Source organism: Tamandua tetradactyla, chromosome 4 (genome assembly GCF_023851605.1).
Source record: "Tamandua tetradactyla isolate mTamTet1 chromosome 4, mTamTet1.pri, whole genome shotgun sequence".
Lineage (NCBI taxonomy): Eukaryota > Metazoa > Chordata > Mammalia > Pilosa > Myrmecophagidae > Tamandua > Tamandua tetradactyla.
This window is the reverse complement of record NC_135330.1, coordinates 13,900,278-14,043,295: the sequence shown is the minus strand read 5'-3', so window position 1 is coordinate 14,043,295 and position 143,018 is coordinate 13,900,278. Positions and strand designations below refer to the sequence as shown.

The following is a 143,018-nucleotide window of genomic DNA, read 5'->3' as shown; positions in this document are numbered from 1 at the left end:
CTTTTTCCCAGTGCATAGTTACTCTGGTAAAAAGTCATAGATCTCCTTGGGAAAGGCTGCGAGGAAGGTAAGCAGTGTACATTTTGGGCAGTTTAAAAGGGTCCTTCTCCAAGAATACCTGACCTTCCCCTCATTCAAGGGGCTCTGGGTCTGTTAACTGTCTCAAGTCTGGGAGTTATCTAAGGGAATGTGACTATCTGTTTTTGCAATTCAGGTTAGACTTGTGTTCACTTGACTAGAACTCTTCTGCTTATACAGCTCAAGCAAGAATTGAGTAGACAGCCCATGATATAGTAGCCAACATCACAAATCTCTGAGAGTCAGATTGTTTTGATTACTGCTTTGAGTCTGCTGTCCATTATGATGGCCATGCCTACCTTGTCTATAGTGATTAATTGTTGCCCCATGGCTTCTGTCAACTAAGGATCTGCTCATCCCCATTGTGTTTAAGGATTCTAGCTCAGTGACAGCAGCTCCCACAGTAATATCTGACTTGCAGAGAAAGGCAACTACAGAGCTCTTCAGAGATGATGGAGCTAGTTTCACAAATTTATTCTTCAAAGTCCTGGTGAAAACTGTATCTTCTGGACATTAGGTGTGTGAGCAGGTCTTTCATGATAAATCCACTCTAACATTCCTGTCTCTAAGTCTCTAAATTCCCTTATCTACATTATACCAGGGCAGTTCGGGCATTTCAGCCTCAGCTAAATGTTGGCCACCTTTTGGTCCATGTTTCAGCCAACCATCTGAACAAACTGTTAATGCCTCTTCTAACCCCTTGAGCTACAACATTGAATGCAGAATCTCTGCTTAGTGGGCCCATATCAATAAATTCAGCTTAATCCAACTTTATATTTCTTCCACCATTATCCCACACCTTTAATATCCGTTTCTACACATATTCCCCTGATTTCTGTTTATATGAATTGGAAAACTCATGCAGTTCTTCTGGAGTATAGCATACCTCCTCATGAGTCACACTTTGTGCCTCACCTTTCAGGGCTTGTTGGGACTTTAGTCTAGTTGTAGGTCTTGAAGAAAAGAGGGATGGTTGGGGTGGGTCATGAAAAGAATTAGAAATGTCTTTCAAGCCAATTATCTCAGGCCATTCTGTTGCAGTTTCATCTCATGAAGCAGCATTAATCACTCCAGACAAAGGAGTGAGGACTGTTTCCTCAGGGGAGATTTAGCAGGCACTGAAGGGTTAATCTCGTTAGGTGGAGATTGGACGACAGACTCCTCAGGGCAGACTGGAGCCTCAGAAGCTATTTCCTCAAGGCAAGCTGGAGGTCAGCAAGTGCTTTCTTCAGGCAGGCCTGAGATGGGGCAACTGTTTCCTCAGGATAGACCATTGCAGGTCTATCTAGCAAAGACTCAGAGAATCCATGTCCCCATTGCCACTTTTATCAACCCACATATCCCCATCACAAGTTTCAGGATCCAATCAAAGTCTTACTTTGACAACAGACACCTTACAAGGTTGAGAATTTAGTTTACATTTTAAATCTGCTATTCACACAATAAGACTCTGGGTTTGGTTTTCAGAATCTCAAGTCTATGACCACAGGTGATTAGATCTTCTTTCAGGGCACACATAGAAACCTTTACATCTTTCATACAGCTTTTAAGTTTCAAATTTTAAGCCTTCAGTGCATCCCTTCCCCCCTTAGTTGTATCCAGTGTATCTAAGAACAACCAGCCAACATCATTATACCACTTAACTCCACAAAACTCCATTAATATGTCAAAAACACTTTCTCCCATATAAGTGTATAATTAACAGAATCAAATGGTGATATTTTGTGTATTTCCATTGCCGACTCACACCATGGGCTGTCAGTGTCATCTTGAATATTGGAAACAGAGTAATTAGTGCTTTTGAGTTAAATCAGAGTAGAAAACCAATTGTGAAACCTCATTTTTAAGATTCTAGTTCTCAAGAACCACTCCTAGTACCAAGCTATACTAGTCAGGGTTCTCTAGAGAAACAGAACCAACAGGCAATATCTGAAAATACAAGATTTATTAAAGTGTCTCATGCAACTGTGGGAATGCAAGTGTACAAAACCTGCAAGGCAGGCTGCAAGGCTGGCAACCCTGATGAAGGGCATCAATGAACTCTATAAGAGAGGCTTGCTGGCTGAAGAAGCAGTGAAAATTCTCTCTTCTCCCTTAAAAGTCTTCAATCAATTGAATAAAATCCAACTGACTAGATTATCTTGTTAGCTTCTTGTTTCATGAAGCTCCCCCAGGGGCATTTTTCCTTCTTCTCCAAAGGTCTCTGGCTACATGGACTCTAAAGCTTTTCCAAAATGGTTCCCTTTTTTAAAAAAATATATTTTTATTGAGAAATCTTCATACATATAGAGTCCATACATGATATACAATCAATAGCTCACGATATCATCACATAGTTGTGTATTCATCACCATGATCATTTTTAGAACATTTGCATCACTCTAGAAAAGAAAATAAAAAGATAAAAGAAAAAACTCATACATCTCATGCCCCTTACTCCTCCCTCTCATTGACCACAGTATTTTGATCTACCCAATTTATTTTACCCCTTACCCCCACCATTATTTTCAAAATGGTTCCCTCTTTAAGGGCTCCAGTAAACAACCCTACCTTGAGTGGGTGGAGACATATTTCCATGGGTACCATTTAATAAAAGTTACCGCCCACAATTGGGTGAGTCATATCTCTATGGAAACAATAAAAAAGATGTCACCCATCAATATTGAATGAAGATTAAAGGACACGGCTTTTCTGGGGTACACAATAGACTGAAATGCACTGACAAAATGCAAAAGACCAGAAATGGGTTGGCTTTTACAATGGAGATTTACTAACTTACAAGTTGACAGTTCTAAAGCCATGAAAATGTCCAAACCAAGGCATCAATAGTCAATGCTTTCACTCTGAAGATGAACTACTGGTGATCCTCAAGGCACAGGGCAAAATCTCCTGGTCTCTCTCAGGTTTTGTTGCTTCCAGCTTTTGGGTTTCAGTGGCTTCCTCTCTGTTTCTGTGTTTTCTCTCTGCTTCATTGTGTCCTTCTCTCTGAGCTTCTCTGAATTTCATGTCTTATAAATCACTCTTTCATAAGACCCTCCTGGGGCATGCCTCAACTGAAATAACCTAATCAAGCAGTCCCACCCACAATAGGTCTGCACCCACAGGAACGGATTAGCTTTAAGAACATGATCTTTTCTGGTAGGTATAAAACCTTAAAACCATCGCAAGTCCTGACCATAATCCAATGTGCCAAGTGTTACAAGAGGGAAGTGTGACTCCAGCTCGATGTGAGGACAGAGGATGGAGCATGAACTCACCTTGCTGGATGTGGCTGTTCGGTTGTGACAGCAGCCACAACTAGCCACTAGTGGTTGCCTCAGAGCTGTGGGAAGAAACTATAGTTTTTATAACATCATGGTTAAGAGTTCCTGTCCTAAAAACAAATTGGGTTTTAAGAAGTTTTGTTCATTTTGCTTTGTGTGAGGTATGGTAAGGCCAGATGCAGATTTATGATGTTCACAATTCCCTGGGGAGAGGGCAGCACACCATACAGGGACACCTAGGTAAAACACCAGTGTTGGTCAGAAGGCAGAAGGAGTAAGTGGAGGTAAGAAAGTGTTTTTTCTTTTTGCATGGGCAGGCTCCTGGAATTGAACCCGTGTCTCTGGCATGGCAAGCAAGAATGCTGCCACTGAGCCACTGTTGTACAGTCCAGGAAGTGTTTTAGTCTAGTTTTTTTTTTGGTAAATGTGAAAGTAGAGGTTCAAAGTCACCCTAGTGTAAGATTGGTTGATTATATTTGAAAGTGGTGCCCCTGCAAATGGAAATTACCTAGGCTTAACAAGATGCATAAGTAGGCTTGGCCATCTGAGGACACCTAAAGATGTTAAGGCATCAATTTACAGAAGCTAGAAAATGTGCTTAATACACAAGCTCATCTTTTCCACTGTGCAGCTTTGACCAGCCATATAAGTTCTTTCTTAGTTTCCTCACCTGTAAAAGGACCTCATAAAATCATTGTGAAGTTAAATAGTTAAAATACATAAAGTGTTTAGAAACCTTCCTGTCACATGGTAACCATTCTAGATTTTAGCTACTATTGTTGTTCTATGGACCCCTTCAGACTAGGGGCACAGAGCTCAGGGAGAAGGGGAGGCTGATGAGGTAAGTACGCATTAAGGTGCTCTCAGGCTATGGGCCTTTCATCTCTCCCCATTTCTCTTGGTTTAAAGGAAGTTACCCCCACTACCCACATTACTTAAGTCCAATACCATTCCTGCCACCTTCAGCCTAGGTTCTCTTTCTTGGAATTCCTAGATTTTACCCACAATGTCACTGGCCTCTCAGGAACTTCACTGTGCTTACAGCCATCTAACATAAAGCCAAAGGCATACTCTGTCACATGGAGGGTGCAGTTGTCCTCAGATGCAACAAGTTATGTAATACTGACTTTGAAGAATGATTCCAGTCCAAACTACAAAAGTCTGGCTTTGAATCATTTCAACAATAGACTCCAATTTACCATCAAGAACTTGACTCTTCATATCAAGGCAGTTCAACGGCAGGACAGTGGCTCCTACACCCTGGAGGTCGTCAGTGCATCTGGGGGAGTTTCAACCACCAGGTTCCAGGTTCTTGTGTTTGGTGAGTTCCAGAACAGCTCATCCTGCTCTTCTCACTCTTTCAGTGTTTTTATTTCACTGCCTTTCTGATCAGAGTCTCTGCTTCCAGATCATGTTGAGAAGCCCCGCCTGCAAGCGCAGGTGAAGGCCCTGGATAGGGGGTTGTGCCGTGTGACTCTGTCCTGCTTGGTCTCCAGTAATGGTGATGTTAGCTATGCTTGGTACAATGGAAGTGAGCTGATCCCGATGCTGAGGAACGTAACCCACCTGGAGCCGCAGATTGATACTGATGGCTTGTACACATATACCTGCGAAGTCAGCAACCCTGTCAGCTGGGCAAACGATACCCTCAATCTTACCCAGCAATGTCTGAATGCCCACAAGAGTAAGCAGAGCACTTTGGGCTATAACAGGGGCTGAAGGTTGGACCCTATAGTCAGACCCATATGCAATGACATGTAATCCCCTGATTACTTTCCCCAGTGCTTCGCAGCCCTTTCCTTGGGTCTTGTCTTCTGGCTTCCTGTCCTAGTTCAGGAAGAGTTTTATCTCCACCAAGAGTCTCCTGGGAGATGCAAGTTTTTCTTTCACAGCAGAGAATATATAGTTGTTGGGTGAGTTATGGTCCTGCCATGGCTCCTGACCATTGTTTTCATCCTCTGGGAGGCTGAAGGAAAACTCTTCCTCCTCCTGAGTGATAACTTGCCCAAGCTATATAGTCCCCTGAAATAACTCCACCGAACAGCAATACCCGAGGTCAGTGGGAGCAATCGGGACAATCCCAGCTGTTCCTAGAAAAGTTCTTGGCTCATTGCTAAGGTTCATCCTAAATGTTAACCTGAATTAAATTTGTACCACTTTTTACTAGAAAAGCAAAGATTTAATGTGTCATCAGCATGGATGTTACAGGGAGAAAACACGCAGTCCCTGTCCTTAAAAAGCTTACATCCAAATTGGGACGTACTCGTGGGCAAAAAAGAAGGGAAGAAGACTGAGGCAACATGTTCAGTGGCAAGGACACTGGCTTTTGGGGTCATGCCAATTCTGGCTTCTTTATTCACCAGCTCTGTGATCACAGGCAAATTCATTAACCTCTCTGAACCTTCATTTTTTCTCATAAGTAAAAAGGGGATGGCAACAATAAAGTACTTCACAGGATTGCTATGAAGATTAATGAGACAAAATTTGTAATGAACCTAGGCAGCCAGAGCCTGGAATACTTAATTCCTTTCCCTTCTCCCTTATTGGTTGGACAGATTACATGCATGATAAAAATGTTAAATGAAGAGGCTAAATGTAGAGGAAGAACAGTGGAGTCAGGAGTAGCAGGAAGATGAAATGGAAAGGTGCTTGGCACCTAGTAGGTGTGCAATAAATGTTTGTCAAGTTAAAAGTAAATGAATGGGGTGGTGTGATGGTGGTTCAGTGGCGGAGTTCTCACCTGCCATGCCCTGGGTTTGTTTCCCGGTGCCTGCCCATGAAAAAAAAAATGAATGAATGGGTTGATGTAGCATTTGTCATACCAGATACTTCACATATATTAGATCAGGAAATTAAGTCCCATAGGTAGTTAACATTATCTTCCTTTACAGGTGAGAAAAGTGAGCCTCGGAAAGGTTAATGAAGTTGCCCATGGGTACAGAGCTTATGGAGTAGGACTAGAATTTGAACCAGGTCTGTTAGATATTAATGTCCTTGTAGGCATCAAAGGGGAAAGCACCACCAGTGGAGCCAAGAGGGACACCTTGTGAATTCACAGGGTGTGAGAAGTCACACCAGGGAGGAGCATGGGTTTTGAGAGAGCCCCTGATGAGACAGGTGGTAAGGAGGAAGAGGGAGGGCTGAGAGCTCAGTCCTCATGTCTTCTTTATCCTCCAGAATCCTGGTTTCTGCCCTTTTTGGTGGTCATTGTGGTTCTCCTAATCACACTGCTCCTCAGCACCCTGGCCTTCTTCTATGTGAAGAGGAAGAGGAAGCAGTCAAGTAAGTGGAAGGACCCCGAGGGGTACTGCTGCCCAGCCATCAGTATCCAGTATCCAGAAGGATGTGCCTGGGAAGTCCCCAGCTACTTCTCCTGGGAAGTGTTGGAAAATGAGTGCATGGTGGGGGGAGGGAAGCAGAGGCTGCTAAAACCTTTTCTCCCAGTCCACACCCTTTATGGTGGACAGCCAGATCCCCAGTGTGCAGATTCACTTGCAGGTGCCTTGTGTGGTCGGCAACTGCCTGGCCTGGAGGGCTGGGCATAGCATGGATGGTTGCTAATCTTGGGCTCTTTAGGTAATGGAAGAGGTATCCTAGAGAGAGCACTGACCTGCCTCCTTCCTAGAACATTTTCTCAAGGTCTTGGCTATCTAGATGCAGATGGGATGTGCCAGAAGTAGAAGCCTGGACAGGATGCCCTATGCAGGTGCACATTGCTGTGTTTGCTTCCTTCTTTCTGCAGAAACCAGCACAGAAGAATTTCTGACAATTTATGCAGATGTCAACGATGTGAAAATCAGGAGAAATCAAGTATAGTATCCCAAGGACTTGGGTCTCTCTCTACCGGTCTGGAGGATGTTCTTGGGAGGATGGCCATTCAGAGCAGGGGAACAAAGAGCACTGGATAGTTGTCTTCCCAAAGTGATCCTCAGCCCTCCCCTATTTTTCCTCCATTAGCCTCCTAGCCTTGACTATGGAGGAAAAGAGGAAAAGGAAGGGAGCAGAGATGATGGTAGGGCTGGCAGAAGGGGCATCTTTTGCAAAATGAGCTTGCTGAGAAGAGATGGAACACAACAGAAACCGAAAAGTAGAGGGCAAAATACTGCTGCTGGTTTTCTTGTTTCTGTCCAATCTCACCAGCTGAGCTGAGCCCCAGAAGGAGCCCAGTCGCCTTGTGTTTATTGTATTTGACCACAAATTCTTGTATCGTAGCAAGTCAGAGCTTACTTGTGTGAGTCCCCTGATCCTCTTCCAGGCTGGGAGGATGCCAGTGTGAGCAGCCACAAGGCATGGAAGTCTTGTAGCTGGCCCAGCCTGCTGTGTTCACAGCCTGTGGGAAGAAGAGCCCTGAGCCTGGCTAGGGTGCTGAAGAGAGTGACCAGGTTAGCACAAAGTGGACGGGCCAGGGCAGGCTCCCCCGGGAACTTCTCTTGCCAGCTCTCTGCAGGATGTTGGCCAATTTTGCCAGTGATGTGGAAAGGGTGGGAACCATAGAGGGGTCTGTGCAGTAAAAAGCAGGCCCCGAGGCTGGGTAGGATGTGGTGGCAGGCCTAGGGGAAGGCCCAGTTCTGATCACCTCCCTCCTCCTTGTGATCGTCAGGCAGGGCTTAGCTGGGTGCCAGGTGGGAGAGGTGCAGGTGGGGAGCATGTGCCCTCTTCCCTCCACCATTTCTGCTGCTTGGCCTGAGGTGTGGCGTGTACCAGTGTGGAGGGCTCTTCCACCCTAACAGACGAAGCCTTCCGGGACAGACAGACACTTCCCCCAGGTCTGGGACTCGGGGACAATTAAAGTGCCTTCCCTCACCTGTCTCCTTGCCCTAGTAGTGGGAGCATTGGGGTGTGAAAAATAGAAGGAGATGCTTCTCCATCACTACTAAACCCCAGTAACCTTATGTCCTTTGTGTTCCTGAGAGCAAGTTCATCTATCAACAGCTACTGAGGCCAAGTGCTCACTAAAAATAACACCCCCCCTTTTTTTTTTCCAAAGCAAAGGTGGCTTTAAATGAGATAAAACATAGAGAATTTGGGAAAATTACTATTTAGAGCAAAAGAAGCCTCTTGGGGTTTCAGGCCGGTTACCCTGCCTGCCACTTCTGACTCAGGGTTTCCCCCTCACTCGTCTCATCTCTCCCTGGCCTGTCCAGACTATCTTCTGGTTCCAGTTTGAAAGCCTAAAACTCAAGCTTCGTGCAATGTCACTTTGGGGACCAGGTCAGACTCTTTCTGGAGACACTTCATACCGGTCTGGGCAGGAAAGAAAAGCAGCAAACTTCTGTTTTTTTCCAGATGCCCATGACTCTCTAGCTTCCAAGGATGACTGACATTTCTCTGATGCCACTGTGGCTTTGTCCTGCTTCTGGGGAGTTCAGCTGCCATCTTACTTCCTCGCCTCCTCTCACCTGCCAGAGCTCAGACTAGTAATGTTTGCTCAGGGGCAAGCAGCACGAAATACTTTGAAACCATCCTCCCCCCTGCCCCCAATCTTCCTAATCTCTTGCAGGACGGGAGAGAGGAAGGCGGAGGGAAGGGACGAGGTGCTTCTGCCTTGGCCTTGGGACCAGGGCTTTGTCCATCACGGTGGCTGCCCCCTGATGGCTTGAGGCCAAAGGCAAATTGGCCATGGCGGCTGGATCTAGAGAGGGGGCTTGAAGGAGCTCAGGCTTTAAAACATTTCAACCTTATGTCAGCGCCCTGAGGTAAGACCCGCATCACATCCTCACTAGGAGTTCTATTATCTGTGATCATGTGGCAAATGTAGTCGAAAACTCAGCAAAGGCAAGGAAGGGTTTCTAAGTTGCTGAAGTGAAGCAAGTGCTAGGGTCCTGTGGGCAGGGTAGCTCAGTGCAAGCCTTTCTCACACTGTTTCCTTTGCATCTGCCCTTTGTACTGTCTCTCCATATTCTTGGATTAACCAAAGATGGGATCTCTCGGGCCCTGCCACCTCCCTCTCAGGCTCCTGGAAGCCCCTCTTCTTCATGCTGTTTCTTTCCAATCAATCCAAATCTGACAGTCCTGCTGAAGTTACGCTTCTCCCTTCTACTGTTTCTTGGGCAGAAGCAGCAACAGGAGCAGAATTTCCCTGGAGAAGGGACCACCATCTACTGCATGATCCAGTCCCAGGTACTACTCTGATTGCTCTAGTCCATCCCTTACCTATCAGTGGGACTTCCTAAGCCTCCCGGAAACTCACTCCCTTGAGATCTTGCTGCTCCTGGGAGCCAGAAGATGGTCTGGCCCAGCTGGATTAACAAGTGGTTCGAAAATGTCATTGTAGTTCTGGCGTGCCTTCACGTTGCTTATCAGAGTCTGAATGTCTGATGCAGGCAGTCCTTGTGCTTCCATGCCTGGCACAAGGTTTAGCCTCAAATAAAGCTAGTAATAGAGAGAATCTTGTTGGGATTTGGCTTCCATTGTTCGCTCTCTGCTCCTTCCAATACTTGGGGCCCTTGTGCTCTGTATGCCCACTCCATATTATGCCTGTTTTCGAGAAAGAATGGCTCTGTATCGATTTCTTTTATCTTATTATGATTTAACAATAACATTTATTAAGTGCCTACTATGTGCCACACACACTGTGCAAAATACTGTATGTCCATTTTCTCACTGAATCTGCTATAGCAACCTTGTGAACTAGGAAACTGAGGCTCAGAGATAGTAACTAACTTGTTCAAGCCACATAGTTGGGTAGTGGCAAAGCTAAGCCAGATGGTTTCTGAACCCCCCACTCCTCCTCCCCTCATCTCCCCTCTAATACTCTAGGATTGTATCATTCATCCACAAGCTAGAGAAATGCCTTTTTAATATTGACAGCTATGATGACATTATCGATATTCCTTACGGGGCATTTCTCCCAAGGAAAACACTCCATCCTGGGAGACAATGATGGAAATTTCTGATTAAATGGCTTATTTTTACTAATTTATTTTAAAGCATCCTGATGCAGCAACTTCCTCAGCCTGGTGGCTGAGCTGTGGGGCAAAGAAAGTTGCTGGGACAGAGTGATGTACTTCAGACAAAGATTAAGAAAAGGAGAGAGAGAGAAAGGGGAGAAGAAGAGGAAGGGAAGACAGTGAAGGGGAGAAGAAGAGAGGAGACAAATGGAGAAGGGAAGGAGTGAAGGAGGGAGGCACGCAATCACTCTTAAGGCCACTCTGGAATTCCTGAGTTGGCTGTTGCCTCCTCCTGCTCCCCTGTAGATAAAGTGATTCTGACAGTGGGTGAAATTCAGAGCTTCAAACAGAGATCACAAGAGTTTTGATATCTGCCCGTTCCTTGACTTCAGCCACATTTAACTCCAGAGAGAGGAATTTGAATAAATGCAAGAAAGAGCTCTGCTTACAAGAGGGTGTTGAGAAGGAATGAGATTTCTCCACTGGCTGGTCTTAAAAGGAGGGAGGCTACCTGCCCCAAGGACATCTAGCTCAGGTTCAGAGAAAGCAGGCAAGTTGCAAAAGGAAAGCATTAAGGTTTTGAAGGAAAAAACCTTGGAGAGTCTGGGGTTGAATCCTACTTCTGCCCTGTATACACTGTCTGACTTGGGGTTAGATTATTTACCCTTTTGGAGCCTCATTTGTGGTTTGAGTTGAATTATGATAATTCCTCTCTTATAGTAGTGTCATATGGGTGAGGAGAGGATGTAAGTGTAGAATAAGTGCTCAACAAGTAGTAGCCATAATTAATGACAGAGTAGGACTAGCACCTGGGTTTTCTGACCTCCTGGCTGATCCAGCTTTCTTTTTGTTAACACTTAAAGCTTTCTGGGTAGGGTGAAAGCAGAGGGTTAGAAGAGATGCGATGACTTCTCTAGGATTGTGTTTGATTGATGTGTCTAAAATGGTTTTATTTCTCTTTTCATTAGCATTCTGCTTCCACATCACAAGACAAAGTAAATACAATATATTCATCAGTACAGCCTTTCTGCAAGGTGAGTCTCTTTCTCAGGGGTGAGGGAGGGATGTTATTGACGTAGATGTGTACTCTGCATGTGCATAAACACGCATATGTGCAGGGATGTGTTTGCAGACAGTGTGTCTCCACTTCCCAGTGAGTTGTTCTCCATTGTGTCTATCAGAGCATAAAGTGGCTTTCAGAATAGCTTGTGTTAAACAACTGTAGATAAATACTAATGGACCAACTAGAAATGCCTTTCTGGATCTCTCTGGAGAGAAAGAACAGAGAATAGTGGATTAGAGGAGTTTCTAGGAGTTTCTGTGGGAAGCAGAGGACAATTGGGGACAGAGTGGAGGTGCTTTGAGTTGAGGGAACACAGGGACCTACTAAGGCCAGCTGAGGCTGTGGAGAGAGACACTGTAGAGGCTTCCAAGGCAGGACCATACAGCTGGAGCTGAAGGAGTAGACTGGACCTAGAGAGACTCATTGCTGACTTTCAGGGTCTCAGACAAAAGGTTCTGGCCTTACTGGTGGACGCCTCTACACTGAGGCAATCTGTCATGGCTGCCTCAAATCCTGCTCCAGGCATTGCTTGCAGACCTCAATCCTTTTCCTCCAGGCCTTGATGCTGCCAAGAAGAGAAAGATGGGTAGGGGGTGGGTGGATGGGAAGCATGGTGTTCCCAATGCTGGAACAACAGTGTGAAGCTAAAAGCTAAAAGCATGGTAGTATGGGAAGATGGGACTCCAACAAACTGTGGAAGTATTGAGTACATGCAGTTCAGGGACTGTGGTGGATTTTTCAGACTTTCCATTTGACCTCCTTCCAATAAATCCATCAATCAACTTGGATCGCACCATGAGAGATGTTTATATTTATGTTATGTTATAATATACGGTCATATAGATGTTCATGGCACCAATTCATGCTTTGGTATTATGTTATGGAAACTCTACATACTACCTAAAGTATCTCTGAATTGCAGTGATTCAAAAAACCATTGTGTTCAACTTATGTGCCAGGGTTGGTACTTATGTGTGTGTTAGAAATGTTTATGTTGTGTTATGTGATGAAGAGTTGTGTGATTTGGGGCAGTATTTGTATTAGGCTTTTTGAAGGGTATGTGTGTCATGTGTATATGTGCTAGGAGTGTGTGTATGTGGGTTAAGTGGATGTAGGACACTACACAGAGCTCTGACTTTGACTGAGAAATGTTATATCATAGGCAAGTATGCATTGTGCCTTCACTGGAGACCACAAACACCATTCTATACTCCTTGAGTAGGTAATTCTATTTACTTCTGGCTGGGAGTACCTAAATGCTTTCAGGGCCATGTGTTTCCTTTGGGACCCCTCATATTAGTTAGGAGTAGGACATTTCTTATCTTCTACTTAAGCACTCTTTATCATCTGAATTTCCAGTCTGGGTCCAAGAAGAGGAACCATAGCCCTTTCTTCAATTGCACCATCTATGAAGAGGTAACTCTGGGACTGCTTCTGAATGTATTTAAGTGACTGTTTTAGTTTCCTAGCTGTTTAAAGTAAATACTATGAAATGAATCTGGTTATTAAACAATGAGAATTTATTTGCTCATAGTTTTGAGGCCAGGACTGTGTCCAAATCAAGGCATCATCAAGCTGATGCTTTCTTCCTGAAGTCTAGCTGCTGGCAATCCTTGGCTTCTCTGTCACATGGCAAGGTATATAGCAATGTCTGCTGGTCTCTCCCTTCTCTTCTGGGTTTTGTTGACTTCAGCTTCTTGCACCAGCAGCCTTCTCTCTTTCTGTCAGAATTTCATTCTCTTATAAAAGATTCCAGTAACAGGATGAAGACCCATCATGTTTGAAGTGGAACATCCTTAACTGAAGTAACCTCATCAAAAGGTTCTACTTGTAATGGTTTCACACCCACAGGAATGGATTAGATTTAAGAACATGTTTTTGAGGGTACATACAGCTTCAGTGCCATAGCCCTGAAGTACAGCCATGGAAGGGTGTATTTATGAAAAGGTCATCCATAAACTCTCAGAGTTTTAGAATTTTAGAGTTCTTCTAATCCAAATCTTCATTTTAGAGATGAAGAAACTGAGGCCCAAGGAAGGTGAATGTCTAATTCTAGGTTATAACATATGTTGGGGTTTGACTAATATTGGGGAACTCAAGTTCTTAAGTAGCCTTGTCCTCAGCCTGGTCCCCAAACTGTAGGCCACAAACTTGACAGCTATCCTTTTCAAGGGGTATATATGGGGGTGAGGGGACAGATAAGAGAATAAAAATGATTTTCTAAGGTTATCAAGTAATCAGGGGCCATTCTAGGACTTGAGGGATCTTAAGCTGCTACCAGAGTGGGTACTGTTCAAAGGTGATCTCTGAGCCTGGTAGCCAACTTGATTCTTATCATATCAGGTAGGGAGTGGAAAGGAAGGACCTGACATTTATTGGTGGCTAATTACGTATAAGGCAGCCTTAAAAGGACTTCATATGGATTATCTCACTTAATCCTTGTGCAACCCATGGGTAAGTATAGTTATATTTCCCATTTATACCTGGAGAAATTAGGGCATGAGAGAGCCCTTACCCATTAGCTTCATATTACCTCTTAGTAACTGCCTGTTGTCCAGTAAAGCTGTTGCCATTGGCCACATAGGAGCCAATGTGTACAACAGTGGCTAGCTCAGTACAACTGGACAGCTGTTGAAAAAACTACTTCTGGAGTTTACCTTGGGTTAGCAGTACGCACAAGGATTCCTGGCACTTCTGCTACAGCCCAACATAAAGCCACCTTGACAGTCCAGGGTAGCGAGGACTCTGCTGAGGTCAAGACAGGTCTGGTAGGGACATGATGAAGCATGGTGTGGTTAAATAAGCCCTGGAATCCAAAAGAACTGAATTCAAGTGCCTCCTTTACTTCATTGGCCCTGAGTAATTTGTTTCACTGCTCTGAGCATCATTAGTGTGTGTATATGCTTATCTTTTGTAGCTGGAAATCCTCTCCTCACTTTGTGTTTTCAATATTTGTCAGAAAAACGTGCCTTGATAATTAATCCCTTCCCCTACCTCACTCTTCGCTGCATATCTCAATCAAAGAGGAACCAGAAGTTTTGCAGTCAAAAAAAAAAAAGACGAGGTGATGGCGACTGTCCCCAGACAAAAAAAAAAAATCAACAAAATGAATTTAAGAAAGACACAACCCAGTGCAGCCAGACTCACTGAGTCTACAGGTCTTGGGTCTCCAGCTGGAAGACAGGCCAATAGCAACCAGTAATGTAATCCCCTTCTTGGCTTATTGATCCAGGGGCATGAGTAGCTCAAAGTGGCCAGGTGGTAGTTTTAGATTCCAGTTCAATGGACTCACTGTTGTTTCTCCTGATGGAAGCACTCCCCCTTCTGGAACTAAAACCTGTAGACCAGCAGAGTTCAAGGTTGCAGGGACAGGAAGCAAAAATTTTCTTAGTGGATCACTTGGGGTAATAATGAGTGGTGCCACTCACATTTCCATCCCTTGGTTCCTGGACCCATTGATCCTGGCTATGGGAGAAACAGCACCATACAGCGGACACTGATTCAGAGCATACACAGCCTCTTGAAGAGCATCACCCAGCCATGCAAGGTATTGCCACCTAGTTGGCACTGTAATTGAATTTTTAAAAGGCTATTCCACTGTTCTATCAGTTCAGCTGAGATTCCATGGTCTTGTGCCCATTCCCACACTTCATTTGCTGTGACGTGTGTCCCTTGATCCGGAGCAATGCTGTGTGGAATACCATGACAATGGATAAGGCATTCTGTAAGTCCATGGATGGTTTTGGCAGAAGTATTATGTGCAGGGAAAGCAAACCCATATCCAGAGTATGTGTCTATTCCAATTAGAATAAATTGTTGCCCCTTCCATGAAAGGAGTGATCTAATGTCATCCGCCTGCTACCATGTAACTGGCTGGTCACCTAAGGGAATGGTGCCATATCAGGGGCAGAGTGTGGGCCTCTGCTGCTGGCAGATTGACACTCAGCAGTGGCTGTAGCCAGGTCAGTCTTGGTGAGTGGAAGTCCATGTTGCTGAGCCCATGCATAACCTCCATCCCTACTACCATGACCACTTTGTTCATGAGTCCATAGGGCAATGACAAGAGTTGCTGGGGATATAGGCTGACTGGTATCCACATAATAGGTCATCTTATCTTCTTGATTGTTAAAACCTTCCTCTGCTGAAGTCACCCTCTGGTGCGCATTCACATGGGACACAAATATCTTCATGTTTTTAGCCCACTCAGAAAGTCCTATCCACATACTTCTTCCCCAGACCTCTTTATCACCAATTTTCCAATTATGTTCTTCCCAAGTCCCTGACCATCCAGCCAAACCATTAGCAACAGCCCATGAGTCAGTATACAAACACACCTCTGGCCAGTTCTCCTTCCAAGCAAAATAAACAACCAGATGCACTGCTCGAAGTTCTGCCCACTGGGAGGATTTCCACTCACCACTCTCCTTCAGGGACATCCCAGAAAGGGGATGTAGTATTGCAGCTGTCCACTTTCAGGCGGTACCTGCATATCGTGCAGAACCATCTGTAAATCAGGCCCGAGTTTTCTCTTTGTCTGTCAATTCACTGTAAGGAATTCCTCAAGAGGCCATAGTTCTGGTCTGGGAAAGAGAAGGTAATGTGGCAGGAGTGGAGACCATGGGCATTTGGGTCACTTCCTCATGTAACTTACTTGTGCCTTCAAGACCTACTCTGGCCCTTGTTTATATCATTTTTATTTTATGGTGGTGTGTTGCTGTGCACACCCAACTTTATGGCTTGGGGGGTCAGTCGACACTTAGCTCATGATAGGGAACTCAGGTCTCATGGTAACTTGGTGGCCCATAGTTCAACAGTCAGTCTCAACTAAGGCCCAGTAGCAGGCCAAAAGCTGTTTCTCAAAAGGAAAGTAGTTATCTGCAGCAGATGGTAAGACTTTGCTCCAAAATCCTAAGGGTCTGTGTTGTGATTCTCCTATAGGGGCCTGCCAGAGGTTCCAGACAGCATCTCTATTTGCCACTAACACTTCCAGCACCATCGAATCTGCTGGATCATACAGCCCAAGTGGCAGAGCAGCTTGTACAGCAGCCTGGACCTGTTGCAGAGCCTCCTCTTATTCAGGTCCCCACTCAAAATTAGCAGATTTTCTGGTCATTAGATAAATGGGGCAGAATACCACACCCAAATGAGGAATATGTTGTCGCCAAAATCCAAAGAGACCAACTAGGCATTGTGCCTCTTTTTTGGTCATAGGAGGGGCCAGATGCAGCAACTTATCCTTCATCTTAGAAGGAATATCTTGACAGGCCCCACACCACTAATCACCTAGAAATTTCACTGACGTGTAAGGCCCCTGCATTTTTGTTGGACTTATTTCCCATCCTCTGGCATGCAAATACGTTAATCTAGAGTAGTTGCTACTTCTTGCTTACTAGGTCCAATCAACATGATATTATCAATATATTGGACCAGTGTGAAGTCTTGTAGGAAGGAGAAATGATCAAAGTCGCTGAAGACAAAATTATAACTTAGGACTGGAGAGTTGATATATCCCTGAGGTAAGACCATGAAAGTGTATTGCTGACCTTGCCAGCTGAAAGCAAAGTGTTTCTTGTGGTCCTTACTAACAGCTATTGAGAAAAGTGTTTACCAGATCAATAGCTACATACCAGGTACCAGGGGATGTATTGATTTGCTCAAGCAATGATACCACATCTGGAACAGCAACTGCAATCAGAGTTACCACATGGTTGAGCTTACAGTAATCCACTGTCATCCTCCAAGACCCATCTGTTTTCTGCACAGGCCAAGTAGGAGAGTTGAACAGGGATATAGTGGGAATCACCACCCCTGCATCCTTCAAGTCCTTAATAGTGGCAGTAAGCTCTGCAATCCCTCCAGGAATCTGGTATTGCTTCTGATTTATTATTTTGCTAAGTAGGGGCAGTTCTAGTGACTTCCACTTGGCCTTTCCCACCATAATAGCCCTCCATGAGTTAGAGCATTAATGTGGGGATTCTGTCAGTTGCTCAGTATGTCTATTCTAATTAGGCATTCTGGAACTGGAGAAATAACTACAGAATGGGTCCAGGGGCTCACTGGACCTACTGTAAGATGGATCTGAGCTAAAACTCCATCGATCACCTGACCTCCATAAGCCCCCATTCTGACAGTGGACCAGAGTGATGTTTTGGGTCCCCTGGAATTAACGTCACTTCTGAACCAGTGTCTAATAATCCCTGAAATATCTGATCACTTCCTTTTCCCCAATGCAGTTACCCTGATAAAAGGCCATCAGTCTACTTGGGGAAGTCTTGGAAGGAAGATTAACAGTATAAATTTGTGACAGTGTAACAGGGTCCTCCCCCAAAGGGACCTGGTCTCCCTCTCATTCAAGGGGCTCTGGTCTGTAAACTGTCTCAAGTCTGGAAATTGATTAAGGGGCTGTGACTCTCTGTTTTTGTAATTCAAGTTAGACTTCTGTTCACTTGACTTAGAACTCTTATATTTATACAACTCAAACAAGAATTTAGTAGACTGCCCATCTATTGCCCCTCTAGGTACCCCATGATTTACTAGCCAACACCACAGGTCTCTGTCAGTCAGGTTATTTTGATTCCTGCTGTCTGTGGTGATAGCCATGTCCACCTTGCCTTTGGCAATTAAGTGCTGCCACCTGGCTTCTGCCAACTCGAGATCCAGTCATCCTCATTATGTTTAAGGATTCCAGCTCAATGCCAGCAATTCCTACAGTAATAGCTTGCTTACCTACAGAGAAGTGCAACTATAGAGCTCTTCAGGCATGATGGCACTAGTCTCACAAATTTATTTTCCACAATTTTGGTAAAAGGTACATCCTCTGGACATTCCTAGGGTGCAAGAGCAGGCTTTGCATGATAAATCCACGCCAACATTCCAATCTCTCTAAGCCTCTGGATCCCCTCATCTACATTATTTCAGGGCAGTTCTGGTATTTTAGCCTCAGGTAATGTCGACCACCTTTTGATCCACGTTTCAGCCAACCATCCAAACAAGCAGCTAATGCCTTTTCTAACCCCTTGAGCTATAACATTGAATTCAGAATCTCTGCTTAGTGGGCCCATATCAATAAATTCAGCTTAATCCAGCTTTGTATTTCTCCCACCATTATCCCACACCCCTAAAATCCATTGCCACACATATTCTCCTGATTTCTGTCTATATAAATTGGAAAACTCACACAGTTCTTTTGGAGTATAACTTGCCTCCTCATGGGTGATACTTTGTCCCTCATCTTTTGGGGCCTATTGGGACTTTAGTCTAGTTATAGGTCAGGAAGATATTAGGGGTGGTGGGGGAGCGTCATGAAAAGAATTAGAAATATCTTCCAAGCCATTTGCTTCAGGGCATTCATTTGCAGTTTTTTCTGGTGAAACATGATTAATCATTCTAGGGCTAATCCCTTCAGGTGGAGGTTGGGTTGCCAACTCCTCAGGGCAGGCTGGAGGTGGGGTGGCTATGTCCTCAGGGTAGACTATGACAAGGTTTTCTGGAGAAAACTCAGCATGAGCTAGGGTTTCAACCTCTCCACAGACATGATTATAAATCCATATGTTGCCATCACATTTTTCAGGGTCCCACTCCTTTCCAATCAATGCCCTCACATTAATGGCATACACCAAGCAAGATTGACATTTCAGATTATATTGTAAAGCTGCTACTCTAGCAATGAGATTCTGAGTCTGATTTTCGGAGATCTCAAGTCTACAGCTATCGGAAATAAGATTGTCCTTCAGGACACTCATAGAAACGTTTACATCTGTCAGATGGCATGTAAGGCTCTCATTTGAAGCCTGAAGCCCATCCCTTTCACTCATTAATGTATACAGTGTTATTTAACAACAACCAGCCAACATCTCTATACCTCCTATTTCCACAAAACTCCATAAAAGTGTCAAAAACATTATCCCCCAGAGCCAAGCTTCATACAAGCAAAACATTAGAAGAATCCAATGGTGATATATATATATTTTAACTGCTTTGATGGTATAATATAACATATATACACAATGGTGATATTTTGACTATCTCTATTGCCAACTCCCCGTATGGATTGGCAGTATCATTTTGATTATGGGAATCAGGGTTCTTAGTGCCTTTGAGTTCAGTCAGAGTAGAAAACCAATCATAAAAACCCATTTTTTAAAATCCGTAATGTATGATTTTATTTTTCCAACTGGTTTCATTAAATACAAAAAAGTAACAAACCTGAAAAAAAAGAAACATTTTATTTCATGAACTATGTGTGACTCCATCAGTTTATTGACTATCAGGCATCTTATTTAAAAATAATAATATACATGTACATACAGTATATACACACACACAGCACATGTTTTATATGTATAAAGAAAGCTTGGTCTATTTCATTTTGAGATATTCATCATTGTTGATATTTGTTTGTGCATTTATGTTTTAGAACCATTTCATTAAAGGTCCCTGAGCTTGCTAATCCCCAAATGATCTCTCTATGTTTTTCTATGTATGTAGAGAGGCAAATATCTATACTAATCTTGAGAAGTGAGTTGAGTTACAAAATTAAATCTCTGGCTGTATAGGGATATCAAAGATGTTAGTTTAAGGCAGAGCTAGTTTTAAGGTCCTTGTGAGTGTATGATATTAAACTAATTTAACTTGATTTAACTTTAGCTACTTATTTTCTAAACATTAAAATTTTATTTTTTATTTTATAAAAACCCGTTTTTAAGATTCTGTTTCTTAAGATCCCACTCCAAGCTGTATTAGCTAGGGTTCTCTAGAGAAACAGAAGCAGCAGGAAATATGCATTGATATAACTTTTTTTTTTTTTTTACATGGGCAGGCACTGGGAATTGAACCTGGGTCCTCTGGCATTGCAGGCAAGCCTTCCTGCCTGCTGAGCCACCGTGGCCCACCCCATTGATATAAAATTTATAAAAGTGTCTCACATAACTGTGGGACCATACAGTCCAAAATCTGTAGGGCAGGCTGTGTAGCTGATGACTCTGATAAAGGGTCTGGAGGAACTCCACAGGAGAAGCTTGCTGGCTGAAGCAGGAAGAGAAACTGTCTCCTCTGAATCCTACTTAAGTGGCTTCCAGTGATTAGATTAAGCATCACTCATTGCAGAAGACACTCCCCTTGACCGATTACAAATGCAATCAGCTGTGGATGCAGCCCATGTGTTCCTGATTTAATTCTATGAACTGTCCTCATAGCAACAGAGAGGCCAGCACTTGCCCAACTGTTGGGTAGCTGATGGCTGGGGGTAAGTGGCCGTACTCAAGTCAGTCACACAGACACAGAGCACACAGCACACAACTCAAGAGACAACCCTCAGGGGTGAGTGGAAGGCGTCTGCTTTATTGAGGAAGTGCACAGGCTTATATAGGCTGGGAGAATGCAGGGACACGTGTCGGATGGGGATTGGTGGCCGTTGTTGCTAGGGCGGAGGGCAGATTTACGTGTTGGGCTGGGATTGGTCACCGTTGTTGCTAGGGTGGAAGGCAGATTTATGTGTTGGGCTGGGATTGGTCACCGTTGTTGCTAGAGTAGAAGGCAGATTTAAGGTCAGCCATTTTGTGTTGCCTTGCGTCAGCCACGGCAGCCATGTTGGCGATATTTTATGGCTTCTCCAACACCCAACCAGACAAACGGGCACCACCACCTGGTCAAGTTGACACATGAACCTGACCATGACAAAGGGGATATCTATACAATCCATAAGAATAACCTCCAGGATAACCTCTCAACTCTGTTTGAAATCTCTTAGCCATAACACTTTATTTTGTCTCATTTCTCTCTTCCCTCTTTTGGTCAAGAAGGTTTTCTCAATCCCTTGATGCTGAGTCCCCATTCATTCTAGGTTTCTGTCCCATGTTGCCAGGGAGGTTTATACCCCTGGGAGTCATGTCCCACATAGAGAGGAGAAGGGCAGTGAGTTCGCTTGCTGTGTTGGCTGAGAGACAAAGAGAGAGAGAGAAGCCACATCTGAGCAACAAAAGAGGTTCTCTTGGGGGTGACTCGTAGGCCTAATTTTTAATGGGCTTAGTCTATCCTTTGTGGGGATAAGTTTCCTAGGGGCAAACCCCAAGACTGAGGGCTTGGCCTATTGATTTGATTGTCCCCACTGCTTGTGAGAATATCAGAAATTCTCCAAGTGGGGAAGTTGAATTTTCCCCCTTTCTCACCATTCCCCCAAGGGGATTTTGCAAATACTTCTTTATTCACTGTTCAAGTCACTCTGAGATTTATCGGGACATCACGCTAACCTGGACAAACCTACAAAATCTCATGTCCTAGTCAAGGTTCCATGTACTTATGGTGTTCAGTTGAACTATCCATATAAGTTAAATTAGGAAATGCACTAGTCAAAATATAAATTTTGTACTAAATAAACATTTCTTGCTATGGTTTCACACATAAGTTGAAGTTTTAAAATATGAATGACATCTATTTTCAACACTCTGCAATATTGACATTCCTTTGTTCTTCTTCATGCAAAAACATTTTTTAATTTTTACATTTAGTTGCTATTTTTGTACACTCTAGGCATTTCTAGGTTATGCCATCTCAGTCTTTATCTCTATCTTTCCTTCTGGTTTCATATGTGCCCTGAGCCCTCCACCCTCTATCATTCTCTGAGCCTCATTTTTTAAAATGCAATTTTATTGAGATATATTCACATACCATATAATAATCCGAAGTGTACAATCAGTGGTTCACAGTATCATCACATAATTGTGCATTCATCACTACAATTAGTATTTGAACATTTTCATTACTCCAAAAAAACATAAAAATAAGAATAAAAAGAAAAATAAGAACACTGAGGACATCCCATAGCCTTTATACCCCATATTATTTATTTATTTTTTTGTCTTTATTTTCTTATTCATTTATCCATATGCTGGATAAAGGGAGTGTCAGTGACAACTTTTTCACAAATGGTCACACCATAAAAGCTATATAGTTATAGCATTATATTCAAGAATCAAGTCTACTGGATTACAGCTTAACAGTTTTAGGTATTTCCTTCTAGCTATCCCAATATGCTAAAAACTAAAAAGGGATATCTATATAATGCATAAGAATAGCTTTCCAGAATGACCTTTTGACTCTGTTCGAAATCTCTCAGCCACTGAAACTCTATTTTGGTTCATTTCTCTGTCCCCTTTTGGTCAAGGAAGCTTTCTCAATCTCACGATGCCATGTCCGGGATCATCTCCCAGGAGTTTGGCCTCACGTTGCTGGGGAGATTTACATCCCTGGGAGTCATATTCCATGTAGGAGGGAGGACTGAGCCTCAGTTTTTAAATCTGTAAAATGGGGATAATAACTCATACCTCACAGGGTTGCTTTGAGGATTTCTTAATGGAAGGGTGGGATGTTTCTCTTTTTCTTCTGCAGGTTGGAACACAACACCCCAGAGCCCCGAATCGTGCTCGACTAAGCCAGAAGGAGCTGGAGAATTTCCATATATATTTCTAGTTCCTGCAGCTGTCCTCATCTCCCTTCCATGCCAGCGTCTTCTTTGGGAATTGGCACAATGGATGATGCCACATTAGTCTCTACAGAACAAATTTCTAGTATGCAGAGGATATGGGAGTTTGTTCATGGTCTATATTTTGTTTTAAAAATGGTTTCTAATAGCTATTTTAAGAGTAAAACTGCTAAATAATATCTCCCAACTTATCAATAAAGACAACAAAAGGTAGAGAGGTTAAGTTGCTCACAAAAGACTATTCAGCAAGTCCAAGCACTTGTAATCTATAAAGTGCTATGTAAATGTAGGTTACTCTTATTAATGTCATGGAAAGTCCCTCCCCCTGGTTTTCTAATCTGTTACTTGTCTTCGCTCCTCCCTAATCTGGAATTACTACATTTCTATACCTTCCCTGTGCCCAGGCCCATCATCCAAAAGAGGAGGGGAAGATAATGGTGACTCAGAGAAAGCAGAAGCAGCTGCTCTGTGAGGGTGGACAAACTGGCTGTGAGTCAGCGGGCGGATTCTCCAAGGTGGCCAGGGTCTAGGCTTTAATCAGATGCAGAGGAAAAACTTTACCCTCGCATATCGCACTTTTTCTTCTGGCCAGTTGGTCTCAAGGGGAACTCAGCAGGAGCAAGAGTAGATGGCACAAAGCAAGTAGAAAACTTGAGTAGAAAACTTCCCAGAGCTTGTGCGCTATTGTTAATAGGGCGGTGAGACCAGCTTTTCCTATGGTAGGATGCTTGATTTACAAAGACATATTATTGGAAATATATTTTGTATTCTTCACAGTTTTCCTCAGAAACCGTATTCTATCTAGAGCCATGAGTCCTAACGAGTGTTCCCGTGGCACCACAGGAGGGAGAGATTGGACAGCCGAGTGCTGTCGATGAGGCAACTGGGAACCAGAACTAAGCTGTGCTCTTCCCCAGTGTTCAGGCCAGTGCCTTCAATGAGTCTCTGGGGAGAAGGGCTGAACCACGGCTGAGCCCAGGAAAGGGATGAAGGTGATTAGGAAGAGGCACTATTCAATGATCCCAACAGATGATTCTGCATGGATCCTGGTTCTTCAATTGCCCTGCTCTGTATTTAACATATGAATTTAATAAAAATTGTGGCATTATATAAAAGTTTAATTCCTCACCTGAATTAAATTCATGTTCCTTGTCTATGCTCCGTACTTTGACTTGCTACAGTAGCCAAATGGTACTCATGGGCCGTCAATAAACACTTGTCCATTTAAATCTTGCTCCCCTCCTGATAAGCTGTCAGCGTCCCCAGCCTTGTTCACAGTGGTCATTTGGTCTCATGAGAAATAGCCAAAGCTGTCACTAGCTCATACCTTGCCCAATCCCTCTTCCTTGGGGACTGTGTGGCCAGGCTGGTTTCTTCTGGGAGAAGTGTGAACAAACCACATCCTGGAGCTAGTGTCATGGGTAAAAGCCAGGAAAATCTATTCAAAAGGAATCATGTAGCTGGGTGATCTGAGGCTGGTATCTGGGGCAGAGTGAGGTTTGGTGAGCATGATGGAGATCAGAGCAGCCCAGATGAACACCAGAGACACAGACCATTGGCCATCACTGGGTTTCATGTGTCCAGGGTTTCATAGATTTTGAGCAGGTCAGATTCATTTAAGGAGCAGAAAAGATAGGACCCTGAGGGCCCAAGGCTATTTAGGAGGCTCTGATCTGGATTATAATAATATACAATAGGTTGATTCATGTGTATGATTATTGAGCTTCTGTGATGATGCCTTACAAAGAAAATGATCCATACAATGACCCAGTCAGTGAACAAGCAGTACTCAAGCTCCGGTTGCATATGAAGCATGGCCTGACCCTGCTGGAAGTACCCACTGCAGGGCACAGAGCCCATCCTGACCACGTGCAGGAGAGCACACAGCATTAAAGGACATAAACGGGCTAAAAAGTACACATGGCATAAATGCCCACTACAGTATCAGGAATATACGAGCATTTTACAGGCAGGGCAACAGGGCTGAGGCCACAGATGTGATGAAGAGGAGAGATACCGTGGCAGTTCTGCACTCAGACTGGCAACAAAGAGGGAAGTTCTTTAAGGTAATTATGGGAAGCTTATATGGAAGAGGCATTTTAAATACTTTAAAAAATCATCAGAAGAATAACATGTGTGTATGGTTAAAAAAATAGAGCAGTACAAAGAAATGTGCAGTAAGAAGAAAGTCTCCTTCTCAACTTCTGATTCCCAGTTCTTTCCCAGAGGCAGCCACTGATAAGTTTCTTCTATATACTCTCCCAAATTTTCTATGCCTATATAAGTATATAAATATACTGTTAATCCAAGTGGTAGCATATGGTATGCACTGCCCTTGACTGCTCTTTCCACTTAGCAATGTACCTTAAAGTTCATTCTATATTGGTCTTTTCCTTTCTTTCTTTCTTTTTTTTTTATGAACGTGGCAGTGTCTGTATGTTTAGGGATATCCAGGAACACCCTAGGGTGTTGTGATTTGCAAGAAAGACTAACATAATTCAGAAAAGCTATTAAACTCACAGTTATAGGCGATTATAGTGAAAGGATACAGATCAAAATGAGCAATGGAAAAAGGCAGATAGGGCAGGGTTTCGGAAAGACTAGGCGCAAGTTTCCAGTTATTCTCTCCCAGGGGAGTCATGAGGACAATGCTTAATTCTTCCAGCAGTGGTGTGTGATAACACACATGCAGTACTGTCAATCAGGCAACTGCCTCTGAATCTGGTGCCCAGGTCAGGGCCAAACCTTTCTTTGGAATGTGAACACTATGATTTACTCAATCAATTCTTTACTGACATTTTTCTGTTGCATGGATATATTATCATGTATATGGACTCTCAATTATGGATGTTTTGGCTATTTTCAACCTTTTATTTTAAACAACGATGCAGTAAAAATCATTTTGCATAGATCTTGTGCACATCTGTAGGATCCATTTAAGCCACTATTTAGAAGATGATGTGAAGGATGGTCAATCCAGGTTATTCTGGGTCATTTTCAACAACAATTTGACCAGCATTAGCAGAGTTTTGAGGTGGTGCCTCTGAGTTGATGGGAGAAGACAATATGAGTATACAAAGAGAAAAATGGAACACTGACATTAAAAAAAAAATTTTTTTACTAATTTTTAAATTTTTTAAAAAATATGAAAACGAAGAAACACAAACATTCTTAACATATGTAGAACATTCCGTTCTACATATATTATCAGTAATTCACAATATCATCACATAGTTGCATATTCATCATCATTTCTTAGAATATTTGCATCAATTCAGAAAAAGAAATAAAAAGACAACAGAAAAAAATTCACACATACCATATTCCTTACCCCTCCCTTTCGTTGATCACTAGCATTTCAATCTAAGTTTATTTTAACATTTGTTCTCCCCATTTATTTTTATGCCCTATGTTTTAGTCATCTGTTGATAAGGCAGATAAAATGAGCATCAGACACAAGGTTTTGGCAATCACGCAGTTGTGAAAGCTATATCATTATACAATCACTTCCAAGAAACATGGCTACTGGAACACAATTCAACATTTTCAAGCAGTTCCCTCCAGCCTCTTTATTACATTTTGACTAACAAGGTGATATCTATTTAATGTGTAAGAATAACCCCCAGGATAACCTCTCGTCTCTGTTGGGAATCTCTCAGCCATTCACACTTTATTTTGTCTCATTTCACTCTTCCCCCTTTTGGTCGAGAAGGTTTTCTCAATCCCTTGATGCTGAGTCTCAGCTCATTCTAGGATTTCTGTCCCACATTTCCAGGAAGGTCCATACCCTTGGGAGTCATGTCCCACGTAGACAGGGGGAGGGTGGTGAGTTTGCTTGTTGTGTTGGCTGTAGAGAGAGGCCACATCTGAGCAACAAAAGAGGCTCTCTTGGGGATGACTCTTAGGCCTAATTTTAAGTAGGTTTGACCTATCCTTTGTGGGGTTAAGTTTCATAAGAACAACCCCCAAGATTGGGGACTCAGCCTATAGCTTTGGTTGTCCACACTGCTTGTGAGAATATCAAGAATTCAACTTGGGGAAGTTGAGTTTTCCCCCTTTCTCATCATTTCCTGAAGGGGACTTTGCAGATGCTTTTTTATTCACTGTTCTAAATCACTCTGGGATTTATCGGGGCATCACTCTGGATAAACCAACAAAATCTCATGCCCTACTCAAGGTTCCATGTACTTGTGGTGTTCAATTAAGCTGTCTACATACGTTGTATTAGGAAATGCACTAGTCAAAATATTTATTTTGTGCCAAATAAACATTTTCTGCTTTAGTCTCCCACATAAGTAAAAATTTTAAGATATTAATTACTATCAATTTTCAACATCCTGCAGTAATGACATTCCTTTGTTCTTCCTCATGCAAAAACAATTTTTTAAATTTGTACATTTAGTCGCTATCATTATACACTCTAGTCATTCCTAGATTATATCATCTCGGTCTTTATTGTCTATCTTTCTTTGTGATTTCATTTATGCCCCCAGCCCTCCTCCTCTATCATTCTCACGTTCAGCGGAACACTGACATTTGAAGCTCATGGGTTTAGGAAGGAATCTGTGTCTGACCGATGAATAGGCTTCAGAAGCTACCCAGGGCAAGGAGAAGGGGTAGGGGTTAAATCCAAGCAACTAGGAGACACTGAAGGAAGTCCCAAGGTAAATCTATCTGCAGAAGTCCCGGCCCTATAGGGCTGCAAGAAAGAGGTAACAGCTGCTTTTCTTTTCAGGTGAAATTTTCATAGATGGGGATTTCAGGAAACTCGGGATCATTCTGTGGGCGCGGTGGTGCCACCTGTAAGCCAGAAGAACACCCAGCATCACAGTTAATAAAGCCTGGAAGACTCTGGTTTCCTAAGCCCTGTGCTGGTGAGAGAGAGGAAGGTGGGGCCAGCGTACGGTTGGTCCATCTTATAGAAACAGGTTCAAATAAACTGGCTTTGAATTCAAACAATCGACCAAACAGATGACAAGCATTTATGAAACATCTCTTAATGGTAAAGGTTGTGGACTGGACTCTCTGCAAGGGAGATACAAGACAGCTTAGTTCAGCAAGCTGAGGGAATTCAAGAATGACAATTAAGGCCTTGCCCTCAAGAAGCTACTGCCTAATGATGCTAATCCCTTCCCTAGCTGGAGAAACAAGATATGTAATTACATAAGATAATTCAGGTGGTAGAGGTTAAGTTCCAGAGTAATGGACCAGACCATTAGACCACTCAGATTCCAAGGGTTCTAAGGATCTTTGTCTGAGAGTGTCAGGGGAGGCTCTAAAGAGCAGATGAGAACTGAGCTGATGCAGAGGAGAGGAGGTTAGGTGTCAGCATTGGCTTGGGTATAACAATAAATTTTGTTTGAGATATTATTCTGACGTGTGCTAGAAAATAATAACTAAACTAGGAGTAAGAATTTCCTGAATAAATGGGCAACTATGGCCTTAGGAGTCCCAGAACCTGCCTCAGAATTATTAGCCCCGAAAGTTCTGAAGGCAAGAGCTTGGCTGATGAAATACACTGATTTCCACTCACACTGTGGGTGCAGGTGCTTTCAGGGGTTGCAAGTTCCTGTGTGGTGTGGGAGCTATGGACGACTGGCCAGACATGGAGTGATTCATGGTCATACTGAAACTCAGGAGAGCAACTGATGTCCATGACTTCACTGTAGATCAGAACTGACCCAAACACAAAGGGCTAGGTCAGAGTGGAAAGCAGATCTGGGAATGCAGTGACAAGAACGAACTCCCTGCTGGCTAAGCGTTATACCACACTCTACAAGCTAGGACACGAGGCAGATGATGGTTGAACTGAATTTCATGCCTGAACAGGTGTTTACTGAGCAAATTCTATTTAACTTTTAGGGTCCAAACCAAACTCTTTTTATTATGAAATCTTTCTTGTCTATCTCAGTGCCGAAGTCCTACTTCTAGAGTCAGAAAATCCTTGGGAATTGCCCATATAATTTAGAAAGTGGTCATATAGTGTGTATTCTCTCCCCTTCCAGGTAAATGAATCAGCTTCATGTCTCTTCCCTCCAGAGACAGGTAAGATAGTTCTCAAGGTCAGAGTTGGTGCCTTAATATCTGACTTTCCATAACACCCATCCCAGCTCTGGGCAAACAAAAGCTGCTTGATAAATATCTATGGATTGATTTATCAATCACAGGACAGTAACACAATTGAAAAATCAGTAGGAGAGAAAGACAGATTTTTTTCCCATCTTGTTTGAACAGGAAGAGAATTTGGGAGTAGTGGCGGAAATTTGAAAGCAAAAGTATGATGGGCCCAACGTTTCTGGGAAAGTGAAAGTGGAGTGGAGAGCCAGATTCAGATCAAAGTTAATTATCTTTGTTTAGAGTTATTCAGGATTATTTTAAGACTCCAGTGGTTCTTAATACTGGATCTTTCAATCATCTGTGTGACCTTAGGAAAAACTAATTTCTTTGAATCTCAGCCTCTTTGGCTATAAAGCGTGCATGGTAATTAATGCATTTCTAGAGGTGTCATAAGTGTCATAGGAGAAAATGGTTGTCAGTGTTTCAAAAATTGTAAAACTTTACATAAAAGTTGGTTAATATTATTTTTAAATGGTGTATTGCACCCTTAAGTAATCTTTTAAGACTATAATAAAATCAGTGGGTTGTAGTGAAGAACACATCTTCCAAAAGAAAACTTTGACATTGAATAAATTCCAATTGTTTTGAGAATTCACTATTTTGGCAGATTAGGATTAGGGTTAGAGATATTTCTGGGAATACTTGTAGTCTGTACAGTATTTGGGTTTACAGCCTCTCATTCTGGTCAATGTTAAAATTAATCAATGTAAGATTATTAAATCAATTAGAAATAACCAGTTCTTGGTCGCACAGATGGAAGTCAGGAATACTTGTTTAAACATCTCCGGGGATCATGCTGTGCGTCAGAGGGTGCATAGAGGGTAGAACTTAAGCTCCTCATCCATGGGAATCTAGAACTTTTGTTAAAATGGTCTGGGCAATAATTCCTCACTTTGTGGGCCCTAGGATAGAGAGAAAATTGTTCTCACCGTCTGGAATTTCTGTACAGAGCAGTACACTGTAGGTGAATATTCTTTCCTATGGGGAACCGGGGCCTTTCCCTGTAAGAAATCAATATCAGAATGGCCTTAATCACCAAGCAAAATATTTGCAGTATTTCACTCTCAACCTTTGAGGAGATGGGGCACTCCACCAGGTTCTGGTCTCACATACAACGTGAGACTAAATAAATGGTCTTAGTGAAGTAGGGACTGATATCTGTTTCCCAATACCTCCCTTATTAATGACCCAAGTATGGGATCTGAGGGATGAGTGCCCCATTCCAAAGGACCCCAAGGATAGAGCCAGGATTCCTGCCCATGTACCCCTGGTCCCATTCCTCCCCATTCCTTCACCTCCAGTTTGGTAGGACTAATCATCCAGGATGTTGGACGGCCCTAGAAGTGGGAGTGGGAGGAAGACAAACTGATCAAAAATGCTCACCTGCATATTGAGGAACACTTGGGAATACACTGTATTCCCTTCAATTGCAGACTCAAGTACTCTGTCATATGGAGTGACGAGATCATACTCGGATTGTCCCTCGGAGGCCAAGCCATGCCCAAGTTCCTGCTGAGTGACCAAGTTATATGTCTCATCCTTTCCATTGACAGATTTGTGCATCTCAGTCCTCTCCTCATCCTCCTCAGTTACGCTGCTACTAGAGCTGCTGTTGGATGTGGGTTGGGGTCGTTGTCTGGCAGTCTTAGGCGGAGGGTCTAGCTTCTCATGTCCTTGAGAAAGCACGGTATATAGTGTGGACTACACTGTGTGGGGTTGATAAAAGCGTGCCAATCCCTACTCCTCTCTTGTTTTGCTGCAAGGATCCAATCCTGCTCTGACTCCTCCCCAAGATGAGGCCTAGAGAACTGGAGGAGAAGTTTTTCTCTTCTTTCAGGGAGTTCCATTCCACCTTCCCTCCTTCCCTCCCTCCCTCCCCACTTCCCTCCATCCTTCCATCCTTTCAAGCATTCATTTGATAGATATTCATTGAGTAAACATGTGATGGACTCAGCTACTCTTAGTGAGCAGAACTGACCCTGTTGGATAAACCATGCCAAGCACCATGACAGGTGGGGAAACCCAAAGTTCAGTTAGAAATGGTCCTGAAGGAGTACACTGGCTAGTACTAGAATATTAGAATATTAGAGCTACACATAAATCTATTAATGTAAGGCGGATCTGATGAGTGCCACATGAAAGGATGAGGAAAATACAAAGGTGAGAAGAAATGGCCTCTGATTAGGAAAGTGGAGAAGAGCTTATGAAGATGGTGACTTTTGAGTTGGGCCTTGAAGGAGCAAGGTTTTGATGGGTGAAGGGGCATTCTTGGCAGAAGAGGTAGCATGATTAAAGGAAACTTTGGGATCTGGGGCACCATTTGGCAAGGGATATATTCAAATATTTAACAACTGCAACTGCATAAGCATAGGGCCATCAGAGCTGACACCTGCGATGAGCACACTGGGTAGACCTCAACCTTGCCTCAAGTAGCCCATTTGACCTGAGTGGATAATAGTAATGTCTCAGGTTTAAGGATCTACGATGGGACAGGCACTGTTCTGAATGCTTTTTATGAGTAAATGTATTTAATATGCATAACCCCCACAAAGCAGAGGTGATAGCTATCTTTATTTTTTTTTGCAGATGAGGAAACTGGAGCACATAAAAATTAAGTATTTGCCCCAATAAGTGGTAGGGCCATGATTTCAATGCAGGTAGCTTGTACTTTATACTTTTAACCATTATTTCACACTGACCCCCACGGACTACGTGTGGAATAAAGAGATAAAAGGTTGTCTGGCCCAATGCTGGGCATAGTAGTAGGTTTCATCCACTGAGAAGTCACTGTGTATATTGCCCCCACTCAGTCCTCATAGCAACTTTGAGACTCAGGTGCCTCCATTTTGCAAGGTAAGGACATTGAGGCTTAGAGAGTGGGTTGCCCAAGATCACATCACTAATAATAATAAGAGCTGGGATTTGAACATAGGACTGCTTGACCCCAGAACCCGTACACCTGCTCACTAGGTTATATTGCTTCTTGAACAAAAAGGGAAGGACACAAAGAGCCATTTATGGTTTTAGAACAGTCAGAGATGAGCTTTGGAAAGTGGGGGGAAGAAAGGATAGAAAGGAGAAATACTAGAGAGGGAAAGACCAGTTAGGAAGCCATTAGGAAGCCATTATAATATTTTAGGGAAGAAGTGACAAGGAATGGAAATACCTGTTAATAGGGACTGGTTAGATAAATTAAGGAACATCTATATAGTGGAATAACGAAATACATGGGATACATCTGTGCCGGTTTGAATCTGTTGCATACTCCAGAAAAGCCATGTCCTTTAATTCTCATTCAGTATTGCTGGGTGGGACCTTTCTGATTGTTTCCATGGAGATATGACGCATCTAATTGTGGGTGGTAACTTCTGATTAGATGGCTTCAGTGGAGATGGAATGGTCTTCATCGATTCAAGGTGGGATTGCTTACTGGAGCTTTTTAAGAGGGAACAATTTTTGAAAAAACAACATAGCCCATGTAGCCGGAGAGCTTTGGAAATGAAGAAGAAAAATGCCCCCCAGGAAGCTTCATGAGTAAGGAAGCCTGGAGAGAAAGCTAGCGGATGTTGCCATGTTTGCCATGTGTCTTTCCAGTTGAGAGAGAAACCCTGAACTCCATTGGCCTTTCTTTAGTGGAGGTAACCTCTTGTTGGTGCTTTAATTTGGACATTTTTATAGCCTTGCCTTAATCTGGACATTTTCATGGCCTTAGAACTGTAAACTTGCAACCTAATAAATTCCTTTTTTAAAAAGCCATTGTGTTTCTGGTGTATCACATTCCGGCAGCTGACAAACCAGAACACAGTCTAATCTACATATGCCAATATTCCTAGGAAATACTGTTAAATTTAAAAAGCAAGGTTCAGAAAAGTATGTATAGATTGCTTCCATTTGTGTAATGAATGCATAAATATAAATACATATGATGGCTGTAAAGGCATAAAATGTTTCTGAAAGGACTTTGATATACATAAATCTTAAAAGTGGTTGTTTCTGGGGAAGGGACAGGAATTGGAGTTTGGAAGGAGATTTACCTTTTGTTGTATACCATATAAGTGAATGACTTTTTAATAAAACACTATTAGTTAAACAAAAAATTAGTGACAGCAGGTACTAAGGTAGTGGCTGTGGATCTGAAGAGGTGACCTTGGAGAGATGGTAAAGAGACTAAAAAAGTCTCCAATGAAAGAGGCTTTGGGAGCTGAGGAAAGGTGCTGGGAGAGGGGATGCTGGTACTGTCCCTAACACTTCTTCTCTTTTTCTTCTCTGTCCAGAGCTCTAAGGAAGGAGGTCACAGGCTAGTGGAGATGTGGGGAGGGAGCTGGTCGGAAACTCCATAGTTCAGCCTCATTCTCATTACCTGCCTCCCAGGAAAGCCTGCATTGTTGGATTACTTGAGCACACCCCCCTCCAGTTTCTGCTATTCCATCTCTCTTGGGTGATCCCCTTCACAGAAGTGAGATAGGGTTTTATAAAGCAGGGTTTGTTCCATGTGGGCAGAGTTTGAGGATTCCTGAGAAGTCTGAAACCCCAGAGTTCAAAGCGGTGACTTGGGACACTGTGGGGCGGGAGAGTAAGGGGGCAGGTATCTCAGCTATCCAACCCAGCATCTAGCAGAACAGTCTCACTTTTACCTGCTGTTGGGATTCTCCCTCACAATCTGTTTCAAGAAAGAATTCCACAGCATTTTCAAAAATTGGAAAACGAAAGACCCAGCAATACTCTTGGGTAATAGGTGTGTGGACAGTTTTGTGGGTTTGAATTTTAAATAAAATGTTAACTTTAGATCCTGGCACAAATTCACTATTCCATTTGGTCTTCGTTTCTTCATTCTTACACTGATGACAATAACTCCATCCTCATCCTAGGCTAATTCAAGTGACCAATGGCCAGTGCCTGAGGAACCCTGGAGACTGCCTCTCATGGCTCTGAAGGGTCCCTCTGGTTGTGACTTTTGTTCCCCAAACCACCTTCCTTTGGCACATTGCTCCTCAAACTTTAGTGGGCAGACAAATCACCTGGGGATCTTGCTAAAATGCAGATTCTGATTCAGTGTTCTGGGGTAGGGCCCAGAATCTGCAGTTCTAGTAAGCTTGTGACTGATGGCCATATTGCTGGTCTGCATTCCACACTTTGAGAAGCAAAAGCTTTGGAGCTCCTCTCTGAACCAGGGATCCCATATTACCTGGTATGTCAGCAGGGACCTCAACTTGGCTGGAACCGAAGGCTGGGGCTGAATCTGAAAAATAAATGAATAAATAAAGGTAGAGAAATTTCATCAGGAGGGTTGTGAGAAGAGAGGTCTCTGCTTCTAGGAGAGCCAAAGGAGAGAGGGAGAATGTCTAGGGACAGACAAGGAAAGGACTTCAAGGAGGGCGATGAACCGTGATGTGAGGACAAGCCCATGGGAAAGGGTGACCAGAGAGAGTATAAGGTCACCTTCAGCTGAGATTCTAGAAGGCCCTGGAGCTTCCTGCCATCCCTTTGGAAGGGAGAAGCTTTAAGCTCTCTGTTGTAACCAGTAGCCACTGCGGTTTGTCTGCTCACAGTGATTCTTCCTGGGCCCTGTGCGTTCTAGCTATCCCATTCTTTTCAGGAACTGTTCCATCCCCACTCCAATAATGAGATTCTACAGGGAGCTGCCAATCAAAACATCTCACCCTCTCGGCCACAGTGATTGGCCCAAGAAGGGCCCATGAGCTGAAGGTGGGTCAATCAGAGCTATTTCCAGAGAGTTTTCAAATTGGAAGTAGAAGAAACATCTTTCTTCCTTTTCTGGTGTTACAGCTATTAGTATGGGTGAGTCTGGAGCTACCAGATGCCACATTGTGGCACACATTCCCCCAACCCTGCCCCTCTGCTGGCTGCAGCAGGAGAGAGTTAAACTGGTCCAAACAGCAGGGGAGATGAGAGCTGCAGAACTCTCCTGACTTTGGAGTCTCTGATGACTTGTCCTCAGGCCAGCCCCACCCTGACTTCCTATACCCCACTCCTTCCATCACTCTAAGAAGAAATGAAATCTTTGGAGACAAGAGGTAGGAGGGGATTTTCCAGAGGAAAGGAAGATTCCACAGAAATGGCCTAGCACTGACAAATGCCAGTGGTCTCAGCAAACCCACATGTTCTTTTTTGTTTCCAAATGTACCAGCCAAAGGCTCCAAAACATAGAAGAGAAGAAACCAGCACGGTGGATATAATCCAAAGCTTCATTCTTCGCTTAGGCCCTTTAAAGAGAAAATGAATGGTATTAACATAAATAATGACAAGGGAGATGGCAGCATAATGGCCATCCTACCTGCCTCTTTAAACTCCATGATATGGCAGAAAATATGTATTTTCATTTATTCATTCTACAACTATTTACTGAGGAAGAATTGTTTTAGGTAAGAGGTGACAGCAGTAAATGAGACAGGCACCGTCCTAGGGTAGAGAGGTTTTTGGCTTCCCTAGTGTCAGAGTTTTAAGTACCTGAACTGGGATTTGAATCTAGCTACCTGATTTGAAAGCACCCTTAACCACTACACCATACTGCTCCTCTCTGTGGATAAGGGGAGTTCCAGGATTGAAACAGAAAGAGCCCAGATCTCAACTGAGCAAGGCTCTAGATAAAATTGTCAGGTGCAGACTGACCCAGCGTCATCAGATCCTGGGTACATCCTCCCTTCCCTCTGCTTCTTTCAAGGGAAGATCAGAGGATGGAGCCCAGGGTCCCAATTCTGTCTTTGCTGTGTGACCTTGGGCAAGCCCCTTAGTCTCTCTGAGCCTTGGTTTCTTTATAATAAGAATGTCTGCCTCATAGTGTTGTTGTGAAGATTATGTGAAAATGCACAAAGACCTAGGATAGTCCTCAACATTAAGTAAGAGCTGCTGGGGCCTCCTTTTGAAATTCCACTCACATAGCCCTCATTCCTTTGTGGTCCGCATCCCTTTCCATGTCAATGTTCCATAAACACTTCTCAACAAACCTTTAATGCTGCCGTGTCCAGTAGGATAACGTGAGTCACGTGTGAGCCCTTGCTATGTAGCTACTGTGACTGAGGGACTAAGTCCTTTAAATTTTATTTAATTAGATTTTAAATTAAGAAAACCCAGATACTTGATTCAGTTATTGAAAAGCTATCAAGTATGTTTGGAGCAACTGGGTATATAAAGCTATTTATTCCACTGCAAATTTTATGAAACCTAAATTCAGGTTATACACTTCCAACGGAAATTTAGCATCTGACTTGAGATGTGCTGCACATGTAAAATACATCCCAATTTCAAAGACTTAGTACAAGACAAAATACAAATTATCTCATGAGTCATTTTTTTTTTATATTGGATACATGTTGCAGTGATGATATTTTGGATACATTGGTAAAATAAAAGATATTATTAAAATTAATGTTACCTGTTTCTTTTTACTTTTTTTAATTTGGCTTTCAGAAAATTTAAAATTACATATGTGACTCCCATTATATTTCTATTGGAATGTGCTGCTCCGAAGGACTCTCCCTCACACTCTCATGAAAAAACACCTAAATTGTAAATTCCTTTGGAGCCGGGCCTGAGACCCCAAGGCCTGGCAGAGCGGAGATGGACAGCAACCTGGACAGATATTCCCAGGAAGAAACTGCGAGGAGCTGTTGCTGACGGGGTTCACGGCGGTGCATGTGAAGTTGGGGTGCTTTTCACCGCTTTTCCAGGAGACTTGGAGGCGCGACCCCCCTTGGGACACAACAGCTCCCTTCTGCAGGGGGTTCCACGTGTACTTGACGTTGTCTCCACTGTCCTCCACTGAGCACGTGAGGGTGACCCTGCAGAGGCTGTCCTCGGTGAGCTCAAGGCTCCAGGTGACTTTCGGCCGCTTCAGCCTCCCTGTGTGAGGAGAGAGGCAAATCTCTTGAGGAGTCAGGGCTGCCCTCTGCGCAGTCGCAGTGTGAATTCATTCACTCAAAACGTACGCACTGAAGTTGTGTGATGACACAGGGTTAGGGCTGGGAAAGTGCCTGCAGGAGTCACAGGCGTTCTGGAGTGCTCCTGGCCTTTCCCTCGCTAGCTGTGAAATCTTGGGCATGTTACCTCACTTCTCTGGGCCTTTGATTCTTATGTGTGAAATAAGGAATCAATAAAAAATGAGAAAGGAAAGATGCAACGACATTCTAAAAGGGGTACTCACAGCTCAGACAAAGCAAGCAAGCCAATCAACAAAAATGAGCACAGCACTTTCACTCACTCTGAGGGCCCTTTCAAGGCTTCGATTTGAGGTTCTATTATCTTATTGTTCACTTATATGAGGTAATCTTGGTAGAGAGGTGAGCCCTGCACTCAACACAGGGAAGCGCTCAATGTTAGTGATTTTAAACGAAAGAATAAGGCTTGCTCTGTTTGTTCCCAGTTTATGGTTTTATTCAATCTTCTGCAGTTTTTTTTATATTTGAGTCATGGTATGCAATGGCTGGGACTTGGCCTACTCCCTGCATATCTCAAGACCTTAGAGAGTATCTCCCGCCACAGATACCTAGACACCCACAAACCCAGGCTGGGAGTGTGTTGACCATGTCTGAGCGGTACAGATGAAGGAGATGACAAACCCAAATCATGCAACCCATCAGGCCAAGCTCCCATGAGGCGCGGGCTAAGGAGACAAAATGCAGGTTCCGTCCTTCACACTCGGCAGAGCCAAATGGCTCCCACTCTCAGAGCCCACACAGTCTTCTGGGTGCTGGTAGGGCCTTCTCCTCAGTCTCCTCTGGTTCTACTCTGGCCACTTCAGCCCTCATTGGAAATGATGTTCTATAAAAATGTGAAGGTTTCCTGGGTCCTATTGGATAATTAGCACAGGAGGACAGGGCACCTGCTAAAAGTAGGCGACTAAGGTCTCACCGGAAGCTTGGAAGAAGGTGGACCTTGTTAGGCAGATTTTGCCCAGCAGCCAGGTGTAATTTTCCCTTCCATGAATTGGAACGAACTGTCCTAGAGACCCAAGACATTCTGATACAAGGAGGGGCTTGAGAGAAGAGCGAGGCGGGGCAGGCAGCAAAGATGAGAAAGTTTTCGGGGAAGGACAGGACTCACGGTAGACGAGCAGGCTGATGTGCCTCACGCTGGCCACTTTGGCAGCCTCTGAGCATGCATAGGCAAGGTAGGGGCCGGCATCCTGCACCTGCAGCCGGCCAATCTTCAGGGAGTAGTCCTGGCCAGAGACCCACACCTTGACCTCATCGGGCTCCTTGGAGTTCATAAGCAGGTCTGTGGTTGCTGCTTCTCCCCTCTCTTTGCTGATAACAGATGCATTAAACATCCAGACAACCTTTTCTACGTCCTGATGGGCTGGGACGGCCAGAGGCAGGGTGACTGACTCCCCCAGGATCCCTGCTATTGTCTCCCCCATCGTTCCTCCTTTGGAGGCTCCTGGATCTGCAGTCAAGGGTGAGACATTGTGGCTTCAGTCACTGGTTCCCACTCCTTTGTTCCTCGGCCAGCCCCCAGGGCCTCCTGCCCAAACTTCTTCCCCAGCTGAGCCATCCCTGCTGCTTTCCCATGACAACCCATTTCACTTGGTTATGCCAAAGCATACCCAGGCCTCTCCAGCCCTGTCTGCTCTTCTGAGTTGACCGCAGGGGTTATCCCCACCCAAAGACCAGTCTGGACTCCTTCATCCATGCTCTCTATTCTACCTGCCCGCCTTCCTCTGGAGAGTTTCCAAGTTTTCTGCCATCAACTCTCTGGCACATTAGAACAGAGGATAAGGGGTCTTTAGACTTGTTCTTTTGCTTCCCCATCTTTTCTGTGTCTGTGTCCTGCCAGAAGCCTGGGGCTTTGACCCCACAGTTGCTTAGGCGGTTTCTGGACTTCCCTGCTCAGGTACCTGTACAGAACTGCTGGGCACGGACAGGGTGGGAGCTGCTCTGGCTGACCGGGTTGCTGGCGGTGCAGGTGTACACCAGGTCTGGGTCACAGGGCGTCCTGGAGATGGTGAGAGTGGAGCCCCCAGAGGGCTCAGAACCGTGGACATTCCTCGGGGCCCAGCTGTACCGAACGCCGTCCTCTGACCCCTCCACGGCACATGTCAGGGTGATGTTACAGGTGGTGTTCTCAGACACTGTGGCCTTAATGGTGACACGTGGCTGCTGAAGCTGCTCTGAGGGGACAATAGCAATGGGACAGCTACTCATCTACCCGCAGGTGTGCGCTGAGAGGATATGGGAAAGTGGGGCTGCTGGGGACAGCAGGCAGGGCCCCATCGCCTGTTCCAGGGGAAGTTTTCTCTTAGTTTCCCACAGCAGTCGAGGCTGAGTGCCTCTCTTTGCTGCTTCCATAATGTCCCCTCTAGGGGTTATCACCACGAGTCAATATGCCTAACTGTGTGCCTCCTTGTCCCTCTCCCCACCAGTACATGAAGTCTTGAAGGGCAGGCATCAAAGCCTGTGACCCAATACCTTCCACCCAGCCTGGCCTGTGACAGGCACTCATGAATGTTTGGTGACTAAATAAAGGACCCAGTACCAGACAAAAGGGATGGGGACACCACCTCTAAAATTTGTTACCCAAGTCTTTTTTTTTTCTGAATTTTGGACCAACGTGCTTCTAGATTGTCTTACTGTTCCTTTTCTTCCCTTTTGTGATATCTCTTGTCTTTACAGTGTATAAGCATGCTTAGTTAAATGTTATTTCTTTTTTTTAAAATATGTAATACATGCATAAAATTGAAAACATACAGAAGGGACCACAATGAAATAAAAATAAGCTTCTTTTCCATCCCTGCCCTCCAGTCGTCTATTTGATCTACTTCCTCTCCCTGTTGGCAATCACTGTTAAGAGATTCTTACTGATCCTTCCAGAGATATCCTCAGTATAGTACGGTAATTACTACACATAGCGTTCTGAGTATTTAAAAATATTTAACAATAAATCTTAGAATTTGTTCTATGACAGTAAATATTTCTTTCATATAGAATCCCATTTCTTTCATACACATAGAACACCAAAAAAACAAAAAACAAAACACACAAAACTATTTTTAAAAGATCAAGCTACTCAATAGAAAGATGGGCGAAGGATATTAATAGTCACAGAAAAGAGAACACAAATGGTTCCGAAACATGAACAGGTGCTCATCTCACTCATAGTAAGAAAAATATGAACTATAGAAATACTATTTTAAATAGCCGGTTCAGCAAAGACAAAAATGTTGGCTAACACGTGGTTATCAAGAATACGGGGAAAATACTCTCAAACAGTGCTGTGGGAGGGTTGCTTGCTAACATGAGGACACTTGGGCAAAATTTAGCAACATTAAAAATGCCTATATCCTTTGACTCGGCAACTTGACTCCAGGAATAGCTGCAACAGATTGACCCTTCAGAATTTACCTTATTCACACATGTGTGAAAAGAGAGGTGCATGAGACTATTCATTGCAACATTATTTGTGAGAGAAAAAAACTATATATATATTTTTGGGTGCGTGGGCTGGGAATCAAACCCGGGTCTCCCGCATGGCAGGTGAATTTTCTACTACTGAAGCACCAGACAGAAAAATACCAAACAATCTGATTGCCAGTGAGTAGGGGAGCAGTTCCATGAATTACGACCGTTACATAAAGTGTACGAATTTTATGGCTGTGTTTTCCACTCTTGACATCTGTGTGTATGGAATTGTGCGAAAATGGCCAATGTGGTAGTTATATTTATCCCAGAGAGAAAAACTCTTAGAGAGGAAAAGAATTGTTTTTAAAAATAAAAGATCAACCCCAGAACTCACCGAAGATGTGCAGGATGAATTCTTTTTTGGTGGTGACTCGAACATCTTTTCGGTTTACCTGGGCCGTGTAGGGTCCTGCATCCTGCAGCGTCAGGTTGCTGATGTACAGGGAGGAGATGTCGGGGGCGATGGTCAGTCGGCCCTCGTAGCTTTTATCCATGAAGACAACATTTCCTCTCGGGTATGCTAAAGCTATAGCAATCTGGGAACTGATCCAGGTGACATGCTCGATCTCTGGGTCTCCTGAGATGTTGAGGTGGAAAGTCACGGACGCCCCTAGGATTCCCATCACCACCGTTGGGGATGTGTCCTCTCCAGAGACTCTTGGCCCTGCAGAGGCAGAAGAGGGCCTTGGAGGAGCAGCTTGGCTCCTCAAGCCAGCTTTCATTCATTTATTCACTCAAAAAACATACATTGAGCATAAATGTCAGATGTTGAAGAAGGAAATGAGATTCCTGCCCTCCTCCTTCTAGGCCCATTGCTTAGCAAAGTTATTCATCCACTCATTCATTCATTCATTCATTTGCCAAACACTGTCCCCCATGAAAGCAGCTATAATAATTGAAAAAAAAAGAGTTAGGTATTGCACTGGTTTAAAAGGATTTATGTACCCTAGAAAAACCATGTTTTAATCCTAATAAATTTTGTGGGAGCAATGGTCTCTTCTAATCCTTATTCAGTACTCTAGGTTGAAAACTTGATTAGGTTATCTCCACAGAGATGTGACCCAATCAATTGTGGGTATTAAACTTGATTATATGAAGATGTGTCCCCACCCATTCTACTTGGATCTTGATTAATTTACTGGAATCCCATAAAAGAGTAGACATTTTGGAGAGAGTTCCTTTTGAGAACGAGGAGAGAGCTGCAGAACCAAACAGAAGGATGAGAGAACAACAGAGTCCACTAGCCGGTGACCTTTAGAGATGAAGAAGGAAAATGCCTCCCGGGGAGCATCATGAAGCAAGGGGCCTGGAGAGAACGTTAGCAGATGCCGCCATGTTCACCATGTGCCTTTCTAGCTAGGAGAGAAACATTGAACATCACTGGCCTTCTTGAACCAAGGTATCTCTCCCTAGGTGCTTTAGATCGGACATTTCTAAAGACTTGCTTTGATTTGGACAATTTCACAGCGTTAGAACTGTAAACTAGCAACTTATCAAATCTCCCCTTTTAAAAGCTGTTCTGTTTCTGATATATTACATTTCGGCAGCTAGCAAACTAGAACAGATATCTTCTTCTAGGTTTCTGTTCAAACAGGAGGATTATCCTTCTAACCTTGGGTGAGTTTCTGAATTCCTCTTGGGTGAGTTTACTTGCCCATAATATAGAAATGCTCACACCTGCATCATCTTCCTCAAGGGACATGGTGAGGATTAAATGAAAGCAGTTTGTTGCGAATTGTAAAGGACTGTTGAACTATAAATTGGAAACTTTGGAAAAAAAACAAGATGGATCAGTGGATGGTTAGAGGGATAGGTAGATAGACAGGTGTGGGATAAGGCAAGAAAAATAAAAGTTAATGGTATAACCTTGGTGGTAGGTATATGGCTTTGCTGTAAAGTTCTTTCAACTTTTCTGTATGTCTGAGAATTTTAATATAAAATCTTGGGAATCTAAGGAGCACCTCCCATCTCTATCTCACCCTACCTTCCCAGGGGGTCAGACTGACTTTGTCTTAGCCAGAGAAATCTGGTCGGCCTTCAGGAACAAGGTTTGAGGTTGGGACCATACGGTAGCTTTGATTCAGCTCTTGTTTTTTTTCTATCAGGGAAGACCCAGATTCCTGATAAATGTTGTTACCGAGGCTACTAGGAGCCTGCCATTCATTTAGAATGGATAATTTCCTTATAGGGACCCTAAGGGTGTCTGTGGGTCACTGCTATTTGGCTTCCAAGATTCCAGGGCTTCTGAGTCTCTGGAGAGTACTCTGAGAATTCTAGAAAAAGTCAGATCAGTTCAGGGACCAGGTTACTCCAGGAATTCTGGGTGGAGAAACAAGTAGAAAATGTGAGAGGTAGAGGAGAGTCATAAATACATCCTGGAGAAAGGGATAAAGACTAAGGTGTGCATTGGAGACCTTGCAGCTTGAGAAATGCAGGCACCGAAAAGAGACGCCTTAATTGTTGCAGGTACTGGGGGTTTCTGTCCAGACCCAAATCAGCTGAGCACCTGGGCCTGGTGGAAAGGCAGCTAGAGAGGTCCTGGAGCTAAGTACCCTGGGGGTAGGGGGGATACAGGTTCAGGTGGATTCTATAGGCAGACTCAGATTTGAGGTCTCCTAAAAGAGAACTCTCCCTATCTGGAAGAAACTGCTTACTGCTGCTATGGGTGTATTAGGTACTTTATATAAATCATCTCATTTAATGCTCAGAATTATCCCATTATTTGCTTTATTTTACAAATGAGGAGGTGAAATTTACAGGGTTTAATTTCATTTGCCTGAGATTTTGGGTTGGTGAGTTGAACCCAGAGACTACATAAATGGTGTGCTGACTGCCTCTGACTTGGAAGCTCGGAGATGCTGGGTGTTGGCTGGGTGTGTAGTGCTGTAATTTGACTTCATCTCTCCTCATCTCAGAGATAAACAGAGGCTCACAGACAGTCACTGATGGGGAACAGGGTGTGGGGCTCACCGGTCAAATCCTGTTGCAAAAAAGGTGCTACGAGGCTCTAAGTAGAGTGACAGGAGTCCCTTCTTATTTTGAACTGCACCATTTGTCACATTCAAAGATTGTGATCCCTGAATTTGACTTGCCTATCCTTTAATATTTTCCGAATAATGCACATAAAAATCACTATAATAGCAATCATAGCTTCCACCAAATATGTGCTAAGGGCTTCGTATCTATCGTATCATATATCATATCATATCATCATACCATATAACACCAATCTCTCTCTCTCGCCACACACACATTATCTCTAATCTATAAAAAGTCCTGCATGAGGCGGGCCGCGGTGGCTCAGCGGGCAAGAGTGCTTGCCTGCCGTGCCGGAGGACCTCGGTTCGATTCCCGGCCCCAGCCCATGTAAAAAACAAACAAACAAACAAAATATAATAAAACAAGAAAATGTTTAAAGATGTTTCCCTTTCTTCCTTCCATCCTTCCTTCCTTCTCTGTCTTTCCTTCCCTTCCTCCTTCTCTCTTAAAAAAAAAAAAAAAAAAAAAAAAAAAAGTCCTGCATGATATATCTTTCTAACTCCATTATCCACTTAAGAAATAGAGGCTTGCACAGCTAGGAAATGAAGGAGCGAGAATTTACTTCAGATGTTTTGCATTCTAAAGAAAGGTCTTTCATCCTATTACCTTCTAAGTTCCTAAATGAGTCCTTGGAGATACGAAAGCATCAAGGGAATTCCGTTTTAGACCAAAAGAGTGAGGTGAGGCTTCAGGTTGCCCCAGTCAGTGAACCCAGAGCAGGAGAGATGCCTCTTGCCCTACCCTGTCCCAAATTCACTGAGTTGAGCACCTGATGCTTGGATGACCATAGATGCAGTTTATCTCAATTTCACACAACACAAACGAGGAGCATCCCAAGGGCTGCGTGTGTATTTAAACATCCCTGCGGCTTCCTGTGTTTTTATACACAGGAAAGAAGGAAAATGAAAGTGAATGGCTCAGCCCTGAAGTCCTAGCTCCCTCTCCCACCACACATCTATCTAAGGGCTTTTCCTAGAGCCTCCCCGCCTTGCGCCTTTCCCCCAACCCCACTCCAACTGCTCCTAAGCCCCTCATGCTACCTGCACTAGCCTCTGCTCCCCGAGGGAAAGCAGGACCCCAGAGAGCAGGAGCTGCCGCAGTTGCAGTAGCTGAGACCCCCCGGTGCTTCATATCTGTCCTGGGTCAGCTCTGCCTGCGGGACAGTGGGGGTCCACCCCACGCTTCTGGGAAATCTTCCCCGGGAACTAGCAGGGATCGGGCCTTGATGGGAAGTAGGGCGCGGGGAGAAAAGGATATCCTGATGGAGGCCGCCTAGCCCAGGGCCGCAGACCATCCCCAGGTCCCCAGCGAAGGCTGAGTAGTTCTGCAAATGTGATAAATAAGGTAGGATGTAGAAAAAAAAACACCAACAATCCTAGCCTTCCCTAAGCAATAGCTAGGTGGCTTGTCATCAGGGAAATTTTCCTGGAACCCTGTGTGGGTTTTATCGACATTGAGAAGGGAACAAACTCATCACTTGGCATTTTTCAGCAGGAAGGGATGAGGGCGAGAGGAACATAGTCTGAGCGCAGAGCTTTTTGAGACAGAATAGAGCGCCACATACTCGTGGTATACGAATATGCACTGGCTCACATACACACATGCATAAATAAATATATACATCTTGGGCTCAGAATAAGGCGGAACCTATGGAGCAATTAGTACAATGAGAGGAGTTTCCTGAATTTTATTAACACCCCTCCTCAGAGGAACACTAGCGGCAAGCAGCAGTGAATAGTGTAGACTTACCCATAAGCAGGAAGAGGAGAGGAGTCCACTGAATGGGGGAGAACATTTGTGGCTGGCTCTTCTGCAGCCTACCAGAGAGAGACCCTAGAGCATAGGCATCTGAGAGCCTCTTTGGCCCCGCCATGATCTTCTATTTACAGCAATTAGGCGGCAGCAGGAAATAACCCAGCTTCCGCCAGAGTTTGTGCGCATAAGCATGTGCGTGAGTGAGTGTGTGTGTGTATGTGTGTGTGTGTATTTCAGGGAGGGTTTTTTTTAATAGCTTGCACTGCAGGCTCCTTCTGCCCACTCGGGTTGCTGTAGGGATCTCAAGTCTTTTCAGGGCCTTCCTCACATTTGCAAGTTAACATTGAACATCACATGCTTTAGCATCATGAGACTCGGGTTCTAAACAATTCTGCATTTTCACTTCTCTAGTTCCCTCCCTCTCAGAGACTGGAGTTGAGATACGGCATGTTGTAAATTTAGAAAATTGTGCACCCAGTCTCCAGATACTGAGGCTCTCTTCTTTCCCTCAGTGTGTGGAGCGGATGTTGAGGCTTATTCTCCTTACCTGTGGTCACTAACCCAGTTTTTATTCGGGGATCGGCCTTCTTTTCCCATCTGTCAGTCTACGTGGTGTAGATGGGTCTTCCGTCCGACTTAAGTCAACCTGAGTACTGCATTTCCTGCCCACAGTGATTGCCTCACCCTTCATAGGTAGGCACGCGGTCTAGGTTGTCCAAACAAAATACAGCTCGGAATGTTCTCGTGAATTCTTTCATTTATTATTTTTTTCTGCTGGGGTTGAGTTGAAAAGAAGCAGTCCTGACTGGTGTTGGCAGCCATCCAGAGACCATGGGAGAGCCTGTCTAAGAATGGAGCGAATACAGAGGAAGTGAAGCAAAAAAATAGGGGGGGGGGGGGAGCAGAGAAATTACATATGGTGACATCATTAAACCGCTGAATTGAACCCCTCCTGAAGCATGTAATCTGCCCCTGGAATCTTCAATATAAGTGCCTCTAAGCTGGCCACCAATCTTTGCTGCCACCTAGAATTCACACTTTTGCAATCCCTCACCTCTCCCCTTGAGTGTGGGCTGGATTTAGTGACTTGATTCTAATGAATAGGATGAGGCTGGGGTAATAGGATATCCTTCTGAGATTAGGTTGCAAAAAGATTGTGGCTTCTATGTTGGATGTTCTCTTTCTCTCCCTAGCTTGCCCTGAGGAAAGCCAGGTATTATGTTGTAAGCTCCTTTATGAGAACTGAGGGAGGCCTCCAGCCAATACCCGGTGAGGATCTGAAGCCTACCAAGAGCATCAGGAATGAGTCTTGAAGTGGATCCTTTGTTAGTAGTGTCTTGAGATGACTGCAGCCCTGGCTGAGACCTTTCTCGCCGCCTTCTCCTCCTGGGACTCCCATCACGCAGCACACTTGATGGTGTCCCAGAAGTGTCTTAGGCTATTTTCACTTTTAATGTTTCTGTTTTCTTTCTGTTCCTCAGCCAGGCTCATTTCAGGTGTCTTGTCTTCAACGTCACTGATTTTTCCTTCTGCCAGCTCCAATCTGCTCTCATAACCCTCCTGGGCGTTTTTCATTTTGGTTATTGTCTTCAACTCCAGTAGTTCTGTTAGGTTCTTTTTTAAGATGTCTATCTCTTTACTTAGACTCTCATATTGCCTATTTATTGTTTTCCTGATATAATTTAGTTCTTTCTCTGTATTTTCCTTCATTTCTTTGAGCATTATTTTTAGCATATCCATCATTATTTTTTTAAAAAACTTTTTACTGTGAAATATAACATAAATGCAAGAAAACAATAAATTTCAAAGTACACTGTAACAAGTAGTTATAGAACAGATTTCAGAGTTTGCTTTGGGTTACAGCACCATAATTTCAGGTTTTTATTTCTAGCTGCTCCAGGACACTGAATAGTAAAATAAATATCAATATAATGATTCAGAAGCCGTATTCATTTGTTAATCATATCTTCTCTGTTATAGCTCTTCCTTCTCTTTTGATCCTTCTCCCAATCTTTAGGGGTATTTGGGCTATGCCCATTCTAATTTTTTCATGTTGGAAAGAGGTGTTGATTATATGGGATAAGGGGATGGAACTAGGTGATGTTCTGGAAAGATTGGCTCTTCCGGGTTTCAGGACTTATCTGGTCTGGGAACCTATCTGGAGGTTGTAGGTTTCTGGAAAGTAATCTTCATCTGTGAAACTTTTGTAGCATCTCAGATAGCGCCTAGGGACTTTGTAAAATTCCTTTTCTCCCTTTTGGTCAGAAAGGCATTGTTAATGCCGTAATGCCAGGACCAAGCTCATCCTTGGGAAGTCATGCCACATGTTGCCACGGAAACTTTCACCCCTGGATGTCATATTCCATGTAAGGGGGATGGTACTGATTTTCCTTGAAGAGTTGGGGGGGGGGAGAGAGAGAGAGAGAGAGAGAGAGAGAGAGAGAGAGAGAGAGAGAGAGAGAGAGAGAGAGAGAGAGAGAGGCCATATCTGAGCAACAAAAGAGATTTTCTAAAAATAACTCTTAGGCTTAACTTTAGGTAGGCCTAGCTTCTCCACTACTGATAAACTTCACAAGAGCAAACTCAAGATTCAAGATCAAGGGCTTGGTCTATTAACTTGGGAGTTCCTAATATTTGAGACAGCATTAGGGGTTTTCCAGGTGGTAAAGCTTAAGAGTTTCACATTTTTTTCTTGTCCCTCAAGGGTCTTTGACAGCACTTTTTTTTTTGACATTAAAAAAAATATTAATTAAAAAAATTAAGAACAAATAAACAAAAACATTAACATATAATTCCATTCTACATATATATTCAGTAATTCTCAATATCATCACATAGTTGCATATTCATCATTTCTTAGAACATTTGCATTAATCCAGAAAAGGAAGTAAAAAGACAACAGAAAAAGAAATAAAACAATAATAGAAGAAAAAAGATTATACATACCATACCCCTCACCCCTCACCCCATCTATCACTAGCTGTGTTAGTTAGATTCACTTGTCAACTTGGCCAGGTGAGCATACCTAGCTCTGTTGCTGCGGACACAAGCCAATGGTACGTGAACCTCATCTGTTGCCAATTACATCTGCAGTCAGCTAGGAGGCGTGTCTGCTGCAATGAGTGATGTTTGACTTAATTGGCTTGTGCTTAAATGAGAGAACGCAATATAGCACAGCTTAAGCAGCTCGGCATTTCTCATCTCAGCACTTGCAGCTCAGCCCAGGCCTTTGGAAAAGTCACCCCGGGGAAAGTTGTTGGAACCCAGGGGCCTGGAGAGAAGACCAGCAGAGACCATCCTGTGCCTTCCACGTAAGAAAAGAGCCTCAGTGGAAAGTTAGCTGCCTTTCCTCTGAAGAACCAACAAAATAAATCCCCTTTTATTAAAAGCCAATCCGTCTCTGGTGTGTTGCATTCCGGCAGCTAGCAAGCTAGAACACTAGCATTTCAAACTAAATTTATTTTAACATTTGTTATTTATTTTTATTCCATATGTTCTACTTGTTTCTTGACAAGGTAGATGAAAGGAACATCAGACACAAGGTTTTCACAATCACACAGTCACATTGTGACAGCTATATCATTATTCAAACATCCTCAAGAAACGTGGCTACTGGAACCCAGCTCTACATTTTCAGGCAGTTCCCTCCAGTATCTCCATTACATCTTGAATAACAAGGTGATATCTACTTAATGCATAAGAATAACCTCTAGGACAACCTATTGACTCTGTTTGGAATCTCTCAGCCATTGCCACTTTGTCTCATTTCACTCTTCCTTTGCCAGTACTTTTTAATTATCTGCCCAATATACTCTGGGATGTATCCAGGTATCACCTTAAATTATTCAGAATTATAAATCCTCATTCCCATTCTGGGCTCCATGTACTTGGGCTGTTTAAATGAGCTGTTCAGACAGGTTGAGTTAGATTATGTGCTACAGAAAATTTAGGTTTTGGACAGGGGAAACCTCTTTTACTTTTGTCTCATAAAGTAGGTGAAGTTCTAAAATATTGACAATGTCATCCTTACCCCTGTATTCTGATTATTTTAATTCCCACATGCTTGGCTGCATTCTCATCTTTAATTGAAGACTGATCTTTTTTGTTGTTGTTGTTTGTTTCTTTTACAGTTGATATATGTAGTAATCCTGACTTTCAGAGCTGTAGAACTCCAGCTCTGAGTCTTAAGTGTCATAAAGGAAGCCATAGTTCAGAGATATATATATATATATAGCATAGCATCTCAAAATTTAGAAATGCTTTGGACTAAATGTGACTGCTATAAGAGCTTATAATCTAGGCCTCAATTTTTTAATAGGTATTTTCTAAAAGAGACTATATGTTGCTTCCTGTTGAAACAGAGCTCGAAGGATATTAAGGAATGATGAGAAAGAGAGAGAGAAAGGAAGAAAAGAAAGACAGACACAAATGGGTTCAGGGGGTCTGAAGCTCAACTGTACATCAGACATCAGACATCAGACAACTTTATTCTCAACCAGATCCTAGTTATATACCACAGGATGTCAATAGATATGCAGGCATTTCCTGAGGGAACAAAGTTCTTATCTTACAGTGTTCTTCATACTTAACATAACCATTTGGGGTAAACATTCTCTTCCTCCCAGACTGCTCTACATAACAATCTCCACAGTATACTGCCACCATCCTGAGGCCAGCTGCTTCCAACAAATTCTGTAGGTCTTGTTTTAAACCCTTGGCTCCTACAACCATACAATATTTGCTCTTTTGTTTCTGGCTTATTATGCACCACATAATGTCCCAAAGTTTTATTCACCTTGTTGCATGCCTCACAATTTCGTTCCTTTCTATAGCTGCACATATAGTTCATCATATGTAAACATCACAGTTCGCCATTCTACTTTTCAGTCAATGTATCCTTCAGCCACATCCATCCATTGGACATCATGTATAATGTCTAAAGTCAACAATCCATATCTCACATTATCCTCACTTAGTTGTTCAATCATCAGCACTCTCAATTTTAGACAATTTTCATTGCTCCCAAGAGAAAAATAACAAATAAATACATGCTCACCAAATAGAAAGTACAAGCCTCCTCTTAACTCTTGTCTTTTCCCCACAATTATTTACCCCTGGTATTGATGTGGTACTGTTGATGTCTTCCTGTTAAACATAAACCATAGCACGCAATAGCAGTTTCTCCCCCATACTCCTCTTTTGTTGACTCTTCGTACCTGATTCATACCTTTGAAATAGTTCATGAAAGAACTTGTTTATACTTGTAGTGTTAATTGGTGAGTACATGGCTCTATACAGCCCCTTTCCATCACGTTCACCTTCAATATGGCAATATTACTTATAAATGCACTAATGAACTGCCTTCACTTCTATCTATTTCCTTACGTTTAAGTTCAATGTCATTAGCTAACTGTTCACCCATCTCTTACTTCTGTACAAATGTATGTACCCTACATTCTTTATTATAAGCCTCTGAGTTTACCTTTGCCAAGGTAAACTATTTTGGTCCTATGACAGCAAAATCAGACATCATGCAGTTTCTATTTTTTTGTGTCTGGCTTATTTCACTCAGCATTATGTTCTCAACTTTCATCCATGTTGTCATATGCTTCAGGATGTCATTTCATCTTACTGCTGCATAATATTCCCATTGCATGTATATACCACATTTTGTTTATACACTCATTTGTTAATGGGCACTTGGATTGTTTCCATTGGTTGAAAATTGTGAATAATGCTGCTGTGAACATTGGTGTGCAGATGTCTGTTTGTGTCACTGCTTTCAGATCTTCTGGGTATATACTGAGCAGTGGTATTGCCAGGTCATAGGGCAACTTGATATTTAGTTTTCTAAGGATCTGCCAAACTCTCTTCCATAGTGGCTGTGCCATTAAATATTCCCACCAGTAATGCATAAAGTGTTCCAAATTATCCACATCCTGTCCAACATTTGTAGTTTCCTGTTTGTTTAATAGCAGCCATTCCTATAGGTGTGAGGTGATATCTCATTGTAGTCTTGATCTGCATTTCCCTTATCGCTAATGAAAATGAGCATCTCTTCAAGGGCTTTTTAGCCATCTGTACTTGTTTTTTGGAAAAACATCTATTAAAATCTTTAGCCTATTTTATTTATTTATTTATTTTTATTTTGATCATTCCATTCTACATATACAATATGAATTAGAATTAGATCAGTAATTCACAGTATCATCACATAGTTGCATATTCATCATCATGATAATTTCTTGGAACATTTGCATCTATTCAGAAAAAGAAATAAAATGAAAACAGAAAAAAAATTATACATGCCATACCCCTTACCCCTCCCTTTCATTGATCACTAGCATTCCAAACTAAATTTATTTTAACATTTGTTCACCCCATTATTTATTTTTATTCCATATGTTCTACTCATCTGTTGACAAGGTAGATAAAAGAAGCATCAGATAACAAGGTTTTCACAATCATACAGTCACATTGTGAATGCTATATCATTATACAATCATCTTCAAGAAACATGGCTACTGGAACACAGCTCTACATTTTTAGGCAGTTCCCTCCAGCCTCTCCATTAAATAACAAGGTGATATCTACTTAATGCATAAGAATAACCTCCAGAATAACCTCTAGACTCTGTTTGGAATCTCTCAGCCATTGATACTTTGTCTCATTTCACTCTTCCCCTTTTTCATCGAGAAGGTTTTCTCAATCCCTTGATGCTGGGTCTCAGCTCATTCTAGGATTTCTGTCCCACATTGCCAGGAAGGTCCACACCCCTAGGAGTCATGTCCCACGTAGACAGGGGGAGGGTGGTAAGTTTGCTTGTTGTGTTGGCTGGAGAAAGAGGCCACATCTGAGCAACAAAAGAGGTTCTCTTGGGGGTGACTCTTAGGCCTAATTTTAAGTAGGCTTGACCTATCCTTTGTGGGGTTAAGTTTCATATGAACAAACCCCAGGACTGGGGGCTCAGCCTATAGCTTTGGTTGTCCACACTGCTTTTGAGAATAGCAAGAATTCAAGTTGGGGAAGGTGAATTTTCCCCTGTTCTCACCATTCCCCAAAGGGGACTTTTCTTTAGCCCATTTTATAATTGGGTTGTTTGTTCTTTTGTTATTAAGTTGTATGATTTCTTTATGTATACAGGATATCAAACTTTTATGTGATATGTGATTTCCAAATATTTTCTCCCATTGAATTGGATGTCTGTTCACCTTTTTGACAAAGCCCTTTGAGGCACAGAAGCATTTGATTTTGAGGAGTTCCCATTTATCTATTTTTTTCTTTCAATGCTTGTGCTTTGGGCATAAGGTTTAGGAAGTTGGCTCCTATTACTGGGTCTTGAAGATGTTTCCTTATATTTTCTTATAGAAGTTTTATGGTACTGGCTCTTACATTAAGGTCTTTAATCCTTTTGAATTAATTTTTGTATAGGGTGCAAGATAGGGACCCTCTTTCATTCTGTTGACTATTGACATCCAGTCCTTCCATGCCCAATTATTGAAAAGATTTTTCTGTCCCAGTTCAGTGGATTTTGGAGCCTCGTTGAAGAGCAGTTGACCATAGATTTGGTGGTTTATTTCTGTACTCTCAATATGATTCCATTGGTAAATACTCCTATCTTTCTGCCAGTACCATGCTGTGATAAGTTTTGTAATAAGTTTTAAAATCAGGAAGTGTTAGTCCACTTCATTATTCTTTTTTTAGTCTATTTTTAACTATTTGAGCTCTTTCCCTTCCAAATGAATTTGATAACTAGCTTTTCCAAGTGTTCAAGGTAGGTAGTTGGAATTTTGATTGGTATTTTGTTGAATCTGTAGATCAATTTGGATAGAATTGCCATCTTAACTTTTCCTATCCATAAGCAGGGAATATCTTTTTACCTATTTAAATTTTCTTTGATTTCTTTAAGCAGTGTGTTGTAGTTTTCTACTACAGTTTTTTTCCATCCCTGGTTAAATTTATTCCTGTATACTTGATTCTTTTAGTTGCTACTTTGAATGGATTTTTCCCCTTAATTGTCTCCTTAGGTCATTGCTTGTGTACAGAAACACTACTGACTTTTGCACATTAATCTTGTATCCTATCACTTTGCTGAATTTGTTTATTAGCTCAGGTAGCTTTGTTTAGATTTCTCAGGATTTTCCAAGTATAATATCATGTCATCTGTAAATAATGAAAGTTTTACTTCTTCTTTTCAAATTCAAATCCCTTTTTATTTCTTTATTCTGCATGATTGCTCTAGCTAAAACTTCTCGTTCAATGTTGAATAATAATAGTGACAGAGGGCATGCTTGTCTCATTCCTAATCTTAGGGAGAAGGCTTTCAATCTCTCCCCATAGAGTACAATGCTGGCTATGGGTTTTTCATATATGCCTTTTATCATATTGAGGGTTTCCTTTGTTTCCTACATTTTGAAGTGTTTTTATCAGAAAAGAGGTAATTTTCGTCGAGTGCTTTTTCAACATCAATTGAGGTGATCATACGATTTTTTTCCCTTTCAATTTGTTAATGTGCTGTGTCACACTTATTGATTTTCTTGTGTTGAACCACCCTTGCCTTCCTGGTATAAGCCCCACTTGATCATGGTGTATAATTCTTTTAATGTGTCATTGGAATCCACTTGCTAGTATTTTGTTGAGAATTTTTGCATTTATATTCATTAGGGAGATTGGCCTGTAGTTTTCCTTTCTTATAGCCTACCGTCTTATCCTTTGGCTTTTATTTTTCAGATCTATATATTCTTTTCACTCCTTCTCTTTATTGTTTTAGTGACCCTTACTAGTACTCTTTAGTTCTTTGGCCTCCTCAAACTTCCCTCTTATGTCTTTTTTATCAGCTGACAGACTCTCCTTAGTATTTATTATAGGACCAGTCTTTTGCTGACAAATTATCTCAATTTTTGTCTGTCTTAAAGCTTTAATCTCCCTCTCACTATTTTTTTTCAGGCAAAGGTTTTATTTCAGGAAGAAACAGAGCTGCCCAGTCAGTGCTCAGAAGAGAAGCAACTGCCCCAAATGGCAGGGGGTAGAGTTTATATGGCCTGAGGGTAGGGAGTTAGGGGCAGGGGTTAGGCAGGTTTTCATTGGTTGATTTTTAAAAGCAGGTAGCTAAGTTGGGAGTCAGCAGCTTTCCATTGGTGAAGTTTAAAATTCAAGTGCTGCCTTAGGTATGCAGGGTTGTAACTACTGGATGGCAGATATTGAGTAAGGGGAGTTTATCATATGAATGCAACTGCCAGAGGGTGGAGGTTGAGTAATGGGAGTTTATTGCAAGAATGCAGGTGCTGGAGGATAAGAAGGCGTGGGTTGGGGTGGGGGAAGCTTTTTGAAATATTTGCTAGGTGCTGGTCACATCGTGGGTGAAGGGGTCCTGGTTTCCAGGCCTAACATTCCAGTCGCTTTGAGATGGGAGGGACTAGGGATGATGGTCAGTTTCCTGTAGCTGCTTCCTGCTGAAATGGGGCATAGTTGTCTTAAGAAGAGAGAACTGTGGGCTGACCAGAGAGGCCGTGGGATAAGAGTAAAAGTTGCATCTGCTCTTTCTTCTTTGGGAGATGGTGTTCACATATTCTTGAGTTGTTAACTGGATGACTCAGTGTATGAATTGGGAGAGCAGCTGTAAGAGACAAGGGCTGAAAGGAAGAAATGATAATAATGATGATGATGATGATAATAATAATAATAATAAATAATGGTGTTATAAGGGGTAGGATGATTGATTTTAGAGGTAAAGTGAAGTAGAAGAAGAATGAAGATAGCCACGAATGGCTTCCATAATTATTATCTTGGGCTCTTTGAATGATTTCTAAGTTTTCTTTAAAAATTTTAAGGTTTTCTTCCACCTGTCCAGTTTTGTTAACATAAAAACAACAGGTATCAATTGTGATTGCATGGGTGCCTCCTGTGATGGTGGTGAGAACATCTAATGCTCTCTTGTTTTGTAAAACTGAAGCTAGGCTATTTATTTCCTGTTGTTAATTATCAATAGCTTGTATGGCTGCATTCTAGGACATTTGTAGTGTGAAGGAGATGTTTAAGATTGATCATTCTAATAGTGGGATTCCTGCAAACCAAAACAGACTATGGAAAATGGTGTGTCTTATGCCAGGTTTTTCTCAGACATGATTGTAATGACTTTTTCTCTGTTTGTAGTTGTGTTAAAGTGTCCTAATTTAGTTGCATAAGGTCAAGAGAATGGGAGTTCATAGAACTTTCTGTCAATTGAGAGTTCTTCATTTTGTCTGTAGCTTGATGAAGAAGGGATGTATCTTTGTATTTTGGTAGATTTGAGGGGAGTTTTGTAACCCATCGGCCACTGAAGCTGGGGTATTGTGGACAGATACATAAGAGAGTTTTAAGGCTTAAAAGAAAGGCAAGCAGGGACAGAGTGTCAGTGTGGGTGGATTCAGGGCATATCCAGCAACTAGAATGATTGACTGCAATTGCTACTGCTATTGCTATTGATTGGATGGTTCCTGTAAGAGGATGGTAAGGAGTTTCTTTTAGCATTCAATGTGAAGAAGAATGAGATAGTAAGAGGAAGAGTTGGCAGAAATAATAAGGAGGTTAGTGCCATGGTTTAGGTTGAGGTAGAGGGGTAAAATAAGGACCAGATTTGCTGCCATTGGAAGTCTTGGAAGGTGCCTTGAAGGAATTCATCCAGCAGGAACATTAGGAGCTGTCCTTTCAGGGGTTCTGGAAGGTGAGGAAATAGAGAGATGATTTCAGTGAGTAACTGGAGGGAGATCTGGAGATGAAGGCCCACTGCTGGGCAGTTTGGTTATTTTGAGGAAGGTTGGTCCTGGGGGGGTCGATTGATAGGTTAGATTATGAGGGTGATACATTTTTATTCTACTGAGATGGAGCTTTATTGATGGTGTGGAGATTTTTGACTAGCCAGTAGAAGCAATCAGATTTCTTTTACTGGGAGAACAGGGGTATTGCATAGGGGATGGGTTGGCTGGAGTAGGCCTCTTGAGAGAAGCCTGGTAATGATCGGTTTCAAACCTCATAGGTGTGTAGGGGAAATCAGATATTAAGAACTTGAAGGGAAAGAGGATTCTGTTTTTAATTTGGCTAGAATGGGGACATGGTGGTGGGCTACAGTAGGGTTGTCATTATCCCATATTATGGGATTCATGGCTGGAAGGAATGAGGATAGACTGCTTGTTTGGGGAGGCTCAAGGGCTATGGAAGCTAGTAGTAGGAGGAGATTAGCTGGTGGTTGGGTGTGTGATGGGAGTATGTTGATGGTGGCATGTAGTGTGGTGAGGATATCTCTGCCAAGTAGGTGTGTAGGGCACTAAGAAATGTGTGACTAAGAAGGAGTGCGTGAGTAGGTGGCCCGTGAATTGGCAAACTAGGGATGGAGTGCATCTGGGTATGAAGGGGTTCCTTCTATCCCCATGACCTGAATGGCTGATATATAAGTTTGGCCAGAATAAGTATTAAGAGTTGAACATGTGGCCCCCATGTCCAAAAGGAAGGTGTGCCAGTTTGAAAGGATGCATGTACCCTAGAAAAGCCATGTTTTAATCCTAATCCCATTTTGTAAAGGCAGCCATTTCTTCTAATCCCTGTTCAGTACCGTATGCTTGAATCTGTAATTAGATCATCTCCTTGGAGATGTGACTCAATCTAGAGTGGTTGTTAAGCTGGATTAGGTGGAGACGTGTCTCCACTCATTTAGGTGGGTCTTGTTTAGTTTACTGGAATCTTATAAAAGAGGAACTATTTTGGAGAATGCGAGAGATTCTGAGAGAGCAGAACGATGTAGCCACGAGAAGCAGAGAGTCCACCAGCCCATGACCTTTGGAGATGAAGAAGGAAAATGCCTCCCAGGGAGCTTCATGAAACAGGAAGCTGGGAGAGAAAGCTAACAGATGACTCCATGTTCACCATATGCCCTTCCAACCGAGAGAGAAACCCTGATTGTGTCTGCTATGTGCCTTCTCAGTTGAGAGAGAAACCTTGAACTTCATTGGCCTTTTGAACCAATGTATCTTTCCGTGGGTGCTTTTGATTGGAATTTCTATAGATTTGTATTAATTGGGACATTTTCTTGGCCTTAGAACTGTAAACTATCAGTTTATTAAATTCCCCTTTTGAAAAGCCATTCTGTTTCTAGTATATTGCATTCTGGGAGCTAGCAAACCAGAACAGAAGGTAATAGGTTTACCTTTGATGAGAAAAGTTACCTGAGGCTCCTGGTGGTCAGTGGTGGGGGCCGGTGAAAGCCTTGGGCCCCATAAGTTCTTGTTGAGGATGCCAAGAAGGTCAGCAGCAGCTGAAGTTTGGGAGGATGTTTGTGGACCTAGAGGGTTTGGGGAAAGTCTGTTTTCCAATGACCTGCTTGACTTCATAGTGGGCAAGGCCTGGTGGGTGGCTTGGGGTCAGGGCATTGCTTTGCCCAGTATCTCATAGAGTTGCATTGGAATCAAGATCCAGGGGTAGATGGGTGGCCTGCTTGACTAAGTTTTTCACTTATTGGTGGCCTGAAAGGGCCATGGCTATCATTTGAAGGTTAACTTTTTTCTCTTCCATTATAATTTCCACCCAGTTTTTAAAAACCTTAAAGGCAGCAGCCATTAGATCTTGTTGTGGGATGAGGGAGACCCTCTTCAAATTTTGTGTCTTATATCTGAGGTGGCCTGGGAAATGAAGTAGGAATTTAGCCAAAGGCGTCTCTCAAGGCTTTCAGGGGTGAGACATGTGAATGCAAGCAGAGCTTCAGTGAACGTGGGCATAAATTGGGCTGGGTTTTCATCAGATCCCTGAAAGATTTCTTTGAGTTTATCAAAACTGACAATTTTTAGCTAGGCTTTCTCAGGTCCTGCAAGGATGCAGGTTTGGAAGTGGTTGTGTTTTTGTTTGTCAAGGTGGTTTATTTGATATTGCCAATTGGGGTCCACTTGGGGTACTACTTGTTCCTTGGGGGATTTGGTGTTGCCTGTAGTGTGAAAAGTGTTTGCATGTTGTCATGTCACCTGCTGGACTCTTTGCTTGTCCTTTGAAGGTAAAGTGGAATTGAAGATTATGTAGAGGTCTTGCCAGGTGAGATTATAAGATTGTAAAAGAAATGTAAATTCTTTGATATATTGAGTGGGATTGATGGAAAATGAACCTAGCTTTTTCTCTATTTGGGACATGTCCCTCAGGCAGAGTGGGACATGCATGTGGACTATACCTTTGGTACTGGTTACTTTGCACAGTATAAGAGGGTCAGGTGGTAAATGATGGCAGCATGTGCAGGAATGGGTTTCAGAGGGAGTCATAGAGAATGGAGGTTGAGGGTGTGGGACCCTAGGAGGTTGGTTGTCCTGCTGAGCTGGTTGTCTCTTAGAAGAGGGGGACTTGTTGGCGAGGTTGAAATCATCAGATTGATTAGGGTAAGCAGGGGGATATTGATCTGGTGGGGCTGAGGTGGGGGCCAGGTGCGGGCTACAAGGATATGGTAGGTTGAGCAAGAGGTGCAAAAAGAGAGATGAGACAGAGGGAAAAGAACCTAATAACTAATCTTGGTAACCTAATGTTTTGTATTGTTTGAGTAGGCACCCTAAGGGTGTGACCATGGAGGGAAGGAACTGACTTGCACCCATGTCACCAAAGTAGGAGAAGAAAAGGTATCCTCAGAGTTGAGTGCCCCCAAAGTCAGAAGGAACTGGACAGATTAGAGTGTTCTCCCAGAGGGAGGCTCACATCCTGGGTTCAATCTTGAGACTAAGTGTACCTTTGTTCAGAGGGATTGCCGGGGCTGCATCAGAGCCCAGTATAGGGGCTTTTGAAAACAGACAAGAGTCTGACAAGCAGGTAGAGGTTTTTTTTTTTTTCATTTTTTCTTTTATGGTGACAGGGGTAGGCGAGGTGGACTTACATTTTTGGTTCTGGCAGGCTTGGGTGAAGTTTCCAGTTCCTTTATGGTGGTGTGGCCATCATCAGAGGTAGAGTTTGCAGGGTGAGCCCAGATGGGTTCTTAGGGACTCTGTTACTGATTAGACTGACAGGATTGGGGAATAAGCCCAGGATGAGCTGCCATTGCCCATTACTTCCCCAGTTGCAAGCTGGAGTGGGTTGACGAATCCCTTGCCTCACAGACTGCCTGGAGAGATATAGAGGGGGACCCTAGCCAAGACCCACTGACCAGGATATAGGCGTAAGCCTGGGACAAGCTGCCACTGTCCATTGCTTCCTAGGTTGTAAGGTCATGGGCTGGGGGTCACATTGCTCCACGTCCTGGGTTTTGGCACCAGTTGAAAGGTAAGCTCGCCAGGGATGAGGGGGGGAACAAAGGAGTTCAGGCAAATGTTTTACTTCAGGAAGAAACAGAACCACCTGTGCAGTACTTAAGAGTGAAGCAACTGCCTCTCTTCCTCAACATTTTCTTTTTGCATGGGCAGGCACTGGAAATTGAACCTGGTTCTCTGGCATGGCAGGCGAGATCTCCCTCACTTTTGAAGGCAACTTGCCTGAATAAAGAATTCTTGGCTGGAAGTCTTTTCTCTTTTCAGGATCTTAAATATATTATATCACTGCTTTCTCACCTCCATGATGCCTGTTGGGTAGTTCAAATTTAGTCTTATTTAGTTTTTCTTGTATGTAATAAATTGCTTTTCTCTTGCTGGTTTCAGGACTTTCTGCTTCTGTTCAAAATTTGACAGACTGATTAGTATGTGTCTTGGAGTAGACCTATTTGGATTTATTCTACTTGGGGTTTTTTGGAATTTTTTTATTTGCATATTTATGATTTTATAAGTGTTGGGACATTTTCCCTCATTATTTCCTCAACTAATCTTCCTGGCTCTTTACTCTTTTCTTCTCTTTCTGGAATACTGATGATTCTTTTATTTGTGTGCTTCATGTTATCTGTGATTTCCCTGTGATCCAATTTAAATTTTTCCATCTTTTTTTGCCATTTGTTCTTTTGTCTGTTTGAATTCAATTGTCCTGTCCTCTAATTCACTTATTTTTTTCTTCATCATCAAATCTGCTGTTGTGTATCTCTAGTATATTTTTAATTTGCTCTACCATACATTTCATCTCTGTGAAATCTGCTTTTTCTCTATTTATTCTTTTAAATTCTTCTTTAAGCCCTTTTAGTGTCTTCTTGATCTCCTTTATGTCATTAGTCAACCATTAAATTTGTTTAATAGAGTTGTATGAACATCTTTGATTAGTTGTTCCAAAGTTTGAGTCTCTTGCAGTGTTTTAATCTGGTCATTTGGCTGGGCCACATCTACTGCATCTTCATATGCTTTATGATTTTCTGCTGGCATTGAGGCATTTAATTATATTGATAGAATAAATAAAACAACTTGGGAGTTGATCTCCCTCAGTAGTCCAAGGTTTTGTTTTTGCATTGAAAGTCCCCTTTTGTACTTGATTTGTCAATAATTTCCCATCAAACTGAAGCCCAGACCTCATTCAGGAGATGCAACTCTACTTGAGGATCTGTTTAAAACTAGAGAGATAGGCAGTTTTCCTGACAGCACTTTGTTTCTTCCCAGAAGATGGTGGTCTTGGGCCTCCTCTTCCCCTCAGACCTGGGGGAATTGCACCAGATTTCCTTACAGCTCACCTGACTGTAGCAGCTGGGTGAGCTACAAGGAGACCTGGTGCAATTCTAGCCAGGTTTGCTGGTTCCAGTGCACGCTGAAAGCCACCAACCCTGGGGCTGGGGATTGGCCAGTGTGCATCTTAGCAGGGATTCACTTGTGGGCAAGATGGGACTGGTGGCCCCCAGGCTCCCTTTGGAATGACCTTGGGCTGTGGGACTGGGTATGCCCACTGCCCCTGTTCATAGCCTATCTGGAAATGCCTGCAGGCTAGGGATCACATGGGGCATGGGGCTCATTAAGGGGCGTGGGGAGCAGGAGTAGGGATGTGTGGTGCAGGATGTAGCATGGGGCACAGGGCATGGTGGCGTGTGTGGTGTGTGTGTGTGTGGCACAGGGTGGGGTACAGGGTGTTTGGGCTTGGGGCAGGGCACATTGCAGTGGCATGGGGGTGGGATGCAGCGTGTCTGTGCAGGGATGTGGGGTGCATCATGAGTGTGAGGTCACAGGGGGTGGACCACAGGGTGCAGGGCATGGGGGTCGATGTGTGTGGGCATAAGTGTGTAGGGCATGGGGGGGCATGTGGCGTGGGGGCATGGGGGTGTGAGGCGTGATGTGGCTTCCTTCCTTGTCCCTGCCTCCTTCTCTGTTTACTCCTGAGGGCTCTGGACTTCTGTATGGAAAGGGGAGTAGTAGGCTCTGAGTGCTAGCTGGGTGGTCTCTATGATCAGGTGTGGTAGTTAGGTTCAGATGTCAACTTGGCCAGGTGAAGGTACCTAGTTCTGTTGCTGTGAACATGAGCCAGTGGTATGTGAAGCTCACCTGTTGCTGATTACATCTGCAGTCAGCTAGGAGGCGTGCCTGCTGCAATGAATGATGTTTGATTTAATTGGCTGGTGCTTAAATGAGAGAGCTCAATGTGGCACAGCCCAAGCAGCTCAGTATACCTCATCTCAGCACTTGCAGCTCAGTCTGAGGCTTTGGAGATGCAGAAAGGAATCACCCCAGGGAAAGTTTTTGGAACTCAGAGGCCTGGAAAGAAGGCCAGCAGAGATCGCCCTGTGTCTTCCCATGTAAGAAAAAACCTCAGTTGAAAGATAGCTGCCTTTCCTCTGAAGAACTATATGTTAACTAAATAAATCCCCTTTTATTGAAAGCCAATCCATTTCTGGTGTGTTGCATTCTGGCAGCTAGCAAACTAGAACAGCAGGGAAAGCAAGTTTACTGGTCTTCTGGTTCCACAAGGGCTCTCTGAACTGTGGAGCAGAGGGAGCTGACCTCCTGAGCTAGCTGTGGTGGCAGGTACTTCCCTGGGTGCGGCCTCTCATGTCCAGTGGAATCCAGATGGAGCCCACTCACCACATTCTCTGTGTTACAAATTCCTCAGCTTTTTCATCCAGGATCTCCCTCTATAGTGTAGAAGACCCTCGCAGGTCACTTATGCCTTGGAACTGCTATCCTGGTTGTTTTCCTGTCACTTCTCTAATTCAGTGGGAGCAAGGGTGAACTCAGCCTATCCTATCCCATTATGTTCCCAGATGTCTTCTCGAGTATTTTTAAGATCCTTTTAAAAAGACTTTTTTAGGACTTTGTTTGATATGTCCACATTCTCATCTTTTTTGTTGGTGTTTTCCGTATTTTTATCGTCTTCCTTTGGATGGGCCATCATTTCCTGTTTCTTTTTTTTTTTCTTTATTTAATCAAGGTGACAAAAATATCTGAAAGTAAATAGAGGAGTTAACATGATTTTAAAAAGACATACTTTTTTAAATGTGTTTTTAAACAGTAAGGAAGGAGATGGTTAATATACATATCAATAAGTATATTGGTCTGATAAGACATAGAATCTTTGTCAGCTAGGCAAATTACTCAGATAGTTAAAAAGTTTTCATAGCTTCTCACCAAAAGCAAACAAATAATCCAAGAAAATATTGTCATTTCAATGGAATGAAAACCAAATTCGTGTTTTGCATGGTGATACACCTGATAAGGAAACTGAAAAATCTTATAAAACTATAAAATCTTAGCCAACCTTAATCACAGCTGATAAAATTTAATTCCAACAAGACTTCTACAACTTTTTATATCCATCCATTTTGTCCTTCACATTCCTGTTTCTCATTCTATAACAATCAATCATTTTACTTTAGGGGGAAAATCTTTTTCCTTAGCAAAAACACTTCCTGCATACTTTACATATTTAAATTACCAAAAAAGATCTTGAAGTCAATCTTCAAGCGAACATCCTACAAAATACAATTCTTTTGTTGTTGTTGTTTTTTCTTTCTTTTTATGTGGAAAATAACATATGTACAAAAAAGTGATACATTTCAATGCACACCATAACAATTAGTTATAGAACAGATTTCAGAGTTTGGTATGGGTTACAATTCCACAATTTTAGGTTTTTACTTGCAGTTGCTCTAAGATACTGGAGACTAAAAGAAATATCAATATAATGATTCAGCAGTCACACTCATTTATTAAACCCTACCCTCTCTGTATAACTCCACCATCACCTTTGATCTTTCTCCCACTCTTCAGGGGTAGTTTGGCTATGCCCATTCTAGCTTTTTCATGTTAGAAGTGGATGTCAATAATATGGGGTAGGGAGATGGAATTAGCTGATGTTCTGGAGAGGCTGGTTCAGGACTTATCTGGTCTGGGGACCCATCAGGAGGTTGTAGGTTTCTGGAAAGTTGCCCTATAGAAACTTTGTGGAATCATATATAACACCTGTTTCTTTTTCTCATACTTTTGTGTTGAGCACTGTACATCGTAATAGTTTAAAATGTTAACTCTGGGATTTACTCCCTGAGTAAATCTGTTTTTGGTTTGGTAACCAGCTTGTGATAAAACAGAGATTTCCTTGAGCCTCAGACCCCCACCAGGAAGGTCTGTCCAAGGAAAATGCAGTGTGTGCAGGGCTTTCCCTTCTTTCTGGGCCTCTGCCTTGTCCTGGCTTTTGCTTCTTAGTTGTTTTGGAGTCTCCCTGTTTATAGGAGTTTGGTAGTCCCCTTGATTTCCCAGAAGACAGGCCTTGCTCTCCTGGGTGTTTGAAGCTGGTAGGCCTTTGTCCCAGACCATCTGCTTCTGTAGTCTCTTTACTCCTTTTGTTGTCTGAAGCTGCTTTTGCCTGAGGAGGACACATCAAGTCAGTCTTTCTCAGCCATAACAGGAAGCTACAAAGAAAGTGCAGACTGGCTTCAAAGCATCCTAGTGTATTAGTTTGCTAAAGCTTCCAGAATACAATATACCAGAAAAGAACCAGTTTTATAAAGGGGATTTATGATGTTACAAGTTTACAGTTCTAAGGCCTTAAAAATCTTCTACTGAAGTCATCCAGGAAAGACAGCCTGACAAAGAAGAAAGGCCAATGTCTGTCATGTGAGAAGGCATGTGGCTGGTGTCTGCTGGTCCTTGCATTGCTTCCAGCTTCTGCTGTGCCCTCCTCCCTGCTCCATCATCTTCCCTGGAGATCTCTATATTTGTTGTTTTAAGTTGCTAAATTTGGGGTAATTTTTTATGCAGCAATAGATAATGAATACAATGGACCAATACATTTCATATTTTGCTTAAGTCAGTTTGCTTTGGTTTCCTGTCACATGCTATCATGGTCAGGTTCATGTGTCAACTTTGGCTAAGTGGTGGTATCTGTTCGTCTGGTGGGGCAAGTGTTGGCCTGTCTGTTGTGATGAGGGCATTTCATAGACTTAAATCATGATCACGTCAGCTGCATCCACAGCTGATTCCATTTGTAATCAGCCAAGGGGCGTGTCTTCTGCAATGAGTGATGCTCAATCTAATCACTGGAAGCCTTTTAAGGAGAATTCAGAAGAGACAGGTCTCTTCCTGCTTTGGATGGCGAGCCTCTCTTGTGGAGTTCATCCAGACCCTCCATCGGGATCGTCTGCTTCACAGCCTGCCCTGCAGAGTTTGGACTCTGCATTCCCATGGTTATGTGAGACACTTTTATAAATTTTATATTTGTGAGTGTTTCCTGTTGATTCTGCTTCTCTAGAGAACCCTAACTAATACACATGCCAATGAAACACTTTTAACTGAAATGGAAAATGTGCTAGGAAAACTGCACCAAGAGTGGAGGATACAAATTACAGTTATGGTATGGGCTGAGTTGAGAGTGTAAGTTGGGAGACAGCAAAATTTCCTTTACCATGTCCTGGGAAATTGGCTTTAAAAAATTGTATTGGGGCTGGCCACAGTGGCTCAGCAGGCAGAGTTCTCACCTGTGATGCCAGAGACCTGGGTTTGATTTCCAGTGCCTGCCCATGCCAAAAAAAAAAAAAAAAAAAGATTGTGTTGAAATAACTGGTTAAACTGTATTCTGTTTCATCTTTTAAGAATCAAAAATGTTTACTTGGGCTACAGCATTAAAGAACTTGGTAAGAAAACTTCAAGATGGCGGGGTGTGTGGTTTTAGCTACTCCAGTGAGTGCTTACTGTGTGCTAGCACCTCTCCTATAGTTTACACATATATTAACAATTTAATTTAATCATCACAACAACTTTATGAGATAGATTTTGTTTTATTATCCTCATTTTACAGATGAGGAAACTAGGGCACAGAGAGGCTGAGTAGATAGCCCTGAACATGCCTTTCCCCGAATCTTGCAAGTAGTAAGGATTTGTGACCTAGGCAGTCTGGAAGGAGAGGGGGGAGAGAGGATAGGAGAGGGTAGCAGGCTCTGCCCCTGGAGCTCATTTCAGAGGCTGGTTGTGATCTGATGTTATATGATCCTGAAAGTAGGTGTCTTAATTTTGTGCCCTGGACATTTCTCTTGCCTTCGCCTCATCCTAGAGGGAGTTGCAGAACATGTGGTCAAGAGGCAACAAGAAGCCAGCCAGCAGGTATTTTAAAGCAGAGGTGGGACATGGCCCAAGGGCTCTTCTAGAAAGCTTACTCCAGCAGCAGAGTGGTGGGTGGGATGAACGGGATAAGACTGGAGGTGAGAAGACAGGTAAGGAAGCTATGAAATGAGTCCAGGTAACAGTACGAGAGCAGGGGCAGTCTGGGTGCATGGAAAAGACAAAAGTGGGAGAGAGTTCAGAAATTAATAATAATAAAAATTTATTGAGTAATTATTATAAGTGAGGCTTTGCACTTAGAGTTTTTCTCTTTTAATCTTTGACTGAACACTGTTTGGTTGGTACTCCTATTATCTTGTTAATAGGAGTACCTCATCTTAGAGATGAGGAAACTGAAGCTTAGTGAGGTAAATGTCACCAAGTGACCTTTGAAGTTGTGACCATAAGTGGACACAGCCTTGTGATATACAGAATCTAATTATGCATCATTTAAGTGCAGTAAAAATCTGCAATAGTATGAATATTTTATGTAATGCTGTTGGTAGGTGAATCTGTACTTGCTCAGCCCTATCCTTACTTGGGGAGGACACGGAAGTGAGGGCATCTAGTGTTGGGGAGGGAGGATATATGTTGGTGCCACCATCTGCTGTGCCAGCCTGCCTTCTCAGAGTTCCTGAACCAGGCCAACAAATGGGTGAACTGTCTGGAAGATTTCTGGAATCCCTGCTACAGTCCTGGGAATCCAGCTAATCATGGGCCCCCGAATTGCCCCAGAACCTACTGGGCATTGCCCTAAGGTAGCATCAAAGCCCAGCCTAGGCTTTGAAATTTCCAATTAAAATCACAAATGTAAATCAGTTTGGATCCTGCTGCCAAACCCCAAACTCAGTTGTGTAGGCTCATCCCCAGCCTCCAGCTGCTCCTTCCTTGCATTTAAGACAACTCTGTATTTTATGTAACTGTATGTTTTGGACTCTACTTTTAATGCCATGTGGACTTTTAATATCTATATACTCCAACACATTGGGAGAACATGAAAAGGAAATAGAATTTCAATAAGTTCAAAGCTCCTTACATCTAAATGGAATAAATATCTTAAGAGCTAAAGAAAAGCAACATATAGTTAAGTGCTGTAGCTGCAGAGGAGGGAATCTAAGGGAAACAGGCTATGAGACCAGCATTTTTGTGGGTATTGGCAGCAAGTAAAAGCCATCCCAGTGGTAGTTCTGATTGTTGAACAATCTTAGCTGATTGAAAAGATGTCAGAGGAAATGACTGAGACTGGGATGACATAATTGCTTTCTTTGTGATTATGAATCTTTCATTCCTGGAAAGATAAGGAATTAAGAATACACAGGTATAAATTAATCAGTTAATGTATTTAGTTTTAAGTGTGTGCTTTGTTTGAGGAGATTTGGCTTATTAAAATCAGTCAACTTTGTGATTCTGTGTAATTGAGTGACTGATTTACATTTGTGATTTTAATTGGAAATTTCACTAAGTTTACAGGGGGTTGAAAATTTTAAGACTACATAAAAACTACCATATTTATAAGTTTGATGCATTGGTTTATTAGCCTTCTTTAAGTATCTCTGGGAAGGCTTGTCTATTGATTAAAATACTTTAAAAGGAAATTAAATATATTGAATTTATTGGTGAGTTTTAAAGTCCTTAAAAGAGTCAACTTGTACATTTGCAAAATGTGTCAAGTACTATCAACAGCCCCTAAAAAGAGTTGTTAAAATTTGTCGCTTTGTAAATAGAATATTATGACTTGTAAACTGAACTCAGCTTAAGGCTGGCCTAGGGTTTTTGTTTTTTTTTTAAAGTATGTGCATGTTCAATATTGCATTGTTGGTTATAGTAATAAATCGGGAACAATTTAAATACCCAACTGTAGGGCATTGGTTAAATAAATTGTGTTCTACCCATCCAATATAATACAATGTATCATTAAAAATTATGCTATAGATCTGTATTTATGAAATGCATAATAGTTTAAGTACACAAAGCCACATATATACACGTACACTGTACACGCACTGTAAGCTTATGGTAAAATGCACATATATAATTCAAATAGGTATACTGGTTTATTTCAGCATTGTTAATATAGCAAAAATAATCCCAGAAGTTTACCCAATTTCTATTAAAAAGCAAATTGGTTAAATAAATTATGGTGCATCTATACATTGGGACACCATGGAGCAGATAAAAAGAATCAGGTAGATTTTTATACCCTGATGTAGAAAGGCATCTATGACATATCATTAATTGAGAAAGGTAAGTTACAAGATAGTCTGTTCAGTATTACCATTTGTGTTATTGTAAAAAAAGGAGCTGTTGGTGTGATGGTTGTGTATATGGCTGTTGCTTTGCACAATGTTGCACAGCCCCAGGGGGCACCATTCACATTGTGTCACACGGTACTCTATGTGACTGGGGCTCCCTGAAGTGCAAAATGCATGTATGCGTGTGTGTGCATGTAGGGATGGATATATTCATGAGCGTGTGTGTATGTATATAGGCACTGTATGTGCGTGCAGTATATGTACATTTATAAATGCACAGGAAATGCATAGAGAATGACTACAATGATACCAAACACTTTGCTAACATGGTTTAATTTAGGGAGTAGGACTGGGGGAGGTGTGTGTGTGCGTGCGCACTGGTGGTGTTGATCACGGAAAATTTCCTTTTCACATCATACCCTTCTGTGCTATTTGAATTTGTTTACAAACATTTATTGCTTCTTTTTTTTTCACTTTTTTAAAAATGTTTTTTTCTTTTATTGTGAAAAATAACATAAATAGAAAAAAGCAATACATTCCAGGTTTCAAAACACAGCACAACAATTAGTTGTAGAACAGACTTCAGAGTTTGGTATGGGTTTACAATTCTGTAATTTTTGGTTTTTACCTCTAGCTGTTCCAAGACACTGGAGACGAAAAGAAATGTCAGTATAATGATTCTGCCCTCATACTCATTTGTTAAATCCTATCTTCTCTGGCCTAGGTTCTTAATTTGTTCCTTTAATAAATTGGCTATTAATTTTTAAAAACAATATAGTCTATGAATAATCTTTTCTGTGCACTAAAACCACCTTCAAGGAAATAAATTATAATAAAGAACTCTTTTTGTCTGGTTGGTAGTTTGCTAAGGTCACATAACTAGTGAGCGGCAGAAGCAGGATTCAAACCACAAAACCTGACCCACACCCCACTGCAACTAGCCCGAGAATAAACCATTGTGCATTACTTTTTTAATCCCCTTGGATACATGGTCTGAGAACATGCATTACTTTGGTTTTTCTCTTGATGTGATTTTTCTTTTTCACTAAACTAGGAGCAAAGTGACTGCAGAGACTGCCTTCCACCTTTGTATCTCCAGTTCTTAGCCCAATGCCTGTGTGCTGGACACGTGAGCGAGGAGAGCCCGGTAAGACTGGTACTTTGGGGTCAAAGTGAGGAGAGTATTTCAAGTGGGGAGGGCCCGCAGTTACATTCCCCAGGTGGTCACACAAAAAGGCCCAAAGTGGCTATGGGGTGTGACCAATAGGAAGTCACTAGAGACCTTCCTGACAGCCCAGTGGATCCTCTTTGTGTCTTGCCAATGCTCCGGCCTCCAAACCCTGAAGGCCTTGCTGTCAGGGAGAGTCCTGCCAGGGTCTGAGCACAGGGGCGCTGTCAGGAGACACCAGCCACACGTCCAGGACTTACGTACTCACAGAGGTGTCAGCAGAGTCTGCATATCCCAGCAAAACCATCAGGACTATATGGTGTGGAGCAGCGGGAGTTGGGGAAGGGGCTCCATACCCACCCCAGATCTCCCCTCTCTCTCCATCCACCCTTGGATCAGGACATTTTTACTCAACTTCCTCTAGCATACCACCTAAAGTGTAAATGGCGAAGTAATATCTGACCTTGTCCTTTGTGGTAGCAATTGGTCTCAAAGTTCTTGCTCCTTGTTCCTTTCCAGCCTGGTTTCTGTGCTAAAGAAGCCCCAGCCCCAGCCTGTACCCTCCACCGTCTTGTCCCTGGGCAGTTCTCAGCTTGCTCTTACTCTGCCTGCTGACTCAACGTCTACCCATGCGCTCACCAAGCGTGTAGAAACTAAGCCCTTGTGTACTGACCTGAGGCTGTGCCTGGGAACTGAAAGTCAAGGGCTGAGAGTCTACTGGGGAGAATGTACATTTAGGCAGATATTTGTGATATGGTGTGACGTGAGTTAAGGTAGAGGTAAGCACAGGTGCAGATGAGGACTCCCATACCAGCCTGGGGCTTCAGGGCAGCCTTTCCCAAGGCCTGACTTTAGGTAGGGAATGGGAGGATGTTAGGGTGAGGCAGAGGAGGCAGGTGGCAGGGCCTAGGTAATCCAATAGACCAAAGCCTATGAGTAAAGTAACAAAAGTGAGAAAACCATGGGTGTGTGTGGGAGAAAATCTAGAAGCAGTTTGCGGTGAGCTGAAGTTCAAGGTGTGAGACATGATGAAAGCACTGGGGCCAGGGAGGCTGGCAAGGAGCAAGCAGATCCCAAGGCCTCATCCACCAGAATCGTGACCCTGACTTTGGCCTTGCAGGGGATAGGGGACCTCTGGAGGGTTAAAACAGCTTTTTAAAGGGTTTTTGGCTTTTAAGTAGCTTACTACTTCTTTTTCCCATGTTCCTTCATCTTCTCATCTTGTGACTCAAAAAGTACATGTGGTTAGAGTGGTGATGCTCTAAAAGCAGGAAATGTTCCTGGGCTGACACTTACACACGCACCGGCCATCAGCTGTCTGGAGGCAGGTCATTCTGCTGGTGAATATTATGTGCCATTCTCTACCGTGGTCCTTGCTCCTTCTTGGTCTTTTTATGGGTAAGTTCTGCCCTTCCCAGGCACTGCTGCTTGCCCTGCTCGTTGGTTTATTCTAGGAATGGATAATTTTTTTGATGATGTTGTCTCTATGGGAGCCAGGCTATGTGTGTGTGTGCATGTGTGTGTGTGCGTGTGTGTGACTACATGTGTATGTGTGTGTGCGTGTGCACTCTGATATCAAACCTTGGAGGCCTTGGCTGTGTCCTTGCCACCTTCACATTTCTCCTACTAACTCATCGCAAGAAGGCTACATGTTTCCAGACAGGCTGAATGGTGGGAGTGTGAGAGAGGATCAGCCACAGCCAGTTCCAGGACTTCCCCCATCTGTGTCCTGCCATCCTGAGCACGTTTCCTGGGAAAGTTCAGTTTTTTAAGCCCCCATAGGGCTGCAGTGTATTGGATCTTCTTGTGTCTCTTTCTCCTTCCTCTCTCCCGCCAGCCCCTGAGAGTCACCCTTTATATGAATTGGGCCCTCCATGCCCTGTAATTGGCCTCAGCAGGGATCTCAAACCTGGCAGCTAGCAGCAGCTCCTGACTCTTTGGGTTCTTACTAGTCACCCCTATCCCGGAGACCTGAGGGGTGAGGGGAGGTGGGCTTGGAAACCGGAGGCCAGAGAGCACTGCTTTTTAGGAATTCACAGCCAGGGGCCAATTTGTGCTCTTAGTCTCTAGAATGCCCCGCTTTCACTTTCCTTCTCCCTTACAGGGGGAAACTTGCTAGTGTTGGCCATTAGCCTCACCAGCCTCTGGGCTGTCCCTGCCCCAGCCTTTAGGGAGTCCCCTTAGCATGCCAGCGAGCCCATTATATATGTTTAAAACTTTGAGGTTTATAAACCTTCACTTACAGTTTTTAAATTCCCGTACTCATGACAATCTTGTGACATAGAACAGGCAGAGAGTATTACCCCTGTGCTGCTTTGAAGGGATGTGTGTCCCCTAGAAAAGCCATGTTTTAATCTAAATCTCATTTCATAAAGGCAGAATAATCCCTATTCAATACTGTATATTTGAAACTATAATCAGATCATTTCCCTGGAGATGTGATTTAATCAAGAGTGGTTGTTAAGCTGGATTAGGTGATGACATGTCTCCACCCATTTGGGTGGGTCTTAATAAGTTACTGGAGTCCTGTAAAAGAAGGAACATTTTGGAGAATGAAAGAAATTCAGAGAGAGCAGAGCAGAACGACGTAGCCATGAGAAGCAGAGTCCACCAGCCAGCAACCTCTGGAAATGAAGAAGGAAAACGCTTCCCGGGGAGCTTAATGAAACAGGAAGCCAGGAGAGAAAGCTAGCAGATGATGCTGTGTTTGCCATGTGCCCTTCCAGATAAGAGAGAAATTGTACCTGTGTTTGCCATGCGCCTTCTCACTTGAGAGAGAAATCCTGAACTTCATTGGCCTTCTTGAACCAAGGTATCTTTCCCTGGATGCCTTTGATTGGGCATTTCTGTGGACTTGTTGTAATTGGGACATTTTCTTGGCCTTTGAACTGTAAACTAGCGACTTATTAAATTCCCCTTTTAAAAGCCATTCCGTTTCTGGTATATTGCATTCCAGCAGCTTGCAAACTAGAACACCCCCATTTTCACAGATGATGGACTAAGGCTCAAAGAGATTAAGTGACATCTTCCAGGCACATGAACAATAATATCTGAAACCAAGTGCTGCAGCCTCAATTATGAGATTGCAAGAGAAGTCTCAGAGAACCACAGAGTCCCTGACCAAAGCCACTGGAACTGAAACTGAGATGCTGCATTTCTGCAAGATTCCTCTGGTCCCCATTTCCTCCTAAAATGAAACCATCCAACAAAAGCACAGGCTGAAGGAAACCAGGGGAAAGATATCTGGACCACAAATAGGGAACTCAGAGAAGGTTCCAGAAAGAAAGCAGCGTTGGAACTGGGCAAGCAAAGCTGCTTAATCAAGGTTACATTCCTGCAGGCTGTGGTTCACGCCCTGGGCCCAGCTAGAGAAGACAAGGTCCTTCTGGTGTCGTATCTTTCTGGCTGTGACCCTACCAACTGCCACGATTCTCTGGGTGGACTCTGAATAGTTCTGTGGAAGAAATGAGCAGCAGGAAGTCGAACAGATTCTGTAGTGAACGGACAGCATGGAGCGTGTGCCCCATCTTGGCCTGTATATCACAAGACTGCAACCACCCTCCTGCCCCTGTCACCTCAGCTATTGCCACACCACTTCTCAGGTCAACTTTGGCAAAGAGCCACTCCGCCCGAGCTAGGAATCACCGATGTAGCCTGAACTGCCTGATCTCAGGTTCAACTAAGGACCCTCCCTGAGCTTTGCTACCTTTTCTCTCTAAAAATTATGGCCCGGACCTTGGTTAGTTTCAGCCTTTCTGCTTCCTAGAACTGTAGGTGTGTGTTGCAGAAGTTCTCTGAGGTGGGTCATGAGACTGATGAATCATTTTTATTTCTCTACAAGGGTTCTGACTAGCTTTGGCGAAGCTGGGAAAAGTCATAATAATAATAACAATAATAATGAAGCACTTAAACTGTGGCCACTAGCTTTTTTAATCCTTATGAAACCTTAGAAGATGGCACTCCCTATTTCACAGGTGAGAAAATAGACCCAGAGGGGTTAAGTCACCTGCCCAAGCTCACACAGTTAGTACATGGTGGAGCAGGGGTGTGACCTCGGGCAGTCTGACTAGTGCTTCGGTACTTATACTCTTCCTGTAAGTTCTGCATTTTAGTTTCCTGGCTGCTAAAACAAATACCAAACAATGGGACGGCTTAACAACAGGACTTTATTGGCTCACAGTTTCAGAGGCTAAAAGGCTCGCTTCCTCCCAGGGTGGTATCTTCTGTTTGGCTGGCAATCTTTGGGGTTCCTGTTTTTTCTGTCACTTGTCAATGTACCTGGTGGTGTCTTCCCCTTTCTTACTCAGGTTTGGTTGACTTCCAGCTTCTGGCTGCTCCTGTGGCTTCTCTTTCTGTGCTAAGTTTCCTCTGCTTATAAGGACTGCAACCATTTTGGATGGAGGCCCACCCTCACTCAGTTTGGGCACTTCACTAGAAAGATCTTCAAAGCTCCTATTTGCAAATGGGTTCACAGCCACAAGACCAGGTGTCAGGACCTGAACATGCCTTTTGTGGGGGAAGTGATTCAATCCCTGTTTCAATTTGCTAAAATGGCTGGAATGCAATATGTCAGAAATGGGTTGGCTTTTTCAAAGGGGGCTTATTAGGTTACAAATTTATGATTCTAAGGCCATGAAATGTCCCAATTAAGGCATCAACAGGATGATACTCTGAAGAAAGGCCACCAGCACTGGGGACACCTCTGCCAGCTGGGAAGGCTTGTGGCTGGTGGCTGCTGGTCCTTGCTCCCAGTTTGGTTGCTTACAGATTCTGACTCCAGTAGCTTTCCCTCTTTGTCCTGCAGCTCTTCCCTTAGCATCTCTGGGCATTTCTTTTTCTCTAAGCATCTGTGGGTCCTCTCAGCGTCTCCAGGGCAAACCCTGGATTTCATCTCTTAGCTTCCCTTGGCTCTCTCCAGGTCCTTGCTTGGCATCAACCAGGGCATTTCTGTGAGCTCTCTCTCTCTTTTAAAAAAATTTTTATTAATAAAACCAATTAACATACAATATGAACATTCTTTTTTTCATCACATAGTTGCATATTCAACATCATGATCATTTCTTAGAACATTTGCATCAATTCAGAAAAAGAAATAAAAAGAAAACAGAAAAAAATTCATATGTACCACACCCCTTACTCCTCCCTTTCATTGATCACTAGCATTTCAATCTACTAAATTTATTTTAACATTTGCTCCCCTTATTATTATTTATTTTTTATCCATATGTTTACTAGTCTGTCCATAAGGTAGCTAAAAGAAGCATCAGACACAGGGTCTTCACAACCATACAGTCACATTGTGAAAGCTATATCATTATACAATCATCTTCAAGAAACATGGCTACTGGAACATGGCTCTACATTTTCAGGCAGTTTCCTCCAGCCTCTCTGTTACACCTTAACTAAAAAGGTGATATCTTTTTAATGCATAAGAATAACCTCCAGGATAACTTCTCGACTCTGTTTGGAATCTCTCAACCACTGACACTTTATTTTGTTTCATTTCTCTCTTTCCCCTTTTGGTTGAGAAGGTTTTCTCAACCCCTTGATGCTGAGTCCCAGCTCATTCTAGGATTTCTGTCCCACATTGCAGGAAGGTCACACCCCTGGGAGTCATGTCCCACATAGAGAGGGGGAGGGCAGTGAGTTTGCTTGTCATGTTGGCTGAGAGAGAGAGGCCACATCTGAGCAACAAAAGAGGTTCTCTTGGGGGTGACTCTTAGGCCTAATTTTAAGTAGGCTTGACCTATCCTTTGTGGGGTTAATTTTCGTATGAACAAACCCCAAGATTGGGGGCTCAGCCTATTGCTTTGGTGGTCCCCACTGCTTGTGAGAATATCAAGAATTGTGAGCTCTCTTAAAGGACTCCAGTAAGTGGCTTAAGACCCACCTTGAATAGGTGGGGCCACATCTCCATGGAACAACCTAATTAAAAGGTTCCTGCCCTGCAATAGGTCTGTTCCCACAGGATTGGATTAAAATAACATAGGCTTTTCTGGGGTACACAACAGATTCCAAGCAGCACAATCCCCAACAGCATTATAGGCTGGTATCCAAATGACTGTCTCATTGGCCACTCTTCAACCGATGTGGCCTCCCGTCCTAGGAAACAATGTCTGTGAGAATCCCAGTGTGGCACTGAGGAACCGGCTTCTGTTTCAGAATTGGCTGGATGAGAAACTATGGGGGATGCTGCAAGGCAATTCCCACTGGGGATGGGGTCGGCCTGAATGAGTTGTGGTCCTGTCCCACAGATAGACTAGAGAGTGGCCCGGAGAAATAGCAGGATTTGGCCTCACAGGCACCTCCCAAGAATTTTCTTGAACTCTCCATTTCACTCGGCATCTGCAACCCTTAGAGTATCATTCATGCAATGATTTAATTATGTGTTAATTAAGTTACGTGGCTACCAAAGAAGACCATTCTCTGACTTGTGCTCTGTTCTGAATTCCTTGGGTCTCTATTTCTCCTCTATAACCTGGGGACAAGAATCCCTTAACTGACCCATTCTTAGGATGCTTGTGACCCTCCTGCTTGGTCAGGCAGTCCTCAGCCTCCGCTCTGTGTCTGCAGGGCCAGGGGCTTCCACAGAGGATCCAGACCCCGTGGAGGTCAGTGGGACCCTAGGAGCATCGGCCACTCTGCCGCTGCCGCTGCGGCCGGGCCAGCAGGCGGAGAGCATCTCCTGGACGACCCGTTTGGTCCGCGGCGTGTTCGCCACGGTGACCCTGGGAGAGGCTGGAGAACCAGGCACCTTTTACCAGGCGGAAACCCGGTACCGGGGTCGCCTGAGTGTCGTGGGGCCCGGCCACTCCCTGCAGATCAGCAACCTGAGCTGGGAGGACGCAGGGCCCTACCGCGCCCACCTTAACCTGTGGGGGTCCCGCGTCACCCACACGCAGGAGTACAGCCTGCGCGTCTACGGTGAGTGCCCCGGGCGCGGCCGCGGGCCAGGCTGTCAGCCATTCCTGTCGGCCTTGCTGCCCTTTGAGTTGCATCTATCCCTCCCTCTAATCACGAGAGTAATATATGGTCACTGTCAAAAGGGACGTATAAGGAAGAGCCGCCTGGGAGAACCTCCTGAACAATGCCAAGGCCCAGGACCTACCCAGACCCAGTGAAGCAGAACTTCTGGTATGTAATGGATGAAGAAGAGGATTTAAGGCCCCAAGAACCGAGTTTTGCCGCAACCTACTCGTGTGGCCTTGAGCTTCCTTGTGATCACAATAGGAACACTACTTTCGTGTGAGAATAAAATGCATGCAAAAGAACCTTGCAAAGTTTTACTCAGATGAAATGGAATGCTATCATCGTGCTCCTCAATAACTTTTTTAAAAAAACGTTTATTATTATTTTTAAAAAATTTTATTGATTTTTTTTTTAAACTGGAAACAACAGGTGTGCGGGTCACGCTCATAGCAGTGAGCAAGGCTGCAGCCCAACCAGTTTGGCTGGTAAAGAGCTAACGAGCTACTTTTAGATTCAGACAGTTTATTACCTAGGTAGATGGTGAAAGGAAGAGTTGCCAAAGGGCCCAGCTCCCCCGGCCCTCATCCCACACAGGAGAAAGGATGACACCAGGACGAAAGGAGCAGGTAACACGGAGTGCCCCGTTGCCGAGGAGCCCGGTGTAGACTGCAGCTAAGCGGATTTAAGGCCTGCAATTCAATTCCGAAGGGGATGGGCAGGAAGTTGCATACCTGATCAGAACCTGGGAGGGCATGAGAAATTGTCCTGTGACAGCCTCCCAGAGCGGATAGAGAGGCAGGCGGGAGACGGCCTCGAGGCAGCTCCTCACAGGCCACCCATCCTCTTGTGTTCCAGGAGGACAGACAGTTGTATTGCTGACACTTAGCTTAGCTGTGCTGCCAGCCTCTGCCTGTGTGGTCTGGATGGGTCTCTGCAGGCTGCTGGGGTGCCAAGGGGGACCCGTTCCCTTAGGTGGAAGCTGGGAAAGGAGTGGAGGGGGATGGACATGGGAAAACTAACTGAGGGAGGGAAGGCAGAGAGCCTTCTCAGATATTTTCCTTGGATTTTGTGATAGGAAATAGTCCCATTAGAATAAGGTTTTAAAAGATTTTTTAGTGGGAGGGGATGGAAAGACTCCCTGGCCAGGTTTTGCATGGTCAGAGAGAAAGCATTTCTGCCATGAGTCGGCCTGAGCTGGCTGTGGCTTGCACCTCACAGCAGGACGAGGGACACTGGAGGCAGGGGGCCTCCTGGGGCTGGCCGCTTCACCAGATGGGGCCAGGGCTGGTGAAAGAGCCCCCCTTGCCATGCCAATGGACGTCAGGGTCACCCTGGCAGGGCCAGCTTAGGTGCAGTGGTGTCAGGGTGGATTCTGGGCAGGAAACAGGACTGTGCTGCCTGATGAGCATGTGGGGGCTTCCAGAGAGCCCTGCCCTCAGGGCCGGCAGTCCACAGTGGTAATGGGTCGGGATTTTAGCCTTTACAAGGTGTATCTCAAGTCATTTGAGCCTCACAACTATCCTGCCAGCAAGTAGTGTTTTTAATTTCTAGGCTGAGGAAACTGAGCTTCGGAGAGGAAAAGTTACACGCTGACAACACAGAGCCAGGAATAGAGCTCGGGGACCCTGGGCCTGCACCTGCTCTCCAGGTCTCTAGTATGTCACCTAAACGGAGGACAGAAAGGCCCCCAGAAGAAGTCCGAGTGGGAAAGAGTTGGCTCCCAGGGCCCAGTCTAGCAGGCAAACTGGAGTGAGGTGGCAGAAGGCTACCCAGGTGGCCTCCTCCCGGGAGACCCTCTATGCTGGTGCTTCTATTTGCATCCCCAGGGGCCGTTGTCAGATGGGCCAGGGGGCTGAGGCTGAGAGCAGGCAGCCATCTCCCACACTGCGGTTTTGTGCAGCCTGTCTTGGTCGGCTGTTGTCTCTGCAGCTGCTCTTGCCCACTCCCCAGGCTGTGGCCTGGGGAGGCAGGTGGGCGAATAATAGCAACGTGGCCCCTTCAGGAGGGCATCTGGTGCATGGTCTGGGGAGACTGAGGGACTGCAGCAGAGGTGGGAGAAACTTTAAAGCCCAGGACCACGTCTGCATGCAGTCTGGGGCTGCACGGGAAAGCTCAGAGTAAACTGCACGGCCCACTACTGGGGAAAAATCGAATTACAAAAACGTGTCATGCCTGTGTGTACAGTCTTTATTCAGGGCAGGGGCCAGTTGGTGTCCAGGCTTTGGAGACAAATCCGCATGGATTTGGGTCCTGGATTCACTACTTCTTAGATGAGATTTTGGGTAAAGTCGAAATGGAGTTGGTAATAGCACCTGGCCTACCTACTTTGCTGGAGGTATTGAGAGTCAAAGCAGATATTAAGTGATGTCTCTTTGTAGAGCCCAAATCACCAGAGCAGACTCACATGGAGTCAGGGCCAGGTGTATTCAGGGTGCTATAAGTTCTTGGGTGGCGCTGCCCTACATCTCCTGCCCTGTGACCGGGAGTCCGAGTGCAGTTTTCCAGTGCTCAGTTGTTCGTTTTTCTGCACGCAGAGCAGCTGGGCCGGCCCCGCGTCACACTCAACTCCCGGAGGGGCGAGGATGGAGCCTGTATCATCATCCTGACATGTGCAGCAGAGAGCAGAGGCGGCTCTGTGACCTACAGTTGGACGCCCCTGGGACCCCGGACTGTGGTGTCCCATGAAGGATCTGTCCTCAGTGTCTCCTTGAGGCCTGGGGACAGTGCTCTGCCCTTTACCTGCACCATCAGGAATGCAGTCAGTAACAGCAGCTCCCGCCCGGTCCCAGTGCCTCACCTGTGCGCAGGTACCTGGCCCCTCAGACTGCACATGCCCTGCGCGGCTGCTGTGTAGCTCACAGAGATGGGAGTCCTGGTCCCCGGCAGCCCCTGATGGGGAGGGGCAGGCCAGGGGTGGGTGCCCCTAGGTAAATGTGGTCTTGGGTGTGGGAAAAGACCCACTGGGGCTGATGGGAAGGCTGGAGGGAGACCACCCTTAGGGGCTGGGGTGGGGCCAGCCTGATGGGGCTGCCAGCCCTGTGGCTGCCCAGAGTGGGTAGGGGGATGCTGACACTGAGGCTGCCGTGTCCCCTTTCTATCTGCACGCAGGCCCAGGGACCCTGGGAGCAGACACTGTAGGGGAGACTGTAATTGGCATCGTTGGGGAGTCAGCAACTCTGCCGCTGGAAGTCCCTGGCGGGCAGGAGGCAGACAGCGTCACCTGGAGCTCTCCAGGGCTCCTGGCTGTTTTGCGGCCAGGACTAGCCGGCAAACCAGTCCTGGTGGCTGAGACGCTGGGACCCTACAGCCGGCGGCTGAGCACGCCCGGCCGGGGCTTTTCTCTGCAGATCAGCTCCCTGAGGCTGCAAGACTCTGGTCCGTATAGAGCTCGGATCACTTTGCGTTTTCCCCCCGTCAACATCACCAAGGATTTCACCCTCCGGGTCTATGGTGAGTGGGGTGGAGGGCCCTGCATTTGTGCTCTGACCTTTCCTCACTTCCCTGCCCGGCCAGACTAGAGCCTCATCGTAGCTGGAGCCTTCCCTTTTTGCACAGGGAGGCTGCAGGAGCCCAACATCACCGTTAGCTCCCAGGTCGTGAGGGATGGGATCTGCTCCATCACTCTGGTCTGCTTTCTTGAATGGGCTGGAGAGGATGTCCAGTACAGCTGGAAGCCCCAAGTCCAGGGGACAGTTGTGTCCCATGGGAGGACCACTCTCAGCACCTCCTGGCGACCTGGGGACAGTGACAGCTACCGCTGCACTGCCAGGAACCCCATCAGTGAGAACTCCCGCTCCATCGCTGCTCAGCCGCTCTGCTCAGGTAAGCCTCTTCTGTGAACTTTCCTTCCTTCCAGGTTTTCACCTGCCCTGCCTGCCTTCCTCAAGGCTCTAGAAACAGTTGAAAGAAAACTGGGGTGGGGTTAGCTTGCAGCAGGCAGTGTCTCTGGGGTGCCGGGAGATGAGGCTCCCAAGCCACCAATCCATGGGCCTCATGTGTCTACCCAGCTCTCCTGGGCCTCCATGCTGCTGACTCAGCTGGGCACTCAGCTGGCTTTGAACTCTCTGAGGAAAGGTGCTTCCCCAGCGCCACTGAGTCTCAGCCCTGCGGATCCCACTGAGGAGGGACCCCCACCCCTGCCTTGAGTTCTGAAGGGCACCCGAGGCTGTTCTTCCCTGCTGGGCCTCCCCTGTGACCTCTCCCGGCTCCCCCTGCCGCTTGCAACCCAGTCACAGACCATGGGAGAAAAACATCTTAGTGCAAATATGCCCCATCTCTCTTCTCTCCTCATCCAAGACAATGTCTCTGCTTCCAGTTCTTCACCAACCATTCGCTCTTTAATGCCTTACTGCCGGTTTTCCCCATCAGTGACATCCTGACTGCTAGATAGAGTGGCCACTCCTCAGCTCTCATCCTCGGCTTCTCTGCAGCAGTTGCCACTGCTGATGTGCTCATCTCAGCCGCCTGGGCTGCTCCCTTCCCTGCTACTGCTTCTCTCTGACCTCAGTCCTTCCCAGGACCGCGCTGCCTGGTGTCCACGCCTCTCTGCACTCCCCTTGTTTTCCCTCTGTTGTCCAAAGCAGAAAGCTGGGGTCGCCTAGACCCCCTCCTCTTTCTCACATTACTCATTCCCACAGCCTAGCCTCCCAGCTCCTCTCTCTTCCTCTAAGGTTCCCTCCCAGTCATCCTCCTGATTAATTAAATTCTAAATTAAGTTAAATTCTAATTTAACTAAATGAGAAGGGTTGAGGGTTAATTCTAAATTAGAGAAATGTTTGTGTAATCTTCTGCTTAAAATCCTATCATGTCTGTCAATTATCTAAAGTATAAATACGTTGCGCTTCCTTCATTCGGGCAGCGTGTATTAACTAGGCATCTTTTATGGGCCGGGGCTGTCCCACTCATTGAAGGCGCAGTGAAGAAGAGGTCTGAAGAAACTGTCAGCCCTCAGGGAATCATCACAATCTGCAGCTGGCTTTTTAAACCATTTTACCTTCCCATTAGCCCTAGTAAAAGACTTGAGGAGAGGGTGGGGCATGGTGCCCCGTGGCCTTTGTTACGTGCCCCCTCCCCTGAATGGGAAGCAGAGCTCATTCTTACTTTCCTCTATATCTACAATACACAGCATGTAATAGGTGTCCCCCCACCGCCCCCAGCCCCAAACTGAGAATCTGGCAAGTATTTAATGAACACCTTGTGCTAGGCGTCATGGGACAGAAGAAAGCATGATAACTGGCTTCAGACATTAGGGTTCTCCCTCCTTCCCTATGGGGCCTGGAGGGCATTTCAGCTGAAATCCCAGACCAGTCTCCTCCATTTGGCCTCCCGAAAGGACCCCCAGTCAACTCTTCTACTCCTCTGGCCTTTCTTCCTTGAAAATCCCTCCCCCTCTATTCCTCTTCCCTTTTCTTATCTTCACTTCCTTTTTACCAGTTCCTAACCTGTGGTCCTCATTCATTCAGCCTCCATCCTACTCTGCTCCCCGAGGAAAGAGTTTCTTCTCTTCTTGATCCTTGGTGCTTTGAAGAATTGAATAGATTTGACCTCAACCCATGGAGAGGAGGAAAGCAAGAAGGCAGTCACCCTTTAGAGACAGAGAAAAAGAAGTCTTTGCCCTTGGAGTGTCCCCAATGTCAGTGTCTTCGGGTGTGAGCGAGAGAGGGACATTGACATCGATGAAGGCATAAGACGTATCTCGTTTGCAAGCTGAGCTCAAAATCATCAGGAAACAACTACATATCCTCTGTTTAAAATAGTCTGTTTTGTTAAATTGTGCCATAAAGGAAAGGGACCTTATTCATTCAAGAAAAACTAAGTGGTTTGAAACACAAGAAGTTTAAACAAAATCACTGAATTTATTGCATATATATATATTTTATTAGTTTTTTTGTTGATGTTTAAATAAATGGGCCCAGAAAGCCCAGTTTCAGCTTAAATGCTATCTCTTTGTGCAGCCTTTTGACCACCACATTCAAATAGATCTTCCACTTTATCCATAATCATTGTACCCAGTTCAATTTTGTCAAAACACTTGTCACCTCTGGGGGCATTGAAAAAATGGGATTACTAGATTGCTTGACTGCCAAATGTGTTTGACCAGATTTTGATAAGTTTTATAGCCACAGATAACATATATAAACAGCAAATTTTAAAATAGGACATTTGCAGGCAGGCCATGGTGGCTCAGCAGGCAGTCTTGCCCGGGTTCGATTCCCAGTGCCTGCCCATGCAGAAAATAGGACATTATCAACTATAGGAAAAATATAGAGGAATGGACTCACAATACTCTACATGGTTCAAACGTGAGTGTGTATTATCATAGACAGTGAATTGATTGAGCAAAAATTTATGACACAAACTATCCTAGAGCTGTGTGGAAAGCCTGTGTGTTGAGGGTCAATGAGGGAATGTGGAGGGTTGGGGGATAAGAGAGTCAAAACTCATCCTTATAGCAGGAAGACACACAAAATGTCTAAAACCAAGAAAAAGCAAAACTAGTGTATTTGGAGACTCAAGGACATATCAGAAGAAACAGATTGAAAAATTGACAGTGTATTAGGGTTCTCCAGAGAAACAGAATCAACAGGAAATATTTGTAAATATAAAATTTATAAAAGTGTCTCACATAACCTTGGGAAAGTAGAGTCCAAAATCTGTAGGGCAGGCTGTGAAGCTGATGGCTCCGATGGAGGGGCTGGACGAACTCCACAGGAGAGGCTCATGGCCAAAACAGGAAGAGAGCCTGTCTCTTCTGAATCCTCCTTAAAAGGCTTCCAGTGATTAGATTAAGCATCACTTATTGCAGAAGACACTCCCCTTGAGTGATTACAAATGGAATCAGCTGTGGATGTAGCTGACGTGATCATGATTTAATTCTATGAAATGTCCTCATAGCAATAGACAAACAAGTACCACCATCTGGCTAAGTTGACACACGAACCTGACCATGGCAGATAGTAATTGTCTTAATGGAGCTATAGTCTGGGGTGTGCCAGACATCTGCTTTTTTATTGTAAGCCTTAGGGAGCTAGATGAACTTTTAACTATGTATATGTCATTGTTCTAGTTTGCTAGCTGCCGGAATGCAATATACCGGAAACAGAATGGCTTTTAAAAAGGGGAATTTAATAAGTTGCTATTTTACAGTTCTAAGGCCAAGAAAATGTCCCAATTAAAGCAAATCTATGGAAAGGTCCAATCTAAGGCATCCAGGGAAAGATACCTTGGTTCAAGAAGGCTGATGAAGTTCAGGGTTTCTCTCTCAGCTGGAAGGGCACGTGGTGAACACGGTGGCATCTGTTGTCTTCCTTGTGGCTCTACAAAAGGGGCTCTCCAAAATGTGTTCTCCTTTAAAGGGTTAATGGGTGGAATCGCAACCCCTTGGAAACTATCTGATTAAAAGTTACCACCCACAATTGGGTGGGCCACATCTCTATGGAAACAATGAAAACGCTCCCAGCTAGCAATATTGAATGAGGATTAAAGGACATGGTTTTTCTGGAGTCCACCACAGATTCAAACCGGCATAGCTATATTTTGAAAAATTAAAATATTAAAAAAGAGAACCACATACACAAAGAAACAAAGAACAAAAAAGAAAATTCAAGGGTCTAGGAAACTGACTGTAAAGAAATGGGGAGACTTAGAAATTGGAGATGGGGTTCTGAGAAAGAGCACCGCAGGAAGAGTGAACAATGTAAAACAGATGCAGAGATTAACTAGTAAGGTTGTAGCTGAATTTCACTAAATTAACTCCATTATGCACTCAACATAATTCAGCACTACCAACTATTTAATATTGAAGCTTCTTTTAAAAGATGATAAGATGTCCATAGCTGGGAAAGGTAGCTCTGGGACTGTCAGCTATCTAATCTTATTTTCACTCAACCGTCAATCAGGCATCCTGGGTAGCTGATCCCTGAAAGGAGACACACAGCAATCGAAGGTCCAGGCTTGCAAATGCAAACCTATGACATGGTTTTATGCTTTCCACCTGAAGGGAACCAGCAGCCCTTAACCACATGGGTTGTAGCCTGGCACTAGCAGGTGAAGGAGGAGGAAGAATTAGTTCAGTATCTGAGCAGTCTTGGAGAAGTCACCAATGTCTTGTGCACATGGAATGCTTCATCTCCAGTCCCAAATCTTGGGCTGGGTAGCAAAAGGGAGGCTAGCTTCTGATAATAAAGGCATCGAGTTACTGAAAGTGCTGAGATTCACCCAGAGGAAGAAAGGGCTCTTACCTGCAAAAAGTGGGTATCACTGGAAGTTGTTTTAGGTGTGAGGTGTGGACTGTGCATATCTGAGGGTCTCCTGCCTGCCTGCCTACATGCAGCCAGAGGGTCTTGCTTTGTGGCAGGAAGAACTGAGGATTGGAAGGAAGAGAAGGGACAGAAGGACCCTCAGAAGTAAGTTAACTACTGTCCTATGAAAGAAAATAGATCGTTCAGACTATGCAGAAGCAAATTGTTGGGGTGTCCCCTCAGCTTTTCTTTTTTTTTAAGAAAGTTTTTTTTAATTTTAATTTTAATTTTTTATTTCTTTTAAACATAACAACATATAAACACGAACATTCTTACCATATGATCATGCCATTCTTGGTATATAATCAATCACAACATCATCCCATAGTTGTATATTCATCACCGTGATCATTTCTTAGAACATTTGCATCAATTCAGAAAAAGAAATAAAAAGAAAAAAGAATAAAAACCCATATATACCATACCCCTTCCCCCTCCCTCTCATTGATTGCTAGTATTTCCATCTACCCAATATATTTTAGCCTTTGTTTCCCCTATTTTTTTCTATACCCCTTACCACTCCCTTTCATTGATCACTAGTATTTCAATCTACTAAATTTATTTTTCAACATTTGTTCCCCCTTTTATTTATTTATTTTTAATCCATACGTTTTACTCTTCCCCCTCAGTGTTTCTTAACTGCAGAATGAATAGATACACACAGTGGGGCATCTTCACAACTTTATTGAGCTTCATAGGTGGTTGTGTTTTTTACAAATTGAAGATTTCTGGCAACCCCGCGTCCAGTGAGTTCCATCAGTGCCATTTTCCCAACAGCACGTGCTTGCTTCACGTCTCTGTTTCACATTTTGGTAGTTCTTGAAATATTTCAAAATTTTCCTTAGTATTATATCTGTTATGTGCTCTTTGATGTTACAACAGTAATTGTTTTGGGGCACAAGGAACCGTGCTCATATAAGGTGGGGAAATTAAATGATAAATGTGTGTGTTCTGACTGCTCACTGACCAGCCGTCCTCAATCTTTTTTCCTCTTCTCCGTTTTTCCTATTCCCTGAGACACAATAATATTGAAATTAGGCCAATCAATAACCTTACAATGGCCTTTAAGTGTGGCAATGAAAGGAAGAGTCACATGTCTCCCACTTTCAATCAAAAGCTAGAAATAATGAAGCTTAGCGATGAAGGCATGTGGAAAGCTGAGATAGCTGAAAGCTAGGCTTTTTGCCAAACATTTAGCCAAGTTGTGACTGCAAAGGAAAGGTGCTTGAAGGAAATTAAAAGTGTTACTGCAGTGAACACATGAATGACAAGAAAGCGAAACAGCCTGATGGCTGATATGGAGGAAATTTTAGTGGTCTGCATAGAAGATCAAACCGGCCACAACATTCCCTTAAGTCAAAGCCTAGACCAGAGCAAGGCCCTAACTCTCTCAAATTCTCTGAAGGCTGAGAGAGGTGAAGAAACTGCAGAAGAAAACCTTGAAGCTAGCAGAGATTGGTTCATGAAGTTTAAGGAAAGAAACCGTCTCCACAACATAAAAGTACAAGGTGAAGTAGTAAGTAATATTGTAGAAGCTGCTGCCAGTGATCCAGATCTAGTTAAGACAGTTGATATAGGTAGCTACACTAAACAACAGATTTTCAATGTAGATGAAGTCGCCTTTTATCAGAAGACTTGTTTAATTGTGATATTTGCTTTATTGCAGTGGTCTAGAACAGAATCTGCAATTCTCCCAGGTATGCTTATAGCAGGGTCAAAACAGTGTCAACAAAGTAGGTCTTGCAAGATGAGTAAGGTTTCAATAGGAAAAACATGTATCTGAAAATGCCATTAAATAGAACAGTAACCCCAGCATTCTGTTTAATTGAAATGATCTTTAATTCTGGGGGTGGCATACTTTTTTGGGGCAGGGTGAGGGTGATGAGAGCAGGAGCTGCCACAAGGATGTTTCAACAAAGCTTTCCCAAGGGAAATCTTGCTGTGTCTTTCCCACCTAAGACAATGATGGGGTAGCATGCTCAGATGGGTGAGACAGTTTAAGGAAATGGATGCCACTTGAAAGAAGATGAGAAATCAACATGGGGAATAATGTCTACCATCAAACAAAAGGGTCTTTGTGGAGAGCACTCTTCTGACTGATGTCTGTCTTTTGGAATTTACTTCTTAGCCTATTAAAACAACCTATTCATTAATTTAGGGTCTGGCCGGGAAAAGAGAGTCTCTCCTGGGTCTTTCACCAATATTACCCCTGAAACATTATTAAATGGTAATAGCTCAAAGGCTGTTGCTCTCCCCACCCCCAATGCCGAACAAACTGTGAATCTTTTTGCTCAACCACTGGCCCCTTCCCTTCTGCCCTGCACATTGCAGCTGCCCTTACTGCCTAAACCACGCTTCCTGTATCCCCCACAGGCCTGCTTGCTCGGCGGCTGGAGGAACTGAGCGTCTTCTTTGTGTGTGAACCTCTGAGCACCTGCCAGTAGGCAGATCTGAGGAGGGGATCAGAGCTGGGGCTCTGTGCCCAGACTGTGGGGGTCCCGTCCCTGTCCCACCACTGTGGCCTTAGGAAAGTTGTTCAACTCCTTTAACTTTCAATTCCGCATTTGTGAGAATCTTCATTAGGTGTAAATCAGTTAATTCATACCATGTGCTTAGCACAGCCTCATTTTTAGCAGGGACTCAATAAATGTTAGCCTCACACCCCCCTTTGTTGCTTAAAGAAGGGATATAAAATTTATTTAATAACCCCCCCAAATATTGATGCATAATTTATTCAATATCTGGCTGGAGAGAGAGAAAATAGGAGAAAATATGTAGGCGCGACAAAGGAAGATGGGAGAGAGACGACAGCCACAACTCGGGCACAGAGTACTTTCAGGCTGTGGCCAGGAGAGGGCAGCAGAGAACACTGTGCAGGCAGGCCATTCCTCTCCATTATATTTAATATTTGAGTACTCAGTTTGAAGCTGATCTGGGCTCCAGGGATAGAACAGAAAACCAGACAGACAAATGTATTTTTCACCTTTATGGAGGTTATATGCTGGGACGATCTTCTAGAGCCCTATGGCTGTGACAGTGCAGGGGAGGGTGTGAGGAATGGAGGATGCGTCTCTGTACAGTAAGTCAGGGGAGACGGACGGGGCTCACAGGGCCGAGCGAGGCGCCCGTAGAGCAGGGAGCAGGCTATTCTCGGGGCCAGGAAATCACAGGATGGGTGGTGGCCCCTGACGGATTGAGAGGAGACCCTAGAGCTGTAACCGCCAGGGCAGCTGCGCTGATGACGCCTCACAACCAGAAAGCCTGTTGCAGCTCGCACAGCGGGGTCCGCTTCCGCGTGCAGGGCGCGGGGCACAGGTCCTACCACACCCACCGGGGAGGGGAAGTGGAGGACGCGCGCACCCGAAGGCGCGGGGCGGGATAGAAAGAGTCCGGAGGAACCTATGTACCTGGTGAGCCTTCTCGAAGGCGGGGGCGGGGGTGGGGGGTGGGGGGTGGGTGCGGGGGCGGGGGGAAGGTGAATGAGTGAAGTAAACGGCGGGATTCGCTAATTCACGTGGTCCGTGAGCGCTGGTCAGCCACATACCTCACCATTTTACTTCTCTGATTTCCCAGGTTTTCAGTTGTACTTTACCCTTAAAGTTCTCATGACTCAATTCTGAATAAAATCTATGTAATTAACAAGTGGTCTCTACTGCTAATAACTTTTGTTGAATGATCATTATGAACACTCTGCTAAAGCTTTTATATGTATGGGTACCTTTAATCTCACTGTAACCCAGACGTAGAAATGATTATCCACATTTTATAGATGCAGAAACTGTGGTTCAGGGATGCTCAACATCTTGCTTACGGCAGCAGGATTGGGGAGAGATGGAGGGACGCATAGAGGTGGTCCATTTCTCTTTCTGTTTCCTCTAGATTTTCATATTGACAAAAGTAATGCAGATTAGAGATTAAATACTGTTGGGAATCTGTTCTTTTCTTTCTTTCTTTCTCTTCTGTATTTTAAATGAGAAATCTTTTTAATTTGTTTCGCCCCCCCTTCATCTCTTCTTTGTCTTTTCTTGTTTGCATTCTGCTCAGACTAATTGGCTCCAGGATTATTCCTTCTGGGAGCTCACCTGCAGTGTCTAACTTGGCAAAGAGGAAATAATATCATGGTCTAATGTGTCTTGTGCACACCCACTTTTCCTGCCTATCATTCTCATCTCTTAGTGTCCTTTGTACCTCTGTCTGTGAGCTCCACGAAGCATGGCTAGCACATTGTAGGTGGGTAAATGATGTTAGTTGAAATAGTAGATGACTTTTATAATTAGGAAAGATAACCAATATGACTATTTACTTAGAAAGAATGAATGTCTAGAGCGGTATTATTTGTTAGCCAAACAGTAACAAACAAAACCCAACAACAAGACAAAAGATAATTTCTTTTTGCCTCAGTTATCTTGTCTTTTAAAATGGTCCTATTTATTATGAAGTTCGGATTTATATATTCATGTGTATATATGCATGCATGTATATATATACATATACATGTACGTTAAGTGCACTTAGAACAATGTTTGGTGCATAACTGCTGCATATTGAATACTCAATAAATGTTCAATATTATAGATACTGATTTTATGGTTGCAGACCTCCTCTCCCTTGCTGGGCAACTTCTTGATAGATGGCGGTAAAGGGGAAGCTTAGGATCATATCTAAGATTTTAAGAATTTAAAGCATCTTAAAATTCGTCTACAAATACATGAGCCAAGGTGGTACGAAGCTATTCTCTCCTTCCGGCAAGGCTGTGTGCATCCTGGGGACTCTGCCAGGGATACGATTTGCCTGCCAGGCGATGCTTGCTCATGGTGTTCTGCCTTCTCATGTGCCTAGTTATCTTTGTATGATGGAGATTGTTTATGAAAAACTATTTGTAGAAAAAATGTGAGGCCAAAAAATGATATTTTCTTCTAGAGATGAACTTTCTTTGCTTCTGCCAGGTAACTGTGTGCATTAGCGATCTTGGATTTCCTTAACCCGGTTTTGGGGTTTGAGATTTTCTTGGCTACACAGATGGCTGGTGAAGGTTAGTGTACTTCTTATTCAACCTTCTTCTTGGGGTAAGCCTTTTGGGGTCCTGGGTCAAAGAGACAGGCGGTTTATCAATTGTCTAACCTTGGAGACCTTGAACTCCAATTTTTGCCCTTCAAATTCCAAGAGGCTATCAAAAGCAAAGATCAGCCTTTCAGCCTACACTTTCAGATCAGCAAATACCTCCAAGACAGTCCGGAATGTAGAAGCCCCCTTAGCCCTTATATATCTCTTGAAACCATCCTTCCCTCTTCATCTCCATCCTTGTCTAACTTATGTCACCTCTTCCCTGGACCACAGTAATAGCCTCCTAATAGTTTCCCTGCATCCAGCCTTGACCCTCTATGATTTGTTAACCCTACTGCAACAATGAGACTTTAGAAGCACAGCTCTCTCTCTACTTTAGTGCCCTGACTTTCTTTCTTTTAGGCTCTCCTACCACAGGGCCATTGCACATGTCCTTTCCACTGACTAGAAGGGGACTTTCACTCCACCCTTCTTGTAAATAGCTCCAACTCATCTTTAAACCTCAGCTCAGTCTTCACAGCTTCTGAGAAGCCTTCCCTGATCCTAGGAAAATCCCCCTATTACAGGTTCTCATAGAGTACCACATACTTCTCTTTCAGAGCAGATATCACTGTTGCAATGTTATTTGAAGGATAATTTGTGTTGACTTCCCTCACTAGAATGCAAGCACCCTGGAGGTCGAGACCTCTGTTTTGTCTCACGCCTGTATTCCCCATGTTTAACATAGTGCCTGGCATCTAGTGGTGCTTAATCAATGCTGCTAAATCAATAAATGATTGAATGCATACATGCATGAATGAAAGAACACCTGCATGAAATGGCGCAGATGTCTATAACTCTTCATGGGAGTTGCTCTGTTTGAGAAGCCGGTGCTCACACCTCACAAACCTAAACCACACAAAGTGGGGTTGCATGTGGTGGGCCTCTAAATCAACAGGCGACTTCTCACCCTTATGTGCTAGTGGTTTCCTTTGCCTGCTGGTTGAGCTCGTGAGGAGAAAGCTCTTTTTTGCAACCGGCTTTGGGAAAGAGCTTATAGGGTGTCCAGACTGCAGATCGATTGGTCTCCCTGGGCTCCATTTTCCTCACAGGTAAAAATGGATGCCTAATCCTAATTATTTTACCATCGGAGCAGGTTCGCATGAGAGGGGGAGCGGGTTAATTCTAAAGCCGATAGTCCCTCTTTCCACCTCTTCAAATCTTCGCCCACTCGGAAGCTCCCACCAGCTTCAGGCCACCCTCTCTGAAGAAGAGTTATCTTTTCCTCTGATTGTCACACTGAGGGGTTTCCTCCCTCCTCCTCACCCCCTTCTCACCCCCACTTTCCACCCTTCCCCCACCCAACAAGTGGTTTCAAACTTTCCCCTCAGCCCCTCACAGTGGACAACACCTTTTTTTCTTACTTGACATTTATTTTAAAACTTCTTCCATCATATTAAATAATACAGACTTTCTCATTAAAGAAAACTTGGAAAATGAAGACAAATAGCAAAATACAAAGCCACCTTAGTTTTCACCCACCCCAAATAACCAGAGATAATATTTTGATGTGTTTCTCTCCAATGGATAGGTGCTTTTTAAAATAGTTGTAATCATATGGTACATTAAATTTTAGTTACTTTTTTCACTCATGATGTCACAACATTTTCTATGTTATTATGTAGCTCTATAATCAATCCATATTTCCTAATGTCCGAGTTCACTTAATCTTTGTCTATGATCAGATTTTTATCTGGTAGTTTCCAGAATTTCAGTATTGTAAACAACTAACAGTTATTTACTTTTTGAGATGAGATGCTTTCTCAATTGCATTTCTGCCCCAAGAAGCATTTTTTTTTTTTAGTTGTTTGTTTGGTTTCTAGTTCTTTTAACACTTGAGGGGCGGGGAGACAAACTTCTACTTTTCACCTTTCTTCCTGACCCTCTTTGCTATAATCCAGATGCCTCTCTTTTAAGAGCTGATTCTCTAGAGCTTCTATCTCTTATCCCATGAGTTGGAAGAGTTAGGAAGTTATAAACATTTATTATACACTGCTGCCTTCTCTAAGTATCACCTACCATGTGTGAACCCTGCCTTAAGTACCAAACACTTAAACTTATTTCACATAATCCCCACATAAACAGCCCTATAAGGATTTTAGAGACAAGAAAACAGAAGCCAACAAAACTTGAGTCATTAGCCATTAGGGCCACTCTGTAGTTAGGGGACTTGAACCCAGGCCTGCCTGTCTCCTAAGCTAGGTCCTTTCCCCCATCCTACACGTAGAGATAGAGAGAGACCCTGCTCAAGCCTTGAGTCCTGACTTCCTCGTCTTGTGCAGTGGAGAAGGATGGTGGGGAGGGCATTCTTTTTTAAAAAAATTTTTTATTAATTTTTAAATTAAAAAAATATGACAACAAGGAAACACATTCTTAACATATGATCATTCCGTTCAACATATATAATCAGTAATTCACAATATCATCACATAGTTGCATATTCATTGTCATGATCATTTCTTAGAATATTTGCATCAATTCAGAAAAAGAAATAAAAAGTCAACAGAAAAAACTCATACATACCATACCCCTTACCCATCCCCTTCACCCATCACCAGCATTTCAATCTACTAAATTTATTTTAACATTTGTTCCCCCTATCATTTATTTATTTTTAATCCATATGTTTTACTTGTCTGTCGATAAGGTAGACAAAAGGAGCATCAGACACAAGGCTCTCCCAACCACACAGTCACACTGCGACAGCCACATCATCATACAATTGTCTTCAAGAGCCATGACCCCGGAGCACAGCTCCACATTTTCAGGCAGTTTGGGGAGGGCACCCCTTTTAGTTCAGCCTTGGTTCTGCCATACTGAAGTGTGAAACTTTTTGCAAATCTCCTAGCTCTCTGGGCCCCTATTTCCACACCTGTGAACTGGACATGCATGCTTCAGACCAGCTTGCCTCATAGGAATCATACGAGGATGTGCAGAGCCGATTTACATAAAAATAACTGCCCTATAGCAAGGGGCTGGTCAGGGGGGTGTCAGGAGACCTGCCAGTTTTGGGGAGGTTCAGGAAGGTGCAGAATGCTGGTGGAATCTGATGACACATTTTCCCCAAGAGAGTCAGGCAAATACTTGAGATCTCACCCAGAAAGGCTGGGATGGCAGCATGGGGGAACACTGTATATGCAGGTTTTTTTCTTTTGGGATTTTGGGTTCATTTGCCCAGTCAGAGGATCAGAGAGGTTTCACCATTGCATGAAGGCTTACCTGGTAAGCCTTGGGCTTGAGGGAGAAAGCATGATGCAGTTTGACATATAAAATATCAAAGTCCAGACACTAGAATACGGGTTGGCAGGGGCTGGATGGCAAAGGGGATAGGGAATTCATGCTTAGTTGGTACAGGGTTTCTGGTTTGGAGGATGGAAAAGTTTGGGTAATGGATGGTGGTGATGGAAGCACAACGTTGTGAATGCAATTAATGCCACTGAATGGTCTATTTGTGGTTAAAAAGGTGGAAATTTTAGGTTGTCTATCTGTTCTTAGAATACAGATTTTTTAAAAACGTAGAACTGGTCTTGAAGTGCGTAACAATGTGGGAGAACCTTGGGGACATAATGCTGAGTGAAATAAGCCAGGTACAAAAGGGCAGATACTATATGATTTCACTATTATGAAACCTCTGGAAAATGTAAACTCAGACTCTTAAAAGCACTGGTTGGGAAGACCATTTCAATATCATCAGAAAACAGCGAAGATGTGTCATGGTCAAGTTCATGTGTCAACTTGGCCAAGTGGTGGCACCTGTTTGTCTGGCTGGGCAAGTGTTGGCCTGTCTGTTGAGATGAGGACATTTCATAGAATTAGATCATGATCATGTCAGCTACATCCACAGCTGATTCCATTTGTAATCAGCCAGAGGGGCATGTCTTCTGCAATGAGTGATGCTTAATCTGATCACTGGAAGCCTTTTAAGGAGGATTCAGAAGAGACAGGCTCTTCCTGTCTCGGCTGGTGAACCTCTCCTGTGGAGTTCATCCAGACCCTCCATCGGAATCGTCAGCTTCACAGCCTGCCCTGCGGATTTTGGACTCTGCATTCCCACGGTCACGCGAGACACTTTTATAAATTTTATATTTGCGAGCATCCCCTGTTGATTCTGTTTCTCTAGAGAACCCTAACTAATACAAGATCCTTAACATTTTCCTAATTGTAAAGGAAAAGGCTTCTAAAATTTCAGCAGTAAGAATGATGTTAGTGCTGGTTTTTGGATATACACTTTTCAGATTAAGAAAGTTTCTGTGTATTGTTAGTTTAAGACTTTATTATAAACATTTACTGAATGATAAAAAAACACAGGGAGTGGGCCACGGTGGCTCAGCAGGCAAGAATGCTTGCCTGCCATGCCAGAGGACCCGGGTTCGATTCTCGGTGCCTGCCCATGTAAAACAACAACAACAACATAGGACTGTACAAAACAGTGAACCATAATGTAAATTATGGACTATAATTAATAGTACAATAATAATAATATTCTTCATCAATTGTAAAAAAGTTACCACACTAAGGCAAACTGTTAATAATAGGGAAAACTGTCTGTGTGAGGCAGGGGGTATAAAATACTCTGTCTTTTCTGCCTGATTTTTCTGTACATATATAACTTCTCCAATAAAAAAATAAAAAAATTTTGACTAAAGGCAGAATCAGTATTACTGACTTTTTCTTTTCCCTCAGTCTCAGTCTGATGATGACACTGTTTAATTTAAAATTTTGATATTTTGTTCATCGTGGATTTTTTTGTATTCCTTTTTCCATATGGACAGGCACTGGGAATCGATCCCAGGTCTCCGGCACAGCAGGCGAGAATTCTGCCACTGAGCCACTGTTGCCTGCCCTGCATTCATTTTTACATTTAAAAATGTTACACTTGCCAATCCTAAAGAATACCTAGGGTGTTATATAAGATTCTACAAAGGGTCCATGCACTAGGGGAACCTTCAGAAACCTACAACCTCCACATGGGTCCCTGGACCAGGTAAGTTCTGAAACCTAAAGGGCCCAGCCTCTTTGGAACATCAGCTAGTTCCATCCCCCTATCCCATATAATCGACAGCCCTATCTAACATGAAAAAGTTAGAATGGATATGGCCCAAATACTCCTGAAGAGTGGGAGAAAGATCAAAGGGGAAGGTGGAGTTATACAGAGAAGGCCAGGTTTAACAAATGAGTATGATTGCTGAATCATTATTACTGGTATTTCTTCTATCTCCAGTACCTTAGAACAGCTAGAAGAAGAAACCTAAAATTGTGGAATTGTAACCCACACCAAACTCTGAAATCTGTCCTACAACTCATTGTTGCAATATGCTTTGAAATTTATTGCTTTTTGGTATATATATTATTTTTCACAAAAAGGAAGTCGATTGTGATGAGTAAAAAATTGAAAAAATAATAAAAAATAGAAAACACACAAACATTGCCCTCAGATACCTTGATGGTGGTTTTTTTGGTACTCCCCTCGTTTCTGCACTGAGGCAAAGCCTCCCTCACCTCACCCTCGTCTCTGTCCTTGAGCATACACTGTAGTGTCACAGCTGAGGGAGCAGCCGTGCAGGATACCCACAAATTGCCAGTGGCTGCAGGACGAGCCTGAGACCCTGGTCTCACTGCTGGCTCCTTGGCAGGTAATTCTCCTCTCCAGGTGCTGCTCCAGCCATAACCCTCCCAGGACACCTTTGTGAAATTTAAAACTGCCCTTTCCTCAAGATAAACTGATCTTATTAAACAAACACTTCATTACTTTTTTTTTTCTAGAAAACCGTGGTGATAAATACATGCGCTTATAATATCTGTGATGTGATAATATCTCCCGGCCCCGCCACCCCATGAGGTGCCTTAGACCAGGCACGCCTGCACAGTTCTCCACAGCAGCCAGGCTAGCCTTCCTCTGGGGTTTGCAGAATCATGAAAACTCCCGACCTTCATGTTTTCTTGTAGTTTTCTCTGCAATGTTTATTAACCTTTTGTCTTGGCCATCTTATATGTGAAGACTTTTTTTCAGATATTTTCTCTTTTCACAAAAGTTAACACACATTTCTCTGCCTTACTTCGCACCCCTGATCTGTGACATCAGATCCCTTCCCCCAATCTCCATTTAAGATATGGATCAGGGAACATGGCACGAAAGCAAGCCCCAGCCTCCCTGCCCCTGTGTTTCACTTCCTTACTAAGAAGATGAGCTCTGTGGGGACAGGGACCTGGTCTCTCTTATTTGCCAGACTGATGTAGCACAGGTGCTCAATAAATACTCATTGAATCAACTAGATGACTTTAAAGTACTACAAGTAAGCCTACCCTCCACAGCTCCAGGTCTCCTACCACAGATTCAGAAGGTGCTTTCAGGCTCAGTTTCCCATTGCGACGGAGTCCTGCACTGGCCGTAGGGCCCACGCTCCTCACTGTAGCCGAAAGTGTAAATGAGGCTGGAGGCAGGGGTCCTGGCCTTGGGCCCTGCACATTTCTGAGTATCTGTCGACATTTCTGAGGTGCTGGCCAAACCTGTGTGCTTTGACCCCCAAGTTCTGCAGATTCAAGCTGGACCCTGTGGGTGCTGGGAATCTGTGGCCAGTTCTGCTCTGGCCACTCACGGAAGTAGCTCAGGAGGGGTTCATTTCATGAAAGTGGAAAGCAATGTCAGACCAATCAGCATAAGCTCATACAACACTGCATAGCTGATACTCAGGAGAGACTTTTTAAACCCATTTCTGGCTGCTACAGCTCCTTCTGTGGGACACGTCTTACCTGTTCCTACCTTCTTGACTTCCAGGAAACCAGACAGACCCTTGGCATATTCCTGACCTCCAGCCTCTGGGCTGACTGACTCCACATAAGACAGGAGCAGTCATTAATGCAATGGAGACAATTTAAGTACCTTTCTTGGGGTTGGCAGATACATTCACAATCATGCTTCCCGAAAGGGAGAGTTACACACCTTCTGGGTATTTGGAAATTTCTTAGCAGTGGGTAGAATTATGAACTCTTGAAGAGAAGCAGCATGAAGGATGGCTCCAGGAATCCTGAATCTGCCTTATTCTGGAAGGAAATCAATGGTCCTCATTCTTCCTTGATGTTTCTGATTGTCAATGAATTTGCTTGTTTGTTTCTTTGGAGGGAGAAGGAAGGAGAGTGCACTGCTGCTTAGATGATATTATCATTGGTAAATAGCTCAGATGTGTCTGAAGTCGTGGTGGATTGCCAGCAGGGTTTCTGCACCTGCTGGTCAGACAGAAGGATGCAGGAGATGGGCGTGGCTGTGTCTTCCCCCGGAGACCACGCCTGCCCACACACCCTTCCTTTCCAAGGCTACCCAACCCCAGCCTCCTGCTGTGCCTGCTCCCACTGTTTACTCTTTCCTCGTTTAGAGAAAGGATTTTTAAATTTTAACCCATATTTATCTTGCTGAATATTTAACAAACTGAACTTTCCTTCCAATAATCCATCAGAATCGACCTTTCCTGTCACTAATGATTCCCATCTTTTCTGATGTGGTTGGAAGAGGAGGGGATAGGAGGCAGAAAAGTATCACTGCTTCTGCCAAACATGATCTGTGAAGCTTTAAAGCTTACTGCATTCTAAGTTTGACTGGGAAGAGGGTACAAACCAGATGTAACAGAGCTAGACTGAGAAAAAGAAGCAGAAATTTCTCCCTTCTTCCATTTACTGGTGGTCAAGGAGCAGGCTGGGGTTTTGTCCCCCACCATTCTTCCCCACCCACGCACAGGTTTTGCCATCAACTTGTTCTTCATCTAGGACTTTGGAAAGATCCTTCTGATTTTCCTTGCCATTCCTAACTCGAACCTCTCTCCTACTCCATTTGTTTAAGATTACTCCCATTCAATTGAAAAGACACAGTTCTCTTGAGATCCCCATATTCTTTTTTTTTTTTTTTCACATAGGTGGGCACCAAGAATCGAACCCGGGTCTCCAGCATGGCAGGCGAGAACTCTGCCAGTGAGTCACTGTGGCCCGCCCGATCCCCATATTCTTGTGTAACCCTAAGAATAGGGGGTAGGGAAATAATGGGGTGCCTTTAATGCCAGGGAATATAAGATCCCTGCGACCCAAGAAATTTTAGCCTAAGCATGACCCAGGAAGAGAAATGGGACCATTAAGATGAAGCTCGGTTGGAAAGTTTCTTACCGTTTTGGGTATCTGCACAGTAGAATAGACAGTATTTAATGGGTCTTCCAACATAGCTTTCTATTAAGAAAACAAACAACAAACAAAATAAATCATCATTCAATCTTTGAGTCACGTAGAGAAAGCCAGAGAGACACTTGGAATCTGGGGAGAGGAAAGCAAAGGTAGAAGGAAATGGCAAGAGGGAAGAGAGGGTTCTGGAACAAGGTGGGGTAGTGGGAAGATGTTTTTTCACGAAGCCATTGCATTTTGTTTGAACTGTGTTGTATTTGGATGAAGGAGCTATGGACCTCCTAAAGCAGTTAAAGAATAAGTCAATGTTGCAAATAAACTTTTCCACCAACCAAAAGTGCCATTGAAATAAATCAGTAAGGATGACAAAAAGAGCAAGACAAAACAGCACAGCCTCCTTCCCTACTGAAGGAAAAAACATTCTGGGTCAGTTAAATTTATTCCTGAATATCCAGGGGAGTCCTGGGGCCTCCTGAGGCTCGGCATTGAGTGTGGGAAGAAAGAGGATGGTTATAAAGTTCAATTTTGACATAAATCAGGCTGAGTGGGGCACAAAGCAGTCTTCCCTGTGAAGAAGGACAGAACTCCCACGACACTGACAGCTCTGCAGCACTTCACTGGGAGTCAGCAAAGGCTGGAGCAAAACTGGGGTTTGAGGCGCCATTGTGGAAAGGGTCTCTGGGACCTCTAATGAGCTCACTCAGGGAGCCTTTTGAAGCTGTGCATTTATTTCATGTCCCCAAATTGTGTCTTGTTATTTAGATTTCTTCAAACTTAATTTTTATGATTTTCTTTTCAAAGAGTTTCCTTCAAGTTAAGTTCATGTCCATTCACTTCAACTCAGTGGCCCACACTTGGAAGCCTGCCTGTGGGCCCAGGAGCCACTGTGGCCCTCTGACCCTCCCTCTAATAATTCCTTGAGTTGCTTCAGAGGAAAAAGACATCTCCAGAGCAGGTCTTCTGAGACCACGAGCCTACCACAAAGCCAAATCCATACTTCTCTGCCCGCCACACTCCATAAGAGGGATCAGTCCATTGAGCAGCTGGTGTGAGGGTGTGAGCTGCAGAGGGGAAAGGGGAGACTCCCCAGTGTGAGTATTCCTGACCAGGTAGGAGCCAGGGGCTCCGGAGGTCACCAACTCCTGCCCAAGAGAGAATCCATAATGACTTGGGGGAGACACAGGTGCGTTCAAATACACATCCTCACCCGCCACCCCCTCCACTCACAGAAAAATCTAAAATAAAACAAGGAGGGCCTCAGAGAGGAGGATCAGACCTCAGGAAAGGTGGGAGAGGACTTACATTAGCGTAAGGGATTGTGTTATCTTCTCTGCTGTCTCCAGACCGAGGGTGAAACTTAGGAATTTCCTGATGATTGTCCATTCCCTTCTTCTCTTCAATGATCTCTGAAACAGATTTGGTGGAGAATCAGAGGTGGCCCTCCTACCACCCACCTCGCCCATTGGTCCACCCTCCCACCTGGACTGATGTCCCTGGAACTGAAGAACTTCCCAGACACAGAAATACCAGTGCTAAATCCAGGAAGGTCCCAGGCAAACTGGGATGAATTGGTTTCCCTAGTCGCTTTGCTTCTTGCTCTCTGGCAATCAAAATGGGAAGCAGAGAAGGTCAGAACTATTTTCAGAGTGCTTCCAAGAGGGACAGAGGGTCTTAAGGTCTGCAATTCACACATGACTGGTGCTTAGGTCCCTCCCCAAGACCCTACATGGACTGTATCAGTGGGAGCCAGAGAAGCCAAGTCAGGAGGGTCAGGGACACAGATTATGGGGTGCAGGGTGGACAGAGACAGAGAAAGAGGTTGATTCACTCTTCTGCCTCTTAAGGCTTCTCTAGCAGAGATGTCTAGACTGAGGAGGGGAGGAGAGAGAGGTCTCAGGTTGATCCTATGGAAAGGGCTGAGACTCGTTTGGGGGTTCTGACAAGTAATGGAGGTAGGAAAGGCTGAGTAGGGGTGCTGGTCTGTGGGAACCTCAGCTCTGGAGGTCTTTTCCTCCAGATGACTCCAGAGGCAGCAGTGTGGTATGTGTCTCAACAAAAGGGCCATGCTAGTGAGCCCCTATGGGGGAAAGAGAAGTGTAGTTACTATAGAGGGGACTGGGAGGACTTTGGGCTCAGGAGAGGAATTAAGGATTCAAGCACTCTCTCTACTCCAGAACTAAGGAGAGGCTGACTGTGCGTTCCATGTGGGGACACATACAGCCTCTTCATCTCTGTATCGTTCATGCCCAGCACCAAGCTCAATGTATGCTTGTTGAATAAATGAGAGAGCAAATGCATGACCGGGTGAGAACAAAAACAGCACATGTTATACTTTGGGGAAGTCCAAACCTTTTCTTTGTTCTCTCCATATACGTGAAATCGCTAGCCCCAGCATAATGAGAATGAGCAGGAGGGATGGCAACAGGAGGTACAGGAAGGCATTGAAGGTGTCTTTGCCACCAGGTGCACCTTTGAAGAGAGAGTGGGTGGAACATAGGGAAGGGAGAAAGGTCAGCAATGGGAACAGACTCAGGTGTTGGTGCAACTGCCACCTTTCTCCCACCCCAGTGACTTCCCAGTGGCTCCAGTTTGCACACAAGGCCCATTCCCATAGGTGCCAGGGGCTGAAGAAGATATTTGTCCTAGGAGTAGAGGCTCCTGGAGAGAAGGGAGAGACAGTCACCTTCACAGAACTTCCAGACAGAGATGGGGTTTGACAGGTTGCTGCTGATGGGGTTCCTGGCCATGCAGATGAAGGTCACTTTGCTTTCTCCCAGCCTCCAAGAGATGGGGAGGACAGACCCATCATGGGACTCATTGGTTTTTGGGCCCAGAGACTTCCAACTGTAAGTCACGTCCTCTCCTTCTTGTGCCAAGGAGCATGTCAGATTTGTCATACAAGTACCGTTCTCATTGCTTTGCAGACCCATGGTGATTTGGGGCTTTGACAGGTGCTCTGTAAAAAAGAAATGGACAGCTGCAGGTAGGAGCTATGTCTGCAGCCCTCCTTTCTCTGACTTAACCGTGGATACCTTGGACCTGAATCTCCCTAGGTGCTCCAGAGTGGGGAGGAAACAGCAATTCGAAGCAGAATTCTCATTCCTATCTGGGAAAGGAGAACTATCTAGGTCTGCTTGTCCACAGTCATATAATCATGGTAAAGGAAGAATCCTAACAACAATAATAGAAAGTAACTATTTTCTATGCAATGTGACAAGAATGCAGCTGTCGTTTACAAATATAACCATATGCCAAACGCTGAGTTAAATACATTTTTTATGTTAACTCATTTTATCTCCTTAGGGGCTTCCTATTCCCCTATCCTCAAGCTTTCTAAAGAGGCTTTTACTTTACTTTCCATGAGAGAGCAGTATTGAACACTTCTACCTTTGCTTACTCTTTTTCTCATCAGAGGATGAGCAATAGTTCATTGGTGAGATAATGAGAGTCTGACACCCATCACCTACGTTCCTCTACGAGGTAGGCTAGAGCTGTTAAAGGTCACTCTTTTCATGTGATTTGCCCCTCTCTTCCTTCCCAGGCTGGCTTGCCTGAAGAATGTATGTCTCTGCTGCCTTCAATGATGTCTGTGGAGGACACACCTGGATCAAAGTATATGCGCTGCCACCTACATGCAAGTCTGGAGGCCAATCTCCCAGCATCCCTGATAGTAAGGCTCAGTGAGTGTGAGGCAGCTATGCCCCTTGTCACTGGTTGAAAAATTGTTGTTTGACTTTCCTGGGTGGGCACCAAGGTCTAGACTGAAAGCTCCTATCCAGCTTTATCCAAAAATCCAACTGACAGTTTTATCTTCCTTCTTGTTCCTTTTTCTAAATTGGTTAGAATCTAGAGGGGAAGGTGTGCGACTGATGCTTTAATCCACAATAGACATCCTAGGATGCATGTTACCTTCCTTCCCATTTCATATATGGAAACAAAGGCTCAAAGACATTAAATAACTAGTAAGTAGAGAAGTCAGCATTTGACTTAGGTCTGTGATTGCCAATCCCTATATGCCCATCTGCTGTACCAAACTGCCTCTTACAGAAAATCATGAACAGGAAGGGACCTCAGCCACATCAGCTTTATCCATATGAGAATCCCTGCTCCCACATCCTGACAAGTGTTTATCCACCTTCTGCTTGAACTTCTCCAATGTCAGGGAGCTCACCAGCTCACCCAAGCTCTGGAATTGACTTTGCTCACCATAGACATGTAGCACATATTTCTGGGTGAAGGTTTCCTGGAGTGAGCTGTGTATCTCCACACGGTAGACACCTGAGTCATTCTTCCTCAGTTGGCTGAGATTCAGGGAGTAGTTTCTGTCCAGGAAACTCACCCTGTCCTTGTTACGTCTTTGAGTCACTATGACATTGGCTGACTTGTTCACACCTGCTGGCTGTATGGTGGCGAGAGTTGTGTTGAAGGTCCAGACAATGCTGTCAACCTGAAGTTTTGGGAGCTTCACAGGGAATGTCACAGACCCACCAAGGGCACCAACCAGCTTTTGTATGTTTTCAGAGGCTGCTGACCCTGCAGACACAGACAGAGAACCTTAAAATAAACCCGAGTTCCTCACCTTGCTGCCAATTACTCACTCCCTTTGGTTTCTGGGGGAAGACCCAAGAAACCTCTCAGTCTAGCCCAACCAATCCCTGGGGAAGCCCTTCTGAGCCTTATTCACATGACAGCACTGAGGTCAGAACTCTCTGCCAGGAGAATGACTGTAGATGACCCTACCCCGTTTCCAGAGATGTCTCGTTGAAAAGATCAAACTCTGGAGTAGACCTTGTCAGTCTGGACAAGTTCTCCTGGAGGGACCAATTGGGAGGAACTAAACCTCACCTTATGACTCCAGGTTGCTCTTGGAAGGGCTGATTCTGATGTGGATGAAGCGGGCAGCCACCTGCCTGACTTGGGGGCAGAGGTTCTCAACCATGGATCAGGACATTGGGAGCTGGGATATAAGTTCTTAATGATAGTGATAGCTTAGAAGTTTGACAATGATTTATCCATCTGTTTTCAGAATGGTTACGGTGGATTCAAGGTTGTGTCCAGTTGAGATTCTCACCCACTTGCATTCCAATACACTTCCTCGAGCAGGAAGAAAAAGGGTAAGTTGTAGGGAATTTGGTGACATACCCAAGCTATCTCGTGGTGTTCACCCCAAGAATTATAGGAATTATAGTGGGTTTTTAATTCCCCAGGATGTTTTTTGTTTCACCACAATCTCAGTGTACCCCAGAGAATATTCCTTGCTAACAAAAAAGTTAAGAACGGCAGCTACTGGAACTTCCAGGAGTGGTCGACTGAGCATTTCCAGTGAATAGGTCCCTTCCTGCATAGAAGTATTAAAAATCATGTTTTGAAACTTAGTGTATAATGATGAATGTAATCAGGCTGGATTCATTATAATATATTCATGATTATTAATATAATATTCATTTTCTTGTATTTTAAAGAAAATTACAAGTAAAACATCGTGGGCCCTGCATCCTCCAACTTCTGTGCCTCACTGGCATCTAGGTTCTAGTTCATTTTACAACTTGTTAGTCCATAATATTTCCTGCTACCCCAGTTTTGATGTAATTCATGCCTCTTCTGGTAGAGAGTCTGTACTGGCTTATCCAGCTAGATAAAATGCTTCATTAGAAATTTATCTCTTTAGTCCATGTTAAAACTCATTTCCCTGAAATATATCCGTCAGTATATATATACACTTAGGATACTTTGAGCTTTTATCAAGTTATCTTGTTGAGTATTCTGATTTTCCTAAAAGCAGCTCTTTCTAGTTTCTCTAATACTAAGGCCAGGAAAGTTTTTCTACTGTGCTCCCTTTGGTCACATCAAGAGATGTCACAATGGTTCTAGTAAATTTTACTGATAAAATCAATTTCATTTGAATTTTTGATTGATCAATTCACACGTTCCTTCTTTCACTTCAACAATGGAGGTGGAAGAGGAGAATGTTTTGAAGGATTGGGTATTGCTTGTCCCCAAGTTTGTGTCATCTCTGAATTTAAGACAACCATCAAGCCATTTCACTTGCACATTAGTTTTGGAAGGACGTTTAAACGTAGAGAGATGGCAAAACTGCAAGGATGTGGCTTCAGCAAGCATGCACATACTTAAGCCCTGTGCAATTATTTCTTTCATCCTTCTAACCACGCAGTGCTATATGTTCAGGGTAAACGCCAAGAGATGGGAGTTAGGTGGAAGTATAAGAAAATGTCTTCACATTCATTGTTCCTTGTTAGAATGGAATTGGAGGGTGACATAACAGCGAGCATGTGCCTGGGTGGAGCATACTGTTCTATCTTTTTTGTATCTTCAGGGTGGGAAGAAGGACAGAAGAAAGAAGTTTTTCTAAATTATCTAAATGTTCCATTTCTAAGTGTGAGTTCAGAGGCGGGGGTGGGGGTGGTTTGAGATCTCTAACCAGTTCTGTTTCCTCTTTCCTTCTGACAGGGAAAAGAGGTATAGAAACAAAAGACTTCTCTGCCTAGGCTGAAATGATGCTCCCTTTCCTGTGGTGTCTGTCCACCTGCAGCATGTGGCCCCGCAGAGTTTTACTTCCTCTAGGTAGGCCAAGCACTCACTGCGTTAGGTGCTGGGGATACAATTGGCGAACAGGGCAGTCACGATCCTTGTACCCACTGAGCTTCCAGCAGGGGAAACAATCATTAAATAAGTAATTACAGGCATTACAAAAGGGGAAGTACCGGGTACTGTGGGAACATACAATGTGGAGACTCAGTTTGATCTGGGGGATCAGGAGACTCTCCAACAAAGAATGAGTGGCTGCCACCACCTGCCTCCAAGGCCCTGGCAGGTTGGGTTCCATGAGACTCATCCACTCTCCCCAGATGTCCACCCTTCCACCTGAAAGAGCTTAGTAACTGCTGTAGGTTGACTCCTCTGCATCCATCCCATCACTTCCTCCTTTTGGAGCAGCCAGGTGGCTTGAGTAAGAGTGATCAGCACTCGGCTCAGGTGATAGCCTTCCCCTGGTACAGTAACTGGTACAGGGGGGTTCATGACCTGGGCAGGTCCTAGCTGAGAGAGGCCCAGGACTTGTGCTCTAAGGCCAGGGGGACCATACAAAGCTGTGTGAAGAGATGGCACCACCACCGTCTTAGCTGCCATCCTGACCCTTAGCTCACATCCACCTCATGTTTTTGTTTGTGCTTTATCTTCCTCTCTTCCCTTCTAAATCTTATTCAAGACCCATTAAGTCTTGTTCAAAGCCCCTTCCTGGGAAAGTCTCTCATTCTTTCTCACATCCACCTCTTGAAAATCCACCACTAATGTTGCTTCAGTTTCCTGTTTAAGTTCCCCAGAAGGAGATGTCCGACTGGGTGGTGATTGGACCCACATTTTCCTATGAACTAGCCAGTGACGGGTCTACAGGCATTAGATTTCAGATCATCCGGTGATGGGGCCATAGGGCCAGACCAGGGAGTTGTGGGGATGGGGGACAAAGTTGTTCTGGCCTCACTGGGAGTCAGGAGACCTAGGTTCCATCCTGGTCCCTCCATACTAACTCCAGCAATCAGCACTCGGCATCACTCTGTAGTTTGTATACTAGTTTAAGCGGCTTTATCTCTGTTGAGCCTCACAGAATTGCCCCTGAGATAGGGGTAGGTTCAACTCCATTTAATGTATGTGGACTCTGGGGTCTCTGAGAGGCTGAGAGACTTTTCCAAGGTGTCAAACTGTGAAGGGCCAGAAATGGATGAAGCAAGATGAGAAGTTAGTTGTATCTGACTCTGAGGCTTGGGTTCTGTGGTCTGGCCACTTAAGTTTCAGTTTCCTGCACCTCATAGGAGAAAAGAAGAATATCTATTCACCACGACTTTGGGGAAGCTCAAGTGTAAATATGGATTTGAAAGCATTTTGAGAAGTACAGACTCTAATAACATGGTGGGAAGTGGGAGGAAAAGGCAAGGAGGCTGCCTTGAGCTGCCTTTCCATCCTTCAACTTAGTTCTGCAAGGATGGCTAAAAGTGAGAAAGACAGATTCCCCAAAACTTCTTCGGGTGGCTTCTCAGCAAGATGAACCAGGAGGTGAAGAGGTGAGTGAATGTCCCCCAGCCAACTTGCATTTCGAGGTGAATGGAGCTTTCTACCCTAGGCAAAACTCAGATGTTTGTGGCCCAGGAGAGTCAGCTCTGGGGTGCGCTCCATAACAGGAAAGGACAACATCTCCTCCCCTTTGCCACTTCCCTTTTCTTGGTTATCACCTCCTCCGCTTCTTCTGTTCCCCCAAACCTCGGGCATTGAGTCGGGGAAGAGGGCCAAATTATGAGAAAAGCTTACATAGTTCAGCCAGAACCCAGGGGTGTTGAGCCATGGGGAAAGCTTCAGGGCAAGGTAAGATGCAAAGTCCTACCTCCTACTTCCCAGCCCAGTCCTCAAGCACCTCTCCAATTACTCAGTACCTCTGAGTACCAGAGAGTGCACCCGCCAGTCTTGATACCCTCTTCATGGAAACCTAGGACCAGAGTATCTCAGAGCTGGGAGGAATCTCAGGGACTACTTTGCCCAATCCCGTTTCACAGATGAGGAGGAGGATGCTTGAAGGATCAGGGTGACATGCTCAATGTCAGTGGAAGGCCAGGATTAGGAACAAGGACTCCTGAAACCGGGTTTCTCAAACTGTGCCCCTTGAAGCCAGGGTCTCTGGTGAATTTAGGGGGAGGCTTGGTAAGTGGGCTGTGGAACCAGGGTGGTGGGGCAGGGGTTATGGGACTTGCTTTCCATTAGAGAAGCTTCAACCTTAAGCATTTTATGTGTTTGCTTTCATTTCACTAAAGGAAACCACTGTGAAAAAGCAAACAAAATAAAAAACAGTTTAGAAACTATGAGAGAGGCATACTATCATGCCCATTTTCCAGATGAGAATACTAAAGATGCAAACCCCTCTGAGCTTGGCCAGGGTGATTTCCTGGTGTTGTACTTGGCATCCCAGAAACTGAGCTTCCAGCTCATCTTGGGACTTTCTAGCCTGTACCTTGGACTTGTGCCTCTGGAGAAGGGAGGCATCCCAACAGGCTCTTCCTGAGAAAAGTTCAGCTCAAATACACATTTACTGGGCATCTCCTGGGAAGCACCAGCTTAGAACCCTGAAACTCTGCTACCTTTTTCTTTCTTTGTTTCCTCTATTATTTATTTATTTTTTTAATCCCTATTTTTAATTCATCCATCCATACCCTAGATAAAGGGAGCATCAGACACAAGGTTTTCACAATCATACACATTATAAAAGTTGTATCATTATTCAACCATCTTCAAGAAACATGGCTACTGGAACACAACTCTACAGTTTCAAGTACTTCCATCTAGCCACTCAAATACACCATAAACTAAAAAGGGATATCTATGTAATGTGTAAGAATAACCTCCAGGATAACCTCTCTATTCTGTTTGAAATCTCTCCCTCAGCCACTGACACTTTATTTTTTCTTCTTTCTCTCTTCCTCCTTTTGGTCAAGAAGGTTTTCTCAATCCCTTGATGCCGGGTCCCAGCTCATGCCTAGATTTCCGTCCCATGTTGCCAGGAAGATTCACATCCCTGGGAGTCATGTCCCACGTAGCAAGGGCAGGGCAGTGTCGGCTTAAAGCCTGGCCACATCTATCTGCTCTGTCTGTTAATAGCTGCGCAGTCGTGGCCAAGACACTTGATTCCTTTGAGCCTAAATTTCTTCAACTGTAAACTGGGGGATAATAATGTCTTTTAATAGATGATATAAAGAGATTGTATGAAAAATGACTTGGATGTAGTAGGAGCTTAATAAATGCTGATTATTGTTATAATTATTTTACATTTGATAGCTCATTCAAAGCATCACAATAACTCTGCAAGATAGATATCATTATCTATTATGCACTTGTGAGGACCTCAGTTCAGAGGATGTGTGACTTGTCCAAGGTAACAGATCTTCTCAGTCAGACCCAGGACGCCGTTTACCTGGGACTGGCCCCCTTGCATTGTCGTGCCCACTGGAGTGGGGGGGCTCCTCCTGAGACTGAGATTTACACCTGCATCCTGTTGCCCATAATTCAGGATTAGAGTTGGCACATAGGCTTTGAAAAGCCCTGTTAGTTCCTCCTCTCCCCATCCCCCCACCCCCCAACAACCAGTTTCCACTTCTGATCTTTATTTCTGTACAGAAAGTTTTTAAAACTGAGAACCTATCCGAGAACCACCTGCTTAGATTTAGGTGCTTTCTAAAAGCGCAAACTTCTAACAGATTCAGGGGAGGTGAGAGTCTGCCTTTGTGGATCACTTATCTTAGTGAGGCCGGATGGCAGAAGCACAGACTGGCTGTGTGGTCCTAGGAAGGTCACTTAACCTCTCTGAGCCTCATTTTCCTCATCTTTAAAGCAAGAGAGCTGGAGTTACACCAGGCCTGGAGGTCAAATGGCCTTGCCTGACCACAGAGTACTGCCAGCTTGAAATTTTTACCAGATGTGACTATTTCAGCCCTGGGGTCAGGAATACCCCATAGCAGAGTGATCCTGAAAATTTGAAGGATGTTCTCTTCTGAGCTGAGTCCCAACGACCCAGACCCAGAAGCTGACCAGAAGTGTATGTCCATATATAGCAGAGATTTTCATCTTTGAAGCTGAGGACCAGAGCCTGGAGAGACCCCCAGGATGTTGCCCATCCTGACATATTCCTCTGCATTATCACTAGTAGAACATCCTTCCTTCCCTTGTAGGAAATGATAATAAAATGGTATGCTCAACTCTTCCCTTGAGACTGTACAAGCCCTTTCATTTACAGACACACCACAGCTCACTCACAGAATCTCAGTCAGCAACTTTAGTTCAAACCCCCTGTCTCTGCTTGAATGTCCTCTAAGAAACTTTTAACTGTCTCCTGGCTTCATAGGAATTCCTGCACTTAAAGAAAGCTCAGCTATTGCCTCTTGCATGCAGTCTCCCAGGCTTTCTCTGTACATCTCTGATCATAAGAAACTTTTTTCATGTAAAGATCCCAAATCTGACCCCCAAAGTTTCTACTTCTGGTCCTTATCTATCTCCATGCAGTCACAAAGAACAAATCTAGACCTTCTTTCACCTTATAACCTTTCATTATTTTATATGTCATTCAACAGCAACCTGAAGGTAAGACTTAATCCATATATGTACCCCGGAGTTTCTCCATGTCCTTGGAATCCTCACCCTTTTCTTTGGATTTGCTCTAGTTTGTAAATGTCTCTCATATATGGTGCCTGACTCTGTTTACAATAGTACAGGAGGTCTGACCATTGCAGAGCTGCCATCTCCTGTGTTCTAGATTGCTTATTCCTATTAAAGTTGACTAATGTCTCAGAAACACTGTATTAGCTAACAGCTCCACATCCCAGGTTTCCTGATAACTCAATTTTCTTTTGCAAACATGACTTCTAACCCTTATCACCCCTTCTGCCTGTATGTTTCTGCTGAGATTTTGTACCTCTCTTCCTCCTTGTGCCTTTCTGGCAGATTTGGGGTACACATGAACTAATTAGCAGCCCAAGACCTCAGAAGGTAGAGCTTTCTTATAGGGTTTCTTGTCCCTTCTGAGAGTTTTAGGGATAGTAAAATCTTCAAAGACTGGGATACAAATGACAGGTTTAGAAAAGTTCTCAGTTCTCAATGTATTAAACATAAAATACCTGTTATGAGTTGGTTTTCCACGAGATGACTGATTGGATTGCTTGAGTTATGACAGAAAATTCAAATGGTTCCTCCTATCAGTATCATTGTTATGCATGATCATTTAAAAATACATGTATTTTTCCATCTGTATAACCTAATTTTTTCTCTTAAAGTTGCCCTCAACTTAAAGAGCTGGAGGATGAAGACTCTGGAAGTCTTCAAGGAAGATCTGGCATTCCTCATCTAACTCATGGAAGAACCTGGATTAGAACACAGGTTTTCTGATACCCAGTGCTCCTGCTTCCTTTGGATGGTCAGAAAGAGTCATTCCAAGAGCTATTCCTGCCCTCCTTGATTCAGAGACAGGAGGATGCTAAAAAAACTTTTTTTTCCTGAGTTGAGGCTGGATGGAGCCCAGAGTGGTCTAGAAGCCTGGAGCAACAAACCAGGATGGGAAGACAGTCAGGAGAACAGGAGAAGATTTGGCAGAACTCACCTGTCAGTTGGCAAAGGAGAGAGAGGTGGATGAAGCATGCTTGGAAGCCAGCCATGTTTCCTCTGGACGCCAATTACTAAAATGAACCTACTTCTCTCTTGTAAAGCTCACTTATCTTCCCTCAGATGGGTTTCAAAGAGTAGGAGGGGCCATGGGGTTGAAATGTGAGAATGTGTCATCTCTGACTTCATTCCATGCTTGCTCAGTGGTTAGCAAATGGTAACTGTTCAATAAGGAGGGAAAAAATGAACTGAATCCCCAAAGTAATGGAATCCCCATTTTACCGATAAAGAACCACAGGTCCAGAGAGGTTAAGAATTGACCAAGATCATATTCTTCATTTTTTTCTGCTATACCACATGACTTAGCAGAGACCCAGAAACAGAGGAAGTGGAAGAAAATAGAGGTTAGAAGGGGACAAAAAAGTAGCACTGGAGATAATTATAATACTATACATTGAGGCTTGCTAGGTGCCAGAAACTGCCCTATGAGTATATGAATTTAAAAAAATTTCCTCTTCATAACAACTGTGTGGATGAGATAACGACTTAATCTCAGTTTTACAGGTGAGAAAATGGAGTGTTTGAGAATTTGGGTATTTGGCCCAGGCTCTTAGCCAACATGGTTGGAGAAAGACTGAGCTGGATGAGGAGCCAGCCCGAGTCTTTGGGCATGAAGAGGAGCTGAGGAGGTATACGTGCGTGACTGGGGGAGGGGTGCGAGACAGTGGTAGAGTTGGGTTGGTCCCTGAGCGGACTTGGGGGGTTGTCATAACACCTTTGGTCCTGCCCCTGAATGAAGCACCTTACCCTTGCACAGCTCTGAGCTGTAGTAAAATGCCAGGGGCTCTGCAATGTAACTCATTGAGCCCTGCTGCTGCTTCTCCCCTCGAGTTCCCCTTCTTGGACTCAAACACTAAAGCTTTGCTCTTTATCTTCCACCAGAATGTCGGTAAGTTTTCCCCAAATTAATTTTGATGTGCTATTAAGTAAGGAAACAGAACCATAACATTAAATCATTTTAATTTTCGTTTATAGTCACTAAACATGAAACTAAATTGTCTTCCCTAAATTTAATAAAATGGGAAAACCTTTCAAAAGATGATGGTGTATTTACATAGAACAAGAATTTGTGTTGCGGTTTCAAATTCGTGCACGTCTTATGCTTTGCCTGGTGTCTAAGCAGAGACGAGATGCAGAACAAACATTGTAAAGAAGATAAATCAATTTCATGTTTCAGTTGGGAAGGCAAAGTAAGTTTTAAAATTCATTTTGGCTTCTTAAACGTATTGGCCAGCAACTTAAATCTGCTAGTTTTTATTTTAAAATAGAAGGGTTTAAAAGACCTGAATATAAAGAAGGAAAAATCATATTCAAGGATCAGAAAGCTCAATGTTGTAAAGTTATCAATTTTCCCAAAATTGATGTATAGGCTCAGTAGAATCTCAATAAAACCTCTGTAGGTATTTAAAAAACAAACAAACAAAAAAAAAGTGAGCCGATTCTACAGTTAATATGGAAATGCAAAAGGCCAAGAATAGCTAGTTTAATCTCAAAGAAGAATAAAGCTGGAAGACTTATACTGCCAGATTTCAACATTTAAAATAAAGCTACTACCAGATTTCAGCATTTAAATTAAGGTAGTGTGGTATTGTGGTATTGGTGTAAGGATGTTAAAATATATCAATAGAACAACAACAAAAAGGAGATGAGAAACAGACCCATACCTATAGAGTCACCAGATTTATAATACAGATGATACTTCTGTGCAGTAGGAAAAGAATGGAATTTTCAATAAATGGTCTCGATCAACAGAATGTCTATATGGAAAAAAATTGTCTTGACTCCCAGTTCATATCATGCACAAAATAAATTCCAGATGGATTGTAGAACTAAACATGAAAGGTAAAACAATAAATATTCTAGAAGAAATATAAAAGTCTATGCTCATGACCTTAGGGTAGGAAAAGATTTCTTAAGCAGGACACTGAAGAAGTCCTACAGAGCAGCAAGAATTAAGCAGACAACATAATTGGCAAGAGACTTAGATACTTCATTAAAAGGATATCCAAATGGCCAATAAAGAGGAACCAGTAAGAAACTAATGCAAATAGGTATTGTTAAAAAGTCAGTAGAAGCACTAAAGTGGAATTCTCCCCCAAATTCAAATAATAATTTTTAAAAAAGAAGAAAGGAGGAAGAATAAAACTGAACACAGAGAACAAACAGAAAACAAATAATAATATAATAGACCTAAATCAAACTATATCAATAATTGTGTTCTAATTAAAAGGCAAAGATTGTCAAAATGGGTCAAAAGCCACAAAACAACTATCCTTAACTATAAGAAGAGCACTTTAAATATAAAGATACAGATAGCCTGAAAGTAAATGGATCAATAAGAAGGCTACAGTGGCTATATTAATATCAGATAAAGTAGATCTTATGGCAAAGAGACCTAGAGGGCCATTTCCCAAGGATAAGGGAATCAATTTATTGTGAATAATAATGATCATAAATGTGTGTATTACTAATAACAGATCTTCAAAATATAAGACGCAAAATTAGAAAAAAGCAAGAAATAGACAGTTCCACAACCATAGTGGGAGATTTTAGCACTCTTTTGGTACCTGACAGTATAACCAGACAAAAAAAAATCAGATCTTCAAAATATAAAATGCAAAATTAGAAAATAACAAGAAATAGACAGCTCCACAACCATAGTGGGAGATTTTAGCATTCTTTTACCTGACAGTATAACCAGACAAAAAATCAGTACAAAAAAATCAGTACTTTATCTGGATATTATTTTCAATCTCAGTTAATTGATATATACTGAACACTATACCCAACAATTGAAGAATAGATACTCTTTCAGCACATATGGTATGTTCACTGAGGCAGATATATATTATATATTCTCTGACTACAACGGAATCAAATTAGAGTTGAATAACAGCAACATGTAGAAAAGTCCAAAATCTTCAGAAGTTAAATAATATGCTTCTAAATAATCCATGAAAAAATTATAAGGGAAATTAGAAAATATCTCAAAATGAGTGATAAGGAACATACAACATACAAATGCTCAATAAACATATGAAGAGGCATTCAACTTCATTACATAATAAGGCAATGCAAATTGGCAATAATGCAATATCACACACACCGACCATAAGAGCTAAAATGAAAAAAGACAAGAAATAACAGTGTTAACAAGGATGTGGAACAACTGGAACTCTTAATATGCTATAAATTGGTACTACTTGGAACATTTTTTTTTATTAATTAAAGAAAAAAAAGAAATTAACACAACATTTAGAAATCATTCCATTCTACATATGCAATCAGTAATTCTTAACATCATCGCATAGATGCATGATCATCATTTCTTAGTACATTTGCATCGATTTAGGAAAAGAACTAGCAAAACAACAGAAAAAGATATAGAATGTTAATATAGAGAAAAAAATAAAAAAAATAATAATAGTAAAATAAAGAGACACAAACAAACAAACAGACAAACAAAAAAAAACTTATAGCTCAGATGCAGCTTCATTCAGTGTTTTAACATGATTCCTTTACAATTAGGTATTATTGTGCTGTCCATTTTTGAGTTTTTGTATCTAGTCCTGTTGCACAGTCTGTATCCCTTCAGCTCCAATTACCCATTATCTTACCCTGTTTCTAATTCCTGCTGGTCTCTGTTACCAATGACATATTCCAAGTTTATTCTCGAATGTCGGTTCACATCAGTGGGACCATACAGTATTTGTCCTTTAGTTTTTGGCTAGACTCACTCAGCATAATGTTCTCTAGGCCCATCCATGTTATTACATGCTTCATAAGTTTATTCTGTCTTAAAGCTGCATAATATTCCATCGTATGTATATACCACAGTTTGTTTAGCCACTCGTCTGTTGATGGACATTTTGGCTGTTTCCATCTCTTTGCAATTGTAAATAACGCTGCTATAAACATTGGTGTGCAAATGTCTGTTTGTGTCTTTGCCCTTAAGTCCTTTGAGTAGATACCTAGCAATGGTATTTCTGGGTCGTATGGCAATTCTATATTCAGTTTTTTGAGGAACTGCCTTCCACAGTGGTTGCACCATTTGACATTCCCACCAACAGTGGATAAGTGTGCCTCTTTCTCCGCATCCTCTCCAGCACTTGTCATTTTCTGTTTTATTGATAATGGCCATTCTGGTGGGTATGAGATGATATCTCATTGTGATTTTGATTTGCATTTCTCTAATGGCCAGGGACATTGAGCATCTCTTCATGTGCCTTTTGGCCATTTGTATTTCCTCTTCTGAGAGGTGTCTGTTCAAGTCTTTTTCCCATTTTGTAATTGGGTTGGCTGTCTTTTTGTTGTTGAGTTGGACAATCTCTTTATAAATTCTGGATACTAGACCTTTATCTGATATGTCATTTCCAAATATTGTCTCCCATTGTGTAGGCTGTCTTTCTACTTTCTTGATGAAGTTCTTTGATGCACAAAAGTGTTTAATTTTGAGGAGCTCCCATTTATTTATTTCCTTCTTCAGTGCTCTTGCTTTAGGTTTAAGGTCCATAAAACCGCCTCCAATTGTAAGTTTCATAAGATATCTCCCTACATTTTTCTCTAACTTTTTATGGTCTTAGACCTAATGTTTAGATCTTTGATCCATTTTGAGTTAACTTTTGTATAGGGTGTGAGATACGGGTCCTCTTTCATTCTTTTGCATATGGATATCCAGTTCTCTAGGCACCATTTATTGAGGAGACTGTTCTGTCCCAGGTGACTTGGCTTGACTGCCTTATCAAAGATCAAATGTCCATAGATGAGAGGGTCTATATCTGAGCACTCTATTCGATTCCATTGGTCGATATATCTATCTTTATGCCAATACCATGCTGTTTTGACCACTGTGGCTTCATAATATGCCTTGAAGTCAGGCAGCGTGAGACCTCCAGCTTCGTTTTTTTTCCTCAAGATGTTTTTAGCAATTCGGGGCACCCTGCCGTTCCAGATAAATTTGCTTATTGGTTTTTCTATTTCTGAAAAATAAGTTGTTGGGATTTTGATTGGTATTTCATTGAATCTGTAAATCAATTTAGGTAGGATTGACATCTTAACTATATTTAGTCTTCCAATCCATGAACACGGTATGCCCTTCCATCTATTTAGGTCTTCTGTGATTTCTTTTAACAGATTTTTGTAGTTTTCTTTATATAGGTTTTTTGTCTCTTTAGTTAAATTTATTCCTAGGTATTTTATTCTTTTAGTTGCGATTGTAAATGGGATTCGTTTCTTGATTTCCCCCTCAGCTTGTTCATTACTAGTGTATAGAAATGCTACAGATTTTTGAATGTTGATCTTGTAACCTGCTACTTTGCTGTACTCATTTATTAGCTCTAGTAGTTTAGTTGTGGATTTTTCCGGGTTTTCGACATATAGTATCATATCATCTGCAAACAGTGATAGTTTTACTTCTTCCTTTCCAATTTTGATGCCTTGTATTTCTTTTTCTTGTCTAATTGCTCTGGCTAGAACCTCCAACACAATGTTGAATAATAGTGGTGATAATGGACATCCTTGTCTTGTTCCTGATCTTAGGGGGAAAGTTTTAAATTTTTCCCCATTGAGGATATTAGCTGTGGGTTTTTCATATATTCCCTCTATCATTTTTAGGAAGTTCCCTTGTATTCCTATCTTTTGAAGTGTTTTCAACAGGAAAGGATGTTGAATCTTGTCAAATGCTTTCTCTGCATCAATTGAGATGATCATGTGATTTTTCTGCTTTGATTTGTTGATATGGTGTATTACATTAATTGATTTTCTTATGTTGAACCATCCTTGCATACCTGGGATGAATCCTACTTGGTCATGATGTATAATTCTTTTAATGTGTTGTTGGATTCGATTTGCTAGAATTTTGTTGATGATTTTTGCATCTATATTCATTAGAGAGATTGGTCTGTAGTTTTCCTTTTTTGTAATATTTTTGCCTGGTTTTGGTATGAGGGTGATGTTGGCTTCATAGAATGAATTAGGTAGTTTTCCCTCCACTTCGATTTTTTTGAAGAGTTTGAGGAGAGTTGGTACTAATTCTTTCTGGAATGTTTGATAGAATTCAGATGTGAAGCCGTCTGGTCCTGGACTTTTCTTTTTAGGAAGCTTTTAAATGACTGATTCAATTTCTTTACTTGTGATTGGTTTGTTGAGGTCATCTATTTCTTCTTGAGTCAAAGTTGGTTGTTCATGTCTTTCCAGGAACCCGTCCATTTCCTCTAAATTGTTGTATTTATTAGCGTAAAGTTGTTCATAGTATCCTGTTATTACCTCCTTTATTTCTGTGAGGTCAGTAGTTATGTCTCCTCTTCCATTTCTGATCTTATTTATTTGCATCCTCTCTCTTCTTCTTTTTGTCAATCTTGCTAAGGGTCCATCAATCTTATTGATTTTCTCATAGAACCAACTCTGGTCTTATTGATTTTCTCTATTGTTTTCATGTTTTCAATTTCATTTATTTCTGCTCTAATCTTTGTTATTTCTTTCCTTTTACTTGCTTTGGGATTAGTTTGCTGTTCTTTCTCCAGTTCTTCCAAGTGGACAGTTAATTCCTGAATTTTTGCCTTTTCTTCTTTTCTGATAAAGGCATTTAGGGCAATAAATTTCCCTCTTAGCACTGCCTTTGCTGTGTCCCATAAGTTTTGATATGTTGTGTTTTCATTTTCATTTGCCTCGAGGTATTTACAAATTTCTCTTGCAATTTCTTCTTTGACCCACTCGTTGTTTAAGAGTGTGTTATTGAGCCTCCACGTATTTGTGAATTTTCTGGCAATCTGCCTATTATTGATTTCCAACTTCATTCCTTTATGATCCAAGAAAGTGTTGTGTATGATTTCAATCTTTTTAAATTTGTTAAGACTTGCTTTGTGACCCAGCATATGGTCTATCTTTGAGAATGATCCATGAGCACTTGAGAAAAAGGTGTATCCTGCTGTTGTGGGATGTAATGTCCTATAAATATCTGTCAAGTCTAGCTCATTTATAGTAATATTCAGATTCTCTATTTCTTTATTGATCCTCTGTCTAGATGTTCTGTCCATTGATGAGAGTGGTGAATTGAAGTCTCCAACTATTATGGTATATGTGTCTATTTCCCTTTTCAGTGTTTGCAGTGTATTCCTCATGTATTTAGGGGCATTCTGGTTCGGTGCATAAATATTTATGATTGTTATGTCTTCTTGTTTAATTGTTCCTTTTATTAGTATATAGTGTTCTTCTTTGTCTCTTTTAACTGTTTTACATTTGAAGTCTAATTTGTTGGATATTAATATAGCTACTCCTGCTCTTTTCTGGTTGTTATTTGCATGAAATATCTTTTCCCAACCTTTCACTTTCAACCTATGTTTATCTTTGGGTCTAAGATGTGTTTCCTGTAGACGGCATATAGAAGGATCCTGTTTTTTAATCCATTCTGCCAGTCTATGTCTTTTGATTGGGGAATTCAGTCCATTAACATTTACTGTTATTACTGTTTGGATAATATTTTCCTCTACCATTTTGGCTTTTGTATTATGTACATCATATCTGATTTTCCTTCTTTCTAGACTCTTCTCCATATCTCTCTCTTCTGTCTTTTCATATCTGACTCTAGTGCTCCCTTTAGTATTTCTTGCAGAGCTGGTCTCTTGGTCACAAATGCTCTCAGTGACTTTTTGTCTGAGAATATTTCAATTTCTCCCTCATATTTGAAGGACAATTTTGCTGGATATAGAAGTCTTGGTTGGCAGTTTTTCTCTTTTAGTAATTTAAATATATCATCCCACTGTCTTCTAGCTTCCATGGTTTCTGCTGAGAAATCTACACATATTCTTATTGGGTTTCCCTTGTATGTGATGGATTGATTTTTTCTTGCTGCTTTCAAGATCCTCTCTTTCTCTTTGACCTCTCACATTCTAACTAATAAGTGTCTTGGAGAATGCCTGTTTGGGTCTATTCTCTTTGGGGTGCGCTGCACTTCTTGAATCTGTAATTTTAGGTCTTTCATAAGAGTTGGGAAATTTTCAGTGATAATTTCTTCCATTAGTTTTTCTCCTCCTTTTCCCTTCTCTTCCTTCTGGGACACCCACAACACGTATATTTTTGTGCTTCATATTGTCCTTCAGTTCCCTCATCCCCTGTTCAAATTTTTCCATTCTTTTCCCTATAGTTTCTGTTTCTTTTTGGAATTCAGATGTTCCATCCTCCAAATCACTAATTCTATCTTCTGGCACTTTAAATCTATCATTGTAGGTATCCATTGTTTTTTTCCATCTTTTCTACTTTGTCCTTCACTTCTATAAGTTCTGTGATTTGTTATTTCAGTTTTTCTATTTCTTCTTTTTGTTCAACCCATGTCTTCTTCATGTCCTCCCTCAATTTATTGATTTCGTTTTTGAAGAGGTTTTCCATTTCTGTTCGTATATTCAGCATTAGTTGTCTCAGCTCCTGTATCTCATTTGAACTATTGGTTTGTTCCTTTGACTGGGCCTTATTTTCAATTTTCTGAGTGTGATCCGTTATCTTCTGCTGGCGTCTGGGCATTTAATCAGATTTCCCTGGGTGTTGGACCCAACAGGTTGAAAGATTTTTCTGTGAACTCTCTGGGTTCTGTTTTTCTTATCCTGCCCAGTAGGTGGTGCTCATGGCACTGGTTTGTCTGCGGGTCCCACCAGTAAAAGGTGCTGTGGGTCCTTTAACTTTGGAAAACTCTCGCCGTGGGGGAGGTTCGCCAGCCGAAGCAGCTTGGAAGAGCGCCCGTCCAAATCTCCTAGCCGGCCCGGGGCACCAAGCGTGATGGGAGGGTCCAGCCACCGTGGCCCAGGGGAGTGCACCGTTCCCAGCCGGACTGGGAAGCCACGTGTTTGGAAGGGATCCCGGTCACCGTTCTCCGTGGCCTGGGGATCTCCGATCCAATTCTCCCAGCTGGTCTGGGGGGCCGCGCATGGGGGGGCGCCAGCCGCCACGGCTTGAGGGGACCGCCTGTCCAATTCTCCCAGCCGGCCTGGGAAGGAGGGAGGGAGGGACTCCGGCCACCTGCCTCCTTGGCCCGGAGAAGCCCACGCCCCTTGGTGATCTCACCGGAGCGGGTTCTCCCAGCCAGTCAGCCATTCCAGAATGGGGTACGCTGTGTTCTTGATCTCTGTCATGGCTCTGGGAGCTGTTCTGTATCATTTCTACTCCCCTAGTAGCTGTTCTGGAGGAGGAACTAAGACCCATGCGTCTTACTAAGCTGCCATCTTCTCTCAACACTGATTCTTTACCCCTCACCGCTGGGAGAGGGACTGGATGGGGGAGGCGGGGCGCGTTGCGTCCCGTGAGTCTCTAAGCACGCTGTCCTCCCCCCACCCCGTCGTCGTCGTCATCGTCGCTGTCGTCGTCGAAGCTGCCGCTGCAGTTTAACTCCGGGCCCCTCAGCTCCTCTGGGCAATAACATTATTCTACACACGCCTCACACATAGCGGTAACGGCAAAGAGTGGCAGCCTAGTGCGCAGGCGCCATGGGAAACTGGAACATTTTTTTTGACAATGTCTATCAAACTGGATATTATTCATTACATGTGACCCAGCAACTCTACTCCTAGGAAAATATCCAATAGAAATTTTATTTCTCCTTTCAGGTCTATCAGTTTTTGCTTCATGTACTTGAAAGGTCTGTTATTTGGTACATACACATTTAGCATTAGTATGTTTTCTTGGTGGATACTCTTTTATCATTATGTAATATCCCTCTTGCACCTGTTAATTTTCTTTGCTCTGAAGTCTATTTCATATGATACTAATATAGTGACTTCTGCTTTTGTTTTATTAATGTTTTCATGGTCTATTTTGAACATCCTTTACTTTCAACCGAACTATATCATTATATTTAAAATAAGTTTCTTGTATCCAGTATATGTGTAGGTCATTTTTAAGAAATCCACTTGGTCAATCTCTGTTTTTAAATTTATGTATTTAGAACATTTACATTTAGTGTAATCATCGATATGTTTAGGGCTGGCATTTTATTATTTGTCTTCTATTTGCACCATCTGCTTTTTATTCTTCTACTTCACTTTCCTGGAAATCTTGTGGGTTACTTGAATTTTTAAAGAATAAGTTTCTTTCTGTAGTTTAGATTGGGTATTTTCTATTGTGCTATCTTCAAGTACAGTGATTCTTTCCTTCATTATCTCTATTCTGCTATTAAGATCATCCAATGAATTTTTTTAGTTCAGTTATTATATTAGTTAATTCTATTTCTATTTAGGTTTTTAAATATCTTCTATTTTATTTGCTAAGACTTTCTTTTTTTTATTTGTTTCAATTGTGTTCATAATTGATCACTGAAGTATTTATATGATGCTACTTTAACTTTTTTTTTCAGATGATTCCCACATCTGTGTCACCTTGGCTTTGGTTGTGTTTTAAAATTCAAGTTGAGAATTTCCTGGTTCTTGGCTTGATGAGTGATTTGGGACACTGTAGGGATGGGATGGGAGAAAACCATCCTATTACTGCCAAACAATTGTAAAATTCCAGATTCCCCATCCAACCTTCTTTGACACTATCCCAAGCAGGCAGGGGAAAGAATGCTTTTCGCCAGAGGTGGGTGGGAGTCTTGGTTCACCACTCGACCTTCACTGAAGGATGGTGGGGATGGGTAATGCCTTTTCTCATGGTATTTGGCTAGAATAAAGTGGTTATTGTGGAAAAAGTTTCTCTTTTTCTAGACTGTCCCTTTCCAAGTTCTTTGGAATTTCTTTGTTACACACAGTCTAGAACATATAGGAAGCAAAAAACAGACAAACAAGCAAAAAACCCACCAAAAAAAAAAAAAAAGAAAAAAAACCCCACCCAAAGTAGGTACATGTTGTTCCTTGGGAAGGTTCCTAGCCAGTCCTTCTTCTCCCTACTTTTAAGAATTTTTTATGTTCACTTTATATATGATGTTCAAGGTTTTTATCTGTAATTGGTGGGAAACAGGAAGAAATGAGTCTACTCCATCTTGTCTGGAACCAGAAGTCTGATTATTTGTTTTTATATGCCCTCTTTTCTCTGACTCCACTGAAATAATGGTGAGTTTAAGAAAGGACATTTGTCAAGGAACAAAATGAGCCCACATGAACTTTTCTTTATTAAAACACAGAAATGATTTTTAGATGAAATATTTTCAAATGTATTATGGTACAAGTCTTTGCTCAGAAGGAAGATAATTTCTGTGAATGAGAAATGATGAGAAACCCATAGCACATGTGGAAAGAGGAGGACATACATGTTTTGAAGGAACCTTGAAACAGAAATCATGAAAAGACAAGAAAAGAAAATTATAGACTGGTATCATTTATATAATTGAAAGATTCTAAATGAAATATGTCAGAAGATCTATTTCTCAGAATACATAATATAAATCTTTGGTAAAACCCAAAACTCATTCATAAGTTCAAAAAGTTATAGGAAACTACAGAAAATATCATACTTGAATGTTGAGCCTTTAGAAGCATTGAAACAAGAATAAAATGAGAATTTCACCAATCACTATTACTATTCACTAATTAGCTGGTATTTTGGCAAAAGCAATGAGAGATGAGAAAGAGATAAGTTGTATGTGTATTAAAAAGGAAAGACAAAGACCATATCACTACTCACAGAAAATCCAAAGGAATCTGCAACAAACTATGAAAATTAACAAGAGAATAAGTAAGGATTCCAACAGACAACCATAATTGCATGTAAGATATTTTTCTCACTTGGCTCACAGTTTGAAACTTGTTTGCCAATCTTGACGCAGCTCAATCTTGACACCAGCCACATGCCTTCCCAGCTGAAAGAGGTGTTTTGGATCCATCGACTTTTCTTGAGTCAAGGTATCCTCTTCTGGATGCTTTTGTTTGGACATTTTTATGGCCTTAGAACTGTAAACTTGCAACAAAGTTTCTCTTTAAAAGCGACTCCATTTCTGGTATATTGCATTCCAGCAGTATTAACAAACCAAAACAAGGTGGTTCTGGAGCAAATGTTTCATCCTCAATCAAACAATTTCACTCTTGTGCTTCATGTTTCTGGAAATGACCAAACCAATGTTTCTGGGAAGATATGGAGGGAAACTATCTTTAGATGGGAAGAAACCTGGATGGAGTAGAATGAGATCAGTGAAAAATTCTGGGTCACCCCATTGGGAAACATCTGGAGAGAGAAATTGAAAGAGAAACTATATTGAAATAGAAAGTAGTTGACCTTTGGGATTCCACTCTTTCAGTTTTCTTGCTATTCAGGGCTTCTCCTTTGCTCCTTCTGGTACATCTCTCCTCTCTATAAATGTTAGAATGTCTTGGGTTCAGTCCTTAGAGTTACTTTTTTCTCTATCTACATGGATTCTTTGGGCAATCTCATTTAATCTTTTGGTTTAAAATATACTATTTTATTTTCAACTTTTCTCTCTTTCCTGAATTCCAGCCTTGTATATGCAGACACCTACTCAGCATCTCAATGAGGATGTCTAATAGGCATCTGAAACTTCACATGTGCCAAATTAAACTATTGACTCTATACCCTGTACCCACTTCTCCACCTGTCCTCTTCATTTTAGTAAATTGCAACTCCAGTCATTCAGTTTGCAGGCCATAAAATCATGATTTTCCTTAACTCCACCCTCTCATATTCCATTTCCATCCACCAGCAAATCATTTTGGCTCTATCTTAGAAAAATTACCCAGAAACTGATCACTTTTCATCATTGTCACCACCTTCACCATTACCATCTCTTGCCTGGACTATGACAATGTCCACCTGGCTAATATTCCTGTTTCTACTTTGGTCCCCTATAACTCATTCTTCACAGTCCATCAGAATGACCCCTTTAACACATAAGTCAGAACACATTATTCCTCTGCTCACCCGTGGTTTCCCATATGACTTAGGATAAAATGCAGTCCTTTCTAGGATCTCCAAGACTGTCCTGGTTTCCTAGGGTTCCACATCGATGTATCAGAAACTGGGTGGTTTAAAACAATAGAACTTTATTGTCTCACTGTTCTAGAAGTTAGAAGTCTGAAATCAAGGTAACGACAGGGCCATGCTTCCTCTGAAACTTGCAGTGGAGAATCCTTTCTTGCTTCTTCCAGCTTCTGGGGTTTGCCAGCAATCCTTGGTATTCTCTGCCTCAGTTGTCACACGTGCTCTCCCTTCATCTCTCTATCTGTGCCCAACTTCCCCCTTCATGGGACAGGGTGTCAGAATTTGAATTTATCTTTTTAAAAGACACAATTCAACCCATAACAAAGACTCTACATGACTTGATTCTTGACTTCCTTTCTGATGCCTTCTTCTACCTCTCTTCCCTTGCCCTGTTCCACTCCTGTCACACTAGCCACATCACTGTCCCTGGAATACCCCAAGCATACTCCTGTCTTAAGGCCTTTGCATTCAAGGAAGGCCTTTCCCCCAGATCTTCCTTAAGATCTACTCAATGTCCTCATCAGAGAGGTCTTCCTTGTCCACTCTGTAAGGCATCGACCCCTGATCTTGCACTCTCTATCTCCTTACTCTGATTTATTATTATTGTTATTTCCACAGGGTCTGTACACCAAATTCTAAGGACCATAAGAACAGGAAGTTGTCTGCTCTGTTCACTGCACTATTCCAGCATGAGAACAGTGCCCAGTACATGGTATTATAGACCCATAAAACATGTGAATGAATGAATGAATGCATGTCCTGAGCAAGAAAAGCTGAGTAGTTGTGAATGATATCCAGTATTTTCTTCCTTCTACTTGGTGAGTAAAATTGAAAGCAGAAAACAGTGGGATTTCTCAGACCTCAGGACTCTGTCTCCTGGAAGGCAGAATATGGGAGATGATTGAGAGATTCCAGAGTATTGAGAGAAAATTAAGGAAGAATAGAATGCTTGTATATTTCCAGGAGGAAATCTGTCACCTCAAAACAAGAAATGGTTGTTACTTACTTTAAACTATGACAGTATTGTCATATCTAATTTAAATTGTAAAATACATTTTTAATAGTTGTTTGTTTTTCAAAACAGAGTATGTTCTGTAAAAGTGACCCTAAAGCAAGCATAGTAGCCAGCTTTCTTATGGATATGATTTTGTAAAATAGTGAAGCATTATTTTAAAACATGAGATAGAGAGCTTCTAAATTCAGGTTAAAAACATACAAGATTATTTTGGTACTTTTCTTGCTAATATGGTTTAATCATGATTTAACCAAATTTTGGCCATTTTACATAACATACTGCTTTCAGTTCACTCTGAAATATTTATATTAGTGTTAAACTGTCCTTGGGAATGCACGTAGCTTTAATAATTGATACTTTGGGACGTCACAGAAACTGGCTGTGAACCCGTGAAGGTGTTGTTTTCTGACTGACCACAGAGCTGGCTGCTCTAGCATTTCCGTCTCTCCAGCAGCCACGTTTGCTTCCTGTGTGGCAGCAGGTCCCCCTGCTCCTCCCACTGTGGATTTACAGTTCTCACACTCCCCTGGCAGGTGCCCCAGGCTGGTGAGACTTTCCAGGAGAGTCCAGGGGCAGCAGTCAGCTGGAGTCAGTCCTGGCTCTGCCTCTTGGGCCTGTGGGGCTTGAGGTGAATTCGGCGACTTCTCTGAACTTTGTCCCTCATTTGCAAAACTGGGGATCATCATGTGTATCTCTCAGAACTCTTATGAGGCCCACAGTGAATGCCAGGCAAACAGTATCTATAATTATTTACACCCATTGCCATTTTCTTCACACGGGAGAAAGATTCTTTGTAAGCACATATATTAAGTCATCAGGAAGCTTCCAAACAGACATAAAGCAGATCCCTCACTCCACGGAGGTCCAGGTTCAGGCTTGGGCTTTGGTCTGGCTGTGGGATGGATACACTACAGAGCAGGGACCACTAGCCTGAGAGTTAGAAGCTCTGAAGCATCGGAGGAGTCCTAAATGCCTATAAGACAAGCAAAGTGCTCTCCAAAGACCTTCAGGCTGACTTCTGATGTTACTGTCACCCAAAAGCCTTCTGTCCAGGGGATGTGAATGGTGCACAGGAGAGGATGGGAAGGGGTGACAAATTCTCCTTTCTTGTATCAAAGGTTCAGTTTCCCCTACTTAAAATTAAGCCTTAGAGTTAACCCCAAGAGAACCTCTTTCTCTCAGCCAACACAGCAAAAAAACTCACTGCCCTCCCCGTCTCTACATGGGACATGATTTCCAGGGGTGTAAACTTCCCTGGCAATGTGGGACAGAAATCCTAGAATGAGTTGGGACTCAGCATCAAGGGATTGAAAAAATCTTCCTGACTGAAGGGCAAAGAGAGAAATGAGACAAAGTAAAACCTTAGCAGATGAGAGATTTCAAATGGGGTTGAGAGGTTATCCTGGAGGTTATTCCTATGCATTATATAGATATCATCTTTTTAGTTTAAGGTGTATTAGAGAGACTAGAGGGAAGGGCCTAAAACTGTAGAGCTGTGTTCCAGTAACCATGTTTCTTTAAGATGATCATATAATGATATAGCTTTCACAAAGTGACTGTATGATTGTGAAAACCTTGTTCTGATGCTTCTTTTTTTTAATGATCATTCCATTCTACATATATAATCAGTAGTTCACAATATCATCACATAGTTGCATATTCATCATCATGATCATTTCTTAGAACATTTGCATCAATTCAGAAAACAAAAATAAAAGACAACAGAAAAATAAAATGAAAACAGAAAAAATATATATACATACCATACCCCTTACCCCTCCCTTTCATTGATCACTAGCATTTCAAACTAAATTTATTTTAATATTTGTTCCCCCATTATTTATTTTTATTCCATATGTTCTACTCAACTGTTGACAAGGTAGATAAAAGGAGCATCAGACACAAGGTGTTCACAATCACACGGTCACATTGTGAAAGCTTTATCATTATACAATCATCATCAGGAAATATGGCTACTGGAACACAGCTCTACATTTTCAGGCAGTTCCCTCCAGCCTCTCCATTACATATTGGATAACAAGGTGATATCTATTTAATGTGTAAGACTAACCTCCAGGATAACCTCTCAACTCTGTTTGGAATCTCTCAGCCATTGACACTTTGTCTCATTTCACTCTTCCCCCTTTTGGTCGTCGGGCTTTTCTCAATCCCTTGATGCTGGGTCTCAGCTAATTCTAGGATTTCTGTCTCATGTTGCCAGGAAGGTCCACACCCCTGGGAGTCATGTCCTACGTAGACAGGGGGAGGGTGGTGAGTTTGCTTGCTGTGTTGGCTGGAGAGAGAGGCCACATCTGAGCAACAAAAGAGATTCTCTTGGTGGTGACTCTTAGGCCTAATTTTAAGTAGGTTTGACCTATCCTTTGTGGGGTTAAGTTTCATATCAACAAATCCCAAGACTGGGGGCTCAGCCTACAGCTTTGGTTGTCCACACTGCTTTTGAGAATATCAAGATTTCAACTTGGGGAGGTTGATTTTTCCCCCGTTCTCACCATTCCCCCAAGGGGACTTTGCAAATACTTTTCCACTCACTGATCAAATCACTCTAGGATTCATTGGGGCATCACTCTGGACAACCCAGCAAAAATCTCATGTCTGACCCAAGTTTCCACATACTTCTGGTGTTCAATTAAACTGTCTACATAAGTTTTATTAGGAAATGCACTAGTCAAAATATAAATTTTGTACCAAATAAACATTTTTTGCTTTAGTCTCACACATAAGTTGAGATTTTAAAATATTAATTACCATCTATTTTCAGCACCCTGCAGTAATGACATTCCTTTGTCCTTCCTCATGCAAAAATATTTTTTATATTTGTACATTTAGTCACTATCACTATACACTCTAGGCATTTCTAGATTATATCATCTCAATCTTTATCGTCTTTCTTTCTGATTTCATTTATGCCCCCAGCCCTCCTCCCTCTATCATTGTCACATTCAGCTTCATTCAGTGTTTTAACATAATTTTATTACAGTTAGGTAGTGTTGTGCTCTCCATTTCTGAGTTTTTATATTCAGTTCTGTTGAACAATCTCCACAGTAGCTCACCAGGCAGAAGCTCTGATGCTCCTTTTATCTATGGTATGGACAGATGAGTAAAAAATATAGATTAAAAATAAATAAATAGTAGGGGAATAAATGTTGAAATAATTGAGTAGAGGGAAATACTAGTGGTCAATGAGAGGGAGGGGGAAGGGGCATGGTGTGTATTAGTTTTTTCTTTTTTCTTTTTATTTCTTTTTCTGGAGTGATGTAAATGTTCTGAGAAATGATCATGGTGATGAATATACCATTATGTGATGATATTGTAAGCCATTGATTGCACACCAAGTATGGAATGTTCATATGTTAAGAATGTTCACGTTATATGTTAATCAATTCTATTAATAAAAATAAAAAAAGGTTTAACTTCCTTTCACTTGATATTAACAATATCAGGATTTGCAAAATCCAGGGAGTAGGATTGCCAGATTAAGCAAAATAAAATACAGAGCACCCAGTTGTAGGAACCAAGGGTTTAAAACAAGACCTACAGAATTTGTTGGAAGCAGCTGGCCTCAGGATGGTGGCAGTAAATGTGGAGATTGTTATGTAGAGCAGTCTGGGAGGAAGAGAATGTTTACCCCAAATGGTTATGTTAAGTATGAAGAACACTGAAAGATAAGAACTTTGCTCCCTCAGGAAATGCCTGCATATGTATTGACATCCTGTGGTGTATAACCAGGATCTGGTTGAGAATAAAGTTGTCTGATGTCTGATGTAGAGTCAAGCTTCAGACCCCCTGAACCCGTCTGTGTCTTTCTTTCTTTCTTTCTTTCTTTCTTTCTTTCTTTCTTTCTTTCTTTCTTTCTTTCTTTCTTTCTTTCTTTCTTTCTTTCTTTCTTTCTTTCTTTCTTTCTTTCTTTCTTTCTTTCTTTCTTTCTTTCTTTCTTTCTCTCTCTCTCTCTCTCTCTCTCTCTCTCTCTCTCTCTCTCTCTCTCTCTCTCTCTCTCTCTCTCTCTCTCTTTCTTTCTTTCTTTCTTTTTCTTTCTCTCTCTCTCTCTCTCTCTCTCTTTCTCTCTTTCTTCCTTCCTTCCTTCCTTCCTTCCTTCCTTCCTTCCTTTCTTTCTTTTTTTCTTCCTTTCTTTCTCTCTTTCTCATCATTCCCTAATATCCTTCGAGCTCTGTTTCAACAGGAAGCAACACCCAGTTAAATTTGAATTTCAAATAAAAAATTTGAATTTCAGATGAGCAATGAGTATTTTCTGGTATAAATATGTCTCATGAAATATTTGGAGCATACTTACACTAAAAAATTATTCACTGTTTATCTGAAATTCAATTTAACTGAGAGTCCCATATTTTACCTTTCAACACTATGGCAGGAGCCCTCTCATCAAATCAGGGAGTGCACCCTTTCTCAAGTCACCTGCTGCATGTACAGAAACTCCCAAGTTCTCTCTGATGCTGGCCTGCCCCAGGGAGAGAATGTGGAGCTAAGCTCTTAAGATCATGGCAGTATGATGCCTTGGTTAAGTCTCTGGGATCAAAGAGTCCTGAGTTTGAATCCTTACTCTGCCACTTGCCTACTGAAAGACTTAGCTTGTTTCCAGGCTCCCCTGAGATTTTATCTCCTTGTTTGTGAAGTGCTGATTAAGTAATGTGTAAAGCGCTCAGCATACCAAAGTCTTAATAAGCAGTGGCTATTGTTACTATCACGTGAAAGGAGGCTGAACCCTCCATACAAGATAACTGAGTAACAGGGCTGCTTGCTGCCAAAGCTGCAGAGAGAAAAATGCCCTTGGAAAACCCCTTTTTGTGCTATTGCTTCTGTTGAATTGGGTCATCTCTAAATAGAAAAATAGCAATTCATTCTCTGCTTATGTTTGGCCACGCCAAACCCCACACCAGGAAGCAGTCTGAAGTGGAAGCTTCCACCTGCGGTCTGAGCTCACTCTTGCCCACTCATGGAGTCACACTCCGCTCATCGTCATGCCTCTCCAGTTCAGCTGCTCGTGAGTCTATGGTTGTGCTTTCCCCCAAACTACCCCAAGCTGTCCCAGTTTCTACTAGTTCTCTTCTGGGGTGGGGTGACAGAATCATTCTTAGGTCTCACAGCTCCATTGTGCTTTCCAGGTCCTGAGCCTCACTCAATTGCTTCTCGTGGGTCCCACTGACCCTGCCATACGTCCTTAAGGGAAGCGGCTCTGAGAGGGAAGGATACCACTTTCCTGTGCCCAGGACTGTGCCCTGTATGGCCAGGTCGACCCCACTCACTCCACACTGATCCCAACCACACAAGATCTGTGTCAAGTACAGTGCTGAAAGGCTCTGAACCAAATCTCTGCGTGCTCTTTTGTCTTTAGTGCTCCTGGAATCTCCCGCTGTTCTAGCATTGGAAGTACAGTTGAAAGACAAAGTTGTCCGCCTTCACACACATTGTGGTCTGTTGGGGGAGACATGCACTTAAGTCAACAATTGCACAGCAGAGGTGGTGACTGCGATGGGTGAAGGGAGGGGGCTTAGGGCACAGAGCAGGGAGGTATGCCACCTCTCTCATACTGGCCACGTTTCTCCACCTGCAAAATTAGAATAAAGCAGCCTACACTCATGGTCATCTTGGGGGCAAAACTGCGCTTGGACTTGGAGGTGCTTCATAACTCCAAAGGGCGACAAAGTCTCTGGTTAGTGACTATTCAGGGACAGTGGAGGAGGGGTCCTCCTGGGACAGCATTTCTGGGTGGTGGCGCTTAACCACACATCTAGGGCTCAGAGCTGGCCCTAGTTCAGTCCCACAACTTCCAAAAGGTGAAAAGCAGGACTGAGGAACAGAGAGCAGATCAGTTTCATGCTTCTCCCTGCACCAGCTGAACTGCCCCCAACCCAGGACTAGAACGTGCAGTTCCTCCAGGGAAGGCTGATCCCAGCCTCTCTCACTGCTGGTCTCCAGTATCTCAGGATAGGGTTCTTCTCTAAGTGTAACTTTCATCCTTCCTGCTTTAATATATGATCATTTCCATATTTGGTTAGAGGAGAAAACAACTACAAGCGCCTTCTCTAATACTTCTTCCCACAACCCTGTTGAGAAAAAACGGCACTGGGTGGGAGATTATATCAGAAATGCCCAGTCGGTTCATTGTCAATCTGTCCACCCATAGATTGTCCATTCTCCTTGTCACCCAACTGTACTGCCTCTCACAGCACAGTTTTCCTGCTCCTTCCTCCCCTGGCTCGATTCCCTGACCTCCAGCCTGACTCCCTGCACCTGAGGCTGGCAGTACAGCGCAGTGGTTAAGGGACAGAAGCTCCAGCCAAACCACCTGGATTTGAGACCTGGTTCTGTTCGGCCTTGGGCAAACTGACTTTGGTGCTCTATGCCTCGGTTTCCTTGTCTGGAAAATGGGGATAACCATAGTTCCTAGTGTTGTGGGGTGCACCAAAAGAGAGACCACACAAATAAAAACTGCAAGCCAATTTGGAGTCTGTTAGCCGGCTGGTGACTGCCTCAGAAACCTCCAAGAAAGAGGATTCAGAGAGCAGCTGCTGGCTGGCTAATAAAGACTACAAACTGGCTTGCAGTTTTGATTTGTGTGGTCTCTCTCTCGGTGCGCCCTACAACATTTGGAGGCCCCAGCGAGATCGTCCCTAACGGGACATCTGGTGACCACAGGTCCTGGGGATCACCCTCGGAACTGAGGTCCGGCCTAGGGGAAGGCCTTGGAGAGACGTTCCTCTGCCTCAGGCAAGGACCAAGAACCAGACCGGTTCTACAGGACCCTCCAAAATTATACAAAATCGGGTGGAGTCATCAGTTTATGGAAACCTCAATGGTGAGTACAGGTCTGTTACTGGATCCAGTGGGGACCTCTGGAAGGCTGGACGCAGCATTACTTCCAAGGTCTGGTCCCGGAGCAAGACGTTGCCTGGGATTCCGGTTAGGAACCTATTAGCGATAAAGCATTTGTTTGTCTTAGTTCGTTTTGTCCCTCCACTTAATTGTTGGTCTCATCACATTTTGTGCTGTTTTTGTCGTAATTGTCATGAGTTGGTCAAGTTCATCTGTCTTTACTCTGCTTCAATGTTTCTTGAAACATTTCCAGGAATTTCAGCAGAAGGCCAGAGACTATGGAGCCCCTGTCAGCGCCTCTGACTTGGAAAAATTCTGCTCATGGGTGTGGCCAACTTTTGGTTCTGGGTGACCTCCGGAGGGAACCACAGACCTATCTATAGCTTATAAAGTCCAAAGAGTGATTTTTGGTAATCCAGGCCACCCTGACCAGCTCCCCTATATACTAATTTGGGTTGAAATTTTAACAGAAAAACCCAAGTGGTTACGGTCTTGCCTGGAGTTCCAAAAGGAAAGATCCCCAGAGCCAAAACGGCCCTCTTAATAAAAACCTCTCAAAAGAAAAAACTAATGGGATCCCAGTATTGACAGGACCACCAGAGGATCTGCTCTTGATGGACTCTCCCCCATACCCAACAGCCCCTCCACCTCGGGTGGGGAGAAACAGCCAAGAGGCGGCAACCAGCTCCTCTAATAGCCAGGAGGTGCCCTCCAGCATCCCCCCATACCAGAAGTGGCTCTGCTCACCACCCTTCTTCTCGTTCACAGTCACCGGATTCTTCCAGAGCCCCAGCTTTACCCTTGAGGCAGGTTAGCCCTGCCCTGGGGGACGACCGCCCACCTTTCATGGGCTATGTCCCCTTTTCCTCTAGGGATCTGTATAATTGGAAAAAACCAGAATTCCTCTTTCTCTGAAAAGCCCCTAGGGCTCATCTCCCTCTTGGAGACTGTCTTTTTTACCCACCAGCCCACCTGGAATGACTGCCAACAGCTCCTCCAGGCCCTCTTCACCTCCGAGGAACGAGATCGAGTCAGGAGAGAGGCGAGGAAGTTAATTCTTGGACCTCATGGACAGCCTACTACTGAATCAACCTGATTAGAGGCTGTGTTCCCTTCCACCCATCCCGGATAGGACCCCAACACTGATAGAGGTAAGGAGGCTCTTGATCGGTATCACCAGACTCTGCTCTGGGGAATACAAGTGGCGGCCAAAAAGCCGATCAACTTGTCTCGGGTAAGCGAAACTGTACAAAAGCTGGACAAATCTCCGGCCGCTTTCCTTGAGCGCCTCCTGGAGGCACATCACTTGTACACCCCTATAGATCCAGAGGCACCTGAAAATAGGCGAGCTCTAAATATAACACTTGTCACCCAGTTGGCCCCAGACATAAGAAAAAAATTGCAGAAGTTAGAAAAATTTAAGGGTAAAGTGCTGTCCGAACTGATAGAGATTGCCCAAAAGACTTTGAATAACAGAGATGACCTCGTGACCATGCAGTCCAAAAACATGGCCAAAATTTTAGTATCCTCAATGGCTGAACAGGAAAAACAAAAAGAAAGATGGGGAACTATTGAAAAAAGAAAGGGAAACCAAGGAAAATTGGGCCTAGGTGCAAACCAATGTGCCTACTGCAAAGAGAATGGACTTTGGAAAAATGAATGCCCTAAAAGAGGACTTAAAGGAAAGAAACTAGCCCCTGTTCTGGCTGAAGAGGGGAATTGATGGGGCCGGGGCTCCATTCTGTTGAGCCCCCAGGAGCCCAAGGTCACATTAGAAATCGGGGGCAAGCCTATAAGTTTTCTTGTGGATACTGGGGTGACCTTCTCCATCCTCCAGCAGGCAGAAGGGCCCATATCCAAGGGGAAAATCCCCACACAGGGGGCAACGGGAAAGACGAAGTCTCACCCATGGACTAAGACTAGGATCACTAACCCTGGGGAAGGAACTGTCACCCACTCGTTTCTTGTAATGCCAGAGTGTCCGTACCCCCTTTTGGGAAGAGACCTTCTTCAGAAATTACAAGCCACCATCTCTTTCAAAAATGATTTGGCTGAGCTCTCCTTCAATTCAAACCCCTCAGCAATCCTCCTTGCTTGTCCCTTATCGGAAGAGTATTTACTTACTGCAGAGGTGGCACTGCAGGCCCCAGGTCCATACTTGTGGGGCTTAAAAAAAAAAAACCGGCGTATGGACAGAAACTAACCTACCAGGATTAGCTGCCCACCAGCCCCCCATTGTTGTCCAGCTGACTAACACCACCACCCCAATCAGAGTCCGACAATACCCAATAAGCTTAAAGGCTAAAAGAGCCATTGCAGCCCCATCAAAAGACTCCTGAGGCAGGTATTCTGGTCCCCTGCCATTCAGCCCAGAATACTCCCCTTCTCCCGGTCCGAAAACCTGGGACCGATGATTACCGGACAGTGCAAGATCTCTGAGAGGTAAACAAAAGAATTGAAACTATTCACCCCACAACACTAGTCCATAAATTTGTACCTATTAAATGAGAGAGCCCATCTAAAAATGGCACAGGGACTACCTTCTAGAATGTTCTTGGCAAGCATTAGCAACTATTTTAATTAATTTATTTAAAACACCCTCTGATCGCTTATGAAGAGCCAGGCCTTAGGTTAGGTGCTAGGATAAAAAGATGAAGTGCAAGTCCCAGTTTTCACGTGGTGGGAGTGCTGGTGAGCCTATGCCCGGGCCACTGTCCTCTTGCCTGTGCCCTGAGGGTTGAGGCTCCAGCTTCCTCCCCCCGCAGGCCAGCCTCCGCCACAGCCCCTTCAGGCCAGCACCCACCGACAGCGCCTCTCACTGCATCCGGGACATGCCAATTGCCTATGTCAACTCTTTCTTCTTAATGTTAGGAAACATTCCCTTATGAATAACATTTTAGGGGATAGATGAAGGGACAGAAAGTAAGAAAACCACTCAGGGTATGTGTGTGTGAGAAGAGACAAGTGACAAGTATTAAGGACACAATTTTGGTAAATACCAATAATAAGAATGGGCACAGAACATATAATCAGAGAGGTAGAATAAGAACAGGAGTGATGTCGTGGAGGACAAAAGAACATAAGGTGTAAGGGAGGGATGGTCACTACGTCAGATGCTGAGAAGGACCTGGGAAATGAGGCCTGGGAATGGCTATTGGGTTTGGTGCCTGGAGGGCCCACCCTGGATCCTTGGCAGCAAACTGTCAGATCTACAGAGATGAGGGCTGCTAGCCATCCCCTGGGCGGCTGACACTGACAGGTCGCAGACTGTAAGCTCTGAGCATGGTGTGATGGCTACAATGTCAGTGGCTGAGGGGCAATAGCCAACGTCTACAAAGCACAGCCTCCTAACGGCAGTTAACCGTGATGCATCACTAGCATTTATCTCCGGATGCTGGATCTCCCCCTTGGGGACACTCAGGATTATTTGGGGGGTGGGGGGATTCTGTGCAGGAGAGTGCAGTTCAGGTGTGATTGATGGTGCAGTGTTATTTGTACCTCCAAATCAGAGGTTGGGGAACATTGGTTTACTTTTATAACTGTTCTGCCTCAAATGCTACTGTGGGTGATGTTATTACAATTATGGGTTTGATTCACATGACAGATCATAAGGCTGCCCAATAACCAAAAAAATCACACCAACTTCGATTTCCACTTTAAAAGAAGTCTCTTCATTTTTCATTGCCTTTTCATTGAATGTTAGAGGTAACATTTTAGTTTTAATTTATTGCTCACTGTTAAACCTCATCCCTCACCCCACCAAGTTTTCATCAAATAAATAAATTTTTTTTGGAAACTACACTTATGTGAAGAATTTTGAGGCAGATTCTTTAAAGCAATCTTTCTTAACTAGGGTCTCAAAGCCTTGTGTGTGTGTGTGTGTGTGTGTGTGTGTGTGTGTGTGTGTGAAGGGAAGGGGAATCCTCAAATTCACTCAACAAATTCAACCAATCAGCATAATTTAAGGGCCTACCTTGGGATTGAAGACCAAATTCGTTTTTTTAATATTGAAGTATATTGAAGACCATATAACAGTTTTGATATATGTAAATATATATGTATATGTAAATAGATGCTGTTATGATTAATAAAATGCAAATTAACTCTAAAACCATCATTCAAATTGGCTTTTCTCTTCATTTATTTTCTCAATCAACAACTACTCACCTCATAATCTAAATATACCTCTTTCCATAAGAGATTGGAAACTACTGCTCTGCAATTAATACAAATTTTGTAAGGCAAATAATCAATTGTTTTATCTAGTATGGAAATTTAAGTTTTTATGTATTTTTTCTAAAAGTGAGTCACACTAATACATAAGCTATAATTGGGATTGTGCTTGGCGAGGGTTTGGAAAACTGGCCCCAGTACCAAGTCATTTTGGTTTCCTTGGCTGCTCAACAAATACCATGCAATGGGCTTACACGATGCGAATTTGTTGACTCATCATTTTGAGGTCAGGAAAAGTCCAAATCAAGGCATTATCAACACGACACTTTATCCAGAAATACTGTGGCCTTCTGGTGCTGATTGCCGGTGGTCCTTGGTCCTTCGCTGTGATGTGAGGTGGCAGCGCACGTGGTGACCTCTCTCTTCCAGGTTCTGCTGATTTCAGCTTCTGGCTGCTCCATCTATGATTCTCTTTTTCTCTGAATTTCATTTTGCTTATATAGGACTCCAGTAAAAGGATACTCCTTAATTTAAGTAACCTCATCAAAAGGTTCTACTTACAAAGGATTCACTCTCAAGAATGGATTAAGTTTCAGGACGTGTTTTTCTGGGGTAAGCACCTCCAAACCACCACAACAGGTTTAGCAAGGATCAGCCTGCCCCCTAGTGATTCATTTCTCTTCTTTCTTTCCCTGTCTAATCTCTGTCTTTGCAGTGCCAACTCTAACTCTGTCATCAGATCATTGATAGATTACTATTTTTAGGACAGCTTTAAAAGTCAGGTTGTCAGAGTGTAAGAATTTGAGAATTCGAGAGTTTTGCCATGCAAAGGAGGACTCCAAGAGACGTTCTTTCATGCAACACGCAAGGGGTTTATTTACCACACATGCGTGGGGCTCACTGAACACGCAGGAACAGAGAGCCCCGAGCCTGAGTTTGTAAAAGCTTTTTAAGGGGTAAGATGAGGGGGGTGGGGGTTGAGCATGGGTCACAGGTGCTGTTTTGCAAAAAAGCAGATAACGAACAGTTTTACAACAAGCATTTCTTAACAGTTTTACAACAAGTAATCTTAACAGTTTTACAACAAGTAATCTTGGCGCCAGGATTGTTTATCTTCAGCCTGATGGGGCCCATAACTCTTTTCTTTTCAACTCACACCAAATGTATAGCAGTGAATATAAGATGACACAAATGTTTTTGCTGGATATTTCTGTTATTCAGAAGCTAAAATATATGTAAATAGCTAAATTAAGCAGGAAAAATTAGCTACTGATAAGCTTTATAAAAATTCCTTTTTACATTCCCCATTCCTTTTCATATATATCTCTAATCTTAGAGATTTTCTGGGTTATTTAATATTGAGTACTGTTGTCTGATAAGCATTAATTTGACACTTCCAATCTGTTTTTGTAAAAACTGTATAATTCTATTTAGAATACATGGTCCTATAGTTATTATTAAAAGTAACACAATTAAAGGCCCAGCGAGAGCAGATAATAGCGTCGTCAACCAGGGGGATTTAGTAAACCAAGACTCAAACCATCCCTGTTGCGCCTCTCATTCTTTTTGTCTTTCCCGAAGGTGCTCTCTGAGTTTTGTCATGGACTCTTTAACAACACCAGAGCGACCTGCATAGAAACAGCACTGTTCTTTTAAGGCTGCACATAGTCCCCCCTCTTTAAGGAAAAGTAAGTCAAGTCCCCGCCTATTCTACAGAACTACTTCTGAAAGGGAGGTTAGAGAATTCTGGGGGGGCTGAGACAGATCTTTCTATTTCTTTTAAGTCTTGATCTATCGTGGCCTGTAATTGACTGGTTTGTTGATTGCTATGTACAATGGCAGCAGTCCCTGTGCCTATAGCGGCAGCGACAGTTACCCCCATAAGGACTGCTAGAGTTATTGAGATTGGTTCTCTTTTGTATCTGATTTGGCTTACTAGTGTAGTTTCTAATTCTGTCCCTGAATGATAGAGAATTCGGGGGTATATAGAAACTAATACACAATAGTTGACAGAGTTGCTAAGAACCTTTGTAGATACACAAGGGGTAATTCCAGTGTTACATGCCCATTTCAGACCTGGGTTGGATGCGGGACATAGGTAAATGGGGGTTAGGTCGCAACAGGGCATGGGGTCGTCCCTCAGAATAGTAAGATTACAAGGGGCTACTAGAAAAGAAGGCTCCCCTGCTCCCTCCCAAGTTTGTATAGCCTTCCCATCTTCCCATCTGGTTATTGTCCATTTCCAAGGCTTATGTGGGTTGGAATTGGGTTCCCGTGGGGGTAGAAGGAGAAGGAGTAGTAGCCCTATGAACCCGCAATTTGAAAAGATTGTCAGTCTTTTCCAGTTTCCATTGGGACTCAGAGGACGAAGGCGCAGATTTGAGGTGAGATGCATGGATCCAGGATGCGATACCATCAACTGTGACTGCCGTGGGGGTGGTCAAGAGAACCTGATACGGTCCTTTCCAGCGAGGTTCATGAGTCTGTACCTGGTGGCGGTGGACGTAGATGAAGTCTCCCACCTGATATTGATGCAGAGTTCTGTTGTCCCCTGGCTGGTAGGAGGTGGAGAGCTGCCGCCACAGGAACGCTGGGCTTTTTCTAAGGCTTGCAGCCTGTCAAGCAAGGGGGTATGAAGGGAATTATTAACTTTTAGAATGGAGGACATGTTCTTGACTGGAGGTGGTGCTCCATACAAGATTTCATAAGGGGTTAGATTACACATGAGAGCAGAGGGGGTATTCCTGGCCCTGAACAGGGCATAAGGCAGGAGCATGGTCCAATCCTTCAAGCCAGTCTCTATAGCTTAATTTGGTTAGGGTCTCTTTAATCGTCCTGTTCATTTTTTCTACCTGTCCTGAGCTTTGGGGTCTGTATGTGCAGTGCAATTTCCAATCAATCCCCAATATCCTGGCCACACCCTGACTTACCTGGGCTACAAATGCGGGTCCGTTATCTGACCCTATTACCTTTGGTAGTCTGAACCGGGGAAAAATTTCTTCCATAATCTTCTTGACTACGACCTGGGCCGTTTCTCTTAGTCGGGTAGGCTTCAACCCATCCTGAAAAGGTGTCTATAAAAACTAGTAAGTATTTAAGTCCATATTTTGCAGGTTTAATTTCAGTAAAGTACTTCCCAGAACTGCCCAGGTCGAGTTCCCCTTAGTCTTTTTCTGTTAGGAGCTTTGGTGGGGTAGGCGTTCACAATTTGACATGCCTGACATTCTCTAGCTACGCGATCTGCCAGTTCTCTTCTTTTTGAGGCTGCCAGAGGGTACAGTTCCCTCTGGTCTTGCAGGAGCTGCTGTAGTTTCCCTGTCCCCAGGTGAGTGAGCTGGTGGACCTGCTGTATGTAAGCTAGGGCTTCCGATTCTCCTTGGGGTGTAACCTCAGATAGTGTTTCAGGGGGTTGCTGGTTTTCTTTGGTTATTAGGACCAAGTTTACAGGGTCCCTTAATGCTGCCGCTTTTGCTTCTTCATCTGCTCGCTTATTACCCATGGTTATTAGGTCTGAGCCTCTTTGGTGGCTAGCACAGTGGACAATGGCTAGTTCTTTGGGAAGTATGACTGCTGCCAGGAGTTTAAGAATTTCCTCTTTGTGTTTGATTTCTTTACCAGCTGAGGTTAATAGCCCTCTTTGTTGGTAAATTGCCCCATGTACGTGGACAGTAGCAAAGGCATAATGGCTATCTGTATAGATAGTCGCTCGTTTTTCTTTTCCTAATTCTAGAGCTTTTGTGAGGGCAATTAGTTCAGCTTTTTGGGCAGATGTTCCCTCCAGGAGGCTAGAAGACCAAATAACTTTTGTCCCACTGACTACCGCCGCTCCCGCTCGCCTCTTACCGTGTTGGAGAAAGCTGCTTCCGTCCAAAAACCAGGTTACCTCTGAGTTAGGTAATGGTTGGTCTTTTAAGTCTCTGCGGATTCCGGTCTCTTCAGCTAATATCTCTTGGCAGGTGTGCAGCACAGGTCCCGCGGTCTCGTCCAGGAGCAAGGTAGCGGGTTTAAAGCTGACGGGGCCCCGAAAGTCACCCTGTCTTTGTCTAGGAGGATGCTCTGATAGTGGGTAATTCTGGCATTTGACATCCATCTATCTGGAGGATGGTGGATTATGTTCTCCAGGGCATGAGGGGCTATTATGGCCAGCTTCTGTCCTAGAGTGAGTTTGTCTGCGTCTTTTGCCAGGAGGGCAGCTGCCGTGATGGCCTTGAGACAGTGTGGCCATCCGCTGGCAACTGAATCTAATCGCTTGGACAGATAGGCCACCGGTCTCCTCCAGGGGCCTAAAGCCTGTATTAGGACCCCTCTAGCCACGCCTCTCCTTTCTTCTATGTAGAGTGTGAAAGGTTTATTCACGTCTGGGAGGGTTAAAGCTGGAGCTGACAGGAGCGCTTTCTTAATGCTGTCGAAGTCTTCCTGCTGTTCTATTCCCCACTGGAAATCAGCGCTCCCTTTGAGCAAGGGGTATAATGGGGCAGCAAGGGCTGCAAACCCTGGGATCCACAACTGGCAGAATCCCGCTGTCCCTAAGAACTCTCGTAGCTGCTTTTGGGTCGTGGGCGGGGGTATTTGTGTTACAGTTTTCTTTCTAGCCTCGGTGAGCCATCGCTTTCCATTCTTAAGAGTATATCCCAGGAAGATTACTTCCCTTTTACAGATTTGGGCCTTTTTGGCTGAGGCTCAGTACCCCAGTGTGGCTAGCTCACTTAACAGTTTTCGGGTTCCATACTCACAGTCCTCCTTAGTGTCTGCTGCCAACAGTAAGTCATCCACATATTGTAGCAAGGTGACTCTGGGATGCTGAATTCTGAAGAAGCTTAAGTCTTTATGAAAACTTCATCAAAAATGGTGGGGGAGTTTTTGAACCCCTGGGGCAAGCGTGTCCAAGTCAGTTGGTTCGAGGATCCCGTCTCTGGATCGATCCACTCGAAAGCGAACAAGGGTTGACTGTCCTTATGCAAGGGCAGGCAGAAGAAAGCATCTTTTAGATCAAGCACAGTATACCAAGTATTTTCAGGATGGAGAGTGCTGAGCAGGTTATAGGGATTTGGCACCGTAGGATGTATATCCTGCACTCTGCTATTTATTTCCCATAAGTCTTGCACCGGTCTGTAGTCTCTAGTCCCTGGCTTTTTGACCGGCAACAAGGGAGTGTTTCAGGCTGATTGACAGGGCTTAAGTATTCCCAAGCCAAGGAATTTCTCTATATGGGGCTTGATTCCTTCCCGGGCTTCCTTTCTTAAGTAGTATTGTTTTACCCGAATTGGAGAGGCGGTGGGCTTTAGGGTCACTACTACTGGGGGCTGATTGACTGCCAACCCTAACCCGGCAACTTCTGCCCAGGAATTAGGGAATTCTTCAATCCAGGCCTGAGGAATAGAACTGTGGAGCTGTTCTGGTTTTACGTACAGCTGATATTCTTCTTCGACTGGCAAGGTGAGGGCAGTTATTACAGGTTGGTTTATTAGCGGGTTTAAAAATTCCACCTTTGGCCCCTTAGGATTGAAGTTGATTCTCGCCCTTAGTTTAGTTAACAAGCCTTTTCCCATAAGTGGGGCAGGGCACTCAGGGATAACTAGGAAGGAGTGTTGAACCTTCCCCTTCCCCAGGTCCATGGTTCTTTTGGTAGTCCAGGTGCGGTAGCAACTGCCATTTGCTCCCTGCACTAAGGACCTTTTTGTAGAGAGCGGGCCTATAGGTTCTTGGAGAGCCGACACTACTGCTCCTGTATCGACTTCAAAATTAATCGGTACCCCCTCCACATTAAATTTTACCCTGAGTTCAGGGAGGGGTGCTGAGCCCTGACTCCCCTAGTCTTCACTTTCTAGAGCCAACGTGGCCGGTTGTTGCCAATTTGGGGGCCTAGTACCCCTCCGTTTTTTCGGACAGTTTTTGGCCCAGTGCCCAGTTTCTTTGCAGTAGGCGCACTGGTCTGGACTAAGGGGGGTACGATAACGCCAACCCAAGGGATTTTCTCTAGCTCGTCCTCTACCTTCAGTGTTTCTTTCAACTACTGTGGCTAGGATCTTTGTTAATTCTTTCGTTCTCCTTTTATTTCTTATCAACTCTTTTTCCTCTCTCTCTCTCTCTCTCCTTTGTTCTTTTTCCTCTGTTTCTCTCTTATAAAACATTTTTTCAGCTTCTTTGACTAAATCTCGCAAGGCTAGGTCCTGCAACCCGTCTAAGCGCGGCAGCTTGCGTCTAATGTCTGGAGCTGATTGGCCGATAAAGGCCATGGCCACTGAGGCTCTTTGATCCTCTGATTGAGGGTCAAAGGGAGTATACCTACGGTATGCTTTCATTAGTTTTTCTAAAAAGACTGAGGGCAATTCGTCCGCTCCCTGAATAACCTCTCTTACCTTGGCCAAATTGGTGGGCCGGCGTGCGGCTGCTCGGAGACCCGCTACTAGAGTCTGGCGATAGATGGACAGATGCTCCCTACCTTCAGAGGTGTTCAGGTCCCAATTAGGGCGGTGCAGTGGGAACCGATCGTCGATGACATGCTGGAGTTGGGTGGGTCTCCCGTCTTGTCCAGGACCTTGCTTCCTGGCTTCCAGTAGGATTCGATCTCACTCCTCCGTGGTGAAGAGAGTCCCCAGGAGTTGTTGACAATCATCCCAAGTGGGCTGGTGAGAGAACATAAGGGACTCCACCAATCCAGTCAGCCTAGTGGGAGCCTCAGAAAAAGGAGGGTTATTATTTTTCCAGTTATATAAGTCAGAGGAGGAAAAGGGCCAGTATTGTAGAGCGGGCATTTCTCCCCCCTGTCCGTCATCCACTGGAGGCCCGTACGGTCTGAGGGGGAGAGTGATCGCCACATCAGATGGGCTTAGTGCTCATCTGCTTCGTGTACTATGTGCCGGTCCTGGTTCATCTGGGATCGTCTGTTGGTGAACCTGCAGAGAGGGAATGGAAGAGGGCGGAGAGAGAGAACTAGAGGAGGGAGAAGGTGAGCTGAGAGAAGGGGGGTCCTGTACTGGAGCTGAAGGGTAGGGAGGAGGGGAAGAAGGACCTGCGTCAAAGAGGAGTAGATCCAATTGGGATTCCTGTAGGACTGCAGGAGGTAAGGGAGGATAGAGTTTCGGAGCTTGAGAAGGACCTGGCACCTTGAGTGGGAGTACAGAGGGAGAGTCATGTTGACCAAGAGGAGTGAGAAACGGCTTTACCCATGGAGGTGGGTTTTCACACAGGTCCTGCCAAACCATGATGTGGGGCTGCTGGTCCGGGTGGCCATACGGGTCAGGGCGGAAGATGACTGACTTGATGGCCTGAATTAAGGGGAGATGAAAAGCTCCTTCCCGAGGCTATCTCATGTTAAAGGAGGGCCACTCTGCCGAGCAGAAGGTCTGCCATTTGCCTTTCTTTATAATAAGAGATAGATTCTGACCTCTTTCCCTGACCTCAGACCAGTGTCTTAAGGTCAGAGAAAGTGGAGTCGACATTCCCTGACCCATCTTTGGTAAAACAAAAACAATTCCCAACACACAAATACAGACAGACACACACAGAGCCGGCACACCACGTTTACACAGTTTCAGAGACACAGCTCAGACTGGCCTGATGACTGTGATCGAGTTTCCCCTGTCAGAAGGGAAACAGAATCAGAGTCGGCCCTGTAGGAAGCCTCCAGGCGTCCCCGGAGGTCCCCCAATCCCGAGGCATCCCTCGGGAGAGTGACCTGCAACCCCTGGACACGTCTGTCGGTTGCGGTCGGGGAGTGCTCACGCAACTCTCCGACAGTCACTGCCAGTCTGACAGACTTAGCGATCGCACCTCAGACAAAAAGGCCTCACTTACCCCAAGAGAAAGAGCTGTTGGAGCCTCCCCTTACGAAGAGCCGATCTCGGTGGGACCTCCAAATGTAAGAATTTGAGAATTCGAGAGTTTTGCCACGCAAAGGAGGACTCCAAGAGACGTTCTCTCATGCAACACGCAAGGGGTTTATTTACCACACATGCATGGGGCTCACTGAACATGCAGGAACAGAGAGCCCCGAGCCTGAGTTTGCAAAAGCTTTTTAAGGGGTAAGATGAGGGGGGTGGGGGTTGAGCATGGGTCACAGGTGCTGTTTTGCAAAAAAGCAGATAAGAACAGTTTTACAACAAGCATTTCTTAACAGTTTTACAGCAAGCATTTCTTAACACTTTTACAGCAAGTAATCTTAACAGTTTTACAACAAGTAATCTTGGCACCAGGATTGTTTATCTTCAGCCTGATGGGGCCCATAACTCTTTTCTTTTCAACTCACACCAAATGTATAGCAGTGAATATAAGATGACACAAATGTTTTTGCTGGATATTTCTGTTATTCAGAAGCTAAAATATATGTAAATAGCTAAATTAAGCAGGAAAAATTAGCTACTGCTAAGCTTTATAAAAATTCCTTTTTACAAGAGCAATT

At 43.4% G+C, this 143,018-nt stretch overlaps 4 protein-coding genes and 2 long non-coding RNA genes across 10 annotated transcripts in view; 4 read left to right on the top strand and 2 right to left on the bottom strand.

Moving 5' to 3' along the window:
• Positions 1-23,919, top strand: part of CD244 (CD244 molecule) — a 46,622-nt gene extending 22,703 nt beyond the window's left edge. The window contains exons 2-10 of one of the 3 annotated variants that reach the window (XR_013174027.1): positions 4,336-4,662; positions 4,750-5,025; positions 6,519-6,623; positions 7,084-7,151; positions 9,396-9,461; positions 11,200-11,265; positions 12,654-12,710; positions 22,680-22,888; positions 23,178-23,919. Coding sequence is in view for 2 of the 3 variants with exons in the window: in XM_077156640.1 (XP_077012755.1) it covers positions 4,336-4,662; positions 4,750-5,025; positions 6,519-6,623; positions 7,084-7,151; positions 9,396-9,461; positions 11,200-11,265; positions 12,654-12,710; positions 22,680-22,760 (1,046 nt within the window). In the remaining variant the exon portion in view is untranslated. Of the gene's footprint in view, positions 1-4,335; positions 4,663-4,749; positions 5,026-6,518; positions 6,624-7,083; positions 7,152-9,395; positions 9,462-11,199; positions 11,266-12,653; positions 12,711-22,679 lie in introns of all 3 variants that reach the window. The other 2 variants (XM_077156640.1, XM_077156641.1) reach the window with 2 other exon arrangements.
• Positions 23,920-25,635: 1,716 nt separating this feature from the next.
• Positions 25,636-45,739, bottom strand: LOC143680055 (T-lymphocyte surface antigen Ly-9-like). Of its 2 annotated transcripts, none has more exons than XM_077156639.1 (10): positions 45,646-45,739; positions 40,639-40,968; positions 38,744-39,016; positions 37,951-38,292; positions 36,481-36,750; positions 35,010-35,114; positions 34,076-34,129; positions 30,274-30,563; positions 29,820-29,891; positions 25,636-27,573 (listed from the first exon to the last, which is right to left on the bottom strand). In XM_077156639.1, exons 2-10 carry the CDS (start codon positions 40,925-40,927, stop codon positions 27,505-27,507), a joined length of 1,764 nt encoding a protein of 587 aa, XP_077012754.1. In that variant the 5' UTR covers positions 40,928-40,968; positions 45,646-45,739; the 3' UTR covers positions 25,636-27,504. The 2 variants fall into 2 exon arrangements, with proteins under 2 accessions (XP_077012754.1, XP_077012753.1); XM_077156638.1 differs by lacking the exon at positions 45,646-45,739 and adding an exon at positions 45,093-45,419.
• Positions 45,740-70,241: 24,502 nt separating this feature from the next.
• On the top strand, positions 70,242-83,312 carry LOC143678800 (T-lymphocyte surface antigen Ly-9-like). The gene is made up of 5 exons (XM_077155731.1): positions 70,242-70,333; positions 78,439-78,711; positions 79,013-79,354; positions 79,460-79,726; positions 81,367-83,312. The coding sequence occupies exons 1-5, from the start codon at positions 70,285-70,287 to the stop codon at positions 81,435-81,437; spliced, it is 1,002 nt and encodes a 333-aa protein (XP_077011846.1). The 5' UTR covers positions 70,242-70,284; the 3' UTR covers positions 81,438-83,312.
• Positions 83,313-87,452: 4,140 nt separating this feature from the next.
• Positions 87,453-111,839, top strand: LOC143680054 (uncharacterized). The gene is made up of 5 exons (XR_013174026.1): positions 87,453-87,614; positions 101,009-101,137; positions 102,494-102,581; positions 103,936-104,049; positions 109,290-111,839. It is a non-coding gene; the product is annotated as an uncharacterized LOC143680054 (long non-coding RNA).
• Positions 96,171-109,747, bottom strand: SLAMF7 (SLAM family member 7). Of its 2 annotated transcripts, none has more exons than XM_077156636.1 (7): positions 109,613-109,747; positions 101,674-102,000; positions 100,151-100,423; positions 99,817-99,936; positions 98,770-98,873; positions 97,456-97,515; positions 96,171-96,531 (listed from the first exon to the last, which is right to left on the bottom strand). In XM_077156636.1, exons 1-7 carry the CDS (start codon positions 109,665-109,667, stop codon positions 96,454-96,456), a joined length of 1,017 nt encoding a protein of 338 aa, XP_077012751.1. In that variant the 5' UTR covers positions 109,668-109,747; the 3' UTR covers positions 96,171-96,453. The 2 variants fall into 2 exon arrangements, with proteins under 2 accessions (XP_077012751.1, XP_077012752.1); XM_077156637.1 differs by having other exon boundaries at positions 96,171-96,528.
• Positions 111,840-122,677: 10,838 nt separating the features above from the next.
• LOC143680052 (uncharacterized) lies at positions 122,678-128,895 on the top strand. The gene is made up of 4 exons (XR_013174025.1): positions 122,678-122,773; positions 123,199-123,398; positions 128,509-128,612; positions 128,734-128,895. It is a non-coding gene; the product is annotated as an uncharacterized LOC143680052 (long non-coding RNA).
• Positions 128,896-143,018: the final 14,123 nt, after the last annotated feature.

Bases quoted from the DNA above. Each gene is read 5' to 3' on its own strand.
- SLAMF7 (XM_077156636.1), bottom strand. From the start codon at position 109,667: ATGGCTGGCTTCCAAGCATGCTTCATCCACCTCTCTCTCCTTTGCCAA. The intron at 102,001-109,612 runs GTGAGTTCTGCC...CTGTGTCTGCAG, and splicing joins TCTCCTTTGCCAACTGACAG to GGTCAGCAGCCTCTGAAAAC. The intron at 96,532-97,455 runs GTAAGAAACTTT...CTGTCTGACCAG, and splicing joins CTGTGCAGATACCCAAAACG to CAGGTGCAGAAACCCTGCTG.
- LOC143678800 (XM_077155731.1), top strand. From the start codon at position 70,285: ATGTGCCATTCTCTACCGTGGTCCTTGCTCCTTCTTGGTCTTTTTATG. The intron at 79,355-79,459 runs GTGAGTGGGGTG...CTTTTTGCACAG, and splicing joins TTTCACCCTCCGGGTCTATG to GGAGGCTGCAGGAGCCCAAC. The intron at 79,727-81,366 runs GTAAGCCTCTTC...TCATTCATTCAG, and splicing joins TGCTCAGCCGCTCTGCTCAG to CCTCCATCCTACTCTGCTCC.
- LOC143680055 (XM_077156638.1), bottom strand. From the start codon at position 45,216: ATGGCGGGGCCAAAGAGGCTCTCAGATGCCTATGCTCTAGGGTCTCTC. The intron at 39,017-40,638 runs GTGAGTTCTGGG...TTGTCCCCTCAG, and splicing joins ATTCATCCTGCACATCTTCG to AGCAGCTTCAGCAGCCACGT. The intron at 27,574-29,819 runs GTGAGAACAATT...TCTGGCTTACAG, and splicing joins CTGTACAGAAATTCCAGACG to GTGGCACCACCGCGCCCACA.